The sequence below is a fragment of the Molossus molossus genome, unplaced genomic scaffold (genome assembly GCF_014108415.1).
Source record: "Molossus molossus isolate mMolMol1 unplaced genomic scaffold, mMolMol1.p scaffold_m16_p_21, whole genome shotgun sequence".
Classification (NCBI taxonomy): Eukaryota; Metazoa; Chordata; class Mammalia; order Chiroptera; family Molossidae; genus Molossus; species Molossus molossus.
In genome coordinates this window covers 17,137,951-17,256,843 of record NW_023425357.1, presented here as the reverse complement: position 1 = coordinate 17,256,843, position 118,893 = coordinate 17,137,951, and the positions used below count along the sequence as shown (strand labels likewise).

At 45.8% G+C, this 118,893-nt stretch overlaps 3 protein-coding genes and 1 pseudogene across 7 annotated transcripts; 1 reads left to right on the top strand and 3 right to left on the bottom strand.

The window, feature by feature from the left end:
* Positions 1 to 2,745: 2,745 nt before the first annotated feature.
* On the bottom strand, positions 2,746 to 59,513 carry CEP89 (centrosomal protein 89). 4 transcript variants are annotated; one of them, XM_036275535.1, is made up of 20 exons: positions 59,382 to 59,513; positions 56,069 to 56,175; positions 51,458 to 51,610; positions 48,110 to 48,296; positions 42,152 to 42,254; positions 40,602 to 40,630; positions 39,543 to 39,585; positions 37,322 to 37,540; positions 35,785 to 35,930; positions 34,361 to 34,411; positions 34,112 to 34,195; positions 31,732 to 31,835; positions 28,577 to 28,692; positions 24,876 to 25,056; positions 21,682 to 21,849; positions 20,989 to 21,130; positions 17,907 to 17,996; positions 11,722 to 11,891; positions 10,775 to 10,847; positions 10,340 to 10,489 (listed from the first exon to the last, which is right to left on the bottom strand). In XM_036275535.1, the coding sequence occupies exons 1-20, from the start codon at positions 59,418 to 59,420 to the stop codon at positions 10,439 to 10,441; spliced, it is 2,256 nt and encodes a 751-aa protein (XP_036131428.1). In that variant the 5' UTR covers positions 59,421 to 59,513; the 3' UTR covers positions 10,340 to 10,438. The 4 variants fall into 4 exon arrangements, with proteins under 4 accessions (XP_036131424.1, XP_036131425.1, XP_036131426.1 ...); XM_036275531.1 differs by lacking the exons at positions 10,340 to 10,489; positions 10,775 to 10,847 and adding an exon at positions 2,746 to 3,080; XM_036275532.1 differs by lacking the exons at positions 10,340 to 10,489; positions 10,775 to 10,847 and adding an exon at positions 2,746 to 3,080 and having other exon boundaries at positions 35,785 to 35,927.
* Positions 23,418 to 24,833, bottom strand: LOC118638745 (annotated as a pseudogene).
* A 254-nt stretch (positions 59,514 to 59,767) lies between the features above and the next one.
* Positions 59,768 to 65,357, top strand: FAAP24 (FA core complex associated protein 24). 2 transcript variants are annotated; one of them, XM_036275914.1, is made up of 5 exons: positions 59,768 to 60,114; positions 60,237 to 60,376; positions 60,549 to 60,701; positions 62,232 to 62,476; positions 65,114 to 65,357. In XM_036275914.1, exons 1-5 carry the CDS (start codon positions 60,009 to 60,011, stop codon positions 65,214 to 65,216), a joined length of 747 nt encoding a protein of 248 aa, XP_036131807.1. In that variant the 5' UTR covers positions 59,768 to 60,008; the 3' UTR covers positions 65,217 to 65,357. The 2 variants fall into 2 exon arrangements, with proteins under 2 accessions (XP_036131807.1, XP_036131808.1); XM_036275915.1 differs by lacking the exon at positions 65,114 to 65,357 and having other exon boundaries at positions 62,232 to 63,073.
* On the bottom strand, positions 64,233 to 115,826 carry RHPN2 (rhophilin Rho GTPase binding protein 2). The gene is made up of 15 exons (XM_036275916.1): positions 115,746 to 115,826; positions 102,607 to 102,722; positions 91,478 to 91,606; positions 89,090 to 89,165; positions 82,237 to 82,314; positions 81,752 to 81,876; positions 80,137 to 80,303; positions 77,755 to 77,942; positions 77,210 to 77,366; positions 75,320 to 75,439; positions 73,375 to 73,569; positions 70,436 to 70,512; positions 69,948 to 70,094; positions 69,500 to 69,655; positions 64,233 to 64,682 (listed from the first exon to the last, which is right to left on the bottom strand). Exons 1-15 carry the CDS (start codon positions 115,812 to 115,814, stop codon positions 64,419 to 64,421), a joined length of 2,064 nt encoding a protein of 687 aa, XP_036131809.1. The 5' UTR covers positions 115,815 to 115,826; the 3' UTR covers positions 64,233 to 64,418.
* Between the last annotated feature and the right edge of the window lie 3,067 nt (positions 115,827 to 118,893).

Here is a 118,893-nt window from a genome sequence, read left to right as displayed (position 1 = left end):
AGAAGGCAGCAGGGAAAGAGGAAGACCGAACACGAGGTGGATCGACTCCATAAAAGACTCCACTCGCCTGAGCCCACCGGAGCTGAGCAGGGCTGTGAGGACATCACTCATCCACAGGGTCCGCGGGAGTCGGGCCCAACTCAATGGCACACCAAATACACATACGTATGTAATGTAAACATCCCTAGTGGCCACATTTTATTAAAAGTGAAAAAAAAAAAAGTGAAATCAATTTTAATTATTTAACCCAGTAGATACAAAATATCTCAACATAAAACCAACATAAAAATCACTAGTGAGCCCTGGCCAGTTTACCTCAGCAGTTAGAGCATCAGCCCTCAAACTGAAGGGTCACGGGTTTGATTCTGGTCAAGGGCACATACCTGGGTTGCAGGTTCAATCCCCTGGCCCTGGTCAGGGTCATGCAGGAGGCAACCAATCGACGTCTCTCTCTCTCTCTCTCTCTCTCTCTCTCTCTCTCTCCCCCCTACCCCCTTCCACTCTAAAAATCAATGAGCCCTGGCCAGTTTGGCTCAGCGGTTAGAGCGTCTGCCTGCGGTCCGGAGAGACCCGGGTTCGGTTCCCGCTAAGGGCATGTACTTCGGTTGCAGTATGTCCCCGGCCCTGGTTGGTCGTGCGGGTGGCAGCCACTCGATGTGTCCCTTCACATCGATGTTTTTCTCTCTGTCCCTTCCTCTCTCTCCCTCCCACTCTATCTGTACAAAAAAATGGAAAAATATCCTCGGGTGAGGATAAAAAAATAAAATAAAATAAAATAAAAATTAAAAAAAAATAAAAATCAATGAACAAATCTCCTCGGGTATGTAACAACAACAAAAAATTACTAGTGAGATATTTTACATTCTTTTTTTCATACTAAGTCTTCAAATTATGGTGTATATTTTATGCTTATAGCACATTTCACTTTGGGTTATTTTCATCAGAAATGATCAATATTTAGACGTCATAAAATCTGTAGAAGAGTGAGGCCGTGTTCGCATGGGCTCTAAGGTTTCCTCTGGGCAGAGACCCACTGGCTCTGGAAACTCAGGGCTCAGGTCCGGCCCAGATGTTCTCTTCCGAGCGCACGTGGGCTGTCACTACATCTGTTTGCCATCCCAGTTCTCAACAAGCAGCGCAGGGATGCGCACTGATGGTACATTTGTGCAATAAAAAAATCAAAACCAACAGAATTCAGAAGTGTCTCCTTTCTCCTTAGAGTTCGATAACCTCACCACTCTAAAGAGAAGGAAACTTTTGGGAAAGGGTGGCGTCTCCCCTTCTTCTCAGAGACCGAGATGAAAAACTGCGGACAGACAGCCTCTCACCTGCTCTCACGCCAAACTCACACCCCAAAACCCAAAATTGTGCCCCAACCTGCTCTGTCCACTCAGTCCTCCCCAGGACTGCTGCTCAGTGGTACCAAAGGCAGCGGGGCCGTTCGAGCTCCTGGGTCGTGTCTGATCGCTGTGTGCCTGGGGTCACTTTCAGCTTGACCAGGACCTTTCTCCAGCCAGATAAAGCCTCCCCAGGGTCAAGAAAGAGTGGAACGGGTCCTGCTCTGACCAGACACCTGCATGACGAATCGGAACAGGTGCCCCCTTCTGAGCAGTCCAAGGTCTCCGTGGACCGTGGACCGGTCTGGCCTCACTGCCCACCCCAAACCCCAGGCCCAAAGCCCCTCCTCCGCTCCTGAGTTCTTGCCTCTGCTCCCCTCCCTCTGTCCTCCAGCTCCTGAGCCCCAGCCCCTCCTGCAAGGCCAGGGTGTTAGTCTCTGCCCGAAGCCCCTCACACACGGCACGGGAGCCCGGTCCCGCCGGCCCCTCACACACGGCACGGGGCCCGGTCCCGCCGGCCCCTCACACACGGCACGACGGCCCGGTCCCGCCGGCCCCTCACACCCGGCACGGGAGCCCGGTCCCGCCGGCCCCTCACACACGGCACGGGAGCCCGGTCCCGCCGGCCCCTCACACACGGCACGACGGCCCGGTCCCGCCGGCCCCTCACACACGGCACGGGGACCCGGTCCCGCCGGCCCCTCACACACGGCACGACGGCCCGGTCCCGCCGGCCCCTCACACACGGCACGGGAGCCCGGTCCCGCCGGCCCCTCACACACGGCCACGACGGCCCGGTCCCGCCGTGCCCCTCACACACGGCCGACGGCCCGGTCCCGCCGGCCCCTCAACTACACGGCACGACGGCCGGTCCCGCCGGCCCCTCACACACGGCACGACGGCCCGGGGTCCCGCCGGCCCCTCACACACGGCCCGACGGCCCGGTCCCGCCGGCCCGCACACACGGCACGACGGCCGGTCCCGCCGGCCCCTCACACACGGCACGACAGGCCCGGTTCCCGCCGGCCCCTCCCACCCGGCACGACGGCCCGGTCCCGCCGGCCCCTCACACACGGCACGACGGCCCGGTCCCGCCGGCCCCTCACACACGGCACGACGGCCCGGTCCCGCCGGCCCCTCACACACGGCACGACGGCCCGGTCCCGCCGGCCCCTCACACACCGCACGACGGCCCGGTCCCACCAGCGCCCCGCCAGCCGTCCCCTCTGGTGCCTTCCAGGAGCCCAGAGAGGGGCCAGCTCATCAGGTCCCCTGTCAGCCTGAGCAATGGGTCTCGCGAAGCTTTCTCAATGGCTGTGTGGCCAGAAGACATGCGGGGGTTAAAATACAGGTTAGTGGTACGTTATTAAAATAAAGCAAAATGTGACAATGGATTACATTCCGAGGCAGTTTATTTCTTCCTAGCCCTGAGTAGAAAACACACTGCAGGTAGGTGGCAGTTGGCCGTTCCCTGCCCCGGCCAAGGGGACCTTTCCGGCAGGGGCCTAGCCCAGGGGCTCCCGCAGGCCCCGGCGGGTGGTGGGAGGCGGCTTCATGTCACAGTAGCTGAAGTGGCCCCCTAGCACGTCTCCCTGCGAGAGGCCGGCGAGGCAGGGGTCCTCGCGAGCTCGCGCCTTGTCCCCCACGCCTGTCCTCTCCAGTGTGGCCTGCAGCAGTTCTCGGATCCTTCGGTTCTCCTTGGAGGTGGACTCCCAAACAACTTCGAGCTCTCCTTCTATTGTTCTGAGAGAAATAATCAAAGCAAAGGAAACGTTTAAAATAGCAAAATGAAAAAATATGGCGAGAGCCTCCGGAATCCTAAAGTGGCAAGAACTCAAATGGAATATGCTTAACATCAGAGAGCAGAGCCTGTGGGGCTCAGGCTCTGGAGCCAGGACCCCCAGTGTTGAAGGAAACACCCAGGTCCCCTGGAAACAGAAAGAAATACTAAGGCACAGGCTGAAAACAACTCCCTACCTTTCCCCTCTAAAGGTTGCCTTTTCCTTTATTTTGGCATCAATGCACATACCTTGTTTTTCTTTTTTCTTTTCTTTTTTTTTTTTATCCTCACCCGAGGATATTTTTCCATTTTTTGTACAGATAGAGCGGGAGGGAGAGAGAGGAAGGGAGAGAGAGAGAGAAACATCGACGTGAAGGGACACATCGAGTGTCTGCCACCCGCACGACCAACCAGGGCCGGGGACGAAGTGCAACCGAAGTACGTGCCCTTAGCGGGAACCGAACCCGGGTCTCTCCGGACCGCAGGCAGACGCTCTAACCGCTGAGCCAAACCGGCCAGGGCCATACCTTGTTTTTCTATAGGATTAACATGCCTAAAAATAAAATGTAACTGAAGTGGTTGACCGGTAGCAGAATGGCCTGGCCGAGGGCACCCATGTGGCATGGCCCTCTAGGCTGCTCCACTGTCCCCTCTGCGACCTGGACGGCACGCGGGCCCCTTTCACAGGCACCCAGCCAGCCAGCCACTTACGGGTGAGCGGGAAGAAGGAAGCCAGAGAGGAGTGGGCCTCATAACTGAGGACACAGAACACTGGCATAGACCACACGTGCCTTTGGGCTTTGGTTTTCTTTTTCAAGTTTTTATGGTAAATTGTTAGGTCATTCATTTGAGGTTTTTACTTGTTTCTTGAGACAGGCCTGTAATGATATAAATTTCCCCCTTATTACCACTTTTGATATATTCCCTAAATATCATCCTTATATGTCTCTATGTATCTTTTGAGCTCTTTTATTTTCTTTTTTTTTTCTCCTACCATAAACAGTTTGTTTCAGTAATGATCAGTGTGATTTCAATCTTGAATGTGTTGAGGCTAGTTCTGTGTCCCAATATATGGTCTATCCTTGAGAATGTTCTATGTGCATTAAAGAATGTATATTCTGGGATGAAAAGCTCTGAAAATATTAGTTATGTGCATTTGGTCTAATGCGTTATTTAAGGCCAATATTGCTGCCTTATTCATTTTCTGTTTGGATGATCTATCTATTTTTGTCAATGGGGTATTTAAGTCCTCTACTATGATTGTGTTTTTGTCAGTTTCTCTCTTATTTCTGTTAGTAATTGCTTTATATATCTTGGTGCTCCCAGGTTGGGAGCATATATATTGATAAGTTCCCTTTATCATTATAAAATGTCCACCTTTGTGTCACTACCCTTTTTATCTCGAAATCTATTTTGTCTGATCTAAGTTCGGCGACCCCTGCTTTTCTCTGGATGCCATTTGCTTGGAGAATCATTTTCCGTCCTTTCCCTGAGTCTGTGTTTGTCCTTGCAGCTGAGACGTGTCTCCTGATGGCAGCATATAGGTGGATTTTGTTTTGCAATTCAACCCACTAGTCTGTGCTTTTTAATTGTTTTGTTTGGTCCATTTACATTTATTGGCATACAAGGACTTCCTACAGCCATTTTATCTTTGGGCTCTGTGTCCCCGCTGTTTCTTTGCCCTTGTGTTTTCATCTGTTGTTTTAATTTAGAGGAATTCTCTGGTCCCCCCCCCCTTTGTTTCCTCTCTCTCTCTCTCTTTTTTTTTTTGTTAATCCTGAGGATCTTTTTCCATTGATTTTTAGATAGAGTAGAAGGGAGGGGGAGAGACACACATCGGTTGGTTGCCTCTTGCAAGACCCCGACTGGGGCCGGCGATCGAACCTGCAACCCAGGCACATGCCCCGACCAGGAATCAACCCCGAGACCCTTTGGTCCATGGGCAGACGTTCCAACCACTGAGCCAAACCGGCAGGGCTCATTTTATTTTTTTGCTCTCAATTCTCTCCCTTCTTCCACATGAGTCATGTCCAGATCGCTACCTTCTGTCATGAATATGGTCCTCCATCTGGTCTGCTCTATTTCCTGAACTTGCGAGTTCATTCTTCATCTCTTCTGTTGAGTTCTTCAGCCCCAGAATTTTTTTTTTTTTGGTGTATTTTTTTTTATCGTCTCAGTCTCTTTGGTGAAGTACTCCTTTGGTTTATTGATTTGATTTCTGAGTTCATTAGATTGTCTGAGTTTCTTCTTTCACATTGAGTTTTTTTCAGAACTGCAATCCTGAATTGTGATTTAAAATGCATACTTCTATGTCTTGAAGTTTACTTTCTGAAGACTTTTTCATTTTCTTTCTGAACTCCCTTGTTACCTTCGTTATTCACTGTGTTAATGGACTGTTTCTCTGCCCAGGCACTTGTGGGAATAAAATCTGCTTTTTAAAGAATTTTACACTATTTAGCAGGCTGATAAGTAGAGAAGTCTTTCTTTGTTTTCCTGTTTTGTCTTACCTGCACTGCTGGGGCTTCTGGGATCTCTGTGGGCTGTCCCCCACAGAGCTGTCCCCTCAGCTGTGGGAACTGCTCCTATTCCCCAGGAGGTGGTGCTCCCTTTATGACCTGGTTGCCTGCCTTGGGCCACCACTGCCATGGGCTAGACAGGGCAGACTACGGTCTCCGGTGTGGCCCTGGCGCCACCTTCCTATAACCAGTAGCTGCTGCAGGGCTGCTCTGAGTCGACCCAAATGCTACTACTAGGCTGTGCCTGGGCGGGTTGAGGAAGGGGGAAGTGAGTTTGCCCATCCTGGTTCTGTTCTTCCTTGTGGATTTAGTTGCAATGAGTATAGACCACTCACGCTAGAAAGTTTTTCTCAGCCCTTTTGTGATCTGTTGAGTGAAGATTTTGTTGCCTGGGAGGCCTCCAAGATATGGGGTGGGCGGATTACCCGAATGTGGAAAACTTGGTTCAATGCTCGTGGGCTTTGAGTGCCCTTAGGGGGAACCAAACCCGGGCGTCTCTGGTCCACGGGCCGATGCTCCAACCACTAAGCCAAACCAGCCAGGGCCATGTCAATGTGTGTCAACCATCCAGGCCTGATTACAAGTTTCCCCTCCAGTTTGGTCCGCCCAGTGCAGGCTGCACCCCAGCTCTTCACTTCTTTCACGCTCACTGGGGCTGCAGCAAGCATGGGGCTGCATGTGGCATCTGTCTCTGTCCTTCTCCCTCCCAGACCTGTCTGCTGTTCATTCACCTTCAGATGTCTCTGTGCAATAGTTCAGACATGCTTATGTGTTGTGCAGAGAATGCTGTGTTGAATTGTAGCTGTTCAACTTACAACTTTCAGGAGAGAGACTTGGAGGTCCTCTCATCTGCCATGCTGCTGACATTGTTGCTTGAAAAGTCTATTTTGAAAATGAATAGCCCTGGCTGGGTAGCTCAGTTAGTTAGAGCATCATCCCCATACGCCAAGGTTGAGGGCTCCATCCCCAATCAGGGCACATGCAAGAATAAACAAATGATGCATAAATGAGTGGAACACCAAAATGATGTTTCTCTCTTTCTCCCTAAAAATCAATCAATAAAAATTTTAAAAAATTATTAATATAATTGAAGTGGCTTTGGGTTGGAAATACTCTCTGTCACCAAAGAGAAGCAAAAGCAAATCTCTGGAGAAAAACATCCTCAATCCAGACCATCAGGATTCCACAGATTAAATTCAATATATGATTTCAGAGTTTTAAAAAAATTACTGTATATACAAGGAAATAAGCCACAGAGGATAAGAGTCAACAAAACCAGGTTAATGCTCCCCAGAATTTCACATATTAGAAAACCCACATACAGAATATAAAATAACTTATAAGCCCTGGCCAGTTTGGCTCAGCAGTTAGAGCGTCAGCTTGTGCACCAAAGGGTTGTGGGTTTTATTCTTGGTCAAGGGCACGTACCTGGGTTGCAGGTTTGATCCCCAGCCCTGGTGGAGGTCATGCAAGAGGCAATCAATTGATGTGTCTCTCTCACATCAATGTTTCTCTCTCTCTTTCCCTCCCTCTCTTCTTTCCACTCTATTTAAAAAGCAATGGAAGCCCTGGCCGGTTTGGCTCAGTGGTTAGAGCATCGGCCTGCGGTCCGGAGAGACCCGGGTTCGGTTCCCGCTAAGGGCATGTACCTCGGTTGCAGTTTATCCCCGGCCCTGGTTGGTTGTGCCGGTGGCAACCACTCGATGTGTTCCTTTCACATCGATGTTTCTCTCTCTCTCTGTTCCTCTCTCTCCCTCCCACTCTATCTGAACAAAGAATGGAAAAATGTCCTCGGGTGAGGATGATAAAAAAAATAAATAAAAAAAATAAATAAATAAAATAAAAAGCAATGGAAAAAATTCTCGGTGAGGATTAAAAAATAACAATAACAACTTATGAACAAAATGATAAAAAATGATATATTAAAAATAGGCAAAGACAAAGAATTTATTTTTAAAATGGCTAGATTTTCAAAAGTACAAAATAGAAGTTCTGAAAGTAAAATATACAGTTGTTGAAATAAAAAACTCAGTGGCTGGGTTAAACAGTGGATTGACATTGCTGAAGAGAGAATTAATGAACAGGAATACTGAGCACAGTAATGACCCAGAATGTAGACCTAGAAAATGAGGAGATGGAAAACTTAAAAGGTAAGGCACAGCCCTGGCCAGTGTGGCTCAGTTGGTTGGAGTGTCGTCCTATATACTGAAAGGTTGCAGGTTCGATTCCCAGTCCTAGGTTGCAGGGTACATACCTAGGTCTTGGGTTTGATCCCTGGTCGAAGCACCTATAGAAGGCAACCAATCAATGATCTCTCTCACATTGATGTTTTTCTCTCTCTCTCACCCCCCCCCCTTAAAATCACCTTTCTACAGTAATAAAAGACACAAAATTACAGATATATTAACTTTACAAAGTAGATAGTATAAAGAAATTCATAGTTAAACAAATAATGAAACTGCAGGATACAACAAACAGCAGAGATATTAAAAAGACAAGAGAAAAATGGACCTTAAAAAAAAAAAAGACAAAAGACACCATAACAACAAAAATGAAACAGAGAAGACAACGGAATATGCTGAGAAAAAAAGCCTGTCAAAGTAGAATTCTATACCCAGCAAAAATCATCTTACAAGAATGGCATCAAAATCCAGTGTTTTCAGATAAACAAAAACTAAGAGAGCTTACTCCCTACAGGCTCTCATTAAAGAAACTTCTAAAGAATGTATTTTAGGAAGAAGGAAACTAATCTGAGAAATCAGGTTTGAGATGCAAGAAAGAATATGTAAAAAGATAATCTGAGATATTAAAATTTTTGAGTTTTTTGAAGCAAAAATCAATTCAAACTGGGCAACATCCAATCTGGCAGATAGAAAGGAGCTCCAAGGAGCTGTATAAAATAAAAGGATTTTATAGGCAGAAGAGGGCAAGAACAAGGAAGTTAAATGAGGCAAAGAAGTAGATTGGTTACTGGAAGGTCACTTTCCTTTAGGGCCTATCAGGTAGATTATGTAACTAGTGCTGATCAAGTGACTCCTGCCTGACTAATTTAAGACTCCACTTCTGGGAAAGCTGACACTGTAAATTTAGTCTTGGTTTGGTTGCATAAGCAACTCCTATTGTCTTGATTTTAACAATGAGCAAGCAAAGAAATTGGTAAACTGTAGGTAAATAAAAATAAACAACTATATAAAAACTAGTAACATGTGCCCAGCCAGTGTAGCTCAGTGGATTGAGTGTTGTCCCATGGACTGAGAGGTTCCAGTTCACTTGCTGGTTGGGGCACATAACTGGGTTGTGGACTTGATCTCCAGTAGGGGGCGTGCAGGAGGCGGCTGATTGATGTTTCTGTCTCACATTGATATTTCTCTCTCTAAGAAATCAATAAAAATATATTTTTAAAAAACCAACAACAGCCCTGGCTGGTTTGGCTCAGAGATTAGAGCATTATCCTGCTGACCGAAGAGTCGCGGGTTCAATTCCGGTCAAGGGCACGTACCTCGGTTGTGGTTAGATCCCCGGCCCTGGTTGGGGTCATGCAGGAGGCAACCAGTCGATGTGTCTCTCTCACACTGATGTTTCTCTCTCTCCCTTCCTCCCACTCTATCTGAAAGTCAATGGAAAAATATCCTTGGGTGAGGAATAAAAAAAGAAAAAAGAAATAAAAAACAACTAGTAACATTTAATTTGGAGTGGCTAATGACATAAAAAAGATCTCTCAAGTTCTCATTAGTTATATAACTCATTAGTTATATCTAATGACACTAAATAATAACAGCATATAAACTGGGGAAAGAATTAGATTAAAGCATTTGATGTTGAGCATTTGGGGGGACAAATGTAGAGATGATGATTACATTTATGTTTTTTTATAAAAATAATTTTTGTTGATTTTAGAAAGAGAAATAAAAACATTGATAAGAGAGAACATCGATTGGCCGCCTCCTGCATGCCCCCCCACTGGGGATCGGGCCCACAACCTGGGCTTGTGCCCTGACAGGGAATAGTACTGGTGACCTCCTGGTGCATGGGTCGATGCTCAACCACTGAGCCACGCCAGCCAGGCTACATTTATATTTTTTAGTGTCAAATATCTATGGTGAAATTTCAAGGGTAACCACTCAAAGAACAGAAACAGAATGTATAATTTTTAAACAAGGGCAAAAAAATGGAATGGGGAGAAAGTGAAAAATAAAGTTCTATTCTATTAATGCAGTTTTGTTTTTTAAATCCTTATCTGAGTATATTTTTCCATTGCTTTTTCAGATAGAGTGTGAGGGAGGGAGAGATGAAAGAGAGAGAGAGAGAAACACTGATGTGAGAGAGACACATTGACTGGTTGCCTCCCACCCGACCCCGACCAGGGCCAGGAATTGAACCGCAGCTGAGGTACGTGCAGACCCTTTGGTCGGTGGGCTGCACTCTAACTGCTGAGCCAAACCAGCCAGGGCTATTAATGCAGTTCTAAACCTCCTGTCTGGCAAGAAACTTGGTATTGGTTCAACTTTTTACAAAGTGACTCTTCATGGTGATAGAAACTTCTGTGACTCCAGAAACCATGTTAGGTAAGACTTCATTTTGCTTGGCATTAAGACGCATCTGGCTGATGGAAAACAGACAGATAACTGCATTCTGCATGGCATCAAATACTACCTATTTAGTAGGGGATCCTACTGAAACCTGAAGAAAATCACATCTGAGCGTCATTCTTCTTCCTCCGCAGGCATCAGTGCACATTCCAGTCTGCCAGAGGCAACACAGCCACTGTCCGAGGGGGGACCACCAAGTTCACCTTCACAAAGCGTTCAATATTCCCCAGTGTGTTGTTGTTGTTTTTTATCCTCACCTGAGGATATCTTTCCATTTTTTGTTCAGATAGAGTGGGAGGGAGAGAGAGAGAGAGAAACATCGACGTGAAAGGGACACACAGAGTGGCTGCCTCCCGCATGACCCAACCAGGGCCAGGGACAAACTGCAACCGAGGTACATGCCCTTAGCGGGAACCAAACCCAGGTCTCTCTGGACCGCGGGCCAACACTCTGACCACTGAGCCAAACCGGCCAGGGCTCCCCATTGTTTTTAATACAATGGCAGTGTTTCCTCTATAAATTTAAAGGATAAAGCTATAACTGATATAGTACCTTATTTCCACAGAGACATAATGCACCTCTGATATTATTACAATCTTCTAAAAAGAGGGGTTTTAATGTTCTCCTGGCAATAGAAACAAAAAAAGGAATAAAACATTTAATATAAAGTAGTACCTCCCAAGAAAATGGAATAAAACAAAAATATCATAGAGATGGAAAAGAATAAAAAAGGGAAGGACAATTAGAGGACTAGATTGATTTAGAAAGTCCAATATTCAAACCACAGAAATTTTTCAAGGAGGATTAAAGAAAACAAAGAACTGGGATGTAATGTACAGCATGGTGACTATAGTTGACAATACTGTACTGTACGCTAGGAAGTGGAGAAGAGAGTAGATCTTTTTTTTATCCTCACCCAAGGATATTCTTCCATTTATCTTTAGACAGAGTAGGAGGGAGGGAGAGAGAGAGAGAGACAGAGAGACATCAATGCAAGAGAGAACATCAACTGGTTGCCTCTAGCACGACCATGACCAGGCCCGGGGACAAACCGCAACTGAGGTACATGCCCTTGGCTGGAATCAAACCCAGGTCTCACTGGTCCACGGGCAGACACTCTATCCACTGAGCAAAACCGGCCAGGGCGAGAGAGTAGATCTTAAATGTTCTCACTATACTAACACCACATGGTAGTAAGTGAAGTGAAGGATGTGTTAACCTTATTGTGGTAATCATTTTGCAATACATACATGTATTAAATCATCACGTTGTATACTTAAACTTACACAATGTTATACATCAATTGCTGGGGAAATTTTAAAAAAGAAAATAAATGAAAGAGCAAACAAAAATCAAGACCAATATTAAATTCAGATAAAACTAAAATGAAAAAAACAAAATAAGCAATCAAATAAACAAAACAGATCTAGAGGGTTTTATTAAAACATTCTACCAGCATTTAAAATGCAAACACCTGAAGTGGGGTGGGGCGGTCCTACCTCTTCTGCTGCAGCGCCTCGTCCAGGACATCCTGCTTGTCCTGCAGCATCCGGTGGAGGTGCCTCATCTCCTGCTGGTACTGAGCTGCCTTGCTAGCAAAGTCCTCCTGCTGCTCTGTCAGACAGTGACTGATGTCATCCAGCCTCAGTGAAGCCAGCTTCTTGTACCCCTGGTGGAGGAGGAGGGGCCGGGTGAGTGAGGGGAGGCTGCTTGCTGCCCAGGTCAGTGACCCCATGGATGCCTTCATTCCCTGCCCACCTCCCTGGGCTGTCAGAAACCACTGAGTTGAGTGAGCCCAGATAGGTCTGATCTGGGAGGGTAAGTCTAGATCATAAAAGTCATACAAAGTAATAAAAATTTTTCAAGTATAATAAAATCAAATTTCTAATTTATATCATGCTATAAATTATTTCTATATGCTATAAGTAAAATTAAGACAGAAGAACCTGGCAAGATTTGTCATACTCTATTGGTAAAGAGATGACTGAGATAAAAGACTAATTCCATTATTTTCCTATTACATTTTTATTGCATAGTATTTAAGGTTACAAATTTCCCTCTGAGCACCTCTGAAAGTGTGGTCACATAAATTTTAACTTATAGTTTACACAGATTCAATTCTCTTTGGAAATTATGACATTCTGGAGGCGAGTTCAAGATGGCAGAGCAGGAGGACTCTAAGTTCAGCCTCTCTGAAGGGCACATTAAATTTATACCTATATATAGAGCAGTTCCTCTGGGAGACACCTAAGAGCTGCCTGAATAGCTTCTGCACAAAAACCAGAGAGGAGGGCTGCACAGAGAAGGCCGGGAATGGCGAGTGCTCTCCAGGAGAGAACTGTCCGTCAGTGGAGGAACTGGTGAGGGCCATTGTTCACACTTCTCCTGCACCTGGCTGGCAAGTGGCAGCTTTAGCCAGGTTCTCTGGTCAATCTGCGCGCTACTGTAGCACATCCCCAGCCCCCCTCGCAGAATTAGATCCCACAGAAACAGGACAGCACCACAGTCCACATAGATGGGGCCCTTTCACTCAGAGGTTGGTCCAGTGGGTGTGGCAGGGTGCTGCAGCATGCACTTACTGGGCTGCATGTGAATGTGGGAAACCCCCGCTCAGAGCATTGAACCAGCAAAATGCTGTGGTGCCCATGTGTAAAACTGTCCCATCCAAAGTGCAGAAATCGTGGGGAGCTCCTGCACATGCACAGGGGCTGCCTTGTGCGGAGAAAGCGTGGAGACAGTGGGACAATGCAATACATGCACTCAAGAGCAGCCCTGCCCAGGTCAGGTTCAGGCCACAGATGATTAAAGCAACAGGGCACACTGCATACATACTGGGCAGCACAACCCACACAGGACAGCCCTGCCGGGAGCAGAAGGACAAGGAAGCACTCCCATACCAGGCTGCCCTCCTGGAACTCACTCCTTCTGGCTACCAGGACTGTACGTACCTGTCCCAACTACAACTGCACTATCAAAAACATCTGGTATACAGATTGCAAGAAAGAGCTATTTCATCTGCCTCATAGGAACAAACACAGAAAGTCAAACAAAATGGGGAGACAGAAGAAAAGTTCCAAATGAAGGAACAATAAAAAATTCCAGAGAAAAACTCTAATGAAATAGTAATAACTTATCTTGGAAATAACTCATAAATAACTTTGCCTGATAAAGAATGCAAAGAAATGGTCATACGCATACTCAACAAACTTGAGAGTAAAACAGACAAACTCAGATAGCATTTCAACAAAGGGTTAGAGAATGTAATGAGGAACCAATCAGAGATGAAGAATATATAACTGAAATAAAGAATACTTCAGAAGGAACTGAAATCAGATTAGTTAATACAGAAGAATGAATTAGCAACCTGGAAGACAGAATATTGGAAATCACCTAATCAGGACAGCAAAATGAAAAAATAATTGTAAAAAGTGAGGAAAGGCCAGCCGGTGTGGCTCAGTGGTTGAGCATCGACCCATGCACCAAGAGATTGCTGGTTCAATTCCCAGTCAGGGCACATGCCCAGGTTGTGGGCCAAATCTCCCGTGTGGGGCATGCAGGAGGCGGCCAATTGATGTTCTCTCATCAATGTTTCTATCTCTCTCTCCCTCTCCCTTCCTCTCTCTCTAAAAATCAATAAAGAAAAAAAAATAAAATAAAAAGTGAGGATAGTATAAGAGGCCTCTAGGACAATATAAATGCTCTAACATCTGCATTACGGGGATTCCAGAGGGAGAAGAATGAGAGAAAGGGGCAGAAAGTATATTTGAATAAGTAATGGCTGAAAAATTCCCTAATCTGGGAAAGGAAACAGATTCAGGTCCAGGAAACACAGAGTTCCAAACAAGATGACCAAAGAGGCCCACACCAAGACACATCATAATGAAAATGGCAAAAGTTAAGAAGAAAGGGGCAAGACACCAAGAAGGAAACAAGTCCTGTACAAGGGAAACCCCATAAAAGTTACCTGCTGACTTCTCAGAAGCAACTCTGCAGGCCAGAGGGAGGGGCAGGACAGATTTACAGTGCTAAAAGAAAGGGACCCATGACCTAGAATACTGTATCTGGTAAGGCTGTCATTCAGAATTGAAGGAGAGATAAAGAATTTCCCAGGCAAGTAAAAACTAAAGGAATTCACCACCACTAAACCAGCTTTACAAGAAAGGTTAAGAGGTCTTCTTTTGCAGGAAAAAAAAGGGCTATAACCAGAAATAAGGAAATACAAGAAAGAAAAATTCTCACTGGTAAAGGCAAATATATAATAAACAGTAAATCAACCACTTAAAAACAAATATGAAAGTTAAAAGACAATGTAGCAAAATTAACTATAACTACAATAAATAGGGGATACAAAAAAAGGAAAGTATAAATCATAATGCCCAAAACATAAAGAGTGGAGGGGAGAGTAAAAATGTAGTGTTTTTGAAATGCATTTGAGCCTTTGCTGGTTTTGCGCAGTGGTTAGGGCATTGGTCTGCAGACCAAAGGGTCGCAGGTTTGATTCCGGTCAAGGGCACATACCTTGCTTGTGGTTTGTCCCCAGCCCTGGTCGTGGTCATGCGGGAGGCAACCAATCAATGTGTCTCTCTCATATTAATGTTTCTCTCTTTTTTTCTCTTTCACCCACACTCTATCTGAAAATCAATGGAAAAATATCCCTGGGTGAGGATTAAAATAAATAAATAAATAAAATAAAATACATTTGAACTTAAACACTTATCAGCTTAAAATAGATTATTCACACACACACACACACCCCTCATAACCACAAACCAAAAACCTACAAAGAATACAGAAAAAATAAGGAGAAAGGAATCCAATAAAAACACAAGAAAATGAAATCAATAGAAGAGATCAAGAGAAGAAACAGAAAACAACAAAAACAATAAAAAACAATTAACAAAATGGTAATAAGCACATACCTGTCAATAATTATTTTAAATGTAAATGAAATTGAAGCAGTAATAAAAAAACTACCAACAAACAAAATCCTAGGACCAGACCCTTCACAGGTGAGTTCTATCAAACATTTAAAGAAGTAGTAATACCGATCCTTCTCAAACTATTCTAAAACACCGAGGAGGAAGGATGGCTTCCAAACTCTTTCTATAAGGCCAGCATTATGCTGATACCAAAACCAGAAAAATACACTGAGAGAGAGACAGAGAGAGAAAAATTACAGGCCAAAATACCTGATGAACATAAATGCAAAATTCTTTTTTTTTTCAAATTTTTTTCTTTATTGATTTTAGAGAGAGAAGGGAGAGAGAGAAACTTCAATGAGAGAGAACATCAATTGGCCGCCTCCTGCATGCCCCTCAATGAGGATTTGGCCCACAACCTGGGCATGTGCCCTGACCAGGAATCAAACTGGCGGCCTTCTGGTGTGTGGGTTGATGCTCAACCACTGAGCCACACCAGCTGGGTGCAAAATTTCTTAACCAAATACTAGCAAACAGAATTTAACAATACCTTAAAAGGATTATATACTGCCTTGGCCAGTGTGACTCAGTTAGTTGGGCATCATTCCATGCACCAAAAAGTTGCTGGTTTGATTCCCAATCAGGGCACATGACCAGGTTGCAGGCTAGATCCCCAGTGGTGGGGCGTGCAGGAGGCAGCCAATCGATGTTTGTTTCTCTCTGTCTCTCTCTCATTCTCTCTCCCTCTCCTTTCCTCTCTCTTTAAAATCAATAAAAACCTATTTTTAAAAATGGATTATACACCATGATCAAGTGGGGTTTATACTAGGGATGCAAGGGTGGCTCAACATCTGCAAACAATCAATGCAATAAAATCCTATGATCATCTCAATAGATGCAGGAAAAACATTTGACAAAATTCAACATCCACTTATGATAAAAACTCTCAACAAAGTGGGTTAGAAGGAACTCACCTCAACTTGATAAACAATATATATCAAAAGCCTACAGCTAACATCACACTCAATGGTGAAAAGCTAGAAGCTTTTCCTCTAAGATCAAGATCAAAACAAGGATGCCCACTTTCACCACTATTATTCAATACAATATTGGAAGTCCTAGCCACAGCAACAGACAAGAAAAAGGGACTTTTGCCCTGGCCAGTTTGGCTCAGCGGTTAGAGCGTCGGCCTGCGGTCCAGAGAGACCTGGGTTCGGTTCCTGCTAAGGGCACATAGCTCGGTTGCAGTTTGTCCCCGGCCCTGGTCGGTTGTGCGGGTGGCAGCCACTTGATGTGTTCCTTTCACGTAGATGTTTCTCTCTCTCTCTGTTCCTCTCTCTCCCTCCCGCTCTACCTGAACAAAAAATGGAAAAATGTCCTCGGGTGAGGATAAAAAAAAAAAAAAAATTTAAAAGAAAAAGGGACTTTAAAAGGCATCCAAATTGGAAAAGAAGTAAAACTGTCACTAATTGCAGATGATATGATGCAATATCTAGAAAACCCTAAAGAATCCACCAAGAAATTAATAGAATTAATCAATGAATTCAATAGCAGGATACAAAAAAATTTTTTAAGTGTTTTTTTTTGTTTGTTTGTTTGTTTTTTTGGTTTTTTTTTCCTCACCCGAGGATATTTTTCCATTTTTTGTACAGATAGAGTGGAAGGGAGAGAGAGAGAGAAACATCGACGTGAAGGGACACATCGAGTGGCTGCCACCTGCACGACCAACCAGGGCCGGGGACAAGCTGCAACCGAAGTACGTGCCCTTAGCGGGAACCGAACCCGGGTCTCTCCGGACCGCAGGCCGACGCTCTAACCGCTGAGCCAAACTGGCCAGGGCAAGTGTTTTTTTTAAACGTATTTTTCTTTATTGATTTGAGAGAGAGAGGGAGAGGGAGAGAGAAATAGAAACATCAATTGGCTGCCTCCTGCATGCCCCCCACTGGGGATTCGGCCCACAACCTGGGCATGTGCCCTGACTGGGAATTGAACTGGTGACCTCCTGGTGCATGGGTCGACACTCAACCACTGAGCCACACTGGCTGGGCTTTTTTTTTTATCCTCACCCAAGGATATTTTTCTATTTATCTTCAGATAGAGTGGAAGGGAGAGAGAGGGAGAGAAAGAAGGGAGAGAGAGAAACATCGACATGAGAGAGACACATTGACTGGTTGCTCCCCACACAACCGCAATCAGGGCTGGGGATGCACTGCAACCCAGGTACGTGCCCTTGACCAGTATCGAACCTGTGACCCATTGGTCCGTGGGCCGACGCTCTAACTGCTGAGTCAAACTGGCCAGGGCTCCTTTTAATTTTTAAAACATCTGCATGGTATTTTATTGTGCAGATGAATCGTAGTTTGTTTAATGAGTGGAGAGATGCTGCTTCTGGAGAGGTGCCGTTTCTGCCAGCAAACTCTGTGCTGCTTTTCTCTATGAGTGTCATACACCTGCAAAATGCATCACCTTCTTTTAATTTAAAAAATTTTTTTTTTCCTTTATTGAATTTTAGAGAGATAGAAACATGGATGAGAGATAACATTGATTGGCTGCCTCCTGCATGCTCCCCACTGGGGATCGGGCCCACAACCTGGGCATGTGCCCTGACCGGGAATCGAACTGGCGACCTCTTGGTGCATGGGTCGACGCTCAACCACTGAGCCACACTGGCCGGGCTGTGTCACTTTCTTAAACATGGAAATCTGTACGCAGTAAGACTCTGTTCCCATTTGAAAAGGAATCTTAAAGGCTAAATGACCACTTACCTTGACTTTTTCCTCTAACCTTCCGATGCGAATATTGCCTTTTATAATTTTGTTGAGAACTCCATGTTTCTCACTTTCTAAACATGTGGCCTAAGGAGAAAGGTGAAAAGAAACACAATGGGCTCAGTATTGCAGAAAAATGAAAAGAATAAAAAGTTCTTCTGTGCCCTGGCCGGTTTGGCTCAGCCCATGGACCAGAGAGTCCCGGGTTCGGTTCCTGCTAAGGGCACGTATCTAGGTTGCAGTTTGTCCCCGCCCTGGTTGGGATTGTGTGGATGGCAACCACTCGATGTGTCTCTCTCATATCGATGTTTCTCTCTCTCTCTCTTCCTCCTTCTCTCCCTCCCACTCTGTCTGAAGGTAAATGCAAAAATGTCCTCGGGTGAGTATACAAAAAAACAAAACAAAAATCTTCTGCAAGGAAGAACCAGCCAGGGTAACTTGACTTACTTGAATACTTACAAAATTAAGGACAACATAACACGAATGCACTATGCTGTTCTGCAAACAAAGGTGCCAGGCACTATTTCCAAGATGGATGTCACTCGAAGCTGAATGATTCAGATTAATATCTACATGGGACATGAACTACTATGCCCTATAGATTAACTATTTCAAATGGTAAAAAAAAAAAAAATTGTAAAAGTGAGCATTTCTTCTAAAGTAGGCTAGTAGTGGCAATTTGATTAGCAGAAAGGAAAAATAAGACAAAGACAGTTAAATAACTAGCCACGAGTCACATAGAAAACCTATCTGAAAGGCAGAATTAGATATTAAGATGCTGATATTAATACAAGGGGCTCTCATAAGGCCCAAGAGACTGGCAAGGGGTCAGGTGGGAGCAACAGCAGCCAGTACCACCCCCGAACCCCTTCTAGAGGGGCTGGCCTTGAGGCTCCACAGGGGAAGGACCCTGTGGGGCCAAGGGGACAGCAGTGTTTGTGTACAGGTGGGTGGGCCAGGGTGAGATGAGAGGACCCCCCACCCCACCCCCATTTGAAGGGTCTGAAGACTCTCAACTCAGACCTGGCTTTTAGGCCATAGTAATAAATGTCAGGAGAGAAGGAGAAAACACATTTGATTAACAGTCATAATTTGTAACTTTTAAGTATTTGAACACACAGTATGTAGCCTCCATTTATATTTCTTTTTAATTTTTTCTAGAGAGAGAGAGAGAAACATCGATGTGAGAGAGACACATCAACTGGTTGCCACCCACACAACCTGGGCCAGGGACAAACTGCAACCGAGGTACGTGCCCTTAGCAGGAACCGAACCCAGGTCTCTCCAGTCCACAGGCCAGTGCTCTAACCACTGAGCAAAACCAGTCAGGGTTCCATTTATATTTCTACCCTGGGCTCATAAAGGGATGGACCTCAGGGGGACCGCTTCTGGGTCAGGGAAAATCTTGACATCACCATGGAAGCCTGGGATGTTCTCTGGCCCACGTGCGCCTGCATCCTGGAGGAACCCGTGTCCTGCCCTGCAAACAGTGGCACTGACACATGGCAGCTGGGTCCCCATGAATGCTTGCTAGATGAATGAGTTTGTTTGACAGTTTATGATTTTCAACAAGCCCCAAACGTTCTCAGCGTGGATTCAGAGAGTGCCAAAGTTCAGCACTGGGGTTGGGACAGTCACTTCTCAGGAGAGGGATCACTGGGTCAGGAGGTCTACATGTTCCTACCATCCTGTCAAATGGCTTATACAAGGCTCAGAGAAGGACTTAGAAATCACCAGTAATGTATAACCAGGCTTACCACATTTTTTTCTAATATTAATAAAAGTTCAAAACGGTATCTCAAGACTGGTAAATTAACATTTCTTTGATCACAAGTCAAGATTAACATTTTGTCCTGGTTGGTGTGGCTCAGTAGGTTGGACTTTCATCCCATGCACTGAAAGGGCACTGGTTCAATCCCTGATCAGGGCGCATACCCAGGTTTTGGGTTTGATGCCACAGGGGCATGTGTGAGAAGCAACCGACTGATGTTTCTCTCTCTCTCTCTCTCTCTCCCTTCCTCTCCCAAATCAATTTTTAAAAACAGATTTAAAAAAATCAACATTTCCCCCTAAGAGTTGGAGACTATTTATATTTCTTCCTATATAAACAATGGTTAAAATCTATGTGCATTTTCCTGTGGAGGAATTAACATCTTTCTAGCAAAAGGGAATAAGCCTGGGACGCATCCTGACAGACTCCACAGCTCACTCAGCTAGAGAGGGCCGAGGTACTTCCAAGTTTGCCCATTTCTGGCTCTCAGAAAGTCCTCGGGTCTCTTTTGTAATGACATCCATTAAATTGTTACTTCTGACCCTACACTATTAACATTGTTAAAATAAACATGTTCAAATGCACATAAGCAATGTGTGTTCATTGCAGAAATGTCATAAGACGCAGATCAGTACAACGATTTTAAGAAATTTCTTGTAGTTCTACCACTTGACTATCTCTGTAACATTCTGCAGTAAATCCTATCAGATTTTCTCAACACATATAGCTTGGCATAGCATCTATCTTCACTGTACATCTGTTTTAAAATCAGGGTGGAGACACCAGGGGTCATGTCCATGGCGTCACTCCTGCTGGCTATGTAAAGCGCCGCCCTCTGGGACCACCAGTAACTGACTCACTGCTCTTCCTTGGGGCCCGCGCTGTTAGAAACAATGTGGGGTGCATACACTGCCCTTTGAGCTCTGTCCTTAGAATGAACCCTATTTAACCTGTCTGTGATTCTTATGTCTCATCGTCAAACAGGGACTATATTAAGTCAGCCCTACAGAGAGAACATAAAGGTGCACCTGTGTGTAATACACCTGGTAACTACTGTTTCTATTTAGTCAAATGGACTAACTCCATTAATTTACCTTCTAAATTATCATTTGCCATTATTTATAAGTTAGGGTTATTTGCCTTTTAAAAGTATTTCCCTCTATGGTTGAAATATAAAATTTTGGAGAATTTGAAAATTTGCTGTCAAAATTTAAAAGATGAAGCTGTTTAGAGATGTTTTTTTAAAAAAACTCCTCAAATTATGTTTACATATTAACTTTCAGTACTGAAGTAACCGAGGATACTCACCAAATACATAAGATTGTCACGTTCCTGAGTTATGTTCTCTGCCAGGCCAACAAGATTTGCCAGGTACTGATGAGCAGACAGTTCGTTCTCCATGGCTTTTTCCACCTGCTTTTTGAGGACGTCAATTTTTTTTTGTGATCTCCTAAAGAGTCCCCCAAAAGGTGGAATAAAAAACTCATTAACCTAAAGGGCATAGTGAATATCTGTATTATAAAATTATGTTAGCATCTAAAGGTTACTCTTCAGCAATTTGAATCTGTAACTTTCAAGGTGAGAAATGGTAACTGAATTTAATTTTAAGTCAAGCATAATTATTGAGTCAGAGTCAAGCCAATAGAAATCACGAAATGCTTTAACACAATTAATAGGCTAATTATATTTTAGTCTATTGATTTTTAGGCTTATGTTCTAAAAGAGACTTTTGAAAAGGAACTCAGTAACCCCAAAGTAGACTTTTAGGAAATCGTTAGGAAAGAACTATAAGTTTCCGACTCTTAGAATCATCATCATAACTATCAGCGATATGCGAACAAACTATAGACTAGAAAAACGTTGGTTAAAGAGAAAAGCTTTTACTGTACTTATATTCTTTTCTATCTTATAGCCAATATTAGAAAAAGAAAAGATAAAGAATATTTTTCAACTTTCTTTTTTTAACTATTAAAAAAAGCTTAAGGAAAAATATATAAAAACCTATTTATTTTCTGTGCCCCTTGGAGTTCAGCTCCCAGTGCTTTGTTCTTAGCTGTCAGACTGTCCTTCTCTAACAGCAGATTCTTTTTCTCCACCTGCAGGACTGTCAACTTTTCCATCAGCTGCTCCATTTCAGCGTTTTCCTTCTCATCTTCCTTCTGCAGCCGGCTGATAACAAAAATATCACAGGCTTGTATCCAGGACACACAGGCTACAATGAGGCAGCCACTTGCCAGGCAAGTGGATACACAGCCCAGCTCTCCAGCCCATGGCGGGTTCCCTGAGGGCTCTGCACAAGGTCTCCCCCCAGCCCTTGGAGGACCTGGGATGGAACTCCTAGAAGACAGGAGAGAGCCCACGGCTGGGCACACACTTCTTTTTTTCCTTTAAATTAATCTTAGAGGGAGGAAGGGGGGGGGAGAGAGAGAGAGAGAGAGAGAGAGAGAGGTGAGAGAGAAACATCAATCAGTTGCTTCCCGCACACACGGTGACCAAGGATGGAACCCACAACCTGGGTATGTGCCCTGACCGGGAATTGAACCTGCCGCCTTTTGTTGTATGAGACAATGCTCCAACCAGCTGAGCCACACCAGCAAGGGCAGGGCACACACTTCTTTGATGGTAATAATCTAACAACCCCTTTTTCTGCCCATAGTTGTTGCTTATATCTGTGTATATATACTTTACACCCTATTCCTTCCGGAAAGAATTTAAGACAGCTCATTTTTTTTACATAGTTATAATTGCTCCTCCTCATATTCTAAGGCTAGAACAAATGTATATCATACTAAAGTCACTATGTTTTTATGATAAAAGAAACAAAAGAAGGGCATACAATTTTAATATATAATTCTGGCAAAATGATGCTCAAGATAAGTTATTTCTTTGTTGGTTGTCTTGGTCAATTTGCATGTAATAACCAGGCATAAACAGGTGGGGCTGCGCACACACAGGCCGCCCAGCATCCTGAGAGAGGGGTCTCTGTGTACAGGTGGGGTTTACTTCCTGGCTAGCTGGCTGGCTGGAGAACAAGCCTCCGGTTGTGTGTGTTTGGGGTCTGCCTCACTTATCATACAAATTCAGTAACTTCAGCCTGGGTTGGTTCTTTGAACATCCAGTCAGAAATATTCCAGAGAGTGCCTACTGCTTTCTAGTTTACTAGTTATAGTTAGTCAAAGAGCAGGGGACATACCTGGACAAAAAACACAGAATTGATGTTTGAATTAAATTCATCTTTTTGTTGTTGTTGTTAATCCTCACTCAAGGATACTTTTCCATTGATTTTTTAGATAGAAAGAATGGAAGGGAGGGAGGGAGAGAGAGAAAAACATTGATATGAGAGAGACACATCGATTGGTTGCCTCCCACATGACCCTGACCGGGGCCAGGGATCAAACCTGCAACCCAGGTACATGCCCTTGACCCAGAAATCAAACCCGAGACCTATTAGTGCTTGAGCTGACACTCTAACCATTGAGCCACATGGGCCAGGGCCGTGACATTACTTTCTTTCTTTCTTTATTTTTTTCCCAGTACCCCAAAAGTGTTTTATTTCAAATGCTGATCCCTGCCCTGTGATAAGAAAGAAACTTATGTTAGTTTGCTTCTTACAGTCCCTGCTGCAGAAAAAACTGGTGTCATATATTCTCTAAAACAGTGTTTTTCATCCAGACCCAGAAGGTAGATATAAAATGTGAAGAAGAAGTAGGTCCAGAGCTGTGCATAGCAGCCACCCACTGGGCCCAGCTATCAGCTGTGGTCATCGAGGATGAGACTTCTGTAAACACCCAAGCAGGACAGGAGAGAATAAAGGTAGTTCTGCAGCATGATGGAGATGGATGACTTCACAGCTCCCAGCCACCTCATGACCCATACTTCACCCCAGGAGGCACTTTTGCCATCAGGCTAGCTGAGGCTTATGGGCCTCTCCTTGTGGCTCTTCATAGTCTTCTCCAGGTTTCAGCTGGGGTCCAGGGATCATCACCGTCTTAAGGATAGGCTGCTTAGGGGGTGCCCATGGAGGGATGATCTTGCCATGCATTCTCCAGCTTCCATAAGGGTTTGCCAGGTGCTTTTCAAAGACAACATACTCCAGGACATCCTTGGGCACATCTTGTCCATACATCAATCTGCCAAACCGGTCATAGATAGTCAAAGTCTGCCGGGTATGCATGCGGATGGTGACCTGGCCATATATGTTGCCCTGGTTCACCATACTTGAACAGCAAACCTGAACCACTTGGGCTGGCTCTAAAGATTCTACAAAGCTCCAGTGGATGGTCTTATATTGGAGGTCCCAGACCATGTCCGGAAAACAGTTTTCAGTTGCCAAGGTATGAAGTCAGTCATGGTCTGAGTTGTTTAGACAAAGGTGAGCTTCAGTGAAGATATCCTTAGCTTTTTCAGGGAAGTCCTTTATTTTAAAATTAGCATCATATTCTCTTATCTTCTGTATTGACAACTATGATGCCACATTCTTCTTCAATCGCTCAGTTTTTTGTGCCAGTCCATCCTTTGAAAGAGATGACACCCGAGCATCACCCTCTGGAGGAAAATAGGTGTCAAAGATACCAGCTGTACAGGCCAGATGTATGGGACGCTCCAAACATTCTGGAGTAATGACCACTCTGTTTTCCTGCTCTATAAACTCCTTTTCTGATTTGTATTTGGGTTGGTAAGTAGGAGGTGTGAAATATTTTTTAGTTCTCACTGGAACTATAGCTATGGGCTGAGTCACCAGGACTGGCTGCTGAGACCACCATCCTAAAGCCCTGGATAAGCAACTCGTGACATTACTTTAAATGGCTGTGTTATATTCCATTTTATGGTTGCATCCTTTCATTTAACCAGCTCCTTATTACTGGATATCTAGGCTTCTGGTCTACTCCTTTAAATTATGTTTGGTTCTGAAATCAAGAAGACTGAAACAGTAGAGAAACATACACACACATATATATAAAGTGCAGAGTGTAGTCCTCAGGGACAACCATATTCTACTTTAATAATAAAAAAATATATATTTACCAGTCTTAGACTCAGACACCTGTCTTATGCAAATAAAATGACTCAAGAAGAGACTCAGAAAAAGACAGGGCGGGGGGGGGGGGGGACACACACAGAGCAAAGGCTCTCCACTCTGCCTATCACAACATGCGTTGTGATGCATTAACCCTGAAAAGACAGCAAGTCCTTACCTCTGTAATTCATTTACAATCGAAGCATGAACTTCCATGGCTATTTTGCCATCCAACTGCGTTTTCAGTTCTTGGCACTCGGCACATAAACTTTCCAGTTGCTTCTTGCTTTTAGTCAGCTCCTTTTCTTGGCTCTGTGTTTTAGTCTCCAGAAGCATTAGCTGTTTAGTCAGTTTAGAAACTGAAAAATAATAGAGATGAATAAAGACTTGGTACAAGAAACTTAATACATGATTATTGATTACTAATGAGAGCCAACTTATAAAAAATGATCTTTTAAGAATCTTTTGGAGATTTATAAATTAATACCAAAGTCTTTGTAAACTTAGAAATTACTGTCCCTATATTGAGCATTCACTAAATATAAATTCTCTTATTGAAGTTCAATATCTTGATATAATTGTTAAACATACAATATTTAACAGACGTGACTCCAGCCTTCAAGGAACTTTCGAAAGACTGAAGTTGTAAGTCACATGAGGTATGCGAGCATATGTCATGATGTTGTCCCTAAAACGGCAAGATTTTCAAGGTTAAATGAAACCAAGGATCTTGATTTAATGTCGGATCTTGATTACTGTAGAGCCCCAGCCCTCCATTCCGTTTCTTCACAGCACACCCGGTAAGCCTTAGCCCTTTCCATGACTAGTCATTAACCCGCTGAGGCAGCCAGAAACAGTGGCCATGCCTTGACTAAAGGTTACAAGGTATGGGTTTCCATTAAGCTAAAGATGATATCATAGCCCCGGCAGGTCTGGCTAGTGGTTAGAGCGTTGGCCTGCAGACTCAAGAGTGGCGGGTTCGATCCACGGGTGCGGCAGGCAACTGATTGACGTGTCTGACTCACATCCATGTTTCTCTCTTTCTCCCTCTTTCCAAAAAAAAAAAAAAAATCAACGGAAAAATATCCTTGGATAAGGATTAAAGGGAAAAAAAGATAATATCATGGCCTACTGCTGTGTTTCACTTTATGAGTTCTAAAGCAGAATAACCTCTGGCCATGTCCCTATGAAACCAGACTGAGGGACCCCAAAGTTCCCTTCAAGATAGGAAATTATGATTTACTGACCTTACCACATTCTTTTTTTTTTTTTCTTCAATTTATTTTATTTTTGTTTCAGATGTTTCTCCTTTTCTCCCCATTGATGCCCTCCTCCCAATCCTGTCCCCCCAGCATTGTTGTCTATGTCCATGGTTACCCATACAACTGCATTCTTCTTTATCCTTACCCGAGGACATTTTTTGCATTTATCTTCGGATAGAGCGGGAGGGAGAGAGGGAGGAAGAGATACAGAGAAAAACATCAATGTTAGAGAGACCCATTGAGTAGTTGCCACCCACACAACCCCAACCTGGGCCAGAGACAAACTACAACCAAGGTACATGCCCTCAGCAGGAACCGAACCTGGGACTCTCTGGTCAATGGGCCAACACTCTAATCGCTGAGCCAAACCATCCAGGGCTGCATTCTTTCTAAAAATATTTATTGATTGATCTGACAGAGAGAGAGGGAAACATCGATTTGTTGTTCCACTTATTTATGCATTCATTGGTTGCTTTTTCTATGTGCCCTGACCAGAGATCAAACTAGCAACTTTGGCATATCAGGATGACACTCTGACCAACTGAGCTACCCGGCCAGGGCTCCTTACCTCACTCTTGACCAATGAGCAAGATCCATGACCCCAAACCCCTTACTCACGATGACTTGTGATCCTGTTCCATAAAACCCCTTGTCTGTAAACCACCAAGCTAGATTTTCGAGCATTAGCTTATTAGCTGTCCGTTCTCCGGCACGGCACCATTCATAATAAACGACCAGTCTTTTTCCACTGCAGTTCTCAGTGGTTAGTGTCTGGCTCTGCTAGCACCAGGTGGACAAGCTCTTTCTCTACAGTAACAAACAATATGACCCAAATTTATTATTTTTCTACCCTTTTCTCATTCAGTTTTTATGTTTTATGTCCTGTATCTAAAGTAAATCATAAATATTGCATCCTATTTGACACAGTAGTATGTAATAATAAGATACTTCCTGGGCATCTGCTGAAACTAGTACATAAAGTATTATAGCATAAAACTGTAAACCCTGCCCTGGCCCGTTTGGTTCAGTGGTTAGGTCATTGGCCTGTGGACCATAGGGCTGCGAGTTCAATTCCTGGTCAAAGGCATGTACCTGGGTTGTAGGTTTGATCCTTGGCCGCAGTCGGGGTTGTGCAGGAGACAACCAATTGACGTGTTGCTCTCACATCAATGTTTCTCTCTCTCCCTTCCAGTCTTTCTATCTAAAAAATCAATGCTCCCTGACTGGTTTGGCTCAGTGATTAGAGCGTCGGCCTGCGGTCCAGAAAGACCCGGGTTCAGTTACCGCTAAGGGCATGTACCTTGGTTGCAGTTTGTCCCCGGCCCTGGTTGGTCGTGCGGGTGGCAGCCACTCGATGTGTCCCTTTCACGTCGATGTTTCTCTCTCTCCCTCCCACTCTATCTGAACAAAAAATGAAAAAAAAAAATGTCCTCGGGTGAGGATAAAAAAATAAAAATAAAAATCAATGGAAAAATATCCTTGGGTGAGGATTAATAACAACAAAAAAACACACAAAACAACACCCCCCACCCCTGCCAAAACTCCCAAAACCAAAGGCTGGTCCTTTGACCAGAAGAATCACAGCTGTTCAGATCTGCTGTTTGAGAAAATTAAGCTTTGTAAAAACAAAATTAATTTTCCCCATTACCTCTAATCTTGAAAGCTAAGATAGCAGACTCAACAACACTCACTCTCTGCCCCTCCCCCACAAGTAAGGCCAGAGCAGGAACACATCCTTCTGTGCCCGCACAAAGACGGGCGTGGGGAAGTCCCACTGAGGAAAGGCCTGTTGGGCTCTTTGAGAGATGCTCTGACTTAAACATGACCTGGCTACCGGCAACAAGTGAAGTGCTACCCTGGTAGCTTCAGCAACAGGAGGCTGGCAGGGACTGGCTCAATAATCAGGCGCAGAGGGAAAAACAAAGGAGGGGTCACATGAGCTCATGCAAGGCAGCTTGTATTTCAGCCTCCTGTCCTATACATTCTTCACGGGAAAAGGAAAATCAGTAAAACAAAAGGGAAAGATGTCACTATCTTTTTGTTTATAGATTTTGGTTTTAATGAAAGTGGACAAAATGACTTCATCTGGCCCACTTCAAAGTTGACTGTTATATATTGTAAGCACCGAGGGACAGATATGAAAGTAATCTGACAGAGGTTTAACCCCTGACAGCACTCACAGCGCTGAGAAGGGCAAGAGCACAGAGAAACTGTTCAGAGACCAAATAGTTTCACTGATTTACTCATTCAACAAATATTCGGTATACATCTTTGCGTTGTTTCAAATACTCACCTTGAATGATTCTTCCCATTTATATGGTGCTATTTCCTTTAAAACCAGTTCTGCTGGGTCTAAACCTGTTACTTACAACTGATTTATAAAATATATAGAATCATTAAAGCCACTCTGTGGAGTCTAAGAGAAAGCAATCAATGCATTATGGGTAATAGCTGGATATCTTATAACATAAACAGCTGCATTCTCAGTAAAGAAAAATATTCTAAAAAACATGATTATCTGTTTTCAGTTTGAAGGGGAACCCTACCAGAAGGGGGTACAGGTGTAAAACTCATAACAACATCACAGCTTTGCCGACTCCCTGGAAAGACAGCTTACCTTCCTGGAGACGCTCCTGGTGCGTGTCCTTGACTTTTCTTTGCTGAATCTCCAACTGCTCTATCAACAACCTGTTTTCCTCTAAAACCAGTTCCGCCTGAGTCTGAAGCTGATGCCTACAATTGATTTACAAAATTAAATATTGCCATTCAGGTGCTGAATGATTACAGAGACAGTGCGAGTCTAAAAGAAAGTAATTGAGCCCAGCAGGTGTGGCTCAGTGGTAGAGCAGCAACCCCTGCACCAAGAGGTCACCGGCTGGATTCCCAGTCAGGGCACATGCCCAGGTTGTGGGCCTGATTCCCAGTGGGGAGCATGCAGGAAGCGGCCAATCGATATTCTCTCATTGATGTTTCTATCTCTCTCTGTCTCTCAAATCAATAAAGAAAAAAATAAAAGAAAGTAATCGATGTTGCAGGGAATGAATCTCTGGCCACGTTTTAATGTGAAACATTAACGCATTAATTGCACCATGTGCATTAAATTGGGAGAAAGGACAGTATGAAGTTTGAATTATGACCTTCTTAGTAACTTTTTGAAATGCAAAATTTCAAACATACACAAAAGTGGAAAGAACAGAATGATAAACTCCCATGCACACAACATTCAGCTTAAACAACGGTCAAATGGCCAATCTTTTTTTTTGGTACGTGCCCCTAGTGGAAACCGAACCCAGGACTCTCTGGTCCGCCTGCATTGGAAACGAAGGAGAAAGCTCCTACTGAAGTGCAGTCAGTGTGCCTGAGGGTGTGGAGGGTACGTCCTGTGCCTCACACCTGAGCAGGCACAGGGAGCAGCAGCCGAGGCGGCGCAGGGGAGGGCACGACTGTGAGAGGCTTCAGGGGCGTGATGCTCCAGAGCCCAGGGTTCCCTTCCCCGGATGGAGGACAGGCAACTCCATGGACGTGGGAAGCTGGCTGGGGACCTCAACAGGCACTGCACAGACCTGAGAGCTGCCCCCCATGGCACAGGCCACCACACGAGAGCCGGGTGCAGATTTCAAATGACAATAAACATGAAATTGAGGAATACAGCTCATGAATTTGAAAGCAGGATATGTCCTTCTTCCTTTTATTTACTTATATATTTTTATTTTATTTTTAAATTTTTAATATTTTTTATTGAGAGAGGAAGGGAGAGATGGAAACACTGATGTGAGAAACATTGATCAGCTGCCTCCTGCACGCCCCCTACTGGGAATTGAGCCCACAACCCAGGCATGTGCCCTGACCAGGAATTGAACCAGGACCTCTCAGCACGTGGGATGACGCTCAATCCACTGAGCCACTCTGGCCGGGCTGTATATTTCTATTTTAAGGAGAAGTAAGCAGGTTTGACTTACAGCTATATACAAGGTTAGAGAAAGTATAGGAGGTTCCAGTTTCTTACAAAGAATCTTGGAGGCACATGGGCCCAGTCTAACTGACCTGCTTTCCAGGCAGCTACTGGACAGAAGAAAACCCAAGTGCCCCAGGAGAAGCCACAGTGCACCAGGATCCAGTAGCTGCCCAGGCCAATCCCAACTGACATGTCAGTGACCATAAAGCAGGGAGAACGGACCCACCGGTAAGAACACTGTTGACTTGATTCCAAATTTCTCAGTTTCATATGGAAAAGATTTAATTTTTCCCAGTAATGTCAACATACTTAAAAAATACTAAACATGCCCTGGCCAGTTTGGCTCAGCGGTTAGAGCGTCGGTCTGCGGTCTAGAGAGACCCGGGTTCGGTTCCCGCTAAGGGCATGTACCTCGGTTGCAGTTTGTCCCCGGCCCTGGTTGGGTCGTGTGGGTGGCAGCCACTCGATGTGTCCCTTTCACGTCGATGTTTCTCTCTCTCTCTCTTTCTCTCTCTCTCTATCTGAACAAAAAACAAAAAAATATCCTCGGGTGAGGATAAAAAAATCAATAAAAATATATTTAAAAAAAAAAAAAAATACTAAACATGACAAACCTACCCAAAGCAAAAAAGATACATGTGAGCAGTTTTTGCTTTCTTAGTCTTGCCTGGATGCTCCCTTTAGACTTTTGCAGACACTGACTTTCTCTAATTCAGTGAAGAGACATCTGCTGCCACTGTGTGGACAAACGGGACACGCCTGCCCCTGAGGAGCCCATAAGAGAAGAGGAGACAGATGTGGAACACACAGGAAGCCACTGTGTGGCAAGCAAGAGCGCAGGACGTGTGCTTACGGCCAGGGTAGAAACAGACAGAGAGCAATGAACTCTGCCTGTAGGAAGCTGCACTGACCAGGGCCATTTGTGCAGAGGGGGTATTGGGGGGCAGGGGGCAGCATCAGCAACGGATGGAAGGGAGGCAATGCTTAGCTGTCAGGGCATGAAAGGCGTGCAGGAACAGGCAGGGCAGGGCAGGGCAGAGTGGAAGGGAGCTGGATGTGCAGGCCTCGTCCTGGGCTCACTGTGCTAAAGCCGGAGGAACAGAGGGGTCGAAGAAAAAATGTGACCCAACAGGTTTGATTTCTTTTTATTTATTTATTTTTTCTTTATTGATTTTAGAGAGAGAGACAGAAACATCGATGAGAGAAAACATCGATTAGCTGCCTCCTGCATGGCCCGCACTGGGAATTTGGCCTACAACCTGGGCATGTGCCCTGACTGGGAATCGAACCAGAGACCTCTTGGTGCATGATCCACGCTCAACCACTGAGCCACACTGGCCGGCTAGGTTTAATTTCTTAGAAACTCTCCTTTAAAATATTTTAGTTTAAAAAATAAAATGTAGCCCTGGCCAGTTTGACTCAGCAGTTAGAGCGTTAGTCTGCGGTCTGGAGAGACCCGGGTTCGGTTCCGCTAAGGGTATGTAACTCGGTTGCAGTTTGTCCCCGGCCCTGGTTGGGTCGTACGGGTGGCAACCACTCAATGTGTCCCTTTCACGTCAATGTTTCTCTCTCTCTCTCTCTCTTCCTCTCTCTCCTTCCCACTCTATCTCAACAAAAAATGGAAAAATGTCCTCGGGTGAGGATTACAAAAAATAATAATAGAATAAAAATAAATAAAGGGAAAACGGGATTTAAAATAAATAAATAAATAAATAAATAAATAAATAAATAAATTGTATTTGATGATTTAATAATGTGTATTCCTATTATCTGTTTTTCTAAAATTAGTAAAATACCAGAAACAGAACACCACTTGCCATTCCTCACTGGTGATAGGACTGCTGTTATTTAACTGTTGGTGCAATTCTTTATTTTCTCTCACCACGTCTTGGACTCGCATCCTGAACACCCTCATTTCCTCCTGAAACGGAACGTACGTAAACTGTAAGACACACATACACGCATTCCTCCATGTCTTAGTCCCAGGGCTGTGGCTGTGGCTGAGATCGACGGCTAACAGCTTTTTAGCAGCCTGGCCTCTGGCACCAGCACGAGAGCCCGCCCTCAAGGAGCTCACAGTCCAGTGAGAAAACACGAGGGGCAAACCCGATGCTGAGCACAAGGCACATGGAACCTCAGGGTTTAAACGTTCAAGTCCTAATTTCGCAACATTTCTCTGTAACTGCCAAGTACTGGAAAAAACAAAAATGGCAGAAGAAAAGAGATGCCTGTAAACACTGTAATCCTTCCTTTGGAGGATAAAATGGAGCTTTTCAAACTAAGAACATTTCAAGAGACTAGTGTGTGTGGGGGTTGGCATCCCTTAATTTGGCTCCATTATAGTCACAAGAAAGCCATCAGTCAGCACAGCATCAGGCCATTAGCCTCAACTCGAGGACTGGTGCTTGGTCTCAGTTTTTGACCCCTAAGTCTGTGTTTGGGGCACTCAAAAAAGTGTAATTATGGTTAACACGCAATGTTATTTTATATTAGCTTCAGGTGTATAGCTGGCACCTCTGCGGGGCCTCCTCCATCACAGCCTTTCTCAGCCAGCCCGTGGCCAGCTGTGGTGTGCTGGTCTTCAGTGAGGATCTCAGGTGTCAATATTTATTTGGGGATGCTTCTAACTTTTCTTCTCCCAGCTAACAGACATTTATTGCTTATACTGGTTTAACTTACGATGGCAGGTAACTTCTCCTCACCATTCTGCTCAGACACACTCCCACTTGCTGGCGGTCCACCTGCTCTTTTTCAGAACAGGTTTCAGGCAAACTAAAGCCTGCAGTCCAGCTGCCTGTTTTGTAAATAAAGTTTCACTGGGACTCGGACAAGCCCATGTGTTTACAGGGTGTCTATGGCTGCTTTCCTGCTGTAACAGCAGAGCTGAGTAGTTGTACAACAGAGACTGCATGGTCTGCAAAGCCTAAATGATTTACTAAATGGCCCTTTACAGAAAATGTTTCCTGACTCGTTTTATTCTTTTTTAAATTAAAAAAAAAAAATTGTTGATTTGAGAGAGAGAGAGTTTTGTTGTTCCACTTATTTATGCATTCATTGGTTGCTTCTTGTATGTGCCCTGACCAGGGACTGAAACCGCAACCTTGGCATTTCAGGATGATGCTCTCACCAACTGAACTACCAGGCCAGGGTTCCTGCCCATTTTAGAAAGAGCATCAAATTAGTAATTTTAATAATTATTAGGATTGATATTTCATCAATTAGTATAAGATTTATTCATCCTCTAGAAGAAAATGTTCAAAACTGTATCACAGCCCTGGCTGGTTAGCTCAGTTGGTTAGAGCGTCGTCTCACTGGGTTTGATCCCTGGTCTGGGCACATTCAAGGATCAACCAATGAAAGCGCAAACAAGTGAAACAACAAAAACCAGTGTTTCTCTTTCTCTAAAATAAACAAACAAACAAACTGCATTACATGGGACAGTATCATAAGAACAGGCTGGGTGACCCTTAAGAGACCCTTCCAGCTGGGGATCCCAGAAAAACAAACACTTCTCTCTCTGGATCCTTCCAGTTGCAGAGATCTCTTTGGCCACTTAAAGGAGGAACACAGAGTACGCAGCATGCAAAGGTATGGGTGAGTCTACAACATCCACGTGGCCTTGGTCTCCTGTGTCATTCAAACAAGCTCCACTGCTACAAGCCATTCCCATAAAACAGAGGTGCACAAGGCAGAAATGAATAAAAACCTCACTTCCTCACTGCTTCCAACAGCTCAATAATTGGACTTTCCTGGGGTCGGCTCTTCACTGAATTAAGAAGTCCTTCTAAAACACTCCTGGCCTACTACCTTCCTGGGTCTGCCCAAATGCCCCTTCTAACCATGGTGTTTGCAGCTAGAGTCCCAGGAAAGAAATGCCTCCCACTGCTGCCCTCTCTGCACCCTGAGTGAGATGCCAGCCCACGTGGGGCTGCCTGTCTGGGAAACTTCAAATGCAGTCCCCCCGTCCCTGCATACCTTCCACATCTAACACTGCCACCCCCTGCTCCACTGATCACTCCCGACCCGGCTCCCCTCTTCCTTCTGTCCCCCCCTCCTACTCTGCTACACTGCGTCCTTCCTTTCTCCTTTCCTTTAGCAAACATTTGAGTGCCTACTAGGTGTTGGGCATATTTCTTCAAGGTTTGAAATGGTCTTATTTTGAATAAACCTTGTCTCCTCTGACATCTGCCAACCTACCTGAAGGGCGGCAATGAGCTCGTCCTTTTCTTTCATTCTGTCTTCATAAGCCAGCAACAAGGGTGACAGATACTTTATATCCAACTGGAGACAGTGGGGCAAGGAAGGTTAATATATTTCTTACATTTAAACACAATCAGCAAATTTTTTTTACAAGGTGGAAAATACACTGGATTTGGAATGGATTTGAATAGCTCTTCAAATGTAGCCCAGAAAATATGGGACTGAAATGAAATAGCTTTCACTTACCAACCAGGGTGGTATAGGGCCCTTGGACGGTAGGCCTTCAATATTCATACTCTAAGAACAAAGCACATTTTGAAAACAAATTAAAACTACGCTTCTGATATTTCGAACCTTAAGGTGTTCTTAATCTATCGTGAATCAGCAATCTGTGTATCTATATGTGTAGGCACTTAATATGAGAACAATTTCTTTTGAAATGTTTGAGAATAATAAATCCTATTTTCCTATAATACTTAAGTGTATATTTCCTAAAAAGAAAAGCCTTCACTTACTCAACCACACTATACTGTCATAAAAATAAAAAAATCAATAATGATCTACTATATTCTAATCTACAGAATATATTCAACTTTCACATATTTTCTATGAGTTCTTGTTTTTGCGTTAATCCTCAGCCGAGGATATTTTTCCATTGATTCTCAGATAGAGTGAAAGGGAAGGAGGGAGAGAGAGAGAGAGAATAACATTGATGAGCAAGAACATCATTTGGCCACCGCCTGCATGCCCCCCACTGGGGATCGGGCCCACAACCTGGGCATGTGCCCTGACCGGGAATCGAACTAGCGACCTCCTGGTGCATGGGTCGACGCGCAGCCACTGAGCCACACCGGCCGGGTGATGAGCATCTTTATGACTGTTATTTAGAACTCTGTATTGAGTAAATCTCTTATCTCCATTTCATTAAAGCTGGTTCTGAAGATTAACTTTTTTCTTTTGTTTGAAACATATTCCTTTCTTCCTTTTCCTTAACCCTTGGTGTTGGTTTTGCAGATTAGATAAAGCAGCCTCCTCTCCCAGTCTTGACAGAACTCTCTCTTACAGGAGATGGACCTCATCAATCAGCCCAGTCGGAGTTCCTGGCTGCCTTTCAAACCTTTGTGACTGTCCACTGTCTTTGTTCCTAGTGGCTCCCAGTGGCCGAGGGTGTACTAGGACCCACTGGTGTCCCCACGAGGGGGACTGCAGTCAGCACCTAGATGCAGGATGATTAGAAGCCAGAGCCCCAGGCAGCAGCTAGGAAAGTCTGCCGTGATACCACTTTCAAGTGACAGCTGTAAACTGGAGGAACGAGGCAGAGGAGGGAACAGCTGACGGTTACTCTCACTCCTTTACTATATATAATCTCTGTTTTGTCCCAATTTTCACGAAGAGCCTTTACTGCCTTCATTATGAATAAGGAGGTGAGGAAGGAGGAAGGGAGAGAGGGAAAGAGGAGGGGAGAAAAGGAGGAGAGAAAAGGAGGGGAGGAGGTGGAGGGGAGAAGAAGGAGATGGAAAGGTCCTCTAGAAATACTGTGCTTTGTACATGTGTGTCTTTTTATACCAAACTGTAATAAATATGAACCCCGCATGGTTGGAAATCAATTCAACGGGAATGGCTAAAAAAAAAAAATCTGAAAACTAAATGTTCTTAATCGGAAACATTACCTCTTCCTTGGATAAATGCCTGAATTTTGTTTGATATCTGCTCAGTTCTACATTCAAACGATGGACAGTCATTTTCAACCCATCATTTTCATCCACCAGTTCTTGAGCTTGTTTTCTTAGATAAAGTAGTTCAGGTGCAGCAACTACTGAAAAAAATTAACATTATACTCTAAGAATTTATATCAAATCGATTAAGATTTTATATAAATTGCTAACATCTTCCCTTCTTTTCCTTTTAGGCTCATAGAGGCTCTGAATGACAAATATATAGGTATAAATTAATAAAAGTTTCTGGGTTTTTTAACACTAGTCAACACTTTGGAAGTTTGTGGAAATTTTTACATGTACAATTAATTAAGGTAAAATAATAACTTTAGATTGAAAAGGAAAAGTAATTGTTTCCAATGATATATAAATATTTGCCTTGCAAATCATACAGAATAAATGAAAATGTATTAAAATAACCTTCCCAAATATTAGAAAACAAAATAGAAAATAGATTCACAGCCCAGTTGGTGTGGCTCCGTGGGTGAGCATTGACCCATGCACCAGGAGGTCGCTAGTTCGATTCCCAGTCAGGGCACATGCCCAGGTTGCAGGCCCGGGTACGGGGCGTACAGGAGGCAGCAGATCGATGCTGATGCTTTTCTTTCTCATTGATGTTTCTATCTCTCTCTACCTTTCCCTTCCTCTCTCTCTAAAAAAAAATCAATAAAGATGATTAAAAAATAAAAGAAAAGAAAATAGATCCCACAAAATAATAACACAAATAATATAAAGTATCTAGAAATAAGTGTGCCTAAGACAAGAAATATGCAGTGTCTATATTACATCATCTTTCTTCAGGCAATAATATTAGTCTTATACAAATAGATAAATGAAAATCAGTGAATATTTATATAACCTTAAAGGTAAAAAGGACTCGACACCCAGGGCTAAGTCTTAAAAACAAAATATCCTTTAGATTTAGTTAGATTATCAACAAAAAGAAAATATGACATACATGACAAAGGCCAACATCCTTAACACATAAAATGCTCCTACAAACCAATGAGAAAAAGCCAAGTATCTCAATGATAAGGGGGGAAATTTATAAAAGAAAATGACCTGCACGATATGAAAAAAATATTCCAGCTCATCGATAATAAAAGAAATACAAATTAAAATGAGATTCCTTTTTCCTCTATCAAATTAGCAAGAAAAACATAATCCTCATGATCAGTAGATAGGTGGTAAAAAGGCACTTTCATATGCTGCTCAGCAGGGTAAAAACCTGTATGAAATACATATAAAACGACTTTCCTAAATATCAAAGCCAGACCATACTGAAATGTCTTTAGCCTAACAATAATGATATAGCAGATAAAATAAAATTTCAACAAGCATCCAGATATTAATAAGAAACTAAAATATTATAACGCAAAATATCAACATTAAAATCAACAAATATTACAACCTGAAACATTAACTCTCAAAATAAATACGAAAACGAGTGAAGTCCTATCTGTCCCTTTAATTAAACTGCAGTTGCGCCCACCTGCCTGAGAGGACGGGCGCTCAGCCTCCTTCCGCTTCCCGCTTTCTTTTTCTGTTCTCTCAAGTCTGAGCCGTAGTTCTTTCCTTGCTCGCTTTAGTGTGTTCACTTCAAGAGTCAGGGTTTGGTTTGCATTGTTCAGAAGCAAATTTTCTTCTTTTAACTCCTCAAACTTTTCTTTGGTTATTTCGACACATCGTTGAGGTGTTCTAGAAGTTCTGTCTGAAAAGGCACAGGGAAAACATTTCAAAGTATTAACTGACATTTACAATTTTACATCAACATTCACGAGACTGCATTTGAAAAACCATGTGAGCTCTTCTTCCTGGCAGGCCTCATGCTATGTTCTGCGGTCCTGGGAGAGAATGGCCTATACCAGGAAGGAGGAGTGGCCTGATGAGAGGACAGTGGATGGCAGGAACCAGCCCCTTGCACATCATTAATATGCAGAACTGAGGCCAGAGGAACCAGAAAGACTTTTAGGCGGAGGTGTGAAGTCTCCACTCAGATGAGCCCCTCAGGCCAGCAGGAAACAACCTGAATGAACGAGGCCCAGACCAGAGGGGCGGCAGCATGCTGGGGACAGAGAGGAAGGGATATGTGGGAGAAAGACCCAGGGGCGCAAACCCCACGGAGCTGTATAGGGTGGGGCACATCAAGGCTGAGTGGAACTCAGCCAGACAAGAAAACAAATGCAGCAAGGGAAGGGAAGCTGGGTTAGGACACAGGCCCAAAGCTCCGAAGGCAACTTTAGCTGCAGAAAGGGAGCCGCCGGCACGTGGGCAGTGCCCGACAGCACCATGGAGAGACAAAAACCAGAGCTCACATAGGATTTAAGAAGAAATAGCAAGGAAGACAGGAGGAAAACAGAAAGCGATGTTCCCTGGAGAGAGATGCTCAGAGAGGTCAGAAAAGGTGAACACGACAGTGGCCAGGGCACGCCTCCCAGTGGAGGTGGAAACAGAAGCAGAGCTTCTGTGGGCAGACACGGGTGGGAGGGCTGGTGGCTCCCGGCTGGTGGCCCCAAGGGCAGGCATAAGCTAGGGAGGGGACTGGTGACTCCAGATAACCCCCTGACCCCTGCTGCACATAGACCCAGTCCTTAAAACATGAAAGGAAAGGCTAAGAAATGAGTAACTCCACAGCGACACTGAGCACAAGAGGGGGACCCTAGGAACCCCAGAAAGAAAACAGTTGAGATTAGGCGGAAGACAGAAGCTGCAGCCTAAAATACGCCAGGAGACGTCAGCTACAAAAGGCGGGATGCTTCCCTGACAGGTGGTAGGAACCGCAGTGGCCTAGAGAGGACTGATGAGGTGTCCGGTTAGAGCACCAGATGGGGCTCAAACCCTCTGGGCAGGCAGAGATGCATGCCCCTTGACAGGCAGTACATACAGACACTGAGGTCCGACAGGCAGGGCAGCCCCAAAGGAGCTAGAGAATCGCAGAAGGAAGAGGGAGCCCCAAAGCCCCTGGCTGGCCACAGAGCCTGCCTGTCCTCGTCAGTCACTGGAGACAGGCTGTTACTGGCAGCTTGGTTGGTTTCCCCATCTGAGCAGCCTGCAGTAAGCAGACACAGCATCCCCAGGCAGACCCACGGGGACTCTCAAGGACCAAGGTAGGCACACCACCAACAACCATGAAGTGTCTGAGCCAAGAGAAGCACCCAAGTCAAATTAGAGAGAAGCAAGTGGCTGGCGCAAAATATGCACGATTTTGGAATGAGTATATTTAATGTTCTCAGAGAGACACTTGTCAGTACTTCATAGAAATTATGTAAACAAACATTTTGATTAATGCGTAAATGCAAAGGATGGGCTGAGTGGTAGAACACATACAATTATGCTGAGCCTGTGGGCTAGGAGTTAGAGCCCTAGCAAACTCCCACAACAGAGCATCAAAAGCACTACGAAAGAGTGGGTGAAGGTCAAGTCAGTCCTACATGGAGGACAGACTGAAAAGCCTTGATACCCAACATGGTTTTCAATAGTGACGTGCAACACAGCAGGCAAGAATGACAAAACTCACTCTGAAAGCTACCAAAGCTGCACAAACATTACAGGGGAAAGCACCCCAGAAAACATCTGCAACCTCACACTCTGTCTCTGGCCCCAGAGTTAGAGCCCTTATTTGCATATGCCCGCCCTCCCAGTGTCTCAGCACATCCCACAGGTTCCTGGGTATTCAAGCTTTCCAATCATAATGAAAATCAAAAGGCAAATACCTGGGGAGGGAGGAGGTTTTCCACATAACGGTGGTTTTTCATCCTAGGGGGGAAAAAGCCATGAGCCTAAAGAATTGAGAGTGTTAGCATCTTCTGTTCAAACTTTCTTTCTGCCTCTCTGCCCGTGTCAGTCAGTCACTGTGTCTTTATATATAGGTCCCACGGGTAACAGCAGGCCATCAGTTCACATTCTAAACATGTGATATGGCCATAGGCGCTGAGCACAGACACGCAAAGCAAACTCCAACTGGGCCTCTTCTCCTGGGGCTGTGCAAGAGGCCTCCATAAACTGCAGAGAAGTGTGTTTTCAGGGTGCTGAGAAAAGAATGTAAGATCTTGCTTTTCGACATAAAACTTTGAGGAAAGGGAAAGCTTTGAACTTTTGTTAATTTTTCCATTACACATCAGTCTGATATTAAGTTTCTCATTTCTGCTAAAAAGGTAGATGAGGTTATGAATTAGTTCTACTGAGAAATGTTTAATATTTAAATTCCTATGACAGCACACAATTCAAAATGTAAGGTGGAACTATTTCCGTGTTTGCAAATTAGTTATCGTCTATTCATTCTACAAGTTGTAAATGATTTCTAACCTCTCAATATATTACTTTCATTTTTAAACTATGGAAAACATGTTTCTTCAAGTTGTTTAAATATTTAAAAAGAAACATTCAGTTGGAAAGAATGCCGATTAAGGGAGGTTTTTCTCCCCACAAATCACAGAAGTTGTTTAAAAATTATGACAGATCTTCAATCTATAGAGAAAACCAGTTTTGTTTTGTTTTTGTTTTATCCTCACCCGAGGACATTTTTGCATTTATCTTCAGATAGAGCAGGAGGGAGGGAGAAAGAGAGAGAGAGAAACATCGATGTGAGAGAGACACATCGACTGGTTGCCACCCACACGACCCCAACTGGGGCCGGGGACAAACTGCAACCGAGGTACGTGCCCTTGGTGGGAACCAAACCTGGGACTCTCTGGTCCACAGGCTGATGCTCTAACTGCTGAGCAAAACTGGCCAGGCTGAGAGAAAACCAGTTTTTAAAAAACAAGTCTTACCTTTAAATTCAGAACAGAATATTCACCATCTGATTTTAAAAAGAAGAGAACAATATTTTAAAACAGATACAGACGTTTGACAACACAAGAGGGCACAATCACAGAAACTCACCTTCTACAGGTGAGCAAACAAGGCAGGGAGCGGTAAGAGGCCTGGCCAGGCCACACGGCAAGCGGGTCCTGGAGCGAGGCGGGGAGCCCAACTCTGAACTGCTTGTCTTTGACTATCATTCCTGACACCTTCAGGGCTGCTCACAGGATTGCAGAACCAAGGCCAATTCCTCAGTGTGATGCTGAGCCCTTTCCATCCAGGGCTCTTCCCCGCCTTCCAACACCCCCCCACTCCTGTGCTCTCTCCACAGGTTCCTCCCGCCATTCCACACATGGGCCGGGCCTACCCTGCCTGGAAGTAGCATCCGACTTGGTCAGAAAAGTCATTGCTCCTGACTGGCTGGTGTGGCTCAGTGGTTGAGCGTCGACCCATGCACCAAGAGGTTACCGGTTCGATTCCGGGTCAGGCACATGCCCAGGTTGTGGGCCCAATCCCCAGTGGGCATGCTAGAGGCGGCCAATCCATTTTTATCTTTCATCAATATTTCTTATCTCCCTCTCCCTTCCTCTCTCTCTAAATATCAATAAAGAAAAAAAAATTAGAAAAAAAAATCAGGAGGGATACCTTGTCTGCAGAGGTCCCACTTAAGGTAGCCAGGGGTCCCACCCCACACCAGAGGCCCCAGCCCAGGGCACCAGTGCCATGAAGAGAAGTCCCCATAACTTCTGGCTGTGAAAACCAGAGGAGTTGAGTCTGAATGAGACAAGAGTTGCTGGGGTACCAGGCAGTTCCTCTTAAAGGGCCCGCACATGGACTTACTGAGACTCACTTGCTCTGAGCTCCAGCTGTGGGACAGAAGCTCTAAAGGAGCCAGAGACACGGGTGTAGGAACTGAATGGTCTGGCTGTGGGGCGAGGACAGAAGGGGCAGCTTTCCCCCGGACAGAAGTGCTGGCAGAAGACATGCTGCTTTGCTGAGCCCTCTCCCCACTGACGGCAGGCAGGTGCCGTATCTGAGTCCCCACCAACCTGGTTAACACTGTTCCCTGGGCCCTGGTGATTCCCTGAGATCCCCACCCAACTTTCAGACCCACCCAGTTGCCTTTTCATAAAAACAGCCTATCTGTGCTCGAACTTCAGACTTCGCTAAAATCTCCCAAAGGTTCACAAACCCCAAACAAGCAGCATCTGGCCTCAGTGTGCCCCGTATCTCTTGCTAAGCAGCCCCAAGCCTGGTACTAGTGGCTACCAGCCTCACAGCTTGGCATCTCCCAGGCACCTCCAAGTCCAGCCAAGTGGTAACAATCTGTAGTCTGCTTTGCAGCTCATGCGGGTGGCCCCAGGCATGGCACAAGCAGGGGCTGGTCTTGGCCTGTACCTCCTGGAAAGCTCCAGAGACAGATTCAGACCACACTAGAGCACCACCCGATCACCTCCACCAGCGCATATTCAGGGGGCAGGCCCATCTGGCACCAGAGCCCTGCTGGTTTTTATTTTACCTTTTTCTTGTGTACGCTGTGGTGTCAACGGTGAGCCTGGAAACCCATTTTGCTCAGAAATATTTCCTTCGTCTTCATTGTCCGCCCCACATGACAATGGAACCTTTTGTTACAAGAGACAAAGAAGTAAATGTATGATCAAATTTCCTGCCAGTAAACTCAAAAGGCTTGTTTCACGCTTTCTCCAGCGCCACCTCTCTCTCCGGGACACAAAAGTACTACCCCTGGCAAGTTTTCCTCGGGAAGAGCCCCGTGGCAAAGGCAATGACATTCAAACTACACTGAGGCCATCCACAACTTCAAATCCCACCCATGCTGCCTGGGCAGCCTCTCCTTCTCCTTCCTGCCAGGGACCAACCCAGAGAAAGGGGCTGCATCTGGCCTGCTGTGCACAGCACCGAATAGCACCCTAACCTGGTACTGATACCGTTATCATCTCTACATGAGACGAGAGCTGCCAACTTGCCCTGTGAGAACTCTCGCGTTAGCTGGCTATGTGAGCCCACTGAGCAGCTCCTGTGTAGAGCTCATGAAGGGTGGCTGGGCTGCAGTGCTGTCTCTTCCAGACCATGGGCCTGTAATGGGACCAGTCTGCTGAGCAGGGCTCTGGGAAGCAGGGACAGATGCAATCCAAGCTTAGCTGTGCTGTGCTGCAGGCAAAGAAGGGCCGTCCCCAAGACTGGCAGGGAGGTGGGCAATGACCAGCAAGATGCACTGGAGCATTTCAGGGGCAAGAGTTAAGGCCGTCAGGACATGAAATACAAAAGTATTAAATAGTCCAGTAAAAATACAAAGGATGGCCAGCCAGTGTGGCTCGGTTGGTTGAGCGTCATCCCATGCACCCGGAAGTCATGGGTTCAATTCCTGGTCAGAGCACATGCCCGGGTTGCAGGCTTGATCCCCAGTAGGAGCTGTGCAGGAGGCAGCCAATTGATTTTTCTTTCTCATTGATGCTTCTGTGTCTCGCCCCCTCTCCCTTCCTCTCTCTGAAATAAATTTAAAACAACCAAAGAAACAAGAAAAGACAAAGGAAAAGTCGGTCAAACTCGGTTAACATAACAAAACTATATGCTACATTAAACTGTATATTTTAAGTGGACGAATAGTGTGGTATGTGAATTATACATTTATTATATATTTAAAACTTGTTTCTAAAAAACAACATACTATTTATAAGACACAGCTAAACATAAGAATATAGAAATATTGAAATTTGCCCAGCAAGTGTGGCTCAGTGGTTGAGCGTCGACCCATGCACCAAAGGTTGCCGGTTCGATTCCCAGTCAGGGCACATGCCCAGGTTGTGGGCCCGATCCCCAGTGGGGGGCATGCAGGAGGCGGCCGGTCGATATTCTCTCTCATCGATGTTTCTATCTCTCTCTCTCTTCCTCTCTCTCTAAAAATCAATAAAGAAAAAAAAAAGGAAGATTGAAATTAGAGAATGGAAAAAATAGACTACGCAAATATCAAACAAAAGAAAGGGGGAGGATGTCAGGCGAAATAAACATAAGGCAAAATACATTTTTAGAGACAAAGAGGTTCACTTTATACTGACAGAACATTCAATTTACCAGGAAGATATATTTTTAAATGTGTATACACCTAACCATGTCAGATGCAAAAGAATACATGTTCTATGATTTCATGCATATAAAGTTGAAAATGTGCAAAACCAGTCTGTGATATCAGAAACATTCTAATACTTGAAGGTGAAAGTGGTATTGGAAAACCTGACAACACAGCAAGGAAGCTGGTGTCCAGATCCTTGTGACTTCAAGAGGGAGATGACTCTGAGATCCAGCAGTAATTAAGCGTAATCCTGCACAGGGCCCAGCCCAGAGTGGACCCTTCCCAGACGCCTCTCCTCATATTAATGGAGCTAACAGAAAAACCCCACCCAAAGTACCTTACACAGTCCTTAGAGGTACAGCAACAGGAGGTGCCAGCTGGCTCTACCTCAGGGTAAAGTTCAGGCAGGAGTGTGATAAAAATGTGCAGTAAACCAAGGAATAACTCTGGAAGGGGCAGTTCTGATATGTAAGGTAGAAGAAACGCTCGGGCCTACACTGGGACCTTTGTAGGTCCAAAAACATGTTGGAACTCCCTGACTTGGTACGTTAGAGGACATCAACTAAGGGTTTGTGAATTTATGCTTCCTCATCTGTTCAATGGAGGACACCCCAACACGGAAGATAGCGGAGCTCACTCTCTTGGTGGCTTCTGCAAACTGGCTGGAGTGACTGCTTGGTCACTTGCCATCCTGGCTTCTACTGCTACCAACAGGTGTCAAGTCCATGCAGAGGTGCTTGCCTTGAGAGCAGTCAGAGTCTGCATGCAGTAAACGGACAGTGGGCACATCCATCTGCATGCACGTGGATGTGTGCATGTAAACGCAGACAGACTGCCGGGGGCAGGCCATGGCAGGCACGGCCGCAGTGCCCACTGCGCAGCCGGTGCCCCCTTTCCACCTGGCTACCAGGATGATTTTCTTTGGTGTGAATGGCCCAGCCCTAGGGTATGCATCATGATAATCCTCTTCCCCTTAGCCAGTGAAACGTTCTCCCTAATAAACACAGAGCACCCTGATGAAAAGGACCCCACTTTCTCCTTCTGCTTTGGAGCCAGGACCTGCCGTACCCGCTGGTGGCCACAGAGAGGAAGCCAAGGGACAGGCAGGCTCCAGCCTTTGATGGGCAGCTGAAACAATTTTGGAATCTTCTACCTCTTGACTTTATGTGAGAGTGTTAAATGTCTAATATTTAAGCCTTATGTCTGCCTATTCCATTATTTACAGCCCCCCCCCCCAAAAAAGGGTACAGAGCCCTGGCCAGGTGGTTTGGTTGGAGCATCGTCCCGTACACCAAAAGGTTGAAGGTTCAATTCCTGGTCAGGGCACAAAGCTAGGTTGTGGGTTCGATCCACGGTCAGTGAGCATACAGAAGGCAACTGATCGGTTTGTCTCTCACATCGATGTTTCTCTTTCTCCCTCTCTCCCTCTCCCTTCCTCTCTTTCTCTCAAATCAATAAACATAAAATAAAATAAAATAAAATAAAATAAATAAAATAAAATGTACCCAATAGGCAATATCTCCTTCAGAGCTGGTGCCACCTAGTGATTAAATCGCAGTTTTACATGCGCCACACCCATTTTTTCAAAGATATATATTTTAATCATATAATAAATTTAAGAATATTTGGCCAGTTTCAAAAATAAAGCTTTATGCCTAAGAAATATTCTTGATAGGCACAAGGACTATAACTACACATTTTCATTCTTAGTAGGGAAAATCGGTCGCCCTGGTCTCAATCCTGCCTCTGCCACCAGATGGTTGGTTGGCAGACCTCGGGCAAGTCATTTATCCTGTTTCTTCACATGCTTATCCTCAATGGTGTGAAGTAAATAAAACGGCACATGTAAGATGCCTAACATATATTAGTGCTAAGAAAAGGTCAATGTGTCTTCCTCCCCCTACTGTCCTCCAGCCTCCCCGAAAAGAAACCAATCACAAGGCTGTGGGAAACTGAAATCCCTTCCCAGCCTCCGGGCCCTTGCATTCATGCCGTCAGCCAGAGCAGTGTAAAGGTCACGATGAAACCTTTCCATTGTAATCAGTTACCAAAGCTCCACCTCTGGCTCCTTACTGGTACGGAAATGTGGACACTGGTACACACACTGCTGGGGCGAGGCAACGGGGAAACGACTGCTCTGGAGGACAACCTGCGATGTCTGCCAGTGTGAACCAGCACACACGTACATGTACCAAATGCAGGAGGAAATAACCTAAATGTTCATTGGTGGGTGTGTAGATAAAATAACACAGATCCATCTCTAAACTGCAATGTCAAGTAAAAAAGCCAAGAAGTAAAATGATTGGTTCAGTATCGTGACCTTTGTACACACACACAAAAATAGTATATTTGTTTACTGACACTTATTTATAGTAACAGAATAAAAGCACAGACTTCTAGAATGCATTCCAAATCCAAGAGAAGGCCTTCCAGGGATGCAGAGGGAACGAGAGACAGAGAAATTCAACCCTAACTGTAATTTTATTTTAACAATCTGAAACAAAAAAAGGTATGATGTCAATACTTGCTCATTCTACTTTTCAGCTTTCTTTTTTCGGCCGGGACAGAGCACACACACATATGTGTTCACCCGTAGTAGATAGAGCCAAACAGTTTTCCAACGTGGTGGTTCGAACTGACACTGCCCCCAGCGTTGGAGTTCCTCCAGAGCCTCACCAATCCTTGACATTGTTAGTTGTGCTCTACCGTTCACATTTAAAAATAATAATAATTGCCTGCCCTGGCCCGTTTGGCTCAGCGGTAGAGCATTGGCCCACGGACCAATGAGTCTCGGGTTCGATTCTGGTCAAGGGCATGTACCTCAGTTGCGGTTTGTCCCCAGCTCCAGTCCAGGTCGTGTGGGAGGCAGCCAGTCGATGTGTCTCTCTCACGTTGATGTTTCTCTCTCCCTGTCTCCCTCTCCCTCCCACTCTATCTGAAGATAAATAGAAAAATATCCTCGAGTGAGGATTAAAAAAAAAAGAAAAATTGCCCTACTGCACATAGTTCCTAGAAGCACCACGACAGACTTGCCTTAAAAATAAAATATTTGTCCCACTTTTACAAGAACAGAAAAAAAAACACATCACACACACACAAAATATATTTGTCCTGCTAATGACAGAGGAGGTTATATAGGTCTCCACAATCTCTTTCTCCTAAGGGAAACATGGTAGCAAGTTTCACTTCAAACTATAATTCTGTCAACATCAGTCCAGAATACTGCCAGGAAGTTGCAGACAGAGGGGCATTGGGCTTCACCTCGGCCTGTGGGAGCCCTGCAGGGGCCCCTCCCCTGGGCTCCTGCGGCTGTCTGCCTGTTCCGTGCTCCTCGCTGTAGAGAAACCCAACTCTGCATGTTAGAGTCTACATGTGTTAGAAGGTGATGGTTAGGTCATAAAATGCTCACATATGGATTCCTCTAAATAAGCTCCCTAAGACAATTTAAAATGTGAGTCAATATAGTGGAGGGTAATATAACATAATCAATATGAATATACTTTGTTGATTTTTTTTTTTAGAGAGAGAGGAAGGGAGAGGAAGAGAGAGAAACATTGATGAGAGAACACTGATTGACTGCCTCCTGCATGCCCCCTACGGGGGATCAAGCCCATAACCTGGGCATGTGCCCTGACCGAGAATTGAACTGGTGACCTTTTGGTACATGGGATGACACTCAACCACTGAGCCACACCAGCTGGGCTTAATATACTTTGAAGCTGCCAGTCTGTACTCTAACACATGTTATAATGATGGTGAAAAAGAGAAAGGGAAAAGAAATTACAGTGCTGTCTTTTGCAATTAAAGAAATGGCACTATCCAGTTTTCAAAACCCTAGGTGCACAGAGTTGAAACCAGAGCAGTTGGGGAGTGGTGGAGCAATGGGCTCCTTCAACCTCTCTGTACCTCGGTTTTGCCATGTGTGATAGCGTCATAAATGGAATCTACCTCACTGAGATTGTGAAGATAAGTACATGTAAGAGCTTGAAATACAAGCTCACGATAACCACCCAAACAATGTCAGCTACTATGGAGAAGATGATGATACTCCTTTGTCAGGCATGAATTTGAAGAAAGGTTGCAACTATGCACACTGATGTTGGCAAAGTGATAAAAAAATTAGCTTCTGTGTCAAACAAAGGAGCAAGATTACTTAGCATGGGAAGAAAGTCTATACTCCCAATGTTAAGATGCTCGTCTTTAAAAGGTAAAGAAAAAGTTTTAAATTTTAGCCTAACCAGATAGAAAATGAGACTGGACAAATTAAAAAAATAAGCCCAAAACAAAAGCCATCAGAGGTAGGAGCGAGAAAAGAAAGTCCTTATTCATGCACAAGTTACTGTGAGTTAATGTCAAGGTGCAGACGAAGTTCTGGAACGTGACCAACACCTGATTTCTCTGTGACACGGCGTACACAGCATCGCCGAGACTTCCTTCCTCGTTCCGAGCGCTGACCTCCCCTGCCTCCCTGGAGCTGGATGACAGGCTCGAGTCAGTGTCCTCTTCCTCCCTGTAGCCCAGCGTTTCAAAGGATGGCAAAGAAGTTCTCCTTCCTGTCCCACTCTGCCAATTTGGTCTGTATTAGAACATTAAAGAGAAAAATAAGTAACTAAACCAGCCACTTACTTCACATTAAAATAAATACATGTCTTAAATGCACTGCCTCTGAGCCCCTACCATGAAACTATTATAACTACATTACAAAACATATAGAAACTAAAGGGTTAAGTCATCCACTATCACATCTCTCCGCACACTCTTAAAATGTCTGTCTAGTTTTAACCCAGATTCTCACAGTTCTAATCACTGCCTGCAAATACAATCTGCTTCACTGTTAACAAGCTTCTAAGTCAAAATGTTATAAGGTAAAAACTCAAGTAGTTATACCAGTTTAGTCTCCCTCCCAATTTTCACTGTTATAAATAACCCTGTAATGGATGTCTACATGTAAATAATCTCTTCTGTTTTTAGGATTAGTCCTGTAAAACAAACAACCAGATGCAAACGAATGAATCAGTGGTATGAACATTCTGTGGGTCTGTTACCAGAAAGGGGACCTGACCCTGAGCGGGTCTGCCTAGGGCCGGGTTGATAGTTTCATGACACGAGTCTGGGTGAATTTTAGAGGACATTCATTAAAGCTGGGGACAGTGAAATAAGGAAGGGCTGGGAAATAAGCCTGGGCTGGTCTGCTTTGGCTCACTGAGAAGTCAGAGAAATGGGGGACTTAGGGACAGGTTCAGGAGGTTTGCCTGGGATGAAATGCTACTTCCCACTGCTGCCCTGGTTGCAAGCCTCATGGGGTCCCCTAGAGTCTAGGAGATGCATGCCTGTTGCGGGGAGAAGAGTGGGCGTGCTGGCGAGCTCCTGGGAAGGAGAGCTCGCGCTGGGTCCTTTGCCTTGAGGCTTTTATTTCTCTCTTGCAGGTAGGATTCGTAGGGAAGGTCTCAGTGGAGGGTTTCAACAGAATATTCAACACCTTCTAGATGAGCTCCTTTAGGGTCATCTTCACTGACTGGCCAGTGTCAGGGCAGGGGGTTCACAGTCACTGCAGCTGGTCCTGGTTTACCCACCTGGTTTTGTTACTTTTCTGGGTCTGGAGCTGAAATACACCTGAGGCCCAGATGTTATTTCAAGGGAGATGTTATTTCTTCTGTATCTGCTGTAAATTGCTCTGTCAGTTTGTTCAGCTGTCTGCCTCAGTTTCTCAATTGCACTTGTCCTGGCTCACTGGCCTGTCTCATCCTCACCTCACTCAAGTTCTCCCAGACACACATCTTCCTTCTGCTGCTCATGCTCCCTTTGTCTGTCTAGAAAGCTCATTCCAGGCCCTCAGTGACCATCCCCCAACCCTCCAGCCTTTCCCACCTAATTCCTGTAAATTCCTCAGTAACCCCTTCAGTGCTCTCTTCCTCAGGAGGAAACCTTCCTGACCGCCTAGCCCTGTGTTAATGTGGACGAAAAGGGGCCACATGCTAACCTGACAAGGTCAGGGAAGACCTGTGTGGCAACCTTGCAAACTCTAAGACCTAAAATAACTGCAAAGGATGGTCTGAAATGAAAACTTTTAAAACTAAAAGCAGTTTTTGGTGGGCAGTCATGTCCTAGGTTAAAATCCCTGACTAAGGTTAGTTGAGCCTATTGTCTTTTTGCATCTATAACATACCTTTGCAATATCAGGGTAACTTCTCTTTTTCCAGAACCCTCAGGGGACAACCAATGCACCAGGGCGGGGAACACAAATCCTCTCATTGTTACTGTTATTGTATTCATTGTTGACTATTAACTATCCTGTACCCACTTATGTAAAAGATATGCTTTCTTCCAGCTCCCTAATATATCACCAATGAGTTTCTTTTTTTTTTATCCTCACCCAAGGAAATTTTTCCATTTTTTGTTCAGATAGAGTGGGAGGGAGAGAGAGGAAGAGTGAGAGAGAGAAACATCGATATGAAAGGGACACATTGAATGGTCGCCACCCACACGACCCAACCAGGGCTGGGGACAAACTGCAACCGAGGTACGTGCCCTTAGCAGGAACCGAACCCAGGTCTCTCTGGACTGCAGGTCGACGCTCTAACCACTGAGCAAAACCGGCCAGGGCACCAATGAGTTTCATGTAACCCACTTATGTCTCCTCTTTTGATTGTAATGTATAAAATAAGGTATAACCCTGGCCTGTGTGGCTCAAGGGTTAGAGCGATGGCCCAAAGACCAAAGAGTTGCAGGTTCAATCCCCGGCTCTGGTCGGGTGCATGCGGGAGGCAACCAATCCATGTGTCTCTCTCACACTGATATTTCTCCCTTCCTCCCTCCCTCCCTCCCTTCTATCCCTAAAAATCAATGGGAAAAAATATCCTCAGGTGAAAATTTAAAAAATAAATACATAAATAAGGGGTAAAACTGCCATTCTCCGGAGCATTATCTCAATCTGTTGAGATTTTTGCTTCCTGGCAATTGTGGTCAGTTTGGCTCAAATAAACTCACAAAAATTCTTTACAGGTTTGAATGTTTCTTACATTGACATCAGCATTAACCCAGCTCAAGCAATGAAAGAAATGATATTAAAGAAGAAGAAAAGTTAGCCCTGGCCGGTTTGGCTCAGCGGTTAGAGCATCGGCCTGCAGACCAGAGAGTCCCGGGTTCGGTTCCAGCTAAGGGCACATACCACGGTTGCAGTTTGTCCCCGGCCCTGGATGGGGTCATGTGGGTGGCAACCACTCGATGTGTCTCTCTCACGTTGATGTTTTTCTCTCTCTCTTACTCCCTCTCTCCCTCCCACCCTATCTGAAGATAGATGCAAAAAATGTCCTCGGGTGAGGATTAAACAAAAAAGAAGAAAAATTATAATATAGATGCTAACAAAGGTCAGATCAGTAGGAATGTCCAGAGGGGAGATACATGAGGAGTGAGTGATACTCTCACCCTCTAGGTTGTGGCACAGAGAATCCTACCGAGGCCTAGAAGCGGCACTAAGTTCACAGGCTCTGTGCTGCCATGAAAACAACCAATGCACTCACAAGGTCCACTCTAGAAAAAATTCTGATGCAATTCAAGAACAATTGATGTCCAGAACTATGTTCCTTTGACACTGGTGATGAAAACCTCTCTACTAAGCTCTGTAGTCATAAGCACATGCATGCACACACGCTTACACGCACGCACACACATGCACATGAGCTGCTCCTCCTCTGCCCCTAGAGGAAGCAGAACCAGAGATATGGTCCTTACTGATACCTCAGCTCTGAGGTGGTGGCATAGGGCTCCAAGAAACAGCTGTTTTCGATGGAGGTGGTGTCGCTCTCGGACTGCGATCTCCGGCGTGGCTGAGGAAGGGCAACGGTCCGGCCAGTCAATGTCGTTGCTAGAATTACCGCAGCCAGAGCAGACCTATGGACAAAAGCATCCCAGTAGATGGTGAAGGAAAAGTGAAACAGCAGGACACATGAATTAATCAAGGTATACCTTCTGTTCTACGAGGTTTAGTGTGCTGATCACAGGCCTGCAGCCATGAAACAAGCTCATTTCATTCTCACGTCACCTGTATGAGTAGATATGTCACCTCCATTTTTCATATAAATTAAATTACTTGCCCAAGAGTTCTTAGCCAATAGGATATGGAACCAGGTCTCTAATTCAGAGAATCTATATTCAAGTGTTTTTTTTCTGTTAAAATAAAAGGTTGGGATTAAAAAAAAAAAAAAAGAGGTATAAAAAGATATAAAAGATTTTAAAAAGCATATTAAAATCTTGCAAATTATTCAAAACTGTAATATAGGAAAGAGAGAATAACAGATTTAGTCTCCCAACTGAAAAAATAAATCAATAGAATTAACAAATGGCCCAGCTTGCTGCCAGAATTTCCAGGCCACAGCAAAGGAAAGAGAAACTGAGGTGGGGCCAGGCAGACTGCTGAGTTGTGTAGGTGGAGTTGAGCGTCTGGGAATACCAAGGCTGACAGAATTTGAAGGACAGAGTACCAGAAAGGAGAGAGCTAAACTGAGAAAACTCTGGAACTCTGAAGAAGTCCCCCCACTGAGGGTTTAGCAAAATGCTCCTCAGTGCACAAGTATGAGGAAACTACCCAGGACGGGGGGAAGAACCACTCGTAAGGACTAGAGGAACAGCGGCAGACGCTTACATATGGTTGAGGTCAGTGTTCCCAGCAGTCAGACAGGAAAAAAGTATAGTTCATGGGATGTTGTGTACAATATTCTAAGGTCTTGCCTTAGTAGTGAGAAATAATTAGCCCTAGGTTGAACACTGGTCCAGACCCCGCCTAACAAATCATAAAAGCAAGACCCAACAGATCGAACTGGCTCTAGGTAACGTAATTACATACCAGCACAAAATTCAAGAAGACTTACAGGAATACTAAAATATCAGGCGCTCAACATAAAACTCATACCAATGTCTAGCATACAATCAAAGATAACCAGGCATGCAGAGACAGAAAAACATGACCCACAGTGAAAAGAATAACCAATAAAAATCCATTCAGAACTGAACACATATGTTAGAATTACCAGAGAAGGTCATTAAAATAGCTATAACTGTATTCTATATGTTCAAAAGCTAATTAGAGACATGGAAGATTATAAAAAAGGATGAAAATTACACTGGAGAGGGCACATCCAGAAAAGACTTGTGAAATTAAAGGTAAGACAACAGAAATTAACCAAAATGAAATACAGAGAGGAAGACTAAAACAAACAAAAAAGAGAACATAGTAAGATATAAAATTTTAAAAAGACTGCTATTGTTTTATCGTTTAGACCACTAAGTTTTGGTGTAATCTGTTGCATGGCAATAGATAACTAATATAATAGCCTTCAACCAGTGCCAGAACAATTGGTTACCCATATACGAAAAAAGGAACTTGAATCTATACCTCCCATACCTCTCTCCATATAAAAATGAACTCAAAATGGATATTAGATCTAAATGTAGACCCTAAAACAAAAAATCATCTGGAAGAAAATCATTGTGACCTTGGGTTAGGCAAAGATTTCTGAGATATTATATTGAAATCATAATCTATAAAAGAAAAAATTGGCAAGTTGAACTTCTTAATAATTAAGATCTTCTGCTCCTTGAAAGATACTGTTAAGAGAATAAAAAGATAAGCCATAGATGGGGAGAAAATATTTGCAAAGCACATATTTGATGAACTTGTATCCAGAATAATTAAAGAATTCTCAAAATATAATAACAGGAACACAAGCAACTCACTTTTTATTTTTATTTTTTATTTATTTTATTTTATTTTTTTGGTACATGCCCCTAGTGGGAACCAAACCTGGGACTCTCTGGTCCGCAAGGCCAATGTTCCAACCACTGAGCCAAACCAACCAGGGCACAACTCACTTTTTAAAAGTGGGCAAAATATTTGAATGGACACTTTACCAAAGAAGATACACAAATGGCAAATAAGCACCTGCTCAATATCATTAGTTATTGGAGAAATGCAAAATACTACCACAACAAGATACCACTATACACCTATTGGAATGTCCAAAATTAAAAAGACTGGCCAAGCCCTGGCCAGTTTGGCTCAGCGGTTTAGCGTCGGCCTGCGGACCAGAGAGCCCGGGTTCTGTTCCCATTAGGGGCACGTACCACCAAAAAAAAAGATTGGCCAAGACCATCTCTCATGCCTCATGCTCTTCCTCTTCTACCTGGGCCTAACAGTATGGCTCCCACACCAAACAAGCTCTATACATTGTTACCTATGTACCTGTCACCACTTTCAAAAATTATACGGGCAGTAAATGTGAATGAGAACTAATGCTTGATTGTCAAATAAAGTTATAAACACATACACACACATACACAGGACTGACTAAACCAAATGTTGCTGAGGATGTGGAGAAACTGGAATTTATACACTGTTGGTGGGAACATAAATGGAATAAAAATTTTGGAAAATAGTTTGTCAATTCCTTAGTAAGTTAAATATACATCTAGTACATGATACAGGCATTTCACTCCTAGATATTTACCTGAAAGAAATGAAAGCATATATCCAAAGAAAGATTTGTGCACAAATGTTCACAGCAGCTTTACTTCTAGCAACCCCAAAATGGAAACAACCCAAATATTCACCAACAGGTGAGTAGGTGAACAAATTGTGGCATATTCAAAACATGGAATATTACTCAGCAATAAAAAGGACAAATTATTGATGTTCACAACAATATGGATAAATGTCAAAATCATTATACTGAGTGAAAGAGGCCAGCTTAATTATTTTGTATAATTCTGTTTATATAAAATTCCAGAAAATGCAAACTAATCTATAGTGACAGAAAGCAGATCAGTGGTTGCCTGGGAATGGGGGTGAGGGTGGGCGGGGTAATGGGAGGCAGAAGGGAGGAGCATGAGAAGACTTTGGGGGATGACGAATATATTTATTTTCTTGATTGTGGTGATGGTTTCACAGGTGTAAATCTATGTCAAAATCTACCAATTATAAGTTTTAAATATGAACAGTTTATCGTAGTCCATTATACCTAAAAAACAACTTTTAAAAAGATAAACAACTCTCTAAAGTAAAAACGGTAGTATATTACACAGTTTATAACATGTAGAATTAAAATATATGACAACAGTTGCACAATGGATGGGAAGGAGGCAATAGAAGTAGAAAAAGATTCTTACACTATTACACTACACACAATGTGAAATAATGTCAAAGATCAATTTAAACGTTTTTTAAAAATAAAAAGTTCTAAAAGTATGCCAAGTTTGCCAAAGCCATGTTGTTTGTATGGGTTTTACAAAGATTACAATCAGGAAGGTATTTTTGTTAAGCATAGAGACCACAGAAATTTTCTAATGAGTCCATAGCATGCTTGCCATGACATGACGTGTTCTGGTTTTTCTGCTTTATAATGAAATGTAAAGTGAACCCTTTCACTATTGCTGCTGCTACATAAACATTTAAGTTCTAATGACGTTACTTGATGGTTGTTCCTACAAACACTGGAGAGATGGACAGACCTTTACGTGCGTCGCAGCGATGCCACCGCTCGCCCGCTGTGAGACTTCAGGCAAACGCTGAACACCTGAGCTCAAAGGAGAGATGCCAACACGACCTCTCTCATAGGGTCACTGAGAGGATGAAATAATACTTCTAGGGCACTCACTAGAGTACCTAACACAGAGTAAATATTAATAAATGGCTATTCTAAGTATCATGATTATACTACAGGAAAAAACAAACACAGAATAGTTCAGTGTTTTTTATGAGGAGGCAAACACTGTTCTAGTTTCAAAGAACACTAAAAAGAAGGTACCCCCCTTGAATGAAATTTGTTCTTACTGCTAATAGTCAAGTCATATATCCAGGTATCTTATGGATAAAAAATAGTCTAAAATTCTTCTACGTCTAAAGTCTCAGAGGGCATAGGCAGGGGTCTTAGGTATACAACAAAGTCATCTATCGGATGTGTTAGGAGCACTGGAGGACGTGGGAAATCCCAGGCCCTGGGAAGTGAACTTGCTTCTCCTTCCTTCCCACAAAACAATTCTTTTGAAAGGCAGACTTATGTTTAAAGAGAAAATTATGTACACAATTCAAATTCCTTCTAACATACCATCAACTGAAATATTTCGGCTTTAATATTTTGAAAAATACTAACTGCATTCAATTACAAAATGTGAGAAGTCCATACCTGAAAGGGATAGATCCTTATCCCACAGAGAAATCATATTAAATTATGGAACTGTGATAAATATTTCAAAGGACATGATTCTAATTACCCTACTTGTAATCTTGCCAGTTCAAACAGTTCTAGGACTCACCACTTGGTGGCCGAGCTCAGTGCCTGCTCACCTGAGACTCACCTTGGTCTCTCTGGAGAGGGATTGGGGCTTCGGGGAGGAGGTGTGCGGGGCACAGCTGGCTTTGGTGCAATGCTGGCTGCAGGTAGAAGGCCATGGATGATGTGTTTCTGCACAAATAAAACCCAGAACAGGTCGTTGGTGTAAGGAATCACTGGGTCCTGTCACCACCCCTCCCTGGGCCTTTCAAGGGACACTTGCACTGGCAGCCCAGGGATCTAGACCCACCAGGAGGCCCACTCCTCCCCTTCCTATCTCCAATCCCCATCTGGCCAGGCAAGCATACCCACCCAGGGAGCACCATTACAGCTGCCCATAGTGGGGCCCTCCTACCTTCCCGCCTCAGAACAGCTTCCCTGACCCCCAGAGTTACCCGGTAGCACCTCCACTTGTCTTACAGCACTGCCTCTGATGACCCTACTCACTCACTTGCAAACCCCTGCAGAACAGAAGCTTCCTGACAGCAGGCAACTGTCTTGTCTTTATCAACCCTGAACTCTACAACTTAGCACATTGCCCAACACCTGGTCGGCGCTTAATGAGATTTTAGATAGTTTTGTTGATGCAGAATAACAAGAACTAGTTCCTACACACATTGAAAGTAGGGGAACCTGCTTTAGGCAACTGGGAGTCTCTCAGAAGGTTCTGAGTACAGCCCAATCACTTTCTGTGCACCAGCCATTCATTCACACCTATTAGAAGTGAAATGCCATGATGGCAATGAAGAAACCTTGTCCTCATCCTCATGGAGGGAGAGCACGGAGGAAAACACCCAAGTACATATTATATAACACGGAATTATGGAATGTGCCAAGGGAAAGGCAAAGACAAAGTGCTGAGCTGGCCCAGGGAGGGAAGGGGGCAGTCAGGTCTGAGGGTCAGCAAGGGGACCTCTTATGCCCCTTGGAGAAAACTACAGAGGTATTTAGACTAAGTCTTCAAAGATGGCCGTTGCTCTCACATTTGGGGAATACGAAGAAAAGCATTATAGGAAGAGGCAACAGCATTAACAAAGGAATGAAACAAGACATTCGTGGTGATGCTCTGGAAATGACAAGTATCCAGTTTGCTGTAATATGTAATACAGAGGCATCTGAGAGGGAGAGGCTTGAACAATGGGTTGGGGGTAAGAATGGGGATTTCTTCCATTTAAGAGTTTTGATACCAGATTAAGGTGATCCTGTGGCCCAGGGAGGAGCACCCACTGAAAGTGGCCCCTGGAAACACTAATGAGGCAGTAGTAGGCATAAGGCATGGGAAGAGGAGGTACAACCAAGGGGAAGAGCCAGAGTTTTAGGCATCCTTCAGGAGTGAGGAATAAACTTTCCAAATGTCTACTGCAGCCCTGCCCGGGACCCCCAGTTTCCCTTGCATGCCCAACCCCAAGAACAGGCATTCCAGAGCCATGTCTGTGTATCCCTCTATTCTCTGTGTAGCACTACCATTTTGCATTTGTCCAGCAATTCGACAGTTTAATGTCTGTCTCTTCCTCATTCCCCACCTTCCTCCCCCACACTGGGGAGATGCTCAAGGAGAAAAAGAGGGTTTTCCTCACCTTTGAATCTTTAGGGGCTAGCATCCAGCATAGCCTCCAAAAAGGCCACATGAGTTTCACTTTTTTTTTTTTTTTAATATGTAGTGAATCTTCCATCATATGCTAAACATTTCTCACTGTGTCACTATAATTATTTCTTAACTGTGGTCCTCCTGCCTCAGCCTCTAAAAAACAGGATGAACCTATCTCAACCCAGCTGGAAAACCCTCATGGGCAGCCCCACTCTCTTTTTTTTATCCTCACCCAAGGATATTTTTCTAAACATCTTCAGATAGAGTGGGAGGGGAGAGAATGACAGAAAGAGAGAAAGAGAAAGAAACATGGATGTTTCGATTGGTCCAACTGCAGCCGAAGTACGTGCCCTTGATGGGAGTCAAACCCCACGCTCTTTGGTCCGCAGACCTACGCTCTAATGGCTAAGCAAAACCAGCCAGGGCGCCCATACCTTCTTGATAGCTGATACATCATCTAGTGTGGCTGCGAAACTGCTGTCTGTTGGTTCCTACCAATGAACCCTGATTCATTTCTTGTTGCCCTTCCTCATCTCTACACATATATTCTAAGCTTAGCACTCAGAAGTGCCTTCCATTTACCACAAGCAAATAATACTTTCCTTTTCAGGCCTTTGTATATGATGTTTCCCTGGATTCCCCATCCCCTTGGAATTCTCTTTCCTTCTCCCCCCCACTCCAAGATTCTGGTCAACTCTCCCGGCTGACTTTGCTGCCTCTTCCCGAGTACACGCCTTACCAATAGTTTTTGGTCTTACCATTTTGTGCTGAATTACTTATGGGTCTGTCTATCCTTTAGTCAGTGTGGATATAGGCTGTCAATCACTTGTGGGTATCTGGACACAGAGTAGGATCTCAATAATGCCACGCTGAGTTAGCAACATTGCAATGCGAAAATATGCTTCAAGTATGTCTTCACTACTTCTCAACCCGTGTAAAATGCCTGCCGCCGGTGGGAGGGCTGAGAACAGGTAGCCAAGTGAACATGCTAGCTAAGCTCGATTTCAAACAGTTCAGGAATGCCCTCATCAAAATGCTTTCTCCACACTTAAAGTATTACTTTTATAGCGAACTGGATAAACAGGGGTTTGGAGCTCTGCGAGGCAAGTATGGACAAGGGAGACAGCAGCACGGGAGTTGAAGGTGTATACGGAGAGTGATTACAATGATGGACTGTGGAATTAGAAACTAGGGCGGGAAACGAAGGCAGTAAGAACACCGGTAAGATCAATAGATTGGTTGTGCGGGATGGGAGGTGAGTGGGAGGGTTGTGTTAACGGATTGATGGCGTCAGGATACTAGAGGAAGTAAATAGCAACAAAAGCTGAGAAATAAAATAGTGAGGAGCTGCTGCATCAATCCAGGTGGATGCTGGAGGCCAGGGCAGGGGCGGGAACCGCCGCCAGGTGTATTCGGTGCGTAGAATCTATGGAACTTCCAACAGGGTGTCGGGGAGGGATCAAGAATGACTCCCCACTGGGGATACCCCGCAGTGGAGCAGGTCCGTGCCGGGCAGGAGTGAACCCCCCGACACCGGAGCGAATGTTGTGGGGGAGACAGGGCGATTCCTGTCCGACTGGGGCGGACCCTGGGATAATGAATTTAGAACGCGAAAGAACAGGCGTTTCGAATGGAAAACCACTTCCTCTGGCGCCGCTACCTGGTCTCGATCTCAGGCCAAATCCCAAGCCCTCCGCCCTTAACTCCTGGCCCCCAGGTCGGGGCGCAGGCCAAGCGAGAATTTACTTACAAACTGGCTCTTGCGGCCTCTCCGAACCCCCAGGAACATCTTTGCTGTGGGGAGTGGTCACACCGGCTCTGGACCACAAGCCAGTCTCCTCCGGACCACTCCCTAAAGCCTGGCCCCCGCCCGCAGGGCTGGCCCCAGACGCATTTTTTACTTGGGAGACTCCGCAACAACCACGTCTGCTACTGGCTCTGCTTTCTCACCGGCCAATTACAGCCAAGGATACTGCACACCCGTCGCTCTTGGCAACCAGCGGGTCCCACTCAAATCCCCTCCGAGGCGGAAACTGTACGCGCTGTCCATTCTCTTATTGGCCAGAGGAGATGTCGATCTCTGACGCCATAGCCTATCTGACGCCCTGAGAGGCGGAGGGCGGGCAAGACAAAGGACTGGACTGCGGAGCCTCGGCGCGGTCTGAGCTGGGGTATCGGGGGTCAGGCTGGTGATGAAAGGGAGGGTCGGGGCTACCAGGACAGGAATCGCCTGGCTTTTAGACTTTGGCAAATAATTGGAGAGCACTGAAGACCGATTCCTGCCAAGAGGCTCCGGCTTCGAGTGGCATGTGGGGCCGCGTTCAGGACAGCCTGCTCAAGTGCCGTCTTGCATTTCCCTCTTTGCATCCAGGCCGCCATGGAAAGGAACCTTCCTGACGGCACAGGCCCCGTGCACGTGCCTTTTGGGCACGTTGTTGCCAATGAAAAATGGCGTGGGTCGCAGCTGGCACAGGGAATGCAAGGTCGGTGGGCTGCCCTCTGCATAAACCCTGTCTGTCCTCACCCCGCTTTTACAAAACGTTCTACTAATCGCTACCTTTTCATTCAAAGCTCACGGAACTTATTCTCTTGTTTGCATTTCAAGGGAAAATTAAACTTGTTTTTGAGGATGGCCTGGCACCGGTAGATTTTTACTTGTCTGCCAGATCCTGCATTCTTTATATCACAGAAGCCGATCTGGTGGCAGGAAATAGCTACCGAAAGAGGCTTGTTCGCGTTAGAAATGTAAGTAACGGAACTGAAGAAACTGACATTGTCTGGTCCCCTACCGCTTGTTTGGAATAATTTATGTGAAACCATTGGCCAGCCCAAGCACTCTTGGGGTGATCGCTTTCTTAAACTTGAAAGGAATTTTGTTACAAAATGGCTTACTGTTGTTTTTTATTTCTCCGTTAAGTCCGGTAATCTTCAAGGAATTGTAGTAGTTGAAAAAACGCGGATGACTGAACAGTACTTCGGCTCCATACAGAAGTTTACTGTGCTGGACCTTGGGATGGTGTTGCTTCCAGTGGCCAGCCAGATGGAAGCGTCCTGCCTCATTATCCAGTTGGTAAGTACTGATTCCTACTCCTCCAGAACAGCCTTGTCTTAAGGTCTCTCAGCTGACCTTCCTTGCTAGGGTTTCTTCCTGAGTCCATCAATCCAATGTAATCATTCTGTGTTGTTTTATAAAACTTTTCTGAGAATTTAAGTTCAGAAGCTGGCCCCCAACCAGCTGAGCTTGATACCCATTCTAGGCAACTGTGTAACAAAGTGAACAAGTTGGAGACTTGATTTTAGACTTCAAGGCTGAAATGGCTCTCTCCATCATTATTCTGCTTTGACGCTGGTGAAGATGTCAGCCAGCAGCTGCTTTGCCTCATCCCGGTGTTATCTTTTAAGCATCAGCACTCTGTGTGCAAGTTTATGTTGTTGTTGTGGTTAACCTCACCTGAGGATATTTTTTCCGTTGATTTCTTTTAGAGCCTGGAAGGGAGGGAGGGGAAAAGAGAGAAAACATCGATTGGTTGCCTACCTACCGCATGTGCCCTGGGCCTGGGGATTGAACCTGCAACCCAGGTATGTGCCCTTGACCGGGAATTGGAATCAAACCTGAGACTCTTTGGTGTGCGGGCTGACACTCTAACCACTGATCCACGCCAGCCAGGGCAATGTTGTTTTGTTTTTTAATATGTTTTTATTGATTTTTTTTTTTTTTTTAGAGAGAGAGAGGCAGAGAGATAGAAATATCCATGTGAGAAACACTGATTGGCCGCCTCCTGCACACCCACTACTGGGGATCGAGCCCGCAACCTGGGCATGTGCCCTGACTAGGGATCAAACCAGGACCTCAGCCCATGGGATGATGCTAAATCCACTGAACCACACTGCCTGGGCGGCAGTGTCGTTTTTAAACCTAGTTCAAGGTTATTCACCTTGATCGTATGTCAGAATTTTGTGGGGGAACTCTTCAAAATAGTAATACATGAGCCTTACTTAAGACCAATTAAAAATAAGACTGTGGGAGTAGGGCCTACGCATCAAATTGTGTTATTTCCTTGTTGGTGTTAAATCTTCCCTTCTGATGTGCGGCCTGGGTTGAGGACCAAACTGGAAATGCAGTTGTATGTTGTTCACAGACCCCTCCACAGCTCTCTGCCACATTTTTTGCTTTACTGTTCCTAACTTCCCTTGATGTAATACTATTCTCTGCCTTTCTGTATCCACAACTAACTGAAGGGTTTCTCCTTTGATAGGCAAGTTCCCTCCAGGTCCTAGATCAAGCAGGTCCAATTTAGGTGTAGTCATCATTTGATCACATACAATCGAAATGCTTCTTAGTGGTTCCTAGGAACATGTTTGAATTCTCCAGAGTATGTTTTCATCCTAACTATTCTGGAAACCCAAGATTTTATTTTTTTTTAAAAATGTATCTCTTACTCCTTGTAAGTCATATGATTCATTTTTCAATAATTTTGCTGATGAAAAATTATATTCGTGTTATATAAAAATATTTGTAGTAGTAAGGCAAGTTGAACCAAATAGAAAACCTGCTAGTCCTCTAGAGGGTGCTCACATGCTCTTTAATCTCTCTGTTCAGGTTCAAGAGCAAATCAAAGAGCCCAATAAGAACCCTTTTCTCAGGAAGAAACAGGCTCTGATCTCTGAGCCGTCCCTACTTCGAACAGTGCAACAGATCCCGGGAGTTGGGAAAGTTAAAGCTCCTCTTCTGCTTCAGAAGTTCCCAAGTATCCAGCAACTAAGTAACGCTTCCATCCAAGAACTGGAGCAGGTCGTTGGACCAGCAGTAGCGCAGCAAATTTATGCGTTTTTCACACGGTCCAGGTGACAGGATCTTATTCTCTTTTTATATTTAAAAATCGAGAAAAATGATTTCCTCGCAGAGAAAGACAAGGTGAGGCCTGAGTGGAACCTGCCAGTTATCCTGCACTGCTCTCTGGGTGCAGGCACTGAAGTTAGTGGGCCGCGATGGTGCTGCCCTGATTCTGCTGCCATGAAGAGGGCCAGTGGGGAGGTCTTCCTAAGAATGTCACTTGAATTAGGGACTCAGATTTATCAAAAAGCCATCTTGAACAGATGTGAATGTGTGACCTTGACGTGCATCTATCATGGAAAGGTCTCATCAAGTTTCAGGGGGTGGGTATGACCGTCTAAAGGAAACAAACCTACAATGAAGCACTGTGTACCATAAGCCCCTTGTTCCTGGTGGCAGCAGGCCTGTTCTGCAGGCCTGATCTTAATGTACCTGTGCTTTGAGGGCTGCTGCCAGTGTAAATAAACAATTGTACAGCCTTTGTGCTTCCTCCATCCCTCACTTCCTCCACGGTGGCTGCACTTTGTTTATAATCACTAGGCACCTCTGAACACAGAAAGCCTGGAGTGCAGAGTACCCACTTACAGGATAAAAAGCCCATGTGTAAGGGGGAGAAAAAGAATGTGTTTGTGAATGTGTAGCCAAACAATGGGAAGATACACGGGAAAGTGGCAGGGGCACCTGTATCCAGAAGAGCTGGGGGGAGGCTGGGGAGCACAAGGCACACTTGCCTATTCAAAAAATAAGTACAGTTAAAGATGCCGTATGTTTTCAAAGATACTAAGATAACTTGAAAGTCCATAATAAATTATTATTATGTTCATAATTTTAAAAAAATCAAACAATAAAACAATTTGTGCATTAGGGTAGAAATAATTTGAAAGGAGGGAATTAAAGTGAAAAAGTAAAAAACATTAACTCAGACAAATGAATGTGTTTATTTAAATATTTATACAAAAATGGCTCTAAGAGTAGTGGATACACTTTCCCAAAGGTGTTGCTTCCCTTCTGATATTGCACACTGAGAATATTATAAATTCTTGTTAACTCTCAAAATTAGATCTCAACACTATATTTTTAAGCTGTATAACCTGTACTATGTCAACAGTGAATCTTATTAGAATCACGGTATCATCCAACTTATAGCATGAGAACTGGTAAGAATGTCACTTTAAAAAGTCAAATAGAGCTTTAAACTTCAATCATTTACATCGTTAAAATATACAATTATGTACTTTCTACCTTAAACAAAATGAAAAATGTTTTGAGTATCAAACAGTATATGATCTACCTTGTAGACAGCACCTTCATCTAACACTGCCACTGTGTTAGCAACTTTTAAATGACATGTAACTAGGAGAAAAGCTACTCTGAAATAGTTTTATCTAATAAGTCATGACAAATTTGACATTAGACTGTACCTGGAAAGAGTATTCATGTTACGTAGAAATAATAGTAAAACCATGTCATTTTAGGTTAATGAATTCCCCTTAGAAAGCAGCTCTTAACTTTTTAGTAATACTATTTTAAATCTACCATTATAATCCCTTGACCTGCCTTAATTTAGGCTCATTTGGATTTTGGTTTAAAGAATGATTACCCAAGCCTGGAAACTTAAAAATAGGACCAATATAGGTAACCCCAATTTAACTCTGATAGTAACTGAAAGTCATACTTGTAACTGTTAAAAATAGCCGTATTTTCATCACTATTCTATTTACAATACTTTATATAATAAATAACTTGCAGTAATATGGTGACATTCCTTAATACATTTGTTTTCCACACATTTCTAGAGGTTTCTTGTTACTTTCATTCATTGACTTCCACTGTAAGGTTCTACTGTGAGAAAACAGGACTTAAGAATACATAGAAATTTTCCATTATGGCACAAAAATGAATGCCTCGTCAGCACTGGAAATGTTTTCGGCCTGAACGTTTCGTTTTCTCCCATTAGTATAAAGAGCTTTCCGAGTTGAGAAGGCTGAACGGAGAGGGGAGCTTCTTCTTGACTTGAGGCCTGGCAACCCCAACCGACGGGAGGCACAAGGTGCTGGCGGACTTCTGTCTGTTCTTATTGGTGCCCCAACTCAAGAAAGAAAGCTTTTTTGAGATTTTCTTGGTCTTATCAGTCTTATCATCATCATCATCTATGGCTAAGCAGATCATGGAGTAAGTTTTCTGCATTCCCACGGAGTATGTGGCACACTTATTATGCTGCACATAGAAAAGCAAGAAAAGGGTGTTAGAAATCCTCAGGCTATCTGATCAGTGATCACAAAGTCTGAGACTCACATCCTGCACTTCCATCATCCTCTTTAAATCAAGTTGATATGATTCTGAAACTCAGGTGACTAACACATAAAATTAGGTTCTTAAAAACAAGGACAATTTTTAAGGAATATACTCGGTAGTAGTAATTTAGGCTAAGGACCACTGCCCATACTCACTTTTAAGGTTCTTATTAGATCTGAAAAAGTAATACATACTCATGGTCAACAATATGAAAATATACACAATGAACAGTAGGTGTTCCTCCTACCTTGGCTCCAGGCCCTTCTGAGTTAGACATGATTCTTATCACACTTTTGGAGATAATGTTCATGTACGTGCATAACCATATGTCACCATTTCTCTCTCCTTAAAAGGAATATACTACACACTGACTGGTCTGCACCCTGCTTTCTTCACTTAATGTATCTTGGATTTCGGTCTATGCCATTAGGTGTAGCTCAACTTCATTCTCTTTAAAGACAACAGAGTCCACGGTGAGGATATGATGATCTTTCCCCGTTTAAGCAATCCAGTCCAGTGGGCTCTCCATTCACGTGGTGGGGCGACCACCATCGCCACCATTCATCTCCAGAGCTTTGTCATCTTCGTCAAACAAAATCCCACCTATTAAACCTGACTATTAACTTAAAGGATCGTGTAGGACTCAAATAGGAACACTAAAGAAACCTGTTTTCTAAATATTTCCACATGAGTTACCACCTGCTCGTAAGGCTTGCCTAACACTGAGATTGCTTTGTTCACGAAATGTTTACTGAACATCTGCGTTCCAGGCACCGAAACCAGGCCGTTTGTATAAGCATACACACGGTACAGCCAAGGGGTTGGTACAGTGTTCATAACGTAAATCAAGAAACTTGAGTGAGGCAGCAATAAAGGAGGGTATCCACCATAAAATGTCCCTCTTGAGTGTGGCTCCTTTGGATAAAATCTGGTTCCCTTTTCTATAAAACTGCCACTAATCCCATGTGCTCATTAAAAATAAAACAAACTCCTAGAGGTAGATTTAATGCCTTTTAAATAAAACATTTTCAACCTTCATCTGCTAAGAGTCCATTATGCATATTAATAACCCCTCCCTTGCAAACACCCTGAGTTCTCTAACCCACTTTGATCAGCAAATGTCAACTCTAGTTCACCCGCTGCCTCCCCCAGGCCTGCATCTAAACAGCTGCACATTACTGGAGGATATTTACCAAGCTGACTGGCTTCCCTTGACATTCTACCTCTGACCCCAAACCTCTCCTGGGCCCCCCATTGCCTGGCACTCCTACATCTCCCTGGTAACTTTATTCCTTTTCTCCTAAACACCTTCTCAAGCCCCTCACTTGCCCTCCTGATATCCTTGCCTTATACTTAATGCATCTGTCCCCAAAGACAAGCTCTCTGGTGTACCTGATGTCCTGCCCCCTCCAGGAATTCCCTCTTTGCACTCCTGTCTCCCACACCTTTCCCACCAGCACGCAAGCTTGCTGTGTTACCTACACACAACACCACCTTATTTGAAAAGCCTTTCTTTTCCCTGTGTCCGTCTCCCCACCCCCAGCTACCACCCCAATGTCCCTGCTCCCTTTCACAGATCTTCCTTCTTCCCATTCACTTTTTCCTGTCCTTATCCAGCATGCTCCCACTCACATCTTCCTGGGGCACCTCTCTGGAATTCTTAGGGCTTTATGGAGCAGTCTGAAACCACAGGCCTAGTCAACTTTTACATTACATGGATGAGGAAACAGGCCAAGGGAGGGGCATTAACCTGCTGAAGGCCCCACAGCTTGTTAATGGCAGAGAAGGCCTGACTCCAGGGCTTGTGGTTCCACGCCTAGGATTCCACTGCATCAGCAGTTTTCAAAATGTGCTCCACAGAGGAGTCCCTAGGGATCCCACTGTGATCCAGAGAGAGTGGGGAAGCAGGTAATCAATCCAGCATGAGAACTCAGCTCTATTCTTAATATTTGGTTTGCTCAGATGTTATCTAGAATCCTTGCTGGGGGAAAAGAATAACCACATTATGGTTATAACACACTTTATGAATGGAAACATACCCTATGTCAGGCACTGTTTTTCCCATTTTCCTGAAGCTGAGTTGTTCCCAGAAATGCCCAAGGATCCTTGCCTTTTTTTTCTCCCCCATTTATTTTCAGATAGAGTGAGAGGGGGGGACAGAGAGAGAGAGAAACACCAATGTGAAAGAGATACATCAACTGGCTGCCTCCCGCATGACCCCGACAAGGGCCAGGGACAAACTGCAACTGTGGTATGTGCCTTGGCCGGAATCGAACCCGCGACTCTTTGGTCTGCAGGCTGATGCTTTAACTGCTGAGCCAAACCCAGCCAGGGCTAGAATCCTTGCTTTTATTATTTTTATCCTCACCATAGGACATTTCTGCATTTATCTTCCGATAGAGTGGGAGGGAGAAAGGGAGGAAGAGAAAGAAACATCAATATAAGAGAGACACATCGAGTGGCTGCTATCCATGACTCCAACCGGGGCCGAGGACAAACTGCAACCAAGGTACATGCCCTTAGTGGGAACTGAACCCGGGACTCTCCAGTCCACGGGCCGATGCTCTAACTGCTGAGCCAAACGGGCCAGGGCTAGAATCCTTGCTTTTAACCATCATATCCATTGGCCTCCTTCAAAGATATGACAGGACTGAAAGATTCTCTCTGCATAGGGGCAGGGCCACTCTGTTCAGCCACCCTCTCTCCCTGGCAGTACCATCTGCTCCAGCCCTTCCGCCCAGAGCCCAGCCCTTTATTCATCCTCCTATTGGACAAACCTCTTTTCTGTTTCTGGTTGGGACCTTGATCACGTGTCCAGCAATTCTATGGATTCTGCCCCTACAAGTACCATTTCTCATGATCCCTTCTCCCAAGCTGCTCTGAGTCTCGACATCTTTGTCTTCTTTATTTTCTAAGTTAAGAAGTAATTCAAATACCATAAAATTCACCATTTTAGTGCAATTCAATGGTCTTTAGTATATTCACAGTTGTGCAACCACCACCACTAATTAATTTCAAAACATTTCCATCCCTCCAAGAAACTGTACCCCTGAGCTGTCACTCCCCAGTGTTCTAGCCCCAGCCTTGGCAACCACGAATCTGCATTCGTTTCTACGGACTTGCCTATTCCCCACATTTCTTATCAGTGAAATCACACAATCCATTCACTCTCCAACCCTCTCTAATCTGACTTCTGTTGCTATCTCTCCTTTTGTCCTTTTGTCTGGCTGCTAAATATAACAGACAGGGTCTCTGCACCTGTTGGCCCCCTGCCCAGAATGCTCCTCTTATACCTCCTCTTCAAATACAAGAGGCTCCTCGTCACTCAGTCTCTGTGGAAGGTCTATCTAAAGGAGCCTCTCCCAGGCACTCTATTCTGTTATGCCTTTTCTTTTTTAAAAATATGTTTTTATTGCCCTGGCCGGTTTGGCTCAGCGGTTAGAGCGTCGGCCTGCGGTCCGGAGAGACCCGGGTTCGGTTCCCGCCAAGGGCACGTACTTCGGTTGCAGTTTGTCCCCGGCCCTGGTTGGTCGTGCAGGTGGCAGCCACTCGATGTGTCCCTTCACGTCAATGTTTCTCTCTCTCTCCCTTCCTCTCTCTCCCTCCCACTCTATCTGTACAAAAAATGGAAAAATATCCTCGGGTGAGGATAAAAATAAAAAAATAAAAAAAATATGTTTTTATTGATTTTTTAGAGAGAGAGAGGAAGGGAGAGAGAGATAGAAACATTAATGCAAGAGAAACATCTAATTAGCCGCCTCCTGCATGCCCCCCCCCCAAGGGATTGAGCCTGAAACCCGGGCATGTGCCCTGACTGGAAATTGAACCGGGACCCCTCAGTCCATGGGACGATGCTCAATCCACCGAGCCACACCGGCCAGGTCACCTTTTATTTTCTTTGCAGCACTTATCAAAATCACAACCACTGCCCTGGCTGGTTTGGCTCCGCAGTTGTAGCGTCGGCCCACAGACCAAAGAGTCGAAGGTTCAATTCCGGTCAAGGGCACGAACCTCAGTTGTGGTTTATCCCCAGCCCTGGTCAGGGTCATGCGAGAGGCAACCAATCGGTGTGTCTCTCTCACATTGGTGTTTCCCTCTCTCTCCCCCCCCTCCCTCCCACCCTATCTGAAAATAAATAGAAAAATACCCTCAGGTGAGGATTAAAAAAAAAATCACGACCGTTTATTTGCTTATTTAGTGCCAGCTTTGTCGAGGCAGGGACCTTATCTGTCTAGTTCCAGCTACAGCTCCAACACCTCAGAGGGGCCTGGCACACAGCTAATGCTCAATATTTGTTGAACAAATGAACAAATGTAGAGGGACATCTCTAAGGTACCTTATTCATTGTGGCAAAGTGTGAAAGAGTATGTATGAAATGATTCCTCCCACTTGGGGAACCGAAGGATATAACTGTGCACGTGCACGTGTACAGGTAGTAAACACTGCCCCAGATCTCACAGGGAACAGCTAACGCTGTCTGACACGCGGAGAGGTTCTTTCCAATGACAAGCCCTTCTGTACCGCGTGAATATGTCTTTACCATGAGTATGTATTACTGTTGTCTATCCAGTGCTCTCTGACCCAAGGCAAGCACGTCGCAGCCATGACAAGCTGAGGAGTCCATCATCTGTGTCATGTTACAAACACAGGAGGAAGAGGGTCCGGAAAAGACATCTGGGGCTGGACTCACACCGACCTCACCCCACTTTGCAGTTTACTGCCGGGGTATCAGCACTCACCATGGATGAAGTGGGGTCCAGGAGGCTCACAACCTTCATTTCAACGTCGCCCTCGCCGAAGCTCTTCAGCAGCTTCATCACCTCGCTCACTGTCAGCCATTTACAATCCACGTTTTGAATGGAAACAATATAATCCCCTTCCTTGGCTCCTGCCAGCTACAAAAGCATGATACAAATAAAGGTCCACATTCTGTTCATTAGATTCCTAGAGTCAGTTTCCAAGTTCAGTAACAAAATACATATTTGCATAAGTTTGCTTTACGAATGCAAAAATTAATCTTTTCCTCTTTGGCCATGTAGCACCCATGAGAGGCCTTTCACATAAAGGACCCCTAAATTCATTCACCCAGATATATTTGTTTGGGCAGCTTTCTTTGCATTTTACCAGTTTGCCTGCCTGCAAAGATGCCTGTGAGTTTTGCCCCAGCCTAGAACGGCACACACTCACCGCAGCAGAGCAGTAAGGATCCAGGAAGTGGACTTGGACTGGAGAGTTTCCTCTCAGGGTGAACCCCAAGTCCCCTTCTTCCACCGTGAAACAAATGCTTCGAGGAGGCGTCCATCTCTTGTTAGCCGAAAACATGGACAGAGGGCCCTTTGGAACAGAGCATCATTAGCTGTAGGATCTGAGGGCTGAATCAGGCATTTGAAAGCTAAAGGAAATGTTATCTTGTGGTCCTTGCCACATGCCATTTGGCCTCGCTCAGAGACTAACGTAATGACACTGTCTGGGATGACACATGCTATAGCGGTCACACAAGAACAAGATTGCCATTTTCTCTAAAATAGCCAATACAGTTTAAATAAAATTATCTTTTAAAAAAATCTCAAAATGTTCTCATTTAAAAACCTAAAATATCTAAAAATAGCCTTGTATATACTTGCAACATGTACAAGCTGTCCCTTAGGCCATTGTGAAATAAGCACTCAACATACCAGTTTCTGGAAGAAGTCTGTCACTGTCACCTTGGAGAACTGTGGCACTATAATTTCAACTTCTTGCTCGGTTTTAGCTAGAAAATAAGATTAAAAGGGAAAGCTTAGATGTTTCTGTAGTTGAAAGTGATCCTTGGCCCTGGCCAGGTAGCTCGGTTGGTTGAGCATCGTCCTGATATAAAGATTGTGGGTTCCAGCTCCGGTCAGGGCACATACAAGAAGCAACCAATGAATACATAAATAAGTGGAACAGCAAATCAAATTGATGTGTCTTTCTCTCTCTCAAAATAAATTTTAAAAGAAAGAAAGAAAAACTCAGGTCTAAGTCTTCTCTCTGAAGGGAAGAAGCAAACCTTGCTCCTAGTCATGTGTCCTGCTGCAGAAAATGGACTGCTGGTCAACCCCTTGGTCCAGTGTGACCTGTATCTACTATAAGCCATACCCAGCTCTGGGCTGGGACACAGTAGTGACAAACAGACACATTCCCTGCCTTCCAATAGCTTATTTATATTCTAGTGGACTTCCTTTGGCACTCATACAGCCCCACTGGGAAGTAATCTATGTTTTAGGCAAGGCTGTGATGGAAGGAAGTACCGTGTCTAATAGCACAAGTCCTGGAGGAGATGTGCTTCTTTTCATCATCAGTGTGTGTAGTGGATTTCACAGTGAGCAGTGGGTTTGTCAAATTGTGTCCATCAATAGCTCAAATCTCCACATATCTGTGGCAGGCCCAACCCGCCCTTACCATGAGGCTAGCCGGCTTCTCACAAAGGATCCCAGAGCAGGCTAAGTACACGTGAACAACAGTATAAAAAGAAAACTTGAGGAAGCAGACTGGTACTGCCAAGGTAGATCACACCCCTCCATTCCCAGGATGACCCTGTGGCTTCTTACAAACTGCCGGATACGGCACTGGGCTTGGACAGGCTGCTCATCCACTAGGAGGGGTGCCACCACCCCTGGACCTCACCAGAAGCCATGTCTCTTCCTCTCAGGAGGTTATGTCTTTACCTCCTAGCCACAGAGCACGTGGTGTGGACAAGGGGGCCAAAGAGGTGGCCACAGTGTCCATGAAGGAGACTCCCTGAGCACCATTCCTCCTCTCACCAACCAGATGGTCACCTGGAGCAAGGACCTGGATCCCCCTAAGCCTCGTCTCGTCTTTAAGATAAGGGTAATACCAGTACTTCCCTCGTACAGTTGGAAGGAGAGTTAAATGAGATTCTGTATACAAATGGTGCTTAATGTGCCTGGCAGACTGCAAGTGCTCAGTAGGTATCTGTCAACATTACTACAGACAAGCCCAGAATTCTAGCCTGAGCTAGAATTTAATTCTAAGGAGCTGGTCCCTGAAAATTGGGGGAGGAACTCCAGAGACTGGTGACAGAGGTTTAGGAAGTAGGGTGGGAGGGGTACAGCCAAAGAGGGTTCCCTCGATTAGGCCACCCCCATCCCCATCCCCTAACTCCTGGCAAGATCCTACTCATTCTCACTGTAAAGTCACCTCTCAGGGAGGTCCCCCCAACTCCAGACCTCTAGGGCAGAACTGATTGCCACTTCTCCAAGGGCAGCAACTGCCCAGTCCACCTCCGTATGCCAGAACCCAGCACAGTGCTCAACACTTATGAGATCCTTCGAAAATGCTCGTGGTGCCCAATCTCACTTATATGTGGATCTAAAATAGTCCACTCATAGACGCAGAGAGCAGAATGCTGGATGCCAGGGGGTAGGGGAGAGGGAAATAAGATGTTGGTCAAAGGTACAAAGTTTCAGTTATACAAGATGAATAAGTTATAGAGATCTAACATACAGCATAGTGACTATAGTTAACAACACCATATTGTATACTTGAAATTTCCTAAGAGGGTAAAATCATTTTTTCTTTTTTTTATCCTTACCCAAGGACATTTTTGCATTTATCTTCAGATAGAGCAGGAGGGAGAGAGGGAGGAAGAAAGAGAAGGAAACATCGATGTGAGAAAGACACATCGAATGGTTGCCACCCATACGGCCCCAACTGGGGCCGGAGACAAACTGCAACCAAGGTACGTGCCCTTAGCGGGAACCGAACCCAGGACTCTCTGGTCCGTGGGCCTACACTCTAACCGCTGAGCCAAGCCAGCCAGGGCAGAAGGTAGATCTTAAGTGTTCTTCTCACATACATGTGCACATGTGCACGTACACACACGCAAGATGAACTAGGTTTTGAAGAATGTCCCTGCATCCCTGGTTCCACTATATCAGTGAAAGTTTTACTTCCCATTTCATAATAAAAATAACTTGTCTTAGAAGAAAAAACATGTTGGTGCTAATAAGAGATGAAATAAACAGGGGAACGAGCAAGCCTAGAAGAGGGAACAAGGATACACTGGCTTTCAAACCATGGAGCCCAAGTTGTAAAGACAAATGACAAAGTGCAGTTTCCCAGAAGGCAGATGGAACGTGGGTAGGTGTGAAGTGCAGCAAAAACGTCAAGGCAAAAGGTCTCCTGAGCAAAGGTGCTGGCTGGAAGCCCAAAGGAGGTTGGGAGGCTTTAAGGAAAGGAATCTAGAGGAATTGAACCAGGAAGAGTAGACCCTTCAGAATACCATGAAGGGTGGGTGGGATTGGGCAAGAGGAACAGTCAGCACAGGCATGAAGACGGAGGTGGGAATGAACAAGGTGGCAGCGCACCCCAACACCAAGGGAGGAGTATCAAGGGGCAGGAGGGGAGTCAGAAGTCACTAAGGGGTTGACAAGGACAAGATCATAAAGAAACCCCTGGAATCGGGCACTGGAGATGAGCAAGAACAGCATTTTGCCCCCTGCCAGTGCCCAGCGCATTGGAAGGGTTTGCCCAGCCTCTGCAGAATGAGCATACAAAGGCTTTTCACCCCAAGTGCCCCTGCCTCTTACACAGGGCGGACTCGGCACCTGGCACAGGCACCCAGATCACTCACAAAGAATGTCAGGAGCATCAATCAAGTTCAGCAGGTCGTCGTCCTCCTGGTGCTGAGTGTACTTGAGCCGGGATCGCTGGTGTGCCACGGTCAGCACCTCCTGCAGCAGCTCGATGTTGCGCAGCTTCTTGCATAGGCTCACCTCCCTCACCGACTCCTCGTGATGGGCAATGGCTCTGCGCAGATGGGACTTGCCTGCAAGCAGAAAAGCAACACCATGGGACATGTGTCCTACATTGCAACATGAGCACATCAAGGAGAACCAAAGTGCTCAAGGATCAGCCCAGAAAGGGGGATGTTCTCTTTTCTGAAGAATCTGTCCAGACAGCTAAGTCCCTCTGAAATGCCCATGCGATATGCTCACTGACGTCCACAGGATGTCCATTCAGCTAATGTTTACTGAATGTTCAAGGCAGTGGAGATAAAGCAATGAACAAAAACTTGCCTCTGCATTCATGGAGTTTACATGCTAGTGGCTGAAGACAGATAATTAACAAGCAAAGACGTATGAAATGGAATGTGTGGGAATCGGGTTATGGAGAAATGTGAAACGGTAGGTAGATGTGGCAAGAGAAGACTGGGAATGGAAAGTTGCTCTTCTGTGATGGGTGATCAGAAGGCCTTTCTGAATAGAGCCCTGAAGAAAGTAAGGAAGCAGCTATGATGATATCTGACAAGAGAGCATTCCTGAAAGAAGAAACTGCAAGTGCAAAGGCCCTGGGGCCGGACCATGACTGTGTTCAAGAACAACCAGCCCTGGCCGGTTTGGCTCAGCGGTTAGAGCGTCCGCCTGCGGTCCGGAGAGACCCGGGTTCAGTTCCCGCTAAGGGCATGTACCTCGGTTGCAGTTTGTCCCCGGCCCTGGTTGGTCGTGCAGGTGGCAGCCACTCGATGTGCCCCTTTCACATCAATGTTTCCCTCTCTCTCTCTTCCTCTCTCTCCCTCCCACTCTGCCTGTACAAAAAATGGAAAAATGTCCTCGGATGAGGATTAAAAAATAAATTAATTAATTAAAAAAAAAAAAAAAAAAAAGAACAACCAGGAGGCAGAGAAGGGTAGCGAATGAGGGCAGAGAAGACCAGGGGCCAGAGCATGTCCAACCATGCAGGGTGAGGACTTATGTTCCTACTGTGGGAGCCCATTAGGTGTGAGCAAAGGACTGATGTGATTTGACCCATGTGAGTGGACTATGCAGGAGCAAAGAGGAAAGCAGGAAGACCAGCTATGAGGGCACTGCAAAAAGTTGGGTAAATTGTGTGACTTCTCTGGGCCTATTTCCTCAACTGAAAAATGGGGGTCATGCCATTCCTATCTCACAGGATTGAGTGAGGTTTCAGCAAGTCAGCGTCAGTTGACTAAGCACTCTATGAGTGTGGCTTGGACCAGGGTGGTAAAGTAAGAAGCGGTCAGTTTTCTAGGTAGAGTCAATGGGTTTTGCTAATCAATTGTGGGGAGACAGGGCACAGAGAGGGTCTAAGGTTTCTGGCCTGTCTACCTGGAAGGGTGCAGTTGCCATCAATGAGATGGGGAAACTGTGTGTGTGTGTGGGGTGGGGGATACAGGGGTGTTTGCACATGGAAAGAGCTAGTCACTCTGAGACTTGGCAGAGACCAACCCAGGACAATTCATCACCAGTTCCCAGGTGTGGCCTGAGAAGATAAACCACCAAGTCCTTCCACATGGGGGTGGTGGTGACACTGTCAAAGCTCTGGCTCCCCTGGGGAGGCCTGGGTCCTTGCAGAACCCAGGAGAACACAACTCTGGAAGCCCATGTGGGTGAGAGGACGATGCCTCATGGTTTCCGAATCCAGAGTGGCCACAATGGCTCTGGACCCCTACTCTCCAAGCCCTGCCCTGGGGACATGTCTGGGGTTGTTTGTGAGCAGGACCAGCTGGGCATGAAATGGGGGACAAGGAGGGAGGGAGCAGGAGAGCCAGTACACACCCAGCTGTCGGCGCTGCTGAACGTTTTTCAGCGTGGCCAAGGGAGTCAGCCCCTCCGGCATGTGGTCGTAGAGGTGGGACAGGCACTTCTCCTGGTGGTCTTCGTCTGCACCAGGTTTCACTGCAACAAGAACCACAGGTAAGTCCTTGCTCGTGGATATGGCTGAGGACTCGAGATGGCGCCACAGATGCACTTAGAGATTTCTCTTCCAACCACATCTTTAGGTTCCTTTCTTCTCCAGTTTTACAAGGCACTTGGGACAACAGGTCTTTCTGTCCTTGGACAAACTCCCGGCAATCCAGCCCACAAGTCTTTGCATACTTGGGGCTCGTAATTTGGTTCTGAGGTCCCACTTTTAACTTCCTCCAAGCCACCTACTTCCTAGAACCTCCTCAGTACAGTCCCGCCTCAAACTTCTGGTGGCCCCTGTGCCTGCACCTCCCTGGCACGTGTTCCCCTCTGACATCACTAAAGCCACTCACCACCAGGCTCAACACTTCTGGCCTCCATCCCAGAGCTCAGGTACTGTTCTTGCTCTGGCTGTCCTATCCTTTCCTGATCAGCTGGAAAAGGTCTCCTCAGAGTTCAAAGTCCAACTCAAATGAAAAAGTGTCCAAGACTACACCAAACAGTTCAGCTGTGGCCTCACTGCTGTCTCTACTGCAATTAACGAAGCACTGTATTCGTGCCGGCTGCCACGCCTCGCCCTGCCTGCAGACCACACGGTAACACTAGCAGTAGCAGCTGACACTTTCAGAGAGCCCACCTAGGTAGAAGGCACTTTAGCTTTGCATGTAGGCACTGTTTTCACAACAGCCCTGTGAGATGGGTTCCCTTCATATCCCCATTTTAGAGATGAGAAAACTAAGGCACAGAGCAGCTAAGTAACTTGCCCAAGATCACACAGCTAATAAATGGCAAAGCTGAGATACAAAGCCAGGCAGTCTGGCTCCAGAGGTTATCCTTTTCATTAAGCTGGGGGCTGCCTTGATTAGTACTAATTACAACAAAAGCCCTACCCAATCTGAGATCAGAGCCAAGGCCAGGGTGAGGAAGTGATGCACTCACCTCTAGCTGAAAACTGAAGGGGGTGTGTGTGTGTGTGCCAAAAACTCAATAGTCGAGATGCATAATAATTTAATACAAGTTTCTAAATATCAAAATCAATGCAAAAAAATCTAAATTTCCTTTTGTTTCAAGCTCCAATGTGGCTCAGCACAGCAATCCCAGTATTTATTAATTTACTTTTTTTAGAGAGAGGAAGGGAGAGGGAGAGAAACATCGATGTGAGAGAGAAACACCAATCAGCTGCCTCCAGTATGCACCCCAACCAGGGCTCCCTGTCTTTATTTAAGATTCTGATCACCCCTGGCTGGTGTGGCTCCGTTGGTTGGAGCGTTGTTCAGTACACCAGTCAGGGCACGTGCCCAGGTTGGGGCATGTGTGGGAAGCAACCAGTTGATGTTTCACTCTCGCAATGATGTTTCTCTCCCCGACCCTTCCTTTCTAAAATCAATTTAAAATTTTTATCATCATGAAATTTTTTGCATTAATTTTGATTCATGTAAACTGTCACTGAAATTTCACCTTGGTCACTGGGCTTTGGAGCACTCCCTCAGATGATGTGCCTGAGGCCCACGCCTCCTGGTCCTCGCCCTGTTCTAATTTCCATCCCGCGCAAAACGCACACTTCCCCTTTTCCTTACAGCGGAAACACAGAACACCGAATCCCACTGGCTATGTGACAGCTGCTTGGGCCAACATGTATGTCCCACTCTCCATCCCCAGGCAGGCAGACAGTCCCCACGCAGCTCAGAATCTCCTGTTGGCAGGAAAACCACAGCCCTGACCAAAGCCCAGAGCCCCCAGACCCCCAAGCCTTACACTTACACTGATGGTCAATGAGGAGGGTGGCCACAAAGTAGTGGGCCAGGGCTCCATAGTGGTGGGCCTTCACGCAGGCCAAGCTGGCCCAGGAGTAGGGGATGTTCTCCTTCACTGGTGCCTGGCTCATGGCTGCGTGCAGCTGCTGATACACCTCTCCCACCTGCAACAGAAGGGAGAGCCTGGCACAGGAGTCCTCACGCACCGGGGCTGCAAAAAAGAGCCCTTTCTCCCACACGGCAGCCCCTGCCAGAGGCCGCTCCAGAATCTGGGAGCGACTCCAAGAGTGCTTCATGCTGTCAGTGTCAGAGCTAACAGGGAGATCAGGCCACTGTCATTATGTTGGCTTTTAGGCTAAACTGTGGATGAAATCAGTGATCCATATCTAAAACACTAGTACTTGCCAACAAAATACAAGCCAGCACTCTGGCCAGGGTGGTCATGCTGCCCAGGTCACAGGCAAGCTGCCGTGGGAAGCCCCCTCTGCTTCTAGTGGGCTCGTACCAACGCATCCTGCCCACTCTGAAAGTCACAAGGACCCGAAGGCTTACCTTGGCAGCCTCCTGAGCCACCTTCACCAGCATGAAGAACTCATTCTGGATCCCAGGAAGGCAGATTTTCTCAAACACATTTTCCTGGGCCTGTGCAAGCATCATTTTGACCAGCACACTGAGCATGGCCGGGCTCATGTCATAACTCGGTGTGTGAGTAAATGTCTCTTTCAGATAGTTTAAAACCCCTACAATTGGAAAATTTTTGCACATTAGTTGGAGGTCATATTTATTTCACCACACTGCTGAGAATATAGAGAATGACAGAAGTAAAAAAATAAAACTGGCATCCTGGAGCATCTTTAAAAATCTGATTCTCAATTACTGTAAGGTCCAGCAAGTCCACGCCTAGTGATACACGCCGAAGACGTGAAAGCAGGGATTTAAATGGGTAGTTGTGCAACAATGTCCATGGCAGCATTATTTACAATAGCCAAAGGGCAGAAACAACTTAAAGGTCCATTGGCGGATTAATGGATAAACAAAATGTGATAAACACGCAATGGAATCTTTTTCAGCCTTAGAAAGGAAGGAAATTCTGACTCATGCTACAATATGGAAGAAGACACTATGCTAAGAGAAATAAGGCAATCACAAGGACAAATATTGTATGATTCCACTGAGATGGATGATCTGGAATAGACTGGAATTCAGAGACCAAAAGTAGAATGGTGTTTGCCAGGGGGTGGAGAGTTACTATTTAATAGAAACACAGTTTCAGTTTTGATTGTACAACAATGTGAACGTACTTAATGCCAATGACCTGGACTCTCAAAAATGGTTAAAATGGTAATTTTGTTATGTATCTTTTACAACAGTTTTAAAAAAAGATGAGACTCTTTTCCAAAACATTTATGTCTGTATCAAGAAAGGGAACCAGCCCGCTCCCGTCCACTCCTGTCTCTCCCAGGCGATTGTGAGAAATTCCAAACATGACCAGTCAATTAAGGAAGGCAAAGCAGAAAGCAGGCGGGATGACTGAGGGGCTCTCAGGGGACACACTCACACTTAGCACCCAGGTCATTCAGAAATTCAGGGCTTTTATCCAGGACCCGAGAAAAGATCAGATCAGCCCATTCCAATGGACATTTTCATGCTGTGGCCCTCAGCTGACATTTTTTTTTATGCTTTAGAAAATTAACCGTCACAACATAAATAGACATCGACCTGGCGCTAAAACAAAATGTCCACCACGAATGCCATCTGACTGGTTTCTCTGGTTTTGCCACAAAGCACAGATGCTCTGTACAAGGATGGCAACTGCCACAGGCAGTCTGCTCCCCTCTGGGTTCCTCCACTCTGTTCTCAGGCTGCATTCTGTCCAAGTCTATAATCTCAGAGACAGGTCACAAAGTACACCTGCTCAAGAGTACCCAGAATCGGCCCTGGCCAGGTAGCTCTGTTGGTTAGAGCATCGTCCCAATATACTAAGGTTGCAGGTTCGATCCTCAGTCAGGGCACATACAAGAATCAACCAATGAGCCCTGGCCGGTTTGGCTCAGCAGTTAGAGCATCGGCCTGCGGTCCGGAGAGACCCGGGTTCGGTTCCCGCTAAGGGCACGTACTTCGGTTGCAGTTTGTCCCCGGCCCTGGTTGGTCGTGCGGGTGGCAGCCACTCGATGTGTCCCTTTCACGTCGATGTTTCTCTCTCTCTCTCTGTTCCTCTCTCTCCCTCCCACTCTATCTGAACAAAAAATGGAAAAATGTTTTCAGGTGAGGATAAAAAAAAAAAAAAAAGGATTTACCCTGAAAGAAATCAATTCCTACGTGGAATCTTAGCATATTGGTTCATCCTGAGTATACTAGACACAGGCCCTGCTAGAGGGGAGCAAGGCAAGACCCCTGGACACCCAGCTCAGGCCCACCCATTGCACCAGACCTCTGAGCCCTGGTTCTCCATAGGTTGGTGCTAAGTGTCGCTTGACATACGGCCAAGAGTAACCTTAGGTGGGCCGGCTTCCTAGAATCAGCATAATATAAAGGCATAAAAAGTAATAGGCACCAATGAGGCACACATGATTTCTCAAAAGCTACATTTTCACTCCTCAAAAAAACTTACTCTGTTTTTAATACAGCGTTCAAAGGAATACTTCACTCACTTCCATCCTTAGGGCCACTCATTTGGAAAAGATTAATCGTTAACCATAAAATTCACGGTGTACATGAGCCAAAACCCAGACCCAGACTGAGCCAACAGGGTTTAAACCATTTAGTCATTCTCCTGGTGAGAAATTACACCAGGGCTGGAACCTGGCCTGGCCCTTTCAGGCCCGTGAAGCCAAGCGTGGGCCTGGGAAGGACCCGCAGACCCACTTCAGCCGGGATGCCCAGTGCCAACTAGCAGGGCCAGCACTCGGTGCCAGCAGCCCTCTCGGGACACACCTGCGGCTCTCTGAAACGCATCCACCGCGCTCTCCAGCCCAGCCTGCGTCTGCCGATTGCACCGGGTCCCGATCTGCGTGTAGAGGGCTCCGATGTTAAACAGAATGCTGGCTTTCTCCAGTAACAAGTTCTGTTGGCTGACCGGGACCCCAGTGAGGGAATCATACCTATTTAAAAGAAATGTGTTGTGAGTTTACAGATTACTTGGCTAGTTAATGCCATTTCGGGGTGAAAAATGGACAAAATTTATTTCTTGAATAAAATTCAAAGATGCACATGCAGAGAGCCTTTCATTTCCAAACAGGATGACGGGCCTGATCACACTGAAGACACGCACAACAGCACACAAAAGTCAGGCTTCACAACCAAGATGTCCTGCAGCGGGTGAATGGATAAACAAGCCGTGGTGTAGCCATACAGTGGAATATTTATTGAGCACTAAATAGAAAAAAGCTATCCAGCCATGAAAAGACATGCAGGAACCTTAAATGCATATTGCTAAGTGAAAGAAGCCAATCTGAAAAGGCTACATACTGTATGATTCCAACTATATGAAATTCTAGAAAAGGCAAAACAACGGAGAAAGAAAAAAAAAAATCAGTAGTTGCCAAGGTTTTGGGGGGGGAGGACAGGTGAAGCACAAAAAATTTTTAGGGCAATGAAAATACTCTGCATACTGTCATAGTAGATACTTGTCATTATACATTATCCAAACCCATATAGAATGTACAGCACCATGAGTGAATCCTACTGTAAACTGTGGACTCTAGGTGAAAATGTACCAACTGTAGAAAATAAATGTACCTCTCAGGTGGGAGATGTTGATATTGGGGGAGGCTGTTGATGTGTGGGGGCAGGAGGTATATGGGAAACCTCTGTACTGTCCCTTCAATTTTGCTGTGAACCTAAAACTGCTTTAAAATATGTGTTTAAGAAAACATAAGGCTTCTTCTAAATGAAATATAGCAATTACAGACCCCTCATAATTCTTGCTCAAGTCTAAAAGATTCAAGATTTGTTTTAAAGCTCACACATCAACCAGCAGGTAGACATGGAGCTTTCTCCTCAATTCAAGACTGAGGTGAAACCACCCTCAGAACTTTCACCAGAGCAGGCAGCTAATACATCCTGACAAAAAGTCATCACAAGGGCCTGCTGTGCAACAATGTAACTCTGAATTCCATCCGTACTGTTGGCGCTCAGTCTCCTCTTACCCACGCTCCGAACAGGCGCAACATCTCTCAAATATTTCAGCAATACTCATCTTAAATATTCTGCTTCGTTTTTTAATTTGATCTATTTCTGTTTGCAGCTGTATCACTGGGCCAGAACTTGACCCCCAGGCCCGCCCCATCTGGGACAAGAATCTTGCTTCTTGTTCCTTCCACCCCAGAGCACCGCTGTTTCCATAACATGAGCATGAAAAAATGCCTCTTCTCCTCTGCTTACTTGTTCTGAGAAGCAAAAAGGCAAGGTCTGTTGAAGGGTCCCCTTCTCAAATAAACACCGGTTTCTACACATCCTGTATATGCGGGGCAATTAGAAAGAGGGGCCCGCAGTGCAGGGGGGTGCTCCAAGCTGTGACTGGGGTGAGGCATAGGCCCCAGGCACCTACCACGTAAACATGATCCCCATCTGCCGGGTAGGCGGGAAGAATCGGCTCTCAACAAAGCCCAGCTGGAGGAAATAACTCATCAGCAGTTCAACACCGGCCTCATCCCGGCTGGGTGTCCGGCAAGCCTGAGAGGAAAGGAACCAACACAGAGGGAGTGAGGGGGTGAGCACAGAGCAGACGGGCTGGAAGGTGCTTGCACAAGCTATTGTTGTGGAGCCTGGGCCCTGCTACTGCTAGCATGAACTCCAGGAGGGGTGGAAGGGACTGGGATGAACTCAGGAGTCCCAGAGTCGAGCCCCCGCCATGCCAGTGGCACGCCTCTTCCCTTCTGTGGTCTCATGTGACCAGTGGAACACCTGATTGCGACAGCCCCTACTGACCACATCTGCAAGTCTATAAAATTTCAAGTGCAACAGTAAGATGCTCTGGAGACTCAGCAAGCGCCAGGAGCCATCCTCCCCTGCCTGCTGCCTGCAGAAACGTACTTGTCTCAGATCCATAAGATCTGCTATTTCATCTTCATACAGGTAGCTGTCTTCACTGTAATGTTCCAGAATAAAATCCTGTAAGAAAAATGGAATAAGATAAAATGGAGATAAGGTGTGACTCAAAACCATAAAGAAGTCTAATGTGCTCACTTTTAAAATACATGTAGAATACAAAGAAACCTATGGGCAATTGTATACTATGCTGATTTCCACATGGTGGGATTTTCTTTTAATTGTGTTTATGTATATTTTAAAATTTTGCTTTTGTTGCTTCAATAAAAAGGAAAGCTGAAGTTATTATGTTTTTAAATGTCGTTGCAACACAGTTAAGTGACCTAAGTATTAAACGATTCTGGTAAACGTGACAGATATTCAGGGGCTCAGACCTGCATCCTTTGGGCTGCCCTCAGCCCCGGGCACAGGTTCTTCCTGGAAAAGGAAACTCGTGTCTGGGGACTGTTACAGGTGCTACCCTCAGGCCCTGCGATATGAATCTTTGTGACAGCAGCTCTGGCACTTCTACAAATGAAGCACCCCAATGAGACCCCTACCGGGCCCACAGCCCAGCACTCTAGGCGCTCTGGGAGCTCACTCAGCCATCCGGCACAGACCGATGAGCACGCACCTGCGCCGGCCATGCTCCCGGCGCCTGGGCTACACAGTGAACAAAACAGAGATCCTGCCCGGTGGAGCATGTGTTCTCGCAGGGGAGCAGACAACAAGCGGCAGGCACAACTTCATAAATTACATGGTATATTAGAAGATGGCAAGTATTAAAGGGAAAAACAAGGGCAGTGTAGGGAAATGGAGAACACGTTCTTGCGTAATATCCTCCAGGAGCGCTGGCTCTCCTGGGCTACAAAGAAGGATGAGGGGAGATTGTGCAGTTATGTTTCCCAAGTGTCTGTGAGAATTTTCTTTTTTTTTTATCCTCACCCGAGGACATTTTTCCATTTTTTGTTCAGATAGAGTGGGAGGGAGAGAGAGGAAGAGAGAGAGAGAGAGAAACATCGATGTGAAGGGACACATCAAGTGGCTGCCACCTGCACAACCAACCAGGGCCGGGGACAAACTGCAACCGAGGTACGTGCCCTTAGCGGGAACCGAACCTGGGTCTCTCTGTACCGCAGGCCGACGCTCTAACCGCTGAGCCAAACCGGCCAGGGCGTGAGGATTTTCTTTACAACTTTCTACATTAAAGCTCCTCCTGCTTTTTGTCCAGTCAGTGCGTATCTACACACACCCACAGACCGTCATCTTACAAAAATAGGATTGTACTACTGAATGAATATACAGCTTTGCTTTTTTAAAAAACTGGCAATGCATCAAACATTTTCATATACCATAAAACATTCTATAATATGACCTTTAATATAAAGGTCATATATAACAACCATCCAATGTAATGAATGTGCAATTCATTTATTCAACAAGTAAACTGAGCACCTACTATGTGCTAGTCAATATGTAGCATGATAGTCTTCACCCACTCTGTTGGACCTTAAAGTCATTTGTAAGTTTTGCAATTAAAGATAACACCATGAAATAAAAAACCTCCCTGGCCGGTTTGGTTCAGTTGGTTGAGTGTCATGCCATGCACCGAAAGGTCATGGTCTTGAGTCCCAGTCAGGGCACATGCCCAGGTTGCAGGCTTGATCGCCAGTAGGGGGCGTGTAGGAGGCAGCTGATGGTTGTTTCTCTCTCACATTGATGTTTCTATCTTTCTCTCTCAAAAATCAATTAAAGTGTGTGTGTATGTGTATATATATATATGTATATATATATATATATATGAAGAAGAAAAAAAGAAAAGGCCTATTACAGTGCTGTGGGTGGTATGGGACCTCCAGGGCCATTAGGATCCCAGAGCTGAAAGGTCAAGGGGGAAAAGGAGCTTCGGAAACCCAGAGAGGTGGCTATCTGAGGTGAGTACTGAACAGCCACCAAGACCTTCCTGGTGGGAATGCAAAAGGAAGCCAGTGGAGGGAGCTGGGAATAAATGCCCCACACTTCCCTCTCCTCCTACCCTCTCATCTCCTGCTAGTGCTCCTCAGCCTTGGCCACACCCAGTAGGAAACCACAGAGGCCTAGCTGCCTCCCTGGCACAGAGCAGGACGGGTGTGTGTGTGTGTGTGTGTGTGTGTGTGTGTGCAGACTCCACCCAGCACCACAGATGGATTCTTTATACACAGTGCAGGGGAAACTGGCTGCCTGTTTGGTGCAAATAAAAAATTAAAGCCTCACACCTCACGTTTTACCCCAAAACAAATTCCAGATAGATTAAAGATTTGATGTTAATAATTTTGAAACAAAGCACTAAGAGAAACAATAGCAAAATATTTATGACATCTTGGTGTAGAAAATGCCTTTCTGAAGATATCAGCAAGGCAGAATTGTGAAGGGAAGAACTGATAAGTTTAACAACATAAAATCTGTACGAAGAAAAAAATATAGATATATGCTTTTTAAACTGCTTCTGTAATGAAAGTTAAAGGAAAGAATATACTGAGAGAAACATTTGCAATATATAACACCAAAGGTTATCCTGCACGTGTTAAAAATACCTGTTTTATGTAAAAGAGCAACACTGTGGAAAGCAGGCTAAGGACAGAAATTGTCATTTTGAAAAGGAGACATGGCCCTGGCTGGTTTGGCTCAGCAGTTAGAGCATTGGCCTGCGGACCAGAGAGTCCCAGGTTTGGTTCCCACGAAGGGCACGTACCTCGGTTGCAGTTTGTCCCCGGCCACGGTTGGGGTCGATGTGTCTCTCTCACATCGATGTTTCTCTTTCTCTCTTCCCCCCTCTCTCCCTCCCACTCTATCTGAAGATAAATGCAAAAATGTCCTTGGGTGAGGATAAAAATTAAAAAAAGAAAAGGAGAAATATAAGGGGTATATAAACATACACGAGAATGTATTCAACTCTATTTCTGATTTTAAAAAATGCAAACTATAATAAGATCACTTTTGCCTGATTTCAGAAAAATAAAAAAGATCATTTTTTAAGAATCAAAATGATGAATGATACCATGTGTCACCAGAGGTGTAGGAAGATAAGCAGTCACACCCTGGGAGGAGTGTAGGCAGGACCATTTCTGGTGGGAAGTTACATAATGTAACATGTACCTTTGACCTACCAGATTCACATCTAGAAATGTATCCAAAGGGAGTATTCAGGGAAGTGTGCAAAGATGCTCAACAGAGAGCTGCTCACATTAGCCAGTATTTGGAATGCCTATAGAAGGACATTAATAGCTACCTTGTTTAGCACAAGGAGACACCACGCTAAGCTCCCATGGAAGGGAGGAGCCACATACCCTCGGGAGGCAGGCCCCCGATCAGAGGAAGATCATGGGCGTTCAGGGTAAATGCTGAGTGAGCTATGGGGCTCAGTGGGGAGAGGTGAGGGGTTGTGAGGGATCTCTGCACGTCTTGGTATTTTCTGAACATTTGGAATACTGTTCTTAACCAGAAAAATACATAAAGCTCTATGTAAGAGTAAAAACAACTTGAATTCTCTGGAAAGAGAATGTATTCTGATGGTGCATTTTAATGAGGCTATTTTAAAGATCATTTATTTAAAATAAAGCTAAATCACATCGTGAGGCTTCACTGACCATTAAATGTCACACAGACACACACATCTGATTTGAAAGACAATCTGAATTCCCTAATTAAGCCAGGCAAACGACTTCTGTGGCACCTGTCTGAAGCACAAATGTGGAAGGAGAAAACAGAATGTCCCCAAACGTTCTCATTTTTGTATAACTGACGTCTGTAGAGTCCCTTTTAGGCTAAAATGACATGGTTGGAAGCCTCAGCTGAATAGTAGTTGGCCATGCCCACAACACGTGATTTTTTCCACTGGCTTTAATGTGGAATTCAGCACGTGACACGTTTGGATCCTCACAGATGCCCATAAAATTCCCAACTTTCTCCAAGGCTCTCCCTTTAAAATGCCTGCACTCTTGCAGCTCTGGCTCCGAGCAACAAATTCAGTCTTAAGGATACTATTCTACAAAAGCAACTAAAGACCTTTCCACAGACAGACGATCTGAGTCTCACAGACCTGCAACAGTGTCACATCTCCAAGTTCAAGTAGCCTGTGAACAGCTGGCATAAAGCGATGGTTCCTGAATTGTGTTCTACTCAGAAAATCCCATCGTGGGCGATCCTGGGTCCCGAAAGACCATCAACATCCTTCTCAACTTCCCAAAGAAACCTCAAAGTCACAGGGACCGGCACCAAGATTTAAGCCAGGCAGCAGGCAAAAAGGCCCTGGGGGAAAGGGCTTATGTCAAGCGATGTGCAGTCTCTGCTCCACAAAGGAGTCAAGTGCAGAAGCTTTAGAAGCATTAACCGATTGCTTAAAATTTTTTCTTTCTTTCCCTTTTTCTACTGCCTTTGGCTCACCTTCACCACGGACGTCAAGGTCATCTATGCCTGTTTCATTCAATTATTGGTACCCACTGTCCTTTGTCCTCCTGCTTTCCTTGAACTTTTCAAGGCAGTGTTTCAGTTGTCCTTTATTCTTATATTCTCTCTCTCACATACACACCTATGGATTACCATTCTTAATTCCCTTGAAATACCAGAAATTGGTAAATCTGGTTGTCTCTGGATCCTTGCTCTCTGCTTCAGTTGTGCCTTACGCTCTGTGACACCAATTCTGCCTGAGGCCAGTGCCACTTGTGTGCCAATGTTACATAGAATGGATATGGAGAGAGTGTGTGTGTGCACGTGCAGGTACACACACACACCTCCTACATTACTAGGGGAACAGTGGTCTTCTGTCCCAGTGAAAGCCCTTAGCAGAGCGACATATTGAAATGACTGCAGACACACAGCTGGTGTCTACTCAGTCGTGTGCGGCCAGATTACTTCAATGTCAGAACAGTACTGAGCGTTTGGTAGAAATAAAAAAAAAATTTTTTTTTCTTTACTGATTTTAGAAAGAGAAAGAGAGAGGGAGAGAGAGACAGAAACATCAATGAGAGAGAACACTGACTGGCCACCTCCTAGTGTATGGCTCAATACTCAACCACTGAGCCACACCAGCCGGGCATTAACCAACTGCTTTTATTTTATTTTATTTATTGATTGATTTTATAAAGTTTTTTTTATTTTTTTTTTATCCTCACTCGAGGACATTTTTGCATTTATCTTCAGAGCAGGAAGAAGAGAGGGGGGAAGAGAGAAAGAGAAACATCGATGTGAGACAGACACATCAACTGATTGCCACCCACACGACCCTAACCAGGGCCGGGGGCAACCACAACTGAAGTACATGCCCTTAGCGGGAACCGAACCAGGACTCTCCGGTCCGCCGGCTGACTCGTTAACCACTGAGAAAAACCGGCCAGGGCTTATTTTATTTTTTTTAATGTTTTTTTTCTTTATTGATTTTAGAGAGAGGAAGGGAGAGGGAGAGAGAGATAGAAACATCGATGAGAGAGAACATCAACTGGCCGCCTCCTGCATGCCCCCCACTGGGGATCGGGCCCACAACCTGGGCATGTGCCCTGACAGGGAATCGAACCAGCGACCTCTTGGTGCACGGGTCGATGCTCAACCACTGAGCCATATCAGCCGGGCTAACCAACTGCTTTTAGAAGGACAAATTCTATACTGCCCAAAATGCCATATAATAATTTTTTCTTTTCTAAACTAAAAGTAGTCCAAAATGAGTCAACTGACAGGATTATTACAGAAAGAAACATAATTCTTTGAGGCATTTTTCATGATGCTGGGATTAATCCCTATATATCATGCCTGTGCCGGGAAGCTCAGAGACAGGCACGACCATCCACACCAGCTCCACTTTCTCCTCGTAAATGGAAGTTTGAGGTGATTCATTAAAACTCAGATGAAGCTGGGGAGAGGAGGAACAGGGGAGCATTCCAGGCTCTCCTGGTCCCCAGCCTGCAGGCCTGGCATTTCCTGTTGCCTCCAATCCTAGCGCTTCTCCCACTTCCCACCTGAACCCTGAGGGGCCTGCGATTTCACCAGCACCCAGCCCAGGGACAGCCGCAGGTGGGCTTACAAGTATCAGCTGCCTGCCAGGGATACACACCGTTAAGAGGAAACCAGACACTGCTCACTTGTAAGAGTGAATTATATGGTATAATTTATATAAATTACATATAATTTATATCTCAATAAAGCAATTACTTTTTAATAAATAAAGAAGGAAGGAAAGGAGAAAGGGAGAAAAGGAAGGAGGGAGAAAGGGAGAGAAGGAGGGAGAGGAGGCCCGATCGCCAGGAACTGGATGGGGTAAAAACAACCATAAACTCTAGTTATTCAAGGATCATAAACCAGCATCTTTGATTTACTTTGAAATGCATCAAAAAATAAGACACGGGGATGCAGAGATGGATATATCTATGATAAAGTAACTATAGTAAAATGTTCATGGTAGAATCTAGGTAGTGAATACATGGGAGTACGGTGTAAAATTCTTTCATTTTTTTCTGTAAATTTGGACATTTTCATAACAATGTTTAGACAAAATATTTAGCTATTCTTCCAAAAATATGGCCTGTATCAGTTGCAAAATTTAAGAGAAAAAAGATACTAAAACAGGACACAGTTTTTAAATTCCAAAGCATATCCACCACAGACCCTCTTTGACTTGGCCTCCTGGGTGGGCTGGTGGGGGTTTCCATGCCCCCTCCCCAGGCACATGAGTGACTAGAGAATGCAAGAGGACTGGACCAGGTTCTCTGTGTGGCCCTATAAAATCAACTGACATGTGGCCCATTGAGCCTAAGGCCACTTGGAAGGGATACCAAATTTCTAAATCTTTTTCTTAAGCAATGAGCCCGGCTCCCATTGCTTTGAAATTTACCTTGAGAACAACTGAAAAGTCCACATCCTTGGTTTCCTTCAGGCCCAGCGGAATCAGTGGGATTGTAAATGTCTCCCTGCAAGAAGCACAGTGAGGTTTATGAAATCTCTATACTGGCCACTCTGCACCTGCAGCCTCCCCCAGCTGCCCAGCTCAGGTCCCCACCCCTCCTCACACCAGTTCATTTTCCATAAAGGTGACTTTGGTCACATCCCTGTTTCTGTTCTAAAACTGGTCCCAGTCCCGGGATAACACAGAAGGGCCTACCATCACCTTAACCTTCCAGTCTCAACCCTTCCTTCAGTAACTGTGCTGAGAACCTACCCAGGGCCTGCACCTGGGTCCTGCCTCTCCTCCAGCGCTCAAACCCTGGGCTCTCAGTTGCCTCCTCCTTGGGGTGTATCTCTCTAGATATCTCATCACCTGCACAAGGAAGGCCTTGAGAACAGAGGCCCCATTTGACAACTAAGTGCTCCGAGCTCCAAGCTCCCAGCCCAGGGTCAGGCCCTGGCCAGCTGCTTCCCCTCTACCTCCTCTCCCTGAACTGACCACTTGATTACCCCACAGGTTGTCCTGGGAATGCACCCAGAGCCCAGCTCTTAGGGCAGGGCCAACAGGAAGTGAACCTTGCTCAGGCTGTTCTGCAAACAGGGATTTAGCTCCCTGACCTGTAACAGGAGACCTTCTGAGGCTGCTCAGCCCAGCCCTGGTGAAGGCCAGGAATGCTGAGCAGGGCGAGTGGACAATGCAGCTGTGAGCTGCAGCTGCCTCTGTGGTGGAGAGAAAACAGGGGCTGTGCTCAAAGCAGGCGAGATCCAGCGGGCGTGTATGGCTACTCCAGAGCTCACAGGGAGAGCTGGGCCCTGCTGGGAGGAGATGAGGACGGAACATGCCCCTCTCCTCTGTCCCCAGCGCCCTCCTGTCCTCACCCCACACAGGGCTGGAGGCGAGGTCTGCTCCTCCGTGACTACCCACGAGCAGCCAGTATCCAGAGGCCCCTGGCCAGGGCACCCCTACCTTACTCTTGGGCTAACCGACTTCCCTGTGTTTTCTCACCTGCACAGTGAGATGGTTTCTTCCCTGCCTACCTCACAGACGTGTTTAAAAATCAACTGTGCTAAGAAAGAAGCAATCTGCTTTGAAAACAGAAGGGGGCAGATACAAATGCAAGGAGGCATTATGTATGCACACCTCTCCCCTCTTGCCAATGGCCCAGGGGACGACTGGCCACTCTAGAGCCACACTGGGGCCTTCACCGCATGTCTCTGTGGGAGGCCTTCACAATGGACATCCCCGAGCGCCAGTACAGCACGTGGGAATAGGAAACAACCTCCATTTAGCACCAACGTTTGGCTCTGCCTCGCCTCTTCGAGGAACTTCGACCTTTTGGGCAAAACACTGGAATTTAATACCAGAGTGCAGGCTGGGAGAAACCTGTCACTGGTTCTGACTGGGTGTCCAAGACCGGTCCGAGAGCCCAGAGCTGGGCGAGCCAGGGCACACGACGCCACCAAGGGAAGAGCAGAGGCCCCACAGGTTCCACGAGCTACGCCCTCCCTCCGGCTCTGAAAGTAGCCCGCCTGTGCAGAGGATTGGGGACGATCAGGAAAAGCACATTCCAAAGATGACTCGAGGTTCTCAAATGTCATCCTTCTGTTAGTCCAGGGAAGGGCTTTCTGACCGAGTCTGCCCTGGGGCTTCCCGACCTTTTGAGAAGTCTCACTTCCCCACACAGGAAAGTAGGCAAACTCCTCTCTGGAGCGCCTCAAAGTGATTTCTCCTGAAAGAGGGACGTTTCCCACGTTGGGGAGACTCCCTGAGCTCTTCTGAAGGCTACACCTCAAGATCTTGCCTCCCACAAACACTCCCTATGGGACGCTTCTGAGAACAGGTACACTTCTGAAGTCTCTTCAGTGGCACCTTCTCCTCAGGGAACTCGCATGAGTCCCCTATTCTTTGATATAAAAAGCAGTTTAGTCATTTTTGCATTCTGTCAACAAAGTTATACAGAGTCAGGCCCTGTGCATGGTGGTGAGGGAGACAGGGCCCCTTGGCCCCACCTGGCAGGCTGGCTCTCAAGCACTTCCGGGGCATCCTGATGGCCGAGCCACAGCTCGTCTGAGAGAGGCCATCTCCTCGCCTGGACCCAAGCCATGCAGTTCTCCCATAAAACTATGTTCCAAGCGTCCCAGGACAAATAAATATCCTTTTGTCCAACTCTCCAGGTGTCCCCAACTCCAGAGGTTCATCCCTGGCACCTTGCTCAACCCCAAACCTAATTATTTCTTTGCTTCCCAAAGTGGGGATTGCCACCCCCTCAGGGCTATTCCCCGGTGCGGCAGTTCTGCGGCTCAGAAAGTACCTGGAAGAAGTGTTACCGCCACTTACTCTGTGCTCTGATAGACTCCCACCGAGATGTTGAGCCCCTCCAGCTCTTCCTTGAGCATCTGCAGGTCTGAGTTCACAAAGCTCAGTTCCAGGCGCACCTGCTCACGTACCTTGTGGTTTGTGGCTGCTCTGTTAAAAGAGGGGGGAGGGAGAGAAGCACCCTCAGCAGGTATCCCAGCTGCTGGGTGAGCAGACCCCCCAATCCTTGTAGGGAAGCTCCGAGAGTCCACCTGCAGATGTGAGTGCCAGATGTGATCAGAAAAGGTATCTCGACGATGCCTGGCACCTGCCCCATTTTGAGTCACACCTACCAGTAAATGGACCTGGACGTAGTCAATGACACTGAGCTTCCAGGCATAAATTCTAAGACATCTCTGCAAAGAATTAGCCAAGAGAAGAGAAGAGAAGAGAAGAGAAGAGAAGAGAAGAGAAGAGAAGAGAAGAGAAGAGAAGAGAAGAACTGTTCCTAGACACCCATAAAGGATAAGAAATTATTCCCCAAAAGGAAATGGATGAGAAAATAGAGAAGAAGGTAACACTCCCCAGCTCATTCTATGAGGTTAATATTACCCTGCCTAAACCAGAGAAAGACATCACCAAAAAAACAAAATGAGAGACCAATATCCTTCATAATTAAATATGCAAAAATCATCAACAAAATATTAGCAAGTTGAACCTAGCAACGTGTATAAAGGATGATATACCATGACCAAGAGGAATTCATTTCAAAAAATGCAAGGTTGGCTTAATAACTGAAAATCAATTAATGTAACATTAATAGAACAAGGACAAAAAAACATGGTCACCTTAATAAATGCAATAAAAAATACAGGCAGCCCTGGCTGGGAAGCTCAGTTGGTTAGAGAGTCATCCTGATACGCCAAGGTTGCAGGTTGGATCTCCAGTCAGGGCACATACAAGAATCAAACAATGAAGCATAAATAAGTGGAACAACAAATAGATGTTTCTATTTCTCTCTCTAAAAACCAATCAATCAATCAAAAAAATTTTTTAAAGTGTAGGCCTACCTCAAAGATATTGCTGATTCAGTTCCAGATTGAATTCCAGACTTCCAGAAAGAAAGCAAGTGTTCAGTATAAATCAGTATAAACATTATTTGTTCAAAGAGCCCCTCTTACCAGTTCTGGGAACAGTGGTAACTCTCCTAAAATCTTGACAGTGGCCAAAGGCCAACTTTCTAAGGACAGTCATCTCAGGTCTGCTATGATAACTCTTCTGCACAATGGGCAAAAGAGAAACCTCAATCTAAGTCTCTTATCACACACAACTACTAAGTCAAAATGAATAAGAGAAAGAGGGAAAACTCAACACAAGAGCGAAAGCTCTAAAACTTCTAGAAGAAAACATGAAGAAAATCTTTATGACCTGGGATTGGGCAAAGCATTCTTAACTACAAAGCAAAGCACAATCCATAAAAAAAAAAAAGTGGATAAATTGGACTGTTGAATTAAAAAACTTCTGTGCTTCAAAAGTCACCATAAAAAAGAAAAGATAAGCCACAGGATAGGAGAAATATTTACAAGTTACATATCTGATAAAGAATTTGTATCTAGAATAGAGTTCTGTTCATTAAATAACAAAAAGACAACTCAATTTTTTTAAGTTATGTTTTTATTTATTTTAGAGAGAGAGGAAGGTACAGGGTGGGGAGAGAGAGACAGACAGACATAGATGTGAGAGAGAAACATCAATTGGCTGACTCCTGCATGCCCCCTTCTGGGGATCAAACCACAACCAAGGCATGTGCTCTGACTGGGAATTGAACTGGTGACCTCTTGGTGCACGGGACAATGCTCAACCAGTTAGTTGAGCCTCACCTGGCCAGGACAACAACTCAGTTTTTTTTAATGGGCAAAAGATATAAATAGACATTTTACTAAAGAAGATATATGCGTGACTAATATGCACATGAAATGATGCTTAAGTTTATTAGTTAATAGGGAAATGCGCCCTGGCCGGTTTGGCTCAGCAGCAGAGCACTGGCCTGAGAACCAATGAGTCCCGGGTTCGATTCCAGCCAAGGGCACGTACCTAGGTTGCGGTTCATTCCCGGCCCTGGTTGGAGTCGTGTGGGAGGCAACCAGTTGATGTATCCCTCTCACGTCGATATTTCTCTCTCTCCCTCTCTCTCTACCTGAAGATAAATGAAAAAATATCCTCAGGTGAGGATAAAAAAAAAAAAAGAAATGCAAATTGAAAGCATAATGAGATACCAATACATACCCCGGGATTAGCTACAATAAAAAAGACAATAATGTTAATGAGGATGCAGAGAAACTGGAACCCTCATACACTGATGAGTGTAAATGGCAAAGCCACTTTGGAAAACAACTGGATAGTTTCTAGAAATGTTACACATAAACTTCCCATCTGACAGGAATCTATATGAGAGAAATGAAAACATATGTTCAAATGAAGACATGTATGTCAATGTTTATATTAGCATTATTCATAATAGCCCCAAAGTGGAAACAACCCAGATATCCATTAACTGGCGAACAGATACACAAAATGTGGTATGCCCACAGAATGGAATAGTGTTAAGCAATACAAAGGGAAGAACTTGCCCCAAGTTCTCTGGCAGAGGTTTTGTTACAGACGTGAAGACTTTACAGGTGCTTCCTCATTTTATACCGATTAGGAATCACTACAAAAATAAGTGTGAATGGAAACCGAGTACTGAGCCAGGTGCCTGACCATCACCCACTCCTCACTAATGAAAATCCAGCCAGCCACCTGTTGACAGCTTGCTTTGCTCAACACCTGTTCACCTTTCCTGCAGAGAGCAAGGTGCTGCCCTACGGGCTGCCCTCCCCCTGGGCGCTCCTCTGCCTCACTGCATATCCGAGCCCACCGGTTTCTCTCCATGATGTATGTATGTTTCTTCTCTCCCTTCTCCCTCTGTCCTCCTCCCTTCACCAAACTCCTCCTTGAGGAACCAACAAGGTTTGGCCCTGCCCCCTCAGAAAAGCCACCGGACCCTGGCTGCAGATATAATGTCACCTGCCCTCTCACTGCCCAGTAAAATGTTCACACGTGTCCATCTTGGCTCCCCAGCCAGGCAATGAGACCGTGAAAGCTCGGCCTGGTGACTACCACTGGTTTGGGGTTTTTTTTTTGACCAGGATCACAGGTAACAAATACATCTCAATGCAGTGCAGGTACACGCACCCCTACAACAAAATTCTCACAAAACCCTCCTTTGCCATACACATGATACATGCCAATAAAGTCTATTCTACTCTAATAGCTTGTTTTATTCAACACAATGGTGTCTGCAACTCTCCAATTCTGATTCTCTGACACCAAGTGGGTGCCCAACAATTCAATTCATTTCTGACACCAATTCCCGGGTTTAGCACAGACCCCACAATTACGGGCTTGGTGCCAAAGGATCACCCCACTGCAGGCATCAGTTGCAAGTACCGGACACCTATTCTTCTGATCAACCAGCTATAAATCAGGGGTTCCCACAACCCCTCCTCAGGTTAGATAATTCACTAAAACAACTCACAGAACTCAGGACAACATTTGACTTAGATTTACTGTGGTTTATTTCAAAGAACACAACTCAGGAACAGCCGGACGGAAGGGTTCCATAGGCCAAGGAAGGGCATGGAAGTTCCATATCCTCTCTGGGCACACCATCCTCCCAGCACCTCGATGTGTTCATCAACCTAGAGGTCCCCAAACCCCACTGTGCAGGGTTTTACAAAGGCTTCATAATTGGTTACATCACGGATCACTGGTGAGGGAACTCAATCTCCAGCTCCTCTCCCTTCCTGGGAGGTCCAGGGCTGAAAGTTCTAAACCTCTAATCTCGCCCCTAATCTCCATCCTGAGGGTCCCCCTCTCCCATCAGGAGTCACCTCGCCGGCCTACAAAACACTCCGCAGAGTCCAGGACTTTCAGGAGCTCTGTGGCAGGAACCAGGTACACAGAGACCAAATATTTATTTTTTATTATTCCATAGTAGCAACCTATTTCATTTCATTACATATCATGGGTTACAATCTGTTGCCTATAAAACCTGTCCTACACATATATTATTGGGAACATGACTGATTCACTAGCTGATAATGACCACAAGGAGGCTTGGAAAAACTTCTCCCAGACCTCAGTATTGGGAATGCCTTCCTCTTAGCAATTGGTTTGCTTTAGGCTACTGGGTATTGAATGTGTTCCAAATCACATTCCCTTCTTCATTCTGCCTTCCAGGAACCTCAGAGAGAAATTGTGGCCCATGTTTAATAAAGTACATAGGGCCTTGTGACGTGTACTAGCCTTACGTCTGGCTAAATCTCTCCTTTATTCTTATTCCTTCTGCCCCTACATCCTCATTCACTCCTGTTTTAATCTTACATGTACAAGTGTGTTAAGGTGCCTCAAATCCATTTTGGAATGTGATAAGGTAAGCAATTATCACTCTTGGAAGATGAGACCTATGCCTTTGATTTCTTTGTATTTCTCCTGGATCCTGGCATAGTCTTTTCCACATGGTAGGGGCTCAACAAATTTCAGTTGACAATAAAGACCACTCTCTAGAAGCAACAGTGGGGGCAGGGGAAGGGCAAAGGAGGTGCTGACTGGTTCTCTGCAGCAGAGTGGGTCCAATTTAAACATCACAATTTAGACCCTAAGAGCCCCTGTCCAAATATCTGGAGAACTTCAAAGTTGCCATCAATTTTCCCACCTCCACATATCGATCTGCCACATCTCCTCCCTTTCAACTTGGCAACAATTTGAGAATTAGGATTTGCAACAAATCAATGAACTGCTCTCTGGAGGTAGACTTCTCTGTGTGGGTCACTCTGGAAAAGGCTGGTGGCCAGGCAGGGTTTGGTTCCCACAATGCTGACCTTTGGGTACACCAGCAATTTTCAACCTTTTTCATCCCATGGCACACATAAACTAATTATTAAAATTCTGTGACACACCAAGAAATATATTTTTTGCTAATCTGACAAAAAAAAAAGGTATAATTTTGATTGATTTACAAAAAAAAATAATAATAGTAATTACCTACCCTTTTTGCTCCAAAGTGACTTTAAAAAAATCAGGTGCCTAGCCCTAACCACTTTGGGTCAGTAGTTAGAGCATCAGCCCATGGACAGAAGGGTTGAGGGTTCGATTCCCAGTCAAGGACATGTGCCTGAATTGCAGGTTCAATCCTTGGCCCCAGAGGGGGTCGTGGGGGAGGCAACCACTGGATATGTCTCTCTCCTATCAATGTTTTTTTCTCTCTCTCTTCTTCCCTTCCACTGTACCTAAAAAAAAAAAAAATTAATGGAAAAATATCCTTGGGTGAGGATTAACAAAAAGAAATCAGGTACCTATCCTTGTTTATAAAGATTTCTGGAACCAAGAATTAACCAATCAGATGCAACCTTATTATGCGATGTGATCAATAAGACACAACTCTAAGATATGATCTATATATTTATGGTTCAAAACAGGGAATTCGCACTGGACGGCTGTTGTTGTGTTAGCTGTTGTCTTTTTTTTTTTTTTTTTTTAATTTGCCATCAAAGGGAAAAGAGGTCAGTGCCCCTGACTAAATAGTCAGGTATTGCAATGTTTAAAATATTCTTGCGGCACACTGGTTGAAAATTGGGCACACTGATGACTCAGAAATCAACTATAGAGTTTGAGCTGTTTCTAGTACGGGTCATGATTTGTCACTGATTCACTGGTGGAAAGGGCTTTGTGAATACAGCACACCAATTCAATATGGTGCATGTGCTCAGCTCCTGTGTCCAGACTGGAGGAATAGCTTGGAGCAACAGACAAGAATAGAATCAGCCCAGCCAGTGTGGCTCAGTGGATTGGGCGTTCTCCCATGCACCAAAAGGTCACCAGTTCGATTCCCAGTCAGGGCACATGCCTGGGTTGGGGGCTTGATCTCCAGTAGGGGGCATGCAGGAGGCAGCCAATCAATGTTTCTCTCTCACACTGCTGTTTCTCTCGCTCTCCCTCTCCCTTCCCCTCTCTAAAAAAAAAAACAAAAAACAATAAAAACATACATATAAAAAAAAAGAAACCAGCTGGCTCAGTTCAAAATTAAGACCAGAGCCCTGGCCAGTTTGGCTCAACGATTAGAGCGTCAGCCCACGGACCAGAGAGCCCTGGGTTCAGTTCCCGCTAAGGACACGTACCTCAGTTGCGGTTTGTCCCCGGCCCCTGTTGGGGTCATGTGGGTGGCAGCCACTCGATGTGTCTCTCTCACATTGATGTTTCTCTCTCCCTCTTTCTCCCTCTCTCCCTCCTGCTCTATCTGAAGGTAAACAGAAAAAAATAAAAATAAATAAATAAATTAATTAATTAATTAATTTTAAAAAATTAAGACCAGAGCCTTGGTCTCCTCAATACTGATGCCTGCATGTGAGTTGCCTTTCCAGATAAAAATGAGTGGCTTCTATGGGCCTTCTTGTTAGAACAGGCCTTTTCTCACTTTCCCTGATGTGCACCTTCTCTGAGGCCCTGTGGTCTGGTAACTGATGTTCCAGCCAAGAGGCCTGAGTCTGACCAGGATGAGATGGCAGGCATTTCAGCCCTTTCCTGCCCGGTCTCCACGGCCTCCTAAGAGAAGGTCCTTGGGTTTTTCATGAAGAGCATGCACCGACTGCAAAAGTCCAGAATTAGAAAGCATGCCACTTACTTTGTCTGAGTGCTCAATCCACCACGTGTGAACAGGGGAAGGAAAGACCCATTCAGCTATTTCCTGAGGCTACTGATCACATCTGCACACGGTTCCCCTCAATGTGGAGCTTCTGGGCCTTCTCCACCCCAAGAGTCCCTATGTGATGATGGCTTCTCTGCCCCAAGTCCAAAATTTCTTCCACATTCCCATGTTTTATCTTTAAAAATGCATGTGAATGCCCTGGTTGGTTTGGCTCAGTGGTTAGAGCGTCGGCCCGCGGTCCAGAGAGGCCCAGGTTCGGTTTCCGCTGGGGGCACGTACCTCGGTTGCAGTTTGTCCCCGGCCCTGGTTGGGTCGTGTGGGTGGCAGCCACACGATGTGTCCCTTTCACATTGATATTTCTCTCTCTCTCTCTCCCTCCCACTCTATCTGAACAAAAAAATGGAAAAAATGTCCTCGGGTGAGAATAAAAAAGAAAAAAAACAAAACAAAATAAAAATGCATCTGAATTTCTCATTCTGACCTGTATTTCTCCATTTGTTTTAGTGTAATTCTTTCCGTCAAGTCTTCTAGTAAAATTGTCCCCCCAGGAACAGGCGCCACAGGCCTGCACCAGCTTCAGAGGCCCTGTTGGAGCAGCTTGACCTCGGTCCATCTTACCCCAAATCCTGCTCTGCCAGGGTTCAGAGAGGCTGGAGCAAGTGCTGCCTGGTGCCCTCATGCAGGCACCAGGCTACAGCAGCAGATCAGCCCATCTGCAGGACATCAACCCCCTCATCTCTCAATGTAGGAAGGCAAGCCTGAGTTGGAGCAGGCCCTAAAGGCCATGGAGAGCTCACACACGCCCCTGCACAGACAGGCAGTAGCTCCCCTCAGAACAGTGTGAGCAGTCATTAACCTCAAGTCACTCTCGTTACAGCCAAAGCTACCCCAGGTTAGCCCTGGCCCAGAACTTCATGACCCTTTGCCCTGGAGGTCACAAACTAGAGATTTGTGGGACTTGTTCACTTGGCTCTCAAGGTGTTATTTTTCCCCCCTTAGACTAGTTGCCAAATTCAACTATTAAAGGATTAAAAACAACAACAAAAAAGTCAGATCTCTAGCATCTCCTGAAAAAAAAAGTCTGAAGACCTAGCAACTGTAGCCCTGCCCTCCACTTAGGACAAATTGTGGATGCCCCCTCCAAAGGGCATGTCCTGCACTTTGCCACAATCCTACCACTCCCTATTGTCCCAGCCCTTAACTCTTCTCCCTGCCCACCAGGCCCCTGGAGGCCTCAGAGTGGGCCACCCTGCTGCAGTCCAACAGCAACTAGAACGAGAAGGGAACATGAAGTCCCAAGAAGTTAAATGACTTACCCTTGTTCAAAGAACCAGTTAATTAAAACTCCACTATATGGCAATTTGCTTTATATTTCACTAAGACTGATTCTATTTCAGAGCAATGTCACTATATTTCTACCCCAGCTTTTTGCAAGGGAGGGAAGGGAGCTGGGAAAAGAGAGAGAATGCTGTCCTTGCTTAGCCTGAAAGAGTACATTTACAATAGCCAGTAACTTCCTAATCAGTCTCCGGGAAGCTCATGGACCTTTGGCTGATACCGACTGGAGACCTTGAAGGGGTATAAAACCTGGCTCCTCACAGTGCCTGCCCAGCCTCGAAGCCCCTTTCCCAGTGCAGGTAAGGACTGGGACCCCTTGCATGTCTGCATTTTTGGGGACATTTTCCCAAATGCCCTCCCTCCAAACATACTCCAACTGCTCTACCTTCATCTGGGGGCTGGGATGGGTAATGTGGGAACCTGAAAACAGACAAATGGACAGACAGCAGGAACCAATTTATAACTGAAACTACCCCTTGTTGGCAGGGTCAGCCACCTAGTTGGCCACCCAGCTACACCCACGGGGCTAGAGCTGGGCTTGGCTAAACGCCCTATTTGTCTTTGGGAAACTGCTGGCGCCAGTTGAGTCAGATTAATGAATACCTTCAGGGTTTCCTTTTACAACATTCTCCAGAGAGGGGCATTTTGAACCTCTAGGTCACTGTGAGAATCATTAACAACCCCCTTCCACCCCCACCCCTGCCAGCACTACAACTGCCAACCTGACAATGAGCTTGAGCCATTGGACCTGAGAGAAGCTGTTTGCTGGTGTTATTAACAGAGCAAGAGAGACAAAACCGCCCTAGGTCCCGCCATGGAAACACCAAGACTCCCGGTCAGAGAGGGCTCCCTGACCACCCTTCTTCAACCTCTATCACATTTCCCTTTCTTCAACATCCTAGAAACATCACTTCCTAGCATGACTGCATTTGTTTACATGGGTATTAAGGTCCCCTCAACAAGAAACTAAGTGTCATGAAAGCAGTGTCTCATCTGAATTGCTTGCAGCCTTATCCTTGCACTTTAAGCACTGCTTGCCACTTAGTAGGTGCTCAACAAATCCATTGGCGGAGTAAATGAACAGGCAAATCAACAGTAGCCCACTTCTGGGAAAACTATAAAGTCAGGGCTGCCCAGCTGTCTCCTGGGCCACAGAGCTGGCCTGTCAAAGTGTCAACCAAAACCTGCAGCCACAACATACCAGGGGACGTGCCTGCAGCCTTCCCCGCACAGCAAGCCCGCACACAGTGGGCATCCTAAGAACGGGGCCAGCTGCACTGGCTGCCCGTGGCAGTGCTGTGGACCTAATTCCCACACTTTTCCGGGGACAGGGACACTGTCAGACATTTTAAAAGGTGAAACATTACAATATTTCCCTAGTCTCCTCCAGTAATAATCCCGCTTTTACCCTGTTACAGAAGTAGCTGGAGAAGAGGTTCCCAGACACTTGGCCACCCCAGGACTGTGCCGTCTGCTAATCCTTGAGTAACAAAACCAACACAGGCACAGCACTGTTGTTCCTCACCGGTGGTAGGTTCAGGGCCTGCTTATATTCTTCTTCTGGGCCTTTGCCGTATTTCACAATAAAAATGAATGGGCCCTGGCCGGTTTGGCTCAGTGGTTAGAGCGTCGGCCTGCGGTCCAGAGAGACCCGGGTTCGGTTCCCGCTAAGGGCACGTACCTTGGTTACAGTTTGTCCCCGGCCCTGGTCGGTCGTGCGGGTGGCAGCCACTCGATGTGTTCCTTTCACGTCGATGTTTCTCTCTCTCTCTCTGTTCCTCTCTCTCCCTCCCACTCTACCTGGGCAAAAAATGGAAAAATGTCCTCGGGTGAGGATAAAAAAAAAAAAAAAAAAAATGAATGGAAGTAATTCATGTACTTCGTAAAAGAACATTCAAACCCTGAAGGGAGTAAAATGAAAAGGAGAGTCACCCCGACCCCCCAACCCTGATCTTGCTCCCAAGAGTTGACTCCAGTAACAGGTTCTTTTTTCATTCCTCTCTGTGCACACCAAAAGCATATGTACAAATCCTTTAAAATAAACACAAGGCATGCTGTCCTGTACCTCACCCCCCTTTATATCTCCGAGGTCTTTCCTAAGGAGCAAATACAGACTGATTCAGAAAGGAATTTAGTCCAAGTTCATGGTCAGAAACCCTCCTCCTGTTGACTGAGTGCTCAGGTGAGCGGCCCCGACGTGGAGGAGCTGGTCCTGTCAACCATATGAATCTGTGACTACCAGAGCACTGTGGTTCCTTTCTAAACACGCGGTTTGGCATATTTGCTTTTCCCAGCAACCTCTGAGCCGCCTGGGCTCCCTACGGCTGACCCACTGGGAACACCCAGAAAGCACAGCCTTCCGGTTTCCAGGTTCCTGTGAGCACTCCACATCGCTTTCTGAGGCTCCAGGAGGCATGTCTCAACCACCCAGTGCAGAAGGAAGCACGGGGCTGATAGGAGTTACCCCTAGAACTCTGAAGGAAGTTCAGAAGAGGAAGCTGGCACATGGTCTCGCATTATACAATGGGGATGGGGAGGGCTTACATTTGCCTGTGACACAGGTAAGGCTTCACTGAGTTCTACGTTTCATGAGTGGCTATTTTACCAACAGAGCTTAATAATGAGTGTCCCAGGGGTATGGGGCTGTACTGGGCCCCTCTCATTAGAGGGAGGGACACTGGCAATAGAAAGACCCCCCCTTCCCTCCTTTCTGCCTTCCTTTCCTTTATACATTCAACACACACATACCAAGCAGTGACTCTAGGCCAGGCACAGTGCTAAGCAGGGGAGAAAGTAGACGAATCTCACAGTAGCAGAGAAAAGAAACACGAACACAATCACTGGACATTGTCCAGTGTCCCCATATCCCCAAACACATGGACAGGCTAGGGAAAATACTTGTCTCGAACACAACCATGCTCTGGCCAAGAAAGGGCCTGCTCCAGGTGCCAGAAATGAGAAGGAAACCCAAAGCTAAAACCGAGAGTTGGAGAGAAAGCTGGGCAGGCCTAGGAGATTGGGGACTAGCTGGCAAGCCACAGGGGAGGCTGGGCTCCCAGCTGAGGCCGTGGCGCCAGCAGACACCTACTTCAGAAGGTTTTCTGCTCCCGTTCTCATCCGCACGGCTTTCAGGATCTGCTGGTTCAAGGCAGCCCTCTGATTCTGCAGTTTGCTCCGGCCAGTTTGTGCAAGGGGATTGCAACCCTACAAGAAAAGGAGAGATGCCCCATCAGAGGTCAGCCACTCTAAAATTGATGGCAACGTTTAATATGAGAGAGAAGGATTTTAAAAGTAAACTTTTCTGAAAATAAAAGTAACAACAACATGGGAAATATGTAAAATACTGGAAAGTATAAAAAAGAAGATAAAAGTCACTTTGATAATACAATTCCAAAACAGCCACTGTGAAATGGTTTCTTTCCTCCCCATGTAGTTTACATACATGTTGCTATTTTCCACATTAGTGGCTGTGTCGGGAGCCCCCAAGACCAAACCCATGTCTAGCGGGTTGCTAGGACTCACAGGACTCAGCATGTAGTTTCATTCATGGCTAAGATTTATGACAGTGACTTAGTGAGGGTGCATAGCTGGATCACAGAAGCAAAGACAGAGGCGGAGTCTGGAGGAATCATTGCACAGGATTCGTTGCACTCTCTCTCCCCCATGAGGGGTCGGTTACACAGAGCACGCTCTTCTCCCAGCATTATGTCCGCGGTGTCTGCACCCAGGTTGGCCTGTTTGAGAATTAACGTCCAGGGGTTCAGTTAAGGGGGCTGATCACAAAGGCACCCTCTACCTAGCACATACCAAAATTCCAGGCTCCCAGCAGAAAAGCAGGTGTTCATTACAAGCCACATGGTTTATCACCAGTGTAGGCACAGTACACCAACCTGATCAGCGAGGGGGTGGAGGCAACACGCCAAGAGCCAGGTTCCTTGAGGCCAGGCTGGGGCCAACCTTGCAAGCAGGCCTTCCTAAGGAGAGCAGCCTCAGGCCTGCTACATTAACCCTTTTCCGCACAGGGTACAGAAAGGTTATCATGTTTTCTCACTTCATACTCTATCACAAAAATTTCCTTTATTATGAAATGTTCCTCAAAACAATGAGTTAAATGATTGTATAATATTGCTCCCTTTTTAAAATTTTTATTTATTGCCCAGCTGGTGTGGCTCAGTGGACTGAGCATCATCACATAAACTGAGAGGTCTGGGCACATGCCCAGGTTGTGGGCTCCATCCCCAGTAGGGGAAGTGCAGGAGGCAGCCGATTGATGTGTCTCTCTCTCTAAAAAATCAGCCTGGACCTGGCCAGTTTGGCTCAGCGGTTGGAGCGTCGGTCTGCGGTCCAGAGAGACCTGGGTTCGGTTCCCGCTGGGGTCACGTTCCTTGGTTGCAGTTTGTCCCCGGCCCTGGTTGATTCGTGTAGGTGGCAGCCACTCGATGTGTCCCTTTCATGTCAATGTTTCTCTCTCTCTCTCTCTCTCTCTCTCCCCCTCCATCCCTCCCAATCTATCTGTACAAAAAATGTAAGAAATGTCCCCGGGTGAGGATAAAAAGAAAAATCAGCCCGGACACATTTGGCTAAGTGGTTAGAACGTGGGCCCATGGATCAAAGAGTCATGGGTTTGATTCCGGTCAGGGGCATGTACCTCGGTTGAGGTTTGGTCCCCAGCCCTGGTCAGGGTTGTGTGGGAAGCAGCAGCCAATTGATGTGTCTCTCTCACATCGATGTTTCTCTCTCTCTCTCTCTCCCCACCCCCCTTCCTCCAACTCTGTCTGAAGATAAATAGAAAAATATCCTTGGGTGAGGATTCAAACATATATATATATATATATATATATATATATATATAAATAAAAACATATTCAAAAATTTTTATTGACTGATTTTAGAGGGAAAAGGGGAGGGAGAGAAACATCGCTTTGTTGTTCTACTTGTTTATGCATTCACTGGTTGATTCTTATATGTGCCCTGACCTGGGATCAAACCTGAAACCTTGTGCATTGGTGCAATGCTCTAACCAACTGAACTACCTGGCCAGGGCTGCCCCCTCTTTAGGATTTACCATTTCCTTATAGTTGGACAATTACACTGTTTCCAAGCATCTGCTATTATATAAGTATCCAATGCCCATTTGTAAACATGAAGCTTTATAAATTTCAAGTTTTTTCTTTAAGTACATTTCTAGAACAGTCTGATAGATTCTAACGTCAATTGTCTGCCTACTGCATGGGCCCGATCAGGGCCAGGGAACCAAACCTGCAACCCAGGTACATGCCCTTGACCAGAATCGAACCTGAGACACTTCAGTCTGCAGGATGATGCTCTTAACCACTGAGCCAAACCGGCCAGAGCAGAAAAGTATAATTTTTAGTCTTTGCCAAGTTGCTATGCAAAAACAGGTATCCTATTCTTCAAATTTGCATTTATTATTAGTGAAGGTAAATACCCCCCCCCCCCCCCCATATATTATTGATCACTTGAATTTCTTTGTTAGTGAGTTATCTGTGTTCTCTGTCCATTATTTCCTGGGATATTTGGATTACAATGTTTCATTCTGAAAAGCTTAAGATCTGAATAACAGTTTCATTTTAACCTAATGGTATTCTTCCCACCCAGCAGGTAGAAGCACTGGGATCTGAGTGGAGGCTCCATTATCTTGAGGTTCTGCTCACTGATGGGGCTGTGGTTACACCCTGGGAGTGGCTAGTGGGCAGTATTGGCGAAAAGACTGCCTTTTCTTTCTAGCTGCGTCATTACCAAGGGCAGCTCTGCACACACCTGGCTTCCCCTTGAAGGAGAGAGAATGGTTTATCTACAGCCCCAAGCTTCTCAGAGATCCCCATATCAGTGGCCTTTGGACTAGCAAGTCTGGAATGAGTTACATGTCTCCTTCCACAAAGATTTCTCATTCTCACTTCCCTGCAGGTTGCCACTCACCTGTCCCCTACACAACCCTCCAATTTCAAATTACACAGAGATTAAGAATTTGAGTTGGAATGATCTCACAGTTAACATCTTTCAAATTATTAAAAGATCCCTGATTCAAAATAAAAATCAGAAAACTGTCTTTTCAGCTATGATGAAGGTATCTTTAATATTAAGGTAATTTATTATTTTTTTAAAATATGTTTTTATTGATTTTACAGAGAGAGGAAGGGAGAAGAGAGAGATAGAAACATCAATTGGCTCTCTCCTGCACGCCCCCATGGAGGGGGGGGCGTCAAGCCCACAGCCTGGGCATGTGCCCTGACTGGGAATCGAACCAGCGACCTCTCAATGCATGGGATGATGCTCAACCAACTGAGCCACACTGGCCAGGCAAGCTAGCTCAATATTAAAGGGCTAAAATAATTGCCAGCCTCTTTCCTTTCCACTTCCTAAAATTACTACGAAGTAGTTCAATCTGACTCAAAATTACATGGTTCATCAAAGCTGTGTTCCATCTGACAGAGAAGGTTTAATGACTAATTTTTTAATGTACATTCTCAGAGCTGAGATAAGCAGCCATTCCAGCTCATGGATAAGAACTTTTCTTGCGTCTATACTTTATCCAACTTCTCTGGCTGGCTGGGAATTGCTACACCCTAACCAGCCCGCAGTTGTGGGGTCAAGTTTCTAGATAAGACATAGGAATGTTTAGGATTAGATTTGACTGAGTCATTGGCTCCAAATGACATTACTTCTTCCTAACAAGTAAGAATGCTAGTCCTGCTGGGAACACTAGAAACATCCATGGGGTTACTGAGAAACTCCCCAGGGCCCTGAGAGGTAAATTTGGGCAAGACAGTGAGAAGGACCCCTCTGACATCACTGGCCATCCATGTCCACTGGTGCCTGCCAGGGGTTCTCTGCTAGTGGAAACCCACAATCTTTGCCCACAACTTAGTGCTTGATTGGTTCACAACAGGATGTAGAGCTGCTCTAAAACTAGGGTTTGTGTCAGGGACCAGGGCAGCACCTGCTTGGCCTGGGAAGGGGGCAACTGAATTGTTCTGGCCTCCAGGGCCACTGTCTGCACGGCTTTCGGTGAAGTCAGTCTTTTTTTTTTTTTAAACAGGTCATATTTACATCCTTTATTTATGTTTTCTTTATTGATTTTGGAGAGAGGAAGGGAGAGAAAGAGAAACATCGGTGAGAGAACATCGACTGCCCACCTCCTGCTCACTCCCCACTGGGGATCGGGCCCACAACCTGGGCATGTGCCCTGACTGGGAATCGAACCAGCAACCTCTTGGTGCATGGGTCAATGCACAACCACTGAGCCACACCGGCCAGGCTGAAGTGAGTCTTTTCCTTACGTGGGGTCTGTCAGTTCCCTTACCAGACTAAAGTTTGGGCACTTGCATTAGTTTCAGAAAGTGAAAGAATGGTCCAACAGCCAACACTCAAGGGCAAGTACTGAGCGCACCTGAGCTCCATCACTAGCTCTGTGGGCGTCTCCTATGTGTCAGGTGGCTGATGTGGACCTCAGATCCCACACTCTGAGGCTTAGAGGCTAAGTGAGCTACTCAAGACCATAGCGGCGCCCTGACCGGTTTGGCTCAGCGGTTAGACCGTTGGCCAGCAGACCGAAAGGTCCTAGGTCTGATTTCCAGTCAAGGGCATGTACCTGGGTTGCAGGTTTGATTCCCCAGCCCTGGTCGGGGTCATGCGGGAGGCGACGAACCGATGTGTGTCTGTCATGCGAATGTTTCTCACGTCCTTCCTGGTACTCTAAGATGGGCTGTGAGGCAGCCTGAGCAGCAGAATGTGTGGAATGTGTGGGAATGCTGGGACAGCTTGCTTGCCCATCCCCAGCCACCCCTCACATGCTCCCTGGCTGAGGGTTGCCCAGCATCACTGCACATCCTTGGGACATAGTGACCTGTGTCCCACTCTCCCTCCTCATAGCCCAGGATAGTCAGGCATGGTAAATCTATATTCCTACCCCTCCCTTCCAAGAGGAAGAACCTCTGACTCATGCCTGGCCATTTGGAAAATCAAAGGCCCCTGGCCTTTAAATTGGTTCAGGGGGAGCACCTGACACTGCACAATCAGAACCCCTCAGGCTTCATTTCCCCCATTAGCTGTGAATCTAGGGGGATGTTAGACCAGGCAGCTGTAGCTACCTCACCATAGCAGGGGAGTGTCTTCTCAGAAATGAAGCCAATCCAGAGGGAGCAAAGCTGAGAAGCTGTCTTGATGGCAACATCGGAGCCCTAGATCAAGCCAGGCCTGAAGCCATTCCTATGGACTTCTGAGTTGCAGGAACCAATGCATTAACTTTTTTAAAAAATATATTTTTATTTATTTTTAGAGAGAGAGGAAGGGAGAGGGAGAAAGAGATAGAAACATCGATGTGAGAGAGAACCATTGATTGGCTGCCTCCTGCATACCCCCTACTAGAGATCAAGCCCACACCTGGACATATGCCCTGACCAGGAATCAAACATGTTGGTGCATGGGACAACACTCAACCGTTGAGCCATACCGGCTGGGTCCAATGTGTTCACTTTTTAAATTGAGGTATAATGTACATATAGTAAAATACATAGAGTTTAAGTACATAGTACACTGAGTTTGGACAAATGTATAAACCCGTGTAACCACCACTCCAGTAAAAAAAAAAAAGAACATTTCCATCACCCCCAGGCAACCAGTACCCTGGTTTCTATCACCATAGACTTCTACTTGTTCTAGAATTTCACATAAATGAAATTCTTTGTATTCTTTGTGTCTGACTTATTTTTGCCCAATATTTGAGATTCATCAATGTTGTTGTACTTATCAGTGTTTTTTTTCCTTTTTAGTGTGAGTAGAATTCCATGGTAGGGATGTTTTACCGGTGTTTATCTGCTTAAGTCATTTTGGATTGGATTTTCCTGGTGCCTGCAACTCAGTCAGTCCTAACTTAGAATAAGTTAACCGAGAGTGAAAACTTCATTTGTCAACATACACCTGCACGCCCTAGTGTACATTCAGACTGTTCAGCTGGAAAGCAAGTACTAAAGAGCAGGACATAGGAAAAAACTGGAGGCACTTGATTTGAAAGAAAGGGAAGGATACTTGACTTACACTTGCAGACTGGCACTGAACTGGCGGATAGGCCAGGCCACCGGGAAGGCAGACACAGGGGGTACGGATCAGTCTTTCCTCCCAGACTGGGAGCCTGCTCTGGGCAGTGCCTGGTGCCTGGCACCCCTCCACTGAAAGAACCAGTGGGGTCCTTCTTACACACAGTCATAGATAAAGCCCATTCACATAGATGTGTTTCAAGAAAAATGAGGACACGGTGTGAACTTGGGGTCTCCAGGTCAGAAGTAAGACTGAGTGAGGGATGGCTAGAAATCCTCACAGGGGGCACAGGAGAGCAGGTGCTTTTTGCTGCTTCTCTAACGCAGCTATTTCTCTGCCTTTCTCATTCCTTCCTAGTTACGTAATTCCTCACTCAAACAGCAAACTCTGGAAAACAGAATTGTTTGTTTATGAGTTAGCCAGAAGCTGTCAACCAGAAAGCACAGAAATAGCATGCAACACCCTGCAATACACACATATGTTTTCTTTAACTCTTCACCACGCTAGAGATTCAGGACGGGTTGGATGAACAGAACCCAGCTTTTCCACACCCATAAAAATTAAAGCATGAATCTGGCACTTGTGCAGAGCCCTCCTGCCCTTCCCAGATCTCCAGCAGGGCTGTAGCCGAGGTTCAGTTGCCTCCCTCCAGCATCCCAACCCATTTACCCACAATATAAATCAACACTCAGCCACAACCTTTAACTAGAGGCTCCCTTCAGTCAGTTCTACAAACCTTTATAAACATCTACTGTGTGCCATTCAGTTATTTTTCCAACATGCTGAATGAATAACAAAGATTTACAATCACTAAAATTTCTATGAATCAAATGTATTTCCAGACCCAACTAATGACCTGCTTATTTCAACCAGTAGGATGTCGTCACTGACAGTTAATAGTCCTTATCTAGAAGGTGACTGTATGGGATGGGGTGGGGACTGGTATGTGTGTGTGATTTTGTATACTTCTGTGATTACCTTTTTTTACAACAATTTATGTTACTTTTATAATACAAATAATATCGAAGAAAAAGAAACCACAGTATATTTCTGAAATGGCTTTCAATCACCTTCCTTTTCTCTCCTTACAATTGCTTGAACCCTGGGACTTTCTGAGGGCATATGGCCGCAGTGAACTCCGTGGGTCTGACCAGAAAGGCCAGAAAGACCTGTATCTCTCCCCATCTCTGGGGCCGCAGGCAGGAGACCTCGCTTTTGCTGGTACCCCTTGCCGCCCGCCACAGCAGACACTCGGGCCTCTGGCTGGGCTGCACCTGCTGCCTCACTGTCCTCTGTGGCGCCTCCAATGTAGCCTTTGTTGTCATGAGACTCTGGCACCTGAGCCAAACAAGGAAGTGGTAACCAACCTAAAGCCAATGCCTCGTCTCATCAGGTGGTTTCTTGGAATCTGTCCAAATAGCCTCAGGAAGCAAGGGACATTCAGTGTTACAGCTCATCACCCTGACTCTCCTCTGAGTCACCATGAAAATTCTGTTTTTGCCAGGGGACCCCTCCTGGCCAGGATCCCACTGTGTGAGAAGGTATTTGTCAGACACACCCTCTAGGCTGCCAGTGTGTACCAGTGCAGCTAGGCAGACCCTCACCGAGGCCATGACCACCCTGGGCACATGCAACCTGGGCTTCAGGACTTGTCTCTGGCCATGGTGGGGTCTGGGGTGGGGAGGAGGCAGCATCACAAACCTTCACATACCTCCTCCTCCCTCGCCTCCCCACGGGAAAGGAGTCAAGGCTCCAAGGGGAGGGGTCCAAATACCTGGAGGGACATCATCACTACCCAGAAAAGCTGGAGCTGATGAGTCCCCACGGTCTGTACTCTGTGGATCGGCCCAGCAGAAGGCTTCCCCCCACACACGTGCATAACGTGAAATTACACCCCACTGAGACGCATGGTGCAGGGAAGGAACTAGGAGGAGCTTCTGGGTTTGTGGGGGGAAAAAAAAAACTCCTGCCTTCTGTGCTGGCGCCTCCAGGAGGCCCAGAGTAAACAGCTACCATAAACCAGGACACTGTGGACCTTGGGGCCCTGTCCAGCCTGGAGTTTCTGTGAACAAACCACTTCTCTGGCTCTTGGGTAAAAACAATGGCGCTAAATCCATTTTGGGTCATTAGCGTTCCCAGAGGATGCAGAGGCAGAGATAAGCGCTAACAATGCCGCACTTTGTGGCGACTCTTCTTCCACACAGCACGACCTTTCACTCGGGCCTTTCAACAGTCCTGGGGAACAGCTTTCTCTAGTTTTTCTCCAGCTGCTTTTCTCTGGGCCAAGAACAGGTTTTCCTTCAGGTTTTAGCTCTCAGGACGCAGTGTGTCGGAAACGTGCATGACACTGCTTGAACAACGGGCCAGAACACACGTTCTTCAAAGACCTTCATTAGGATGAGTGCAAAAATATGTTCGGGGGGAAAAGCTCCATTTCCACTGGTCATTCTTTTTGGAAAGTAATTTGTAGTAGAAATCTTACAGAGCTGTACTTTTATGTAAACATGAATGGCAAGAAAGAAAGAAAAAGCAGTGAGAAGCCAGAGAAGAAAGAAACATATTGTGATAGACCAGAAAGTGTTCTATTTTTTGTTTGTTTTTAATCCAAAGACCCCCCTCCATGCTGCGGGGTGCCCATGCCTGACCTGGGGCCAAGTTGTGTTCGTGTCCTTGGACCCTGTACAGCCAAATCCTGTAAAACCCCAAGAAGACCCTGATTTATGAAGGGGCCTCCTTCTCTGCCAGTGATTATCTCACACATTCAGGGGCCAGGCCCAGCCAGCACAATGGACTTTAGCAATTAGTCTCACATTGTATGTATAAGTCACACAAAATATACTGTAGCTGTGAATATGGACTGTGGACCCCCATTTTCTGCTCTCTGGTCTAAAGCAAAAAAGCTGATTCCTATCCAAGCATGGACCAAGCTATCGGACAAAGCACCAACACCTCAGGAAACGAGAGGCCCACTATGAACAGAAGCCATACTGAATCAGGGTGGAGTATGCCCCCAGAACCTGACAGCCATCGGGCTTAGAGCTGCCACTAGATAAATGATTTTGGCATGAATGGAGTAGAATGGCATTTTCTTTTTTTGTTAATCCTCACCCAAGGATATTTTTCCTTTGATTTTTAGAGAGAATGGGAGAGAGGGAGGGAGACAGAGGAACACTGATGTGAGAAAGACACATCAATTGGTTGCCTCCTGCACAACCCTGACCAGGTCAAGGATCTGTAACCCAGGTAAGGTGCCGTTGGCCGGAATCAAATCCGCCACCCTTTGGTCCATGGGCCAATGCTGTAACCGCTGAGCCAAACTGGTGAAGGCTAGAATGGCATTTTCAAGAAAAAAGGAAGGGGAGATGCCCTGGCCGGTTTGGCTCAGCGGTTAGAGCATCGGCCTGCGGTCCGGAGAGACCCGGGTTCGGTTCCCGCTAAGGGCACGTACTTCGGTTGCAGTTTGTCCCCGGCCCTGGTCGGTCGTGCGGGTGGCAGCCACTCGATGTGTCCCTTTCACGTCGATGTTTCTCTCTCTCTCTCTTCCTCTCTCTCCCTCCCACTCTATCTGTACAAAAAATGGAAAAAAATGTCCTCGGGTGAGGAAAAAAAAAGGAAGGGGAGAGAAGGTAGGATAAAGAGACCAGGATGAAAGAGAAGCTGGACTTTAGCAGACATTAATCTGGTCCCATAAGGGTGCGCAAAATTCCAAAAGTTCAAAGACAAGATGGAGGAGCCTGCTGGGGGCAGCTATACGATGCCTTGACTACATTCCTAGCCTGGAGGGTCCTCAGCACTCCTGGTTGGCTGCACCCAACAGTGCAGCAGCTATTCCAATCCTCGCTCGCCACTCGCCCCACAGCTTCTCTTCTCCCTCTTGAATCTTCAACAAACACACCCCACCCGCCTTCAGCTTTAAAATGGCTCTATATGGCCTCATTCTCTCTTTACTAGCCCCATCTCCCTCCAACAACTATCTTCTCTGCCATTCTCCCCCTGCAGCTGCACACAGACTTTCGACCTCACCTCTCCACTCACTCATTTACTAACAACCCCCAAAGGACTAAGTCCTAAATCCTAAAAGACTAAGTCTTCTGACTTGACAACCTCACTTCTCCACTGAAAAGTCTCTCTCAGCTTCCTCAACAGGAATGCCACCTTCCTGGAGTGCCTCCCATCTCTCTGCCTGTCCTGTAAGTGGAGGTACTATTCCCTTCTGTCAATGTTCCACACTGGTGCCCCACAAAGCCACATCTCCAGCCAGGGTGCTCTTGGAGCTGCCAAGTCCTTGGAGTAAACTCCCCACTGGGACTACCACATGGGGGCCTCAAGTCCACCTGCCCCCACACCAGCTTCCTGGGTTCCCCACGTCAGTGAGGGACATGACCATCCGCTCAGACACCTAAGCAGATTGCCCGACCATATCCTGTCCCTTAGTTCTTCCCTTCCCTGCTGACACTGCTGTTGCTCAGGCCCTCATCATTTCGCGCTCCTCACTGAATCAATGCCTTCAGTCTGAGTTAGGGGCGCAAGCTGGTGGGAAGGATGGGTGCTGAGGCTTTACACAGCACTTTATATAATTGACTAAAAAGCCTTTAATAGTCTGTATCAGAGTAGGAAGGGCAGAGATAATGGCGATCACAGGGGGCTAAGCCCTAGGCCTCCGACTCTAATTCCCCCCTGCCTGGCTCTACCACTGCCTCTCCCCATCTCCCATCAACCAACAACTTAGCTGTCAAAGTGGTCTTTCTGTGACAGGAATCTCACATGTCTGGTCCTGCACAAAACACTGATGGATCCCTGTCTCTCTTCCCAAACTCCACATCCCAGAAGCTTCCCTCACAAGCATTCACAATTCCACTCCTTTGCCTATTCCATTCCCTCTACCTGATGTGCTCACCCCCCCACCCCCCACCCTGGCCAATCTCATCCTTCTCCACCTTTCATTCAAAGAGCATTTGCTTTAGATCAAACTGGCTCCTTATCACAGATCAGGAAGGGTTCAACAGTACTTTATTTATTTTGTAATCCTCGTCCAAGGATATGTTTTTATTGATTTTAGACAGAGAGGAAGGGAGAGAAAGAGAGAAGGAGAGGCAGAGGCAGAAGAGGAAGAGGAGGAGGAGGAGGAAGGAGGAGGAAGAGGAAGAGGAAGAGGAAGAGGAAGAGGAAGAAGAAGAAGAAGAAGAAGAAGAAAAGAGAGAGAGAGAAACATAAAACGGTTGCCTCCCATATGTGACCTGACTGGAGACTGAATCCACAAGAAGAAGAAAACGAAGAAGAAAAGAGAGAGAGAGAAACATAAAACGGTTGCCTCCCATATGTGACCTGACTGGAGACTGAATCCACAACCTGGGTATGTGCCCTGACTGGGAATTGAACCTGCCACCTTTTGGTGTAGGGGACAACGCTCCAATCAATAGAGCCACCCGGCCAGGGCAATACCAGCACCTTTTATTATCCTTATACAAAAATCATTCTTTGAACTGATATGACATAGCACAATGATCACTACAAGGTCTCCTTTTCAAAAGAGACGTTTCTCAGGGTAAACCAGTGATTTATCTTATTTTGCACCCGTGATTCTTTTATCTACCACCACAGTAACTGCATCTAAGAAAGATCCAACTCTGCATCCTTTCAAGGCTCCCTGGCTAGCTACTCTTTCCCAGGCACATCCTCCCCCTGGGAAACCTGTTCTGGAAGAACTGGGAACATAACCCTCACAGGTGTTTGTTGTCCATCTCTTCTGTCCCTCCCTAGGTCATTTCCTCCAGATGGTGCTGGAGTTCCAGACCTCCACCTGTTCAAGGAAACAATTCAGGGAGGAAATGATGTCCCAGAAAGAGGTAGCAACTTGCAAGAGGCTACAAAGCAATTTTATAGGGTTGGCAGTCAGGATCCAGGGCCCTAGGACTGAGATCTAGTGATTCCCAGGCCCTGCCTCCTTCGGCAATTCCATGGCCTGTGATCCTCTGTCCCAAATGCCACACATAATTAGAAGTTATACTCCTGTAATTCCATGATGACATCTTTGAACTTAAATATACCTTAAAACTACTCTTTTTTTAAAATGCTAAAAGCAATCCACTTGAAAAAAATTTCCCACTCTGTTCTCACCTGTTTCGATTCCCCTCGAGTCCTGCCCATCCCCTGGGGCCACTGCTCCTCACCAGAAAGCAAAAGCCTCACAAGGAAGGAGGAAGATGCCAAGTCCATCTGCCACTGGATCATTAGGCTTTGAACAATTAAGAATTGATTGCTCTGTGGGAAATAGTTTCACTTCCCTATTTATAATTACACACTCTACCTTCGGTCATATGTCTTATAAAAAAAACAACAATCTCTCAACCCACCTAGTTAAACCTGGCCAAGCGCCAAAAGCTATTTTTAGACTGGTGGGGACCTGCAAGGAGGTAGAGTGGAAGGTGTCTTTGTGACTCAAAAGCATCTTTGTAGCCCAGGCCTCGCCACCTGCGGGCACCCAAGCACCCCCTCTCCGCGGGCTGGGGTCGTTTTTGAGGGACTGGGCTGTGTGGGCTGCTCTCCCCAGGGCAGGAGGGCTGTGTGTGTGCCGGGGGTCGCCTGGACGTGCCAAGTTCCCGCGAAGCCCGCACTCGCCGCGAGTTTCTCCAACAATCAAAGAAGTCAGGTTTGCCGCGCTCACGCCCTCCTGGGCAAGTTGGGGTAGGAGAGGGGGCGACGCCCGAGGTCACCTCCCACCAGCAGCTCTCTCCTGCCCTCTAAACAGTCAAAGACGCGGATACTGGAAGCATTCTAGAGGCAAAAAAGGACCGCCAAGCCGCCTGGAGCGGTCCTTCCATCTCCACCCGTGGCCCGCCGAGCTCTCGGGTCCTAATGCGCGGCGAAGAGGAGAAACGGATCCCTTCCCCAGGCCCACCCTCCCCGCCCCATCCTCTGCCCGCACCTGCGCGGGGCGGCCCCAGGCGACCCTTCCCCCTTCCCAACTCCGGAAGCCACCTGCTCTCGGCGGCCGGGTACACGACAGCCCCACCCCTCCTCACCCCCAGCCTCACGCCCGCCCGCCCTAGGCCAGCGCGCCCCCTCCCCCTCCGGCCTGGTCGACCCCAGCCGCGATCTCCCGCAGTCCCCTCCAGAGTCTGGGGGAAAGGTCTGCAGCCCGCAGCTCGCCGCCCGCCCGAGGCCACCAACCTTCCGAAAGTAGCCGTCGTCCTTCTTCTCCAGAGGCTGGGGGGCCGCGGGAAGCAGAGCGTCAGTCATGCTGGCGGCACGGGCAGGGAGAGCCGACTGAGGCTGAGCAGCCGCTCCAGCCCCAGAGGGCGCCCTGACCCGCCCCGCTCCGCCCCGCCCGCGCGGCCGCCCAGCCAGCCCCCTTCGCCCGCCCCCGGGCCAGGCCCGGAGCCTTGGAGACCCAGCCAGGCGCGCCGAGACCACGCCCCGTGCCCCGCCCCGGCTCCTGATTGGCGGGGCGGAACCGGCGCCCCCGGCGGGAGGCTGGCCGCGCGGAGCGCTGGGACCCCCTGAGCGCGTCGTTCGCGCTCTCCAAGCCTCGGGGACCTAATCTGGGCGTCGTGGCTGCCCCAGCCCTGCGGTCCAGGGAGGGGCCGGGGTCTCCGCAGCTAGGCCCAGGCTGGGGACCCGGCCCCTCGTCTGGAGCCGTGGGGGTAAATGCAGCGAGCTAGGTAAAGTCGCAGCTCCTCCCCGGAGGAGCGCAGATTCCAGCGCAGGTGATCAGACCTGACGCCACGTCAAAAGCGGGGCTGGAGCGCTGGGCTCTGGGCCAAGTGGTCCCGGACAGCTTGTCGCCGGAAGGGACCCCGGGGCCGAGTCCGGGGCGCTGAGTGAGAGTTGGCTGCACTACCGAGGGCCTTGTCCGGGTGACTCAGACCGGTTGGCGCGGTGGTCGACTCCCTGTCCCCCCACCCTCGCTGCAGAGACTGGCGGATCCGCTGGGAGATGCAGACGGCCCTGGGAGATGGGGTCCGCCCATGAAAGGATCCCCAGAAAGGGTTTTGCGCCTGACTCAGCGGACGCTCTTGAGCATGTTTTTAAACCACCACTTCAAACCTCAGTTTTCTCAACTACAAATTGGGGCCCGGCCACCCTCTCTTTGGGTGGTCGAAAGTATTACAACCAAAGTGCGTGTTAGAGCTCATAGCTAGGTGGCGGGACGCGCCTGGCTTAGCCAAAGTGGGACTTTGGAGACGGGGTTCGCACTACTTTCTCACCCGCCTCCGGCTGACAGTAGACTCCAGACAGATGCTTGACAGAACAGGGCCCCAAAACCTGGCGCCGGAGCCCGAAGACCCCAGTGGAAGGGTAGGAGTGGGAAGGCATGCCCCTCCTGGCCACCGTCCTGGAGTTATAAAACCCAGTTGCCATTACGTTTGGCGGGTCGCGATGGATGCCACAGGTAGAACAAACCAATCTACTTTCAAAACAAGCCAAGCGTTTACTTCTCTTAAAAAATAAAATAAAAAAATTTAAAAGGAGGTGCGTTAGGAGTTTGAAAGTTTTAAAATAAAGAGTAGCAACGACCAAGTAAATGTCAAAAAAAAAAAAAAATCCACCCGTCACTGCTAATACCAAGATGCTGCACAAGAAAAGGCGTTTCCAAGAAGGACAGTGTTAATTTTAAGAAAGAACCTGGAGAACCCCGGCGGGAGGAGGGGAAGGGGTTGAGGGATTGCAGGCTCCATCCCTGATAGGGGGCGTGCAGGAGGTAGCCTATTCATGTTACGCTCTCGCATCTATATTCTCTCTCCCTTTTCCTTCCTCTTTCTCTAAAAGTCAATAAAAATAAATATATTCTTTAAAGAACCTGGAGAGTTTTAACCAGCTCAGCACTGGGACAGGTGTATGGGAAAACTAGCAGATGCAAAAAACTTTCCTTCTCTCTTAGGGTCAGAAGTTATGAGTATCAAGCTAATTTTATCATGTCAGTCATCCTAATTGATCCATTGCCCTGTAAACATACCACCCCCGTGAGGGATGGGGGAAAAGATTAACCAAAGACCATATATGCATAGATTCAAGAGGAGAAGACATAGACTTCACTTCTTGATGGAAGACTTGTCAAACAATTTGGGGGCTATGTCTTTTTTTAAATTATATTTTTTCTTTATTGCTTTCAGAGAGAGAGAGAGGGAGAGGGAGAGAGAGATAGAAAATCGACTGATTGCCTCCTGCATGCCCTCTACTGGAGATCCAGCCCACAACCTGGGCATGTGCCCTGACTGGGAATCGAACCAGCAACCTCTTGGTGCATGTATCAATGCACAACCACTGAGCCACACCAGCCAGGCTTGGGGCTATGTCTTAAAACCTGTTTTGTTTTTTTAACTTTTGAGGTTATTTATTTTTAATCATCTCCCTAGGGTATGTTTGTTTTGTTTGAGAGAGAGAGAGAGAGAGAGAAATGTCAATTGGTTGCCTCCTGCATGTGCCTGACCAGGAATCAAACCCGCAAACTAGGTATGTGCCCTGACCAGGAATCGAACCCACAACATTTTGGTACATGGGATGATGCTCCAACCAACTGAGCTACCTTGCCAGGGCCTCATTCTTATTTTCCAAGTTATTTACTGAATACTTACTATCTGCTAATCACTATTCTAAGTTCTGGGATACAGCAAAGAAAAAATCCCTAGTCCAAATCTATGTTCTTGTGGAGTTTACATTCCAATGGAGAAAGACAATAGATACAATAAGATAAATAAAATATATAGTGTGTTAAAGATAATAAATGTTGTGGAAAAATATGAAGTAGATTGAGGGAGGGAGGGAATGTAGCAGATAGGGACTGTTTTTAAAATAGGGTCAGAGAAAGCTTCACTGAGAGACTAACCTTTGAGCAGAGACCTGAAGAAGGTGAGGCAATGAGTCATGTGGTATCTGGGAGAAGAATATTCTCAGCAGAGGGAATAGGGACTGCAAAAGCTCCGAGGTCAGATGAGTTTGGAGTGCTCAAGGAATAGCCCCACTCCTAGAGATTCTGATTCAGGAGGTCTGGGGGATGGGTGGGAGGGACATTTTAACAGCATCCTGGTGATTGATTCACGTAGTTTTCTGACCCTCATTTTGAAAACTTGGCCTTCCAGGTCTGATTTTCAGCTCAGCCTTACTCCTTACTAGCTGAGCTTCATTTTTCTCTTCTGTAAAGAGAGTTTGGGGGTAGGATAACAGCACCCCATTTGACAGGTGTCTGTTTCTTTAGCTTTAGTGAGGGACCCCTCAGCATCCCCCACCCACCTCAGAGCAACCTTTTGCTTCCCTGCCTGCTTTTAATTTCCCCTTTTTGGTTTCCTTTCCCTTTTCAGGTTTTTCCTTTTCTCTCTCT

Excerpts from the sequence above, each read along its gene's own strand:
- CEP89 (XM_036275531.1), bottom strand. The coding sequence starts at position 59,420 with ATGTTCCTGGGGGTTCGGAGAGGCCGCAAGAGCCAGTTT. Across the intron at positions 39,586-40,601 it reads ATTCTGTTCTGAATTTAAAG|GATGAAAAACCACCGTTATG; the intron begins GTAAGACTTGTT and ends TTTCCCCCCTAG. Across the intron at positions 17,997-20,988 it reads GTGACAATCTTATGTATTTG|GCCACATGTTTAGAAAGTGA; the intron begins GTGAGTATCCTC and ends CTTTCTCCTTAG.
- FAAP24 (XM_036275914.1), top strand. The coding sequence starts at position 60,009 with ATGGAAAGGAACCTTCCTGACGGCACAGGCCCCGTGCACGTGCCTTTT. Across the intron at positions 60,377-60,548 it reads GGCTTGTTCGCGTTAGAAAT|TCCGGTAATCTTCAAGGAAT; the intron begins GTAAGTAACGGA and ends TTCTCCGTTAAG. Across the intron at positions 62,477-65,113 it reads GCGTTTTTCACACGGTCCAG|GAATATACTACACACTGACT; the intron begins GTGACAGGATCT and ends TCTCCTTAAAAG.
- RHPN2 (XM_036275916.1), bottom strand. The coding sequence starts at position 115,814 with ATGACTGACGCTCTGCTTCCCGCGGCCCCCCAGCCTCTGGAGAAGAAG. Across the intron at positions 82,315-89,089 it reads ACTTTTCAGTTGTTCTCAAG|GATTTTATTCTGGAACATTA; the intron begins GTAAATTTCAAA and ends TTTTTCTTACAG. Across the intron at positions 81,877-82,236 it reads ATCTTATGGATCTGAGACAA|GCTTGCCGGACACCCAGCCG; the intron begins GTACGTTTCTGC and ends CTTTCCTCTCAG.